This window comes from Chelonia mydas, chromosome 1 (assembly GCF_015237465.2).
Source record: "Chelonia mydas isolate rCheMyd1 chromosome 1, rCheMyd1.pri.v2, whole genome shotgun sequence".
Lineage (NCBI taxonomy): Eukaryota > Metazoa > Chordata > Testudines > Cheloniidae > Chelonia > Chelonia mydas.
In genome coordinates, this window is record NC_057849.1 from 134,250,193 (window position 1) to 134,372,088 (window position 121,896).

The 121,896-nt window shown below is 42.5% G+C and overlaps 3 protein-coding genes across 17 annotated transcripts; all 3 read right to left on the reverse strand.

Moving 5' to 3' along the window:
• Nucleotides 1-8,132: 8,132 nt before the first annotated feature.
• Nucleotides 8,133-35,739, reverse strand: ASB9 (ankyrin repeat and SOCS box containing 9). Of its 3 annotated transcripts, none has more exons than XM_007070504.4 (7): nucleotides 35,230-35,739; nucleotides 26,920-26,999; nucleotides 26,077-26,184; nucleotides 23,297-23,447; nucleotides 20,379-20,513; nucleotides 19,327-19,518; nucleotides 8,133-11,522 (listed from the first exon to the last, which is right to left on the reverse strand). In XM_007070504.4, the coding sequence occupies exons 1-7, from the start codon at nucleotides 35,321-35,323 to the stop codon at nucleotides 11,398-11,400; spliced, it is 885 nt and encodes a 294-aa protein (XP_007070566.2). In that variant the 5' UTR covers nucleotides 35,324-35,739; the 3' UTR covers nucleotides 8,133-11,397. The 3 variants fall into 3 exon arrangements, with proteins under 3 accessions (XP_007070566.2, XP_027688470.2, XP_027688469.2); XM_027832669.3 differs by having other exon boundaries at nucleotides 19,386-19,518; nucleotides 35,230-35,629; XM_027832668.3 differs by having other exon boundaries at nucleotides 8,133-9,780; nucleotides 35,230-35,628.
• An 18,249-nt stretch (nucleotides 35,740-53,988) lies between these two features.
• On the reverse strand, nucleotides 53,989-90,650 carry ASB11 (ankyrin repeat and SOCS box containing 11). Its single transcript, XM_007070502.4, has 7 exons — nucleotides 90,473-90,650; nucleotides 86,822-86,901; nucleotides 76,799-76,906; nucleotides 73,648-73,798; nucleotides 73,260-73,394; nucleotides 72,187-72,378; nucleotides 53,989-54,166 (listed from the first exon to the last, which is right to left on the reverse strand). The coding sequence occupies exons 1-7, from the start codon at nucleotides 90,648-90,650 to the stop codon at nucleotides 54,042-54,044; spliced, it is 969 nt and encodes a 322-aa protein (XP_007070564.1). The 3' UTR covers nucleotides 53,989-54,041.
• Nucleotides 90,651-98,357: 7,707 nt separating this feature from the next.
• On the reverse strand, nucleotides 98,358-118,462 carry PIGA (phosphatidylinositol glycan anchor biosynthesis class A). Of its 13 annotated transcripts, XM_037900807.2 has the most exons (8): nucleotides 117,961-118,269; nucleotides 116,592-116,806; nucleotides 114,114-114,521; nucleotides 113,737-113,891; nucleotides 110,282-110,414; nucleotides 106,623-106,755; nucleotides 104,866-105,072; nucleotides 98,358-102,386 (listed from the first exon to the last, which is right to left on the reverse strand). In XM_037900807.2, exons 3-8 carry the CDS (start codon nucleotides 114,449-114,451, stop codon nucleotides 102,123-102,125), a joined length of 1,230 nt encoding a protein of 409 aa, XP_037756735.1. In that variant the 5' UTR covers nucleotides 114,452-114,521; nucleotides 116,592-116,806; nucleotides 117,961-118,269; the 3' UTR covers nucleotides 98,358-102,122. The 13 variants fall into 13 exon arrangements, with proteins under 13 accessions (XP_037756735.1, XP_043393800.1, XP_027688474.1 ...); XM_043537865.1 differs by having other exon boundaries at nucleotides 113,737-114,521; nucleotides 117,961-118,344; XM_027832673.3 differs by lacking the exon at nucleotides 116,592-116,806 and adding an exon at nucleotides 112,666-112,732 and having other exon boundaries at nucleotides 113,720-114,521; nucleotides 117,961-118,340.
• Nucleotides 118,463-121,896: the final 3,434 nt, after the last annotated feature.

A 121,896-nucleotide genomic window follows, 5' to 3' on the forward strand; every position in this document is an offset into this window, starting at 1 on the left:
CCATTTATGGCTCCCTGATTTTCTAGCTTCTATGGACTCAGCCCCAGCCGTCACATAAGATAGAGACGCCTGGGGACCATATGCCAGCTGAGAAGTGCTATAGGGTATAAGGGAACTAGGGCATAGGCGTCTGGCCTAGCAGTCACAGTTGGGCTGGTGTCTATAAGTCAAGGACAGGCACAAGGCAGTAGTCAGCAAGCAGAAATTAGAGTAATCACTAGAGCCAGGGTCAATCGGTAAGAGCCTGGGTCAGCACTAGGCTAGAGTCAGTAGGCAAGAGTCAGGGTCAGAGACTAGGGATCAGAAAGCAAGATGAGGCCTGGAGTCACAGCAAGCCAGAAATCTGGGTTGTTACCCAGACAACTTCTGAGGGCACCCTGTAAGGTTAAACAGTGAGCACAAGCCAATCAGAAGGCTGCCGGGTGCTATTGTTAAGGCTCCTTTGGGTAGGACATCCCATAGTGCCGAATTGCCACAATGCTCTACATAGCCTCCTGTGAGTGATGTGGGGAAATCAGCTGTCCTAGGCTCTGCAGAACTGGGTTCTAGTCCCCAGAGGTCCATACACAGAGAATTCTGCTCTGCCCTTTATGTCCCTTTCTACTTTATAGCACGTCCACTCTGGCAGGGGCACGGGCAGGGAAGGCTGGCTGAGGAGCCCAGAGCCAATTTTCACGTGACCAGCTGCAGTTATTTGCACTCAAGTAATACAAAGAGGTTAGAACTGGGGTCAAGAATCTGACCCCTATCATTTTTCTTCAGTATTTGCAGAATTGTACAAACTTCCTATATTACGTTTGCAGGAATGAAGGAAAAACTGTAGACACCTTCTCTGTTTATCTAAGGCACATTTGACAATTTTTTTAAAGGGGACCACAGTATGATGCCATTTGTAATCCTTCTTCATACATTCATAGATTTGAAGGCCATAAAGAACAAAGAATTTAGGTCACACTTACAGTACGGGGGACTCTAAAAAAGCAGTGACTCTAAAAAAGATTTGGGGGTCATTGTGAATAATCAGCTGAACAGGAGCTCCTAGTGTGATCCTGGGATGCATAATCAGGGGGATCTCAAGCAGGAATACAGCAGTTATTTTACCTCTGTATTTGGCACTCCATTGATACCAGTGGTGGGGTGGGGGAGGGGTTTGCTAGCTCAAGCACCTCAGGTGAGCTCAGCTGCTGCAGCAGGAGACAAGAAAAGAGGCAACCTCTCAGATAGAAAAAGCTAATGTGCTCAATGCTTTTTTTGCCCCTGTCTTCACGAACAAGGTCAGCTCCCAGACTACTGCACTGGGCAGCACAGCATGGGGAGGAGGTGACCAGCCCTCTGTGAAGAAAGAAGTGGTTCAGGACTATTTAGAAAAGCTGGACGAGCACAAGTCCATGGGGCTGGATGCACTGCATCCCAGAGTGCTAAAGGAGTTGGCGGATGTGATCGCGGAGCCACTGGCCGTTATCTTTAAAAACTCATAGCAATCGGTGGAAGTCCCGGCCAACTGGAAAAAGGCTAATGTAGTGCCCATCTTTAAAAAAGGGAAGGAGGAGAATCCTGGGAACTACAGGCCAGTCAGCCTCACCTCAGTCCCTGGAAAAATCATGGAGCAGGTCCTCAAGGAATCAATTCTGAAGCACTTAGAGGAGAGGAAAGTGATCAGGAACAGTCAGCATGGATTCACCAAGGGCAAGTCATGCCTGACTAATCTAATTGCCTTCTATGACAAGATAACTGCCTCTGTGGATGAGGGGAAAGCAGTGGACGTGTTATTCCTTGACTTTAGCAAAGCTTTTGACACAGTCTCCCACAGTATTCTTGCCAGCAAATTAAAGAAGTATGGGCCGGATGAATGGACGATAAGGTGGATAGAAAGTTGGCTAGATTGTTGGGCTCAACGGGTAGTGATCGATGGCTCCATGTCTAGCTGGCAGCCGGTATCAAGTGGAGTGCCCAAGGGTCGGTCCTGGGGCCGGTTTTGTTCAATATCTTCATAAATGATCTGGAGGATGGTGTGGATTGCACCCTCAGCAAGTTTGCAGAAGACACTAAACTGGGAGGAGAGGTAGATACGCTGGACTGTAGGGATAGGATCCAGAGGGCCCTAGACAAATTAGAGGATTGGGCCAAAAGAAATCTGATGAGGTTCAAGAAGGACAAGTGCGGAGTCCTGCACTTAGGAGGGAAGAACCCCATGCACCGCTACAGACTAGGGACAGAATGGCTCGGCAGTAGTTCTGCAGAAAAGGACCTACGGGTTACAGTGGACAAGAAGCTGGATATGAGTCAACAGTGTACCCTTGTTGCCAAGAAAGCCAATGGCATTTTGGGATGTATATGTAGGGGCATTGCCAGCAGATCGAGGGACGTGATCATTCCCCTCTATTTGACATTGGTGAGGCCTCATCTGGAGTACTGTGTCCAGTTTTGGGCCCCACGCTACAAGAAGGATGTGGAAAAATTGGAAAGAGTCCAGTGGAGGGCAACAAAAATGATTAGGGGACCGGAACACATGATTTATGAGGAGAGGCTGAGGGAACTGTGATTGTTTAGTCTGCGGAACAGAAGAATGAGGGGGGATTTGATAGCTGCTTTCAGCTACCTGAAAGGGGGTTCCGAAGAGGATGGATCTAGACTGTTCTCAGTGGTAGCTGATGACAGAACAAGGAGTAATGGTCTCAAGTTGCAGTGGGGGGAGGTTTAGGTTGGATATTAGGAAAAACTTTTTCACTAGGAGGATGGTGAAACACTGGAATGCGTTACCTAGGGAGGTGGTGGAATCTCCTTCCTTAGAAGTTTTTAAGGTCCCGCTTGACAAAGCCCTGGCTGGGATGATTTAGTTGGGGATTGGTCCTGCGTTAAGCAGGCGGTTGGACTAGATGACCTCCTGAGGTCCCTTCCAACCCTGATATTCTCTGATTCTATGACCCAAGCCATTTAGAGCTGTGAAAGTCAAGATAGGCTTTAAACGCTTAAGCTTCACCCTGAAATCAGGCAATAGCCAGTGCAGATTGTGGAGCACAGAAGTAATGTGCTCTCTCTCTCTCTCTGCCACTGAAACCCTGTTTAATGAGCGCTCTGCTGCATTGGCTGCAATTTCTGGATGATTTGGTAGAATAGCACCAGGCGGAGCTTGTCATAATAGACTTTCCTTAAAGGGTGTGTGTACACTGCAGCAGGAAGTGTGCTGCCCAACCTGGGTAGACAGCCATTCTCTGATCAAGGTAACATGCTAAAAATAGTAGTGTGGATGTTGCGGCACAGTGAGTATCATGGGCTAGCCATCTGAGTATGGACCCTGGGGGTTAGGCAGGCTTGTATCGGGGTAGCTAGCCCAAGCCACTGTCCACGCTGCAACATCCACACTGCTATTTTCAGTGCGCTAGCTTGAGCATGTGCCCAGCTGCAGTGTAGACATACCCAAAGTGACAATGGTGTGCATAACTATGGCACATCTGGATCCAGATGGAAAGGAAGGAGCTTTCTTTTTGAATGCAGACGAAAGCTCTTAACTACTGCTGCTGCCCAGAAATTCAACACCAGCCAAGAATCCCCAAACTATGAAACCTTGGGGGAAATGGGAGGATGCTGACATGATTCATTAGAGATGCTGACATGATTTCCACCATTTCCTCCAGTTGTTTTTCTCATCGTACAAACATCATCTCATTCTTGCCTGAGTTGAGACGCAGCCATCGTCGATTAAATACTAGATAAATCATCACTCCCGTGCAGCTTAAGATTTAGAAGAGAACATAAGAACGGCCATACTGGGTCAGAGATGGACAAAGGTCCGTCTAGCCCAGTATCCTGTCTTCCAAGAATGGCCAATGCCAGGTGCCCCAGAGGGAATGAACAGAACAGGTAATCATCAAGTGATCCACCCCCTGTCGCCTATTCCCAGCTTCTGGCAAAAAGTCTGCATAGACAGAAGACTAGAAACAGAAGAGACTATGAAAGTCTGCATACTTAGAAATGTAGTGTCAGCATAGTCAAGACACCACAACCCTTGCTTGCTTGAGTTGAATATCACAGCCACAATCCATCAACATCCCATACTCCAAAATAGGACTTCAGGCATGGCTAGTGGGACTGATAATAAATTATATAATATGCTCACTTCTTACTCCCTGTTTGCCTACTTCCATGACTATCATGATAGGGATTGAGGCGACAAACCCTTAACACCCCATCCCTGTCTAGGGGGATTGCCAAGTCCTCAATTCATGGCAGACATCCAAAAGCAGCCACTGAGAGAATGCAGCAGCAGCAACTGACTACCTGAATAGGGACTTCCAAATAGGCCACAAATGATGCCAGAGACACACCGTCCAATTCCCCAACTCCACCCTCCAAGCCTTTCTACAAAAGTCTTCCATCCACATCCTATGGAACCGTTCCATCCTAAAAAGGCTAGTTAAATTACACATCCCGCAACCATCCATTCATCACCGCAGAGATCCCACCTGACAGAGTGAACTAAGTGGTAGCCACATGTCCATCTTCCCTCCCCCCATCCCTCCCTGTAGAACACTCACTTGCCAGGGGTCATAGACCCATTCAGTCCTCCATCCCTGCTCCCCATGACCTCCCAAGGTGAGATCTCAAACATTCATCATCATAAAAAATACCTTAAGAAAAGTTAATCCCAGTAGTAACAATTATTTCATTAGAGTAGTGAAAGTTTCTGGAGAACATTAGCTTTAGGATGTATTCGTGCTGCATACTCTTGCAGACATGATTCTATCATTGGTGAATTATCTATAATTTTGGTAAGAATGGGTGATCCATTTTAGTCTGTTCTAGCTCCTATAGTCTGTTGTAAATGGCTGATTAATACTTGAAATACAAGATACCTTAGGCAAAATGGTTGGCGTAATGCAATTTAATGAGAGAAACCGCATAATAAATGAATGAACATTTCCAAACTAGTGAGTGCTGTGGAATATCTGTAATTACTAGGTCCTTGGCAGCTGATGACCAAGTGACAGTGTTTGTGTTCATTAGCTTCAGAGCTCCCTGATGCTTTCTTCACACCAGCTGTGAATGGAAAACACATTAGTCTCGGCCATGAAAAGAAGTTAAAACCCAGTAAACAAGTCAGTCACGATAAATAAATGCTAATGGCTGCATTTACCCTGGTTAATTCCATTCCTGGACAAATGAATATAAAAAGAGAGGACAACAGCAGGCCATTGAAATAAAATAAAAAGCTACAAAGTTCAGGAATGGAAATTTCTGGAGGCTGGATGTTTTATTCTTGGCAGAATTTATATTCTCTGTTTGTACCTTACTATTTTCTTTTCCATTTGCCTTTGTTATTTCTGAAAAATTCTTGATCAGAAGACATGCAGCAGCACCATCTGCTGGTTAAATCTAGTGCTGTGTCAACAGAGGAAAATCCAGGTTGTCCTTTAAACTTGACTTTTATAACCATCTAGTTAATTGCATTCTGTAAAGACTTTGAGCTTGATTCTTGGATCCATTTATGGCCCTGTCACGGGGCATGGCTCCCCTTTTGCCCTCTCCCTGGAGAAACTGCACAGACTCCCATGCTAGCACCTTCATAGGTCCTTTTATTTTGAGTTCCCTCCACCCTTTCCACAACAATCCCCATGCAACAGTCTATTTACAATGTTAACCTAGCGTTTGGCCCTCTCACCAGGACCTCAGGGGAACAGAGGTCTCCCTATTCTGTGCCTCTGTGTGACCAGGCTCAGCTAGACCTGTCCCTCCCTCTCCCCCCCCGGCACCTCCATCCTGCCTCTTTATCAGCCTTGGGCTGATGGGGTAATTGGCTCCTCAGACCATCCAGCTGCCTAGCCTGATTGACTAATTACCCCCATCAGCTTTCTCAAGGGAAACTAATTAATAGCTGAGTGGTCAGAGTGCAGGCTCCCATGTTTTGAACCTCCACTCTGTCACAGGCCCCTTTGTGTGTCTCTGATTCTACAGAGGGACCCATACAAGCTGACCTAACCAGACAGCTGAGGAGTCTCATGTGTGTAGAATCATTTGCTGCCTCAGAACCACTCCCTTCCTATCTCTAGCCCAGGAGTGGAAGCTGGGGGAAAGTGGAGTCCAGAGTGCTGTCTGCTGGAAGTGCATGGTTATCCTTGGTTGCTGGAACGGCTTCTTAGAGACATTGGTATGTAGGCACAAATTAGAGCAGTTATGAAGTGCCTCTAAGTTATATCAGAGGCTAATGTAGCAAGGGCATAAAGGTTGCATCCAGCTGCCAATGCTTCCCTTTATAGATCCTGCTCTGAGCACAGAGTCAGCCCCGATCTGTCTCTTTTTTCAATAATGCAGAAGAATGAATACATCTTTCCACTAGTGCAAAGTGCATAGTGATTCCAGGAACAAAACTGTTGTGTACAATGTGGAATAGAGTTATTGCTACTGGAATAAATGTCTTACAAAATGGATATCTGTGGAAAAAATTCACCAGAAATGTCAGATTTATTTTTTCCATGGGGCAGAGGTCCTTGCTCTGATCTTTGCTATTTCACCTCTTTATCATCTTCTGAGTCGTAGGTTTTTGAGGGACAGTGGTACAATTTGGGGCTATCAGACTCACACCACTGCAAAATGAATGATCTCAAGCATCCCAAGGCCTGAGAAAAAGTCTAGTTGTCAACATGCTGACTAATCTAGCTTTTCTAGTGGATGAGTTAAAAGTAGAGCTAATTGGAAAACTTTCCAGTGGAATGTGGTTCCATTGGGAAATGCTGTATAGTCAAAATGAAAATTTCAACAGGAATGTGTTGATTTGGATGAAATTTCATTTTGAAAATAAAAGGAACAGTGTTTCAGAATGGAATGTGTTGATTTTTCACCTTTTTGTTTTGAAGTTTAAATTTATTTTTTTGAATCAAAACTGGAACACATTTCAGTTTTTATCAAAACAAAGAGTGTTCCCATTAACCTAAACTGATATGTGTGTGCGCGTGCATGTGTGTGTGTGCAAATTTTCTGTTGCATGGGGAAAAAAATTCATTCTGATTTGGAAGAAAATCAAATTTCAAAATCTCAAATTTTTTCATGGAAATTTTTCATGAAATTCCAGTTCCCACACAGCTCTGGTTAAAATGTTCAACTATTTCAAATATTGGTAGAGCCGTTTAGGTCCCAGGATATCAGAGAGACCCGGTGGGTGAGGTAATATCTTTTGTCTAACCAACTTCTGTTGGTGAGAGAGACAAGCTTTCGACCTACACAGTGCTCAGACCTGAAGGAGAGCTCTGTGTTGTTCGAGAGCTTGTCTCTCACACCAACAGAAGTTGGTCCAATAAAAGATATGACCTCACCCACCTTGTCTCTCTAACTATTTAAAGAAATTTGGGTATTTATGTGCCTCTAACATTGCTTAGGGATACAATTAGCCGGGGAGCAAAAATACGTTTTTTACATGCACTGGAACCTCAAAGTTGAGGATTACTGTTAATGAGTGGGAGGCTATGACCTTTGTTGAGGGAGTCTTAAAAGACACAGATATGATCCCTCGAATCCTGTAGAAAGAACTGGAGAAAGGGGTTGGGAAGGAATTAAAAAGTTAATTGGCCTGATTCATTACTGTGAGTAGGATGGCATAACACTACTAATAATGTACAGTAGTAAATCAGGCTCAGGAAGTATCTGGAGAGAGTAAAGTGAATCTGCATAAGGAGAAGGTTTGCAAGTAATTTATACTTGTTTTACAATTATCAGTTTAAATGAAGGTAAAGCCAATGTGAGTCAGAAAATATGGACTGTTCTTGTAAGGGAAAAGCTTTCACACCAATTATGTACACAAGAGAAGGGCCAAAAAGAGGATAGGTATTTAGAAATCTGGTCACCCTTTCTACCATACTCAGAAGAGGAGGTTCCCCAGCAGGCAAGCCAAAATGTTTAGCCAATTCTTTGAATATTAATCTGATCCTGAACAAGTCCTGTGCAATGCAGTATGTTAACATTTCACAGTAAGTTTGTTGTAATAAACTGTTAAAATAAATGATAAAATACAATAAAACAATAAAAAGTTTGTTTGTTTTTAAAAGGAGGGGGAGGAGGTTTCAGAGACAGCACATTGTCTATTTGTTTCCAGCAAGAACTGTTAAGTAAGGAAGAGTTTATCTATTTTAAAAGACGGAGACAATAATTTGTGTATTTATTTAATGTAAATGGTGTAGGAACAACTGAAATCTTCAAGAGAGACCCAGCTCCCACGTGGGTTCAGGGGACAAACAGCTGCTTCAGCTCTTATCACAGCATTCTTCAGACATTTTAAAGGGAAAGTACCGTGGTTACAAGAGTCCCAGACTCAGACAGGATTCCACCTTATGATGAGAGTCTGTATACGATTAATAAAGTTGTTACCTCCCTGTTACAAGCCAGAGTATTAGACCTCAACCTAGGACTCCATAATATTAAAACATAATGCAAAATCGGTACGCTAATTAAAAAATGAAAACCAAACTTAGAATGTACACAATATATTTTGAGCAAACATCATGTACAATAGTGGTTGAATAGTCTTGTTAAAAATTGCTGAAATAGAATCCTTTAACAAAATGACAGCCTAGAATCTACAAAAATATATTCATGACAGTCTTTCAAACACTGAGTGGCACTTGGCATGATTTCAAGTTTGGAAATAGCTCCAGATTTCATTAAGTTTACCTTATAGCTTCAAAGATATCTGTGCATAAAACTGTAATCCATCAGTTTCAATCACGAATGATTTAAAAATAAATAAATACGTAAATATATTGAGATGATGGAAAATGAGCATAGGGAATTCATTCTAGTTATACAAGATAAAAAGATTCAGGTAAACAGAGCCAAGCTATTAAATCTTCAGAAGGTAAACAGATCTCAAAAACCAGTCCTCACCACCTGATATGATTAAGCATCTCAGGATATTAGCTTAGCCCTACAAACACACTGATTGAGGTCACAAAATCAGAAGTTTAAAAGTAATTGGCAAAACTGTTGAGAAAAAATTACTTACTGTTTCTGATCCTAAAATGTGGAGAGCTGAATATTTAGTTTTCAAATGTGGGTATTTACAGCATGATCCAATGCTCACTGAAATCAATGGAAGTAGTCTTGTTATCTTAATAATCATGGGATCAAGCCTTTAAGCAGGGTATCTATAGCCCACATCTGTATGCCAAGTAGGGATGTAAATGCTCATTTTACATACCAAAGGACCAAATATGAGCATACAGTTGTGAAATTTGGACATCCTATTAAAGTTCCCATGTTTGGCAACTGTGTAAACCATACAGGTATACTGGAAAAGTTTTAAACAAGATGCTCTATTTGAAAAGCTGTGTGTCCTTCTTTTACATGCTAAGGACTCTGTATTTCCTCCTGCAGAAGTTAATGATCTCACCAGCACTGAATGCAAACCATTTTCGTACACTCTGCATGTTAGTAATGCAGTCAGCTTCCGCTTGGGAAACACAATCCTAGTGAGGTCTTGGCAGTTGGAAAAGGAGAAAATTATTTTTGAAAGTGTTTACTGAATTGTAGCATTCGGGTCTACACATGTATTCTTTTGAGACGGACAGTATGGAGATATCCCAGAAGTATATGCACCTGGTATATTAATGCTTAAGTACTGTATAAAAGCACCATGATTCAGAATTAGAGATGAGACTGAGCTATAATGTTTGTACTCAGATCCTGATCCAGACTTTCCCAAATTCAGAGTGTGCAGTTCTGGGGTTTTGCTTCAAATCCATCTCTATTCAGACTCAAACATTCTTTGAACAGAGAGTCAATGCAGAGAGCTACCTGCAGAGAGAGAGAGAATAGCTAAAATACACTATAATCATTCTTTCTACCCAAAAGAGCATACTCAGAGCTCAAAGAACTTGTAGAGTATTTGTGAATAAATCTAAAATTGAGTCTTGTTGGATGAAACCCAGCTCCACTAATGTCAACAGGAGTTTTGCCATTGACTTCAGTGGAGACAGAGTTTAAACCTTTGTGTTTGGTTGACCAACATCCAAATTAAACTAGGGAGAAAAAAATGGAGGGGGGGGGAGATTACTATTGTTCTAATTTTATTTTTAGTTTTGAAAGACTGGAAAGAACTAGAGTTTTCAAAGTATTTATATGGGATGGACTTTTCTAACTATTTATATGTTTTCATTATTTACTATATTATTCTACACTAAAGATAGTTGTTTCTATTCTCTCTCATGTGGGAAATGTTAAGAAAGAGGTATAATGTTTTCCAAGAAAGATTTTTATTTCACCCTTCGAATGAACTCTTTGGTAACTTTCTCTGGACGAAAAAAAAATGAAGCTGTCCTTTTTGATGACCTGCTGATAAATCCTTAGGAAATTTCACTTTTCATTCAAACCATAAAGCGAAGAACATTTCCTCCCTGCCAACATGTGGTAACGTGTGTCCTTGAAAAATGTATCCTTAAGGGAGAAATTATACTGAGATAGGAGGCCATTAAGTCTCAAAACACATCAGTGAATAAGTGTTTTTAATGGCTGATCAAAAATAATTTTCCTACTATTTCCCCACTGCAGGAAGCTACCCTCAACAATGATCTCTATGCTGTAATGACAATAATGTAAACCCCTAACAGTTTCAGATGCCCATGTGAATAGATTGCTATTGGCTGGTGCTCATCTATATGCACTGTTGGGTATTCTGAAAACACAGAATATTCTTTAAGAACTAGTTAATATTTTCATGTTTAAAACATGAAGGGCAGAAATAACCTAACTCAATAAAATAATTGACATTCACTGTCTTTCCTTTACTTTTCTTTGAATTCTAAGGAAGAAACTTTCAGCAAATTCTTTGATCATCTTTAAAAGAGTTGAATTTTCTGCTCCAAATGATTAACCAGTTTTCCCACGCCAGATCTCCCTACTTGCTTTTCAGGGTTGGAATTGGCTCCGTTTCCTTACACATAAAGGGCAACGAGACTGTGGAACATCTTTTATGGCAAACATGGGCATCCTAGGTGGTTGCTGCTTAAAGCAAGACTTCAGTCATCCTTCTTATTTATTAAATCTGAGATGATGTTTGTACTGCACTAGTACATGTACTTGGTGCAGTATGGCCAACCCCAAGCATTCAAAAATCAGGCCTCAAAGAATCATGAGCTTTTCTTTACAAAAATGATAAATTTCGTCCTCATGTTACTTGCTTTCTGGTTTCTGAGCTGGGTCACATTATCAAGCTTTTCTCCACAGCCATGAGAGCTAGAAAATTACTTCTTTTTTAACGAAGATTGAGATTCTCATCTAAGCACATGACTCCAGCAGCTGGAGCTTTCAAAGAAACATCAAATACCACAAGACTCACAGCAAAATTGCAAGAGTTGGCAACACTATGGCAAACCTCGCCTTATTTTTACTGGTATGGTTTTGAATACAAAATGTTTAAATGTGGAGAAGAAAATGTTTCAGCTCATCCGGGAGCAGAAGTCCAGTTATTTTATGATGTTGTTTGTGTCCGAAGCACTTCCTAATGCACAGGCGGCACAACTGCATCAAGGACAGGGGCCCTGGAGAAAGATGCCACAAGACAAGTTATAACATGTGATTTTATTGCCCCAAGATCAGTTGTCACAGAACTGAAACTGTAGATATGTAACAAGGCCAGCTTTTGTGTAGTACAGGCTAGACCAGCTTTACTTAAGGGCAACATTCCCAAGCTCTCAGCTCCCGCAGGCTCCTAAAAGCTCAACTCACTAGAAATTCTTTACCAAATCATTTTAGTCATAAGGTGTTTGGAGCAGGTAGTTAGCTTTTTAAGGGGGATCAGAGGTGGTGTTAGCCCACTGGGGGCCCTACGCTGGAATATTTTTTGGGGGGGCCCCCACACACAACACATACTAAAAAAGCAAATAGGGGGCCCCGTGAGCGGCTCAGGACCTCAAGCAATTGCTGAGTCTGCTTATGCCTAGTGCCGGCTCTGAGAAAGATTGTAATTTATAAATAGATTTTGTAGCTGAATACTGAAAACAGCACACAGGGACCGATTCCCCATTGCTATGCTCCTGGTGCAGTCATTTACTCTAGTGCAAAAATAGGCGCTAAACACTATCAAATGAGAAATCTCCTCTGACTTACCCCAGTAGAAGCAATTTATCCCCATGTTGCCCAGGTGTAAATGACCATACAAGAGGCAAGGCAATGGTAAGTCAAGCCCACAAGGTAAATGCGATGAAATGAGCTGTAGCTCACGAAAGCTTATGCTCAGATAAATGTGTTAGTCTCTAAGGTGCCACAAGGACTCCTGTTCTTTTTGCGGATACAGACTAACACGGCTGCTACTCTGAAAGGTAAATGTGTTGTCTTAGAACCAAACACAGTCATTCTTAATCCTTATACAGGTATGATTAGTAGCTGTATTATTTTCCTACAAGCTATAATACAAATGTCTTTATGTTGCTTGAAAATAAGAGATGATTAATGTTTCCTTCAAAATCCTTTCCCTTGAGTGAGATTCAAGTCTGCGGCCCACTGGTTTCTGCAGAAGTATTCATAACAGTATAACTGTGATAAACACATAGCAAGAGTCGCAATATATAATCCCTTATTTAAACCTTCAAGATTAAATAGTCTCATGCTGATAATGCAAGCCCTAGTAAAGAATCTATCTCTTTTATTTAAATGTAACAGAATAACGTGCTTAATGGAGGGCTTACCCTTCTTGTTACGAGGTAGTTATTATGACGTATTCAAATACAGAGCAGTTGGATCATATAACATGTCATTTGTACAGCTATCTCATCATACACAGCAGTTACAGCAACAGAAAAGTTACTGTCAGAGTAGATAAGGAGAGCAGACAAGCAGGATGCACTAATGAGGGAAGGCAGGATTGGGATGGGTTTAAGCAGTGTAAGAAGAAAGAGATGAGCTTTATGAGGCATTTTAGAAAGCAAGAGGGAATCAGTGAAATGGGATCAGGGAGGCAGAGACGATGATATCAGCTAAAAGTCAGTCCCAGTTAAGATTTTCTAAAAGAAGCTAGAAGATAAGGGCATTTGTGGTCACCAGAGAAGCTGTGTTGGCAGTAGCTGTGAGTAAGGGAGTGGAAGGTACTATGGAAGCAGCTGGTCCTGCTTTTGGGTAACAGCTTGAAAAAGCAGCTGTTTTTTCAATGTCCCTCCACACTCCAGCTACCACTTTTTCAGCAGTTCTTCACAGCTGGCTCGGTTCTCTTAAAGACCATTTTACTGATCAAAGGGCTGTATAAAGAGCACTGTCAACATGCAGTATTAATGAGACATGAATTAATGAACCTGGTAAATATACAGGGCTTCATTCGCCACTGCTTTGCATCTTATGCTGCCATTTGCAACTGTGCACAGAGAATGCAAGACTGTTCCAAGTCAGAACAGCAGCATTTTACGTTACACAAGTTTAAAAGACAATGTATGGTGCAAGGGAAACGCAGTGGATCTAATTTACCTAGATTTTAGTAAGGCATTTGATATCGTGCCACATGGGGAATTATTAGTTAAATTGGATAAGATGGGGATCAACAGGAAAATTGAAAGGTAGATAAGGAATTGGTTAAAGGGGAGACTACAACGGGTCCTACTGAAAGGTGAACTGGCAGGCTGGAGGGAGGTTACCAGTGGAGTTCCTCAAGGATTGGTTTTGGGACCAATCTTATTTAATCTTTTTATTACTGACCTGGGCACAAAAAGTGGGAGTGAGCTAATAAAGTCTGCGGATGATACAAAGCTGGGAGGTATTGCTAATTTAGAGAAGGACAGGGATACCCTACAGGAGGATCTGGATGACCTTGTAAATTGGAGTAATAGTAATAGGATGAAATTTAATAGTGAGAAGTGTAGGGTCATGCATTTAGGGATTAATAACAAGAATTTTAGTTATAAGCTAGGGACACATCAATTAGAAGTAACGGAGGAGGAAAAGGACCTTGGAGTATTGGTTGATCATAGGATGACTATGAGCCGCCAATGTGATATGGCTGTGAAAAAAGCTAATGCGGTCTTGGGATGCATCAGGATTGGTATTTCCAGAAGGGATAAGGAGGTTTTAGTACCGTTATACAACCTGGAATACTGTGTGCAGTTCTGGTCTCCCATGTTTAAGAAGGATGAATTCAAACTGGAACAGGTACAGAGAAGGGCTACTAGGATGATCCGAGGAATGGAAAACTTGTCTTATGAAAGGAGACTCAGGGAGCTTGGCTTGTTTAGCCTAACTAAAAGAAGGTTGAGGGGAGATATGATTGCTCTCTATAAATATATCAGAGGGATAAATACCGGAGAGGGAGAGGAATTATTTAAGCTCAGTACCAATGTGGACACAAGAACAAATGGATATAAACTGGCCACTAGGAAATTTAGACTAGAAATTAGACGAAAGTTTTTAACCATCAGAGGAGTGAAGTTTTGGAATAGCCTTCCAAAGGAAGCAGTGGGAGCAAAAGATCTATCTGGCTTTAAGATTAAACTCGATAAGTTTATGGAGGAGATGGTATGATGGGATAACATGGTTTTGGTAATTAAATATTCATGGTAAATAGGCCCAATGGCCTGTGATGGGCTATTAGATGGGTAACATCCGAGTTATCCGGGAAAGAATTTTCTGTAGTATCTGGCTGATGAATCTTGCCCATATGCTCAGGGTTTAGCTGATCGCCATATCTGGGGTCGGGAAGGAATTTGCCTCCAGGGCAGATTGGAAGAGGCCCTGGAGGTTTTTCGCCTTCCTCTGTAGCATGGGGCACGGGTCACTTGCTAGAGGATTTTCTGCACCTCAAAGTCTTTAAACCATGATTTGAGGACTTCAATAAGCTCAGACATAGCTTAGAGGTTTATTATAGGAGTGGGTGGGTGAAATTCTGTGGCCTGCGTTGTGCAGGAGGTCAGACTAGATGATCATAATGGTCCCTTCTGACCTAAATATCTATGAATCTATGAAGTGGCGAATCCAGGTCTGCTCTGACTGAAACTGGCAGAACTGCAATTAGACAAACAAGGTGGGTGAGGTAATATCTTTTACTGGACCAACTTCTGTTGGTGACAGAAACAAGAATTTTTCAGGTCTGGGAAATGTTCTCAGAGCATCACAGCTAAATGCAAGGTGGAACAGATAAAAGTCGTTAGCACATATTTTAAGGGACCAATCAAGATAGAGTGGCCCATCAAAACCCCTTCAGTCATAGGATGAAAAGAGGGAGTTAGTGAGTTACAGGTTGCTGTAATAAGCCATAAATCCAGTGTCTCTGTTCAGTCCATGATTTTTAGTGTTAGAAAGTTATGAATTTAAACTCCAAGGCTCATCTTTTGAAATTGCTATTGACATCAATGGGAACAGGAGTGACTATTGCAATATTACATCGTGCGTTCTGTTTTGTCCATTTTATTTTGCTCCAGCGTAAGTAAATGCCTCTTTGAGAACTTCTTAAAAGTTTAAAAACACTCCAATAAAAGCAGAAATGTTTCACTGAAAAAGAGAAAAGTTTAAAAAAAAAATCAATTTCACTCTCCTGAAAAATAACCAGAAAATGTAAGGTAATTCTTGTATTCAAGGTAATTCAATGCAGTGCTGTTTTATTTGTTAATTTAGTGAGTTATCCAGAACACACGCACAACTGTCTGTATCATTCAGACAGAAAACATATGCAGTGAAACATTACATTGGGGCAGCAACAGTCTGTAACTGTTCATATGGGTGACTGTAGGCGGGTACTTTGGCCAATAGTCTACTGAAGCAGAAACCCCTAGATGCTACCATTTCCTGCACATTTGTAGGTAGAGCCTTCCAAGCATTTACCAGATGGAGGAAAAGAAAACAGAATGGAGACCAATTCTGATTAGCAAGTGAGTCTACTGGAATAATGGAGGCTGCCCAGGAGTGTGAGAAATACTACAGCTCATCTGCTGCCTGTACCAGAGATCACCATGCTCACAGAATGAATCTGACTGAAAGCAAAAGGAAGTAACACTACAGGAAGGGAACCTGAACGTTAAACAAGAGGCTGTATATTTTCACATCTGTTTTCAATTGCTTTAGACCAGACAATTTAGAAACCAGCTGCTAGCAAACCTGGAACTTACTCAGAAAAAGGAATTTTGAACAACATTTGGGAAGCACTACTCAGTAGCAAAATGTTCTCCATAATTTTATAAGTGCAGGCTTCAATTACTGTAAAAGCAGAAATTCCCTTAGAAACTTTAATTATTGTCCAGCCCTCTCAACTCAGTCCTTCCAATGTTACATGTGGTTCTGTGGCTTCTCCCTAGGCATGCATGACATATTCTTTTATCTCAGATAAACACATGTGATATGAGTCAGAAGTCTAATAGAAAGAGGATTTGAGTTCTGTAACATACAGTGTTGAAAGACCAAATATCTCTGCCATGCATCACCATGTGATTGTTTTCATAATATTACTGACTACACACAAAGGGCCTGATTTATCACTGTATTATTCCAGTTTTACACTGGTGTAACTCCACTGATCTCAACAGAGTCACATTGGCATAAAACTGGAGTAATATAGTGGTGGATTATACCAGCAGTATCTTGTTTAACATAATGATACTAACTGCTGTTTACTGCCTCCATAGGAAATTAGAATCATAGAATATCAGGGTTGGAAGGGACCTCAGGAGGTCATCTAGTCCAACCCCCTGCTCAAAGCAGGACCAATGCCCAGGCCTTTGTCAAGCCTGACCTTAAAAACTTCTAAGGAAGGAGATTCCACCACCTCCCTAGGTAATGCATTCCAGTGCTTCACCACCCTCCTAGTGAAAAAGTTTTTCCTAATATCCAACCTAAACTTCCCCCACTGCAACTTGAGACCATTACTCCTCATTCTGTCATCTGCTACCACTGAGAACAGTCTAGATCCATCCTCTTTGGAACCCCCTTTCAGGTAGTTGAAAGCAGCTATCAAATCCCCCCTCATTAATCTCTTCCGCAGACTAAACAACCCCAGTTCCCTCAGTCTCTCCTCATAAGTCATGTGTTCCGGTCCCCTAATCATTTTTGTTGCCCTCCGCTGGACTCTTTCCAATTTTTCCACATCCTTCTTGTAGTGTGGGGCCCAAAACTGGACACAGTACTCCAGATGAGCCCTCATCAATGTCGAATAGAGGGGAACGATCACGTCCCTCGATCTGCTGGCAATGCCCCTACCTATACATCCCAAAATGCCATTGGCCTTCTTGGCAACAAGGGCACACTGTTGACTCATATCCAGCTTCTCGTCCACTGTAATCCCCTGGTCCCTTTCTGCAGAACTGCTGCCTAACCATTCGGTCCCTAGTCTGTAGCGGTGCATGGGATTCTTCCATCTTAAGTGCAGGACTTTGCACTTGTCCTTCTTGAACCTCATCAGATTTCTTTTGGCCCAATCCTCTAATTTGTCTAGGGCCCTCTGGATCCTATCCCTACCCTCCAGCATATCTACCTCTCCTCCCAGTTTAGTGTCCTCTGCAAACTTGCTGAGGATGCAATCCACGCCATCCTCCAGATCATTAATGAAGATATTGAACAAAACCAGCCCCAGGACCGACCCTTGGGGCACTCCACTTGATACCGGCTGCCAACTAGACATGGAGCCATTGATCACTACCCGTTGAGCCCGACAATCTAGCCAGCGTTCTATCCACCTTATAGTCCATTCATCCAGCCCATACCTCTTTAACTTGCTGGCAACAATATGCTGGGAGACCGTGTCAAAAGCTTTCCTAAAGTCAAGGAATAACACGTCCACTGCTTTCCCCTCATCCACAGAGCCAGTTATCTCGTCATAGAAGGCAATTAGATTAGTCAGGCATGACTTGCCCTTGGTGAATCCATGCTGACTGTTCCTGATCACTTTCCTCTCCTCTAAGTGCTTCAGAATTGATTCCTTGAGGACCTGCTCCATGATTTTTCCAGGGACTGAGGTGAGGCTGACTGGCCTGTAGTTCCCCGGATCCTCCTCCTTCCCTTTTTTAAAGATGGGCACTACATTAGCCTTTTTCCAGTGGTCCGGGACCTCCCCCGATCTCCATGAGTTTTCAAAGATAACGGCCAATGGCTCTGCAATCACATCCGCCAACTCTTTTAGCACTCTCAGATGGAGCGCATCGCACCCCATGGACTTGTGCTCGTCCAGCTTTTCTAAATAGTCCTGAACCACTTCTTTCTCCACAGAGGGCTAATGTATTCGAAATGAATATATACATTATAGGAATGTAACTCTATTGACCAGAGGCATTGTTCACATTTCCCTGGCAAACAAGTAGGATTCTTGAATATAATATACCCAATAAAATAAAATGGACTTGGAACCATTTTGATTTACAGGTAAATAATAGCTGCTTTTTAAAAAGTTTAAATAAGAATCAAACCTAAAGATTGGAAGAAGGGCTGGACTCTGCAGGACATAATATAGGACCTTAATAAACACATACCATATATACTTATTGTACCACCTCTTGGGATGTATTTTACAACGTTTTTCAAAAAAGCTACAAAGAGAAATTAATTTTCAGACACATTTTGCTACTTCTTAAGGTTTTGACCCACAAATATAAAGCAAAAGGCAAGGAATTAGATCATGGTTACAGTCCATTTACCATTTTTATACTGCATGAATTAAAGCTTCCCAACTGTACTTTAACACAGAATTTCCTGGCATTTGCTGGACTTGTACCACAAAAATTACATTATTTAAACTCAGTGGGTACATTTCTGCTCTCTGGTAATCGGGCTCAGCTCTCACTGGGTGATTTGAGGTTACTTTCTATCCTTTGCAAATTTGTTAACATGCTCCAAGGAGAATCACTAGCTTAATGCAACCCAGGAATGACCCAGAACCCACTAAAGTAAATGAAAAGTTTCCAATTGACTTCAGTGGATTTAGGGCCAGTCCCAAGAACACTGATAGTCAAAAAGAGGAAAGTTCCCAGTTGATTAAGTTCTTCTGCTTAATATGTCTCCTGAGCTCATTTCTGTGACACACTACAATCTTCAAGTCTGTTCACTGATGCCCTGGACTCTCAGGAAAAGCTCTGGGGGCCACAGGTGCATGGGATCCAAATAATACTCTACAGCATTTGTAGTGACTGGAAATTCCTTTTTGCCGAGGCTGGACTCTCCATAAAGTCTTTTAAAACAATAATAATAATAATGAATAATATTTTATAAATTAATACTCTGATGCTAATGGAAATTGTGTCCAAATATCTGAGGGCAGAACTGAGCCCAGCTATTTTCAGTTTTGCTCCATGATATAGAACGTGAAGTGCAGCATAGTAAATAATGTGCCCTTTTTTCAGTCACCTATGGGTTATGATTTTGAATAAAACAAATATTAAAGGACACCTTCTTTCTGCACAAATATTTGTGTTAAAGTGCTGCTTGGTGGAACCAACTCCACTGGCCTTTTGCCTTCTGCATTCTTAGCACGCACGTCAGCTCCAAAGTCAATGAGCAAGTGCACCAGGTCAGCGTTGGAATTCCGGGCAGCCGCATGGAGAGGAGAATCCAGATCTTTGCCACCATTTGCACTTGCTCCTGAAAATAAAGTAGGACCAAGAATATGATCACATTAATAAAATAAAAGTCATAGCTGGAACATCCCATTTCCTTTGCTACTTCCTAGGTCTCTGACCAACCTGCAGCAATGGAGGTTCCCACTACACTCCTAGAGATGGATTTTAATAGTTAGGGGCTCGATTATGGCTTTAAACCACTGCCTGTTTTGGGATGGGATGATGGGGTTCCGTGAATCAATGAAAGCTCCCTGAGACACTCTGCCTCAGGCTGTGCCTCTGCTCTGGGGGGCCACAAACAGCTGTGGTACCTGCTGTACCCTCTTACGGGCCACAGACCAGACCCCTGGATGCTGTGGAGTAGGGAAGGGACATAGCTCCTCTCTCAGTCCCCACATCCCCTTTCCCACCACCTGTGGAGTTGCTAGCACGGTGGGTGGTGCTCCAGTCTTCCGGTGTTTGCATGATGCGATTGCACAGTTCAGCAGGGTACTCAGGCATGTGCCTAACTTTACACATATGAGGAGTCCCATTGACCTGAGCGGGACCACTCGTGCTACGAGTGAGGCACATACTTCAGCATCTTGCTGAATGGATGACCATGTCTGTGTCCAGCCCTTGCACTGGTGTATAAAGGATCCAAGAATGCAGGGCTCAGTGCAGTCTGGCCCCCTGCACGAGGTGCATGTAGTTTCAGTGGGAGTTGTGTGGCTATATCCCTTCTAGTCAACCTAACATTCCGAATGTGATACCCAGAGCTACCTACCCGATTCACATGTTTCAGAACTCCAGTGTGTGAGCACCCCTAAGCCTGGGATGAGGACAGAGTATAAAGAGATGTTACAGAAAATAAAAAAACATCATTTTACTTTTTTTTTTTACCTGATTCAAGTAACTTCTTGGCACAGGCTACCTGCTCATTCTCACAAGCCACATACAGTGGAGTACCCAGGTGTTTGATGTTGAGGTCGATATTTACTCCATTGGATGTGAGGGATTCGACACATTCAATATGTCCTTTGAAAGGATAAAGGAAGGTCAAATAATAAAAATAAGGGGTTTCTGAACAATCCTCATTTTGTGGCCCAGATAACTCCCCTCCCCAGTGTAGATCAGTAAAGCTCCATTGATTTGGCAAGAGATTTTAGATTTCCATTTTTGTCTCTCCCCGGACCCCAGGATTTTGCTACATTCAAAATGCTTTTCTCTACCCATTCCATAATGAATCATTTTGGTGGGATGGAGGAGAGAAGCAGCAGGTGACACAACTCACAGACAATAATGGTCTCAATGGTGCTCATCCCAGTCATTTCTGCCATTTTTGATTTCCTGTCTGTAATGGCCCCTTCTTCCCCAGTCTCTTTTCAAGAGATTGGAATCCTCGTTTTCTTTTTCTCTCTCTAGTCTGGTCAAGGGAACAATAGCCATTAGGAATATTACCATGTAAGGGGGGGGGAGTTTACATTACACACATGACCAAATTATGCCATGTTTCAGAGTAACAGCCGTGTTAGTCTGTATTCGTAAAAAGAAAAGGAGTACTTGTGGCACCTTAGAGACTAACCAGTTTATTTGAGCATGAGCTTTCGTGAGCTACAGCTCACTTCATCGGATGCATAGCATATCGTGGAAACTGCAGAAGACATTATATACACACAGAGACCATGAAACAAAACTTCCTCCCACCTCACTCCCCCGCTGGCAACAGCTTATCTAAAGTGATCCTCAAGTAGAGCCATTTCCAGCACAAATCCAGGTTTTCTCACCCTTTCCCCCCCCCCCCACACACACATACAAATTCACTCTCCTGCTGGCAACAGCCCATCCCCCTTTGAAACCCCTCTTTATAATGCGCATGATAATCAAGGTGGGTCACCTCCAGCACTAATCAAGGTTTTCTCACCCCCCCCCCACCCCCACACCCCCCCCTTTTCCAAAAACCACACACACAAACTCATTCTCCTGCTGGCAACAGCTCATCTTACAATGTGCACAGCAATAATCCAAGTTTAACCAGAGCGTCTTGGGGGGGGGGGGGGGGGTTGCAGGAAAAAAAACAAGGGGAGACAGGCTACCTTGCATAATGACTTAGCCACTCCCAGTCAGAGGGGGTGAGAAAACCTTGATTAGTGCTGGAGGTGACCCACCTTGATTATCATGCGCATTATAAAGAGGGGTTTCAAAGGGGGATGGGCTGTTGCCAGCAGGAGAGTGAATTTGTATGTGGGGGGGGGGGAAAGGGTGAGAAAACCTGGATTTGTGCTGGAAATGGCTCTACTTGAGGATCACTTTAGATAAGCTGTTGCCAGCGGGGGAGTGAGGTGGGAGGAAGTTTTGTTTCATGGTCTCTGTGTGTATATAATGTCTTCTGCAGTTTCCACGATATGCTATGCATCCGATGAAGTGAGCTGTAGCTCACGAAAGCTCATGCTCAAATAAACTGGTTAGTCTCTAAGGTGCCACAAATTATGCCATGACATCTTCAAAGGAATGCATTTTATTTGTTGGGTAATGTCTGCACTGAAAAACAGGAACAGCTAAGCCAAATCAGGGAAGGTCCTTGCAAGGCAGCCCAGTTGCTTCCTAGGTTCTTGTATCTCATTTATTAGCTGAAATATTTTGCTTTTGATGGGGGTCTCATTTCAGTATGCCTTTTGCTAGCTAATGTGAGATCATTATCCATTCTCAATACTTAATGGAAAGTAGTAGCTGGCATTTGCTCACCATCAAAGCACTAAAGCAGTCTTCTTGTCCATAAGACTAGAACAGTAGTAGAAATACAAGTCCTTGCTTCATGAAGTGCTTACTAGGGAATGCAAGTGTCTGTGAAAATTTGTATTGATTTCCAGTGCTTTCAGAAAAATCACAGTAATTCTTTCTTCACAGAATTCTCCTTATGGTGGACAAGTTTATTAATTTAGGAGGTGAGGAGTTCAAGTTCAACCTGTTAAAATTGTTTTGTTAAGCTATGGTAGATGGAGGCCAGAGCAACACTCTTGGGATACTTTCCCCTCCAATGAACAGCACTATTTGGGGGACCAAGGAGAGATAAGTACCAGATAAGGAAACACCTGCACCCTTTCCTCCACCCAAATGACAGTAGTTAAGCTGTGGGAGACCCAAGGGCAATGTTTGGGTTAGATCAGTGGTTCTCAACTCTGGTCCACTGTTTGTTCAGGGAAAGTCCCTGGTGCGCCGGGCCGGTTTGTTTACCTGCCGCGTCCGCAGGTTCAGCCAATCGCAGCTCCCACTGGCTGCAGTTCGCCGCTCCAGGCCAATGGGGGCTGCAGGAAGGGACGCCAGCACGTCCCTCGGCCCACGTCGCTTTCTGCAGCCCCCACTGGCCTGGAGCAGCGAAAAGTGGCCAGTGGAAGCCGCAATCAGCTGAACCTGCGGATGTGGCAGTTAAACAAACTGGCCAGCCCGCCAGGGGCTTTCCCTGAACAAGCGGTGGACCAGAGTTGAGAACCACTGGGTTAAAGGATCCCTCGCAGCAGTGCAAGTTGGTGTGAGGGCTTGCGAGCCAGATTGTGTTGTGGACGAAGTTAAGAGAGGTCACCTCATATACCCAGGACCTCAGGAGCTGATTAGGGACTCCAGGAGCAGGTGTCACGGATGAAGACAGGAAGGTAGAAACTGTGATATCAGCACTGAGGACAAGTATCAGGGTTCTATCAATGATATATTTGTATTTTACATGAATTCAATATACCGACCGATCTTTCCTTTCTCTCACTAGCTTCAGCTGCAAGGTGCTGGTAAAAGGAAAAGTAATTCCGACTCTTGACTGAGTAACCTACCTCTCTTAGCAGCTTCATGGATAGGGGAAGCCAGGTCACATGGTGCATGTGGGCTGGCTCCATGCTGTAATAATAGATTCAAACAGGCCACGTTGCCACTGACACAGGCATTGAACAAAGGAGTGTGCCAATCAATAGTAACTCCATTCACCTGAAGGAAAAACAACAGGCCAGTAGTTTCTTTAAAAACAGTAATGATCCGGGAATATTTTAACTAGGGCTGGATGAATATTTTCATCAAAACTGTTTTTTCTATGCAATATTGAGAGTATTCAATTAAAAAAAATTTTTTTTTGCAAAAAGTGTCTACTTTCCGTTGAAAATAATCAACTTTTCATTGGAAAAACACACTTTTTTTCCCCAAACCCAAAAGCTATTTGAATCAGAAATACTACCATGGTGCTCATGGGAGTTTTCTGGGATCATCATGCCCCCATTGCCCTGTATGGGCCAGATTCTCCAGCTGGACCACATCTCCCATGATGCACCATGGTAGGGGCTTCCATGATGTACCATGGTGGCTTAGCAAGAGAGGAGACCTTGGTGCATCATGGGAAATGTAGTCCGACCAAGGAGCCCAGCCCATCGAGGAGAAGGTGGGCATGAGGCACCTGACCTAGAACTCCCAGGAGGTAGATACTGTGGTGACGTTTGTGAATTAACATTTTTGGTTTTCCAACAAAAATATTCAGTTTTAAATTTTTCACTGAAAAGTCAATACTTTCTGTTGGCGGAAAAAAAAAACCAGAAATGCCATGAGACTTGCACACATCACCACTCTGGACACTTTGCTTGTATATTGTCTCCATTCCTCTCCATTTTTTATGTGCTTCTTGCTTTTTTTTAGGCACTGATCCTGCATATTTACACCTGTGGTGCATATATGCATGTGATTTGTCCTGCTAACATCAGTGGGACTAATCACGTGTATAAAGTTAAGCGTGCACATACGTTTTTGCAGGATTATAAACTCTTTGGGATAGGACTGTCTCTTTCTATATGTTTGGTAAGTGCCTCGAACCAAGACTAAACTCAAGAAGCTCAATCTATTTAGCTTAACCAAGAGAAGGCTAAGGGGTAACTTGATTACCATCTGTAAGTACCTACATGAGGAACAAATATTTGATAATGGGTTTGTCAGCCTACCAGAGAAAGGTATAACACAATCCAATGGCTGGAAGTTGAAGCTAGACAAATTCAGACTGGATATAAAATGTATATTTTTAACCCTGAGGGTGATTAATACGGCCCTACCAATTCATAGTCCATTTTGGTCAATTTCATGGTCATAGGATTTTAAAAATCATAAATTTCATTATTTCAGCTATTTAAATCTGAAAGTTCATGATGCTGTAATTGTAGAGGTCCTGACCCTAAAAGGAGTTGTGTGGGGTCGTAAGGTTATTGGAAGGGGGGTTGTGGTACTGCTACCCTTACTTCTCTGCTGTTGCTGGTGGCGGTGCTGCCTTCAGAGCTGGACAGCTGGAGAGCATCGCCTGCAGACCAGACACCTGGATGCTGTGGAGTAGGGAAGGGACTGAAGGCAGAACCAGCACCAGCAACAGCACAGAAGTAAGGTGGCATGGTACGGTATTGCCACCCTTACTTCAGCGCTGCTGCTGGTGGGGTACTGCCTTCAGGGCTGGGCACCCAGCAACCAGCCACCGCTCTCCAGCCACCAGCCCCTGCTCTCCAGCCACCCAGCTCTGAAGGAAGCGCAGAAGTAAGGGTGGCAATACCATGGGCCCCCTAAAATAACCTTGAGACCGCCCTGCAACTCCCTTTTGGATCAGAACCCCAAATTTGAGAAACACTGGTCTCCCCCATGAAATCTGTATTGTGTAGGGTAAAAGCACACAAAAGACCAGATTTCACAGTCCATAACATGTTTTTCATGACCGTGAATTCGGTAGGGCCCTTGTAATTAACTATTGGGACAATTTATCCAGGGTTATGGTGGATTCTCCATCACTGTCAATTTTTAAATCAACATTGGATGTTTTTTCTTAAAAGATACACTCCAGGAATTTGTTTAGGGAAGTTCTGTGACCTGTGTTACACGAGACTAGATGATCACAATGCTCCCTTCTGACCTCAGAATCTATGAAACCAAAATATAAATAATAATAATGGCAGGGGCTGCTTAAATCTGTACTTTTTTGTTGCTTTATTAAAAAAGTGTCTTTTATGTAAAAAGTGGCAGTATGCTTAGAGTTAAGCTAGGCACCGTGTACATGCACAGTATCAAATTTTATATTTAATATTTTATCAAAGCATATTTTATTATAAATTAAATCTCATTGGGCTTTTTGGAATGGCTATTCACTATATTGGTTCAGCCAAAATAATTACATAAAAAAATCGAAAAGACCCAGGATCTTAGTTATACTTACACTCCTCCAAAAGTGTAAAGGGGCCTTAAAATGTAAATGGTATTTACACCCACATTACGCTCCTTTACACCACCAGAGCAGTGTAAATGGGCTTTAACTGATATTAGAATTTGGTTCAGAAAACTCTAGCAGGGTTCATTCTTTTCACACAGCTTACAATATCAGGAGCTTGAAATAGACATTTTTAAAAATACAACTGGTCTTTTTATTGTTTAACTCATTGTGGTACATTCCTTCACATCACACAATTCCTCCTGCATAACACACTGTAGACATCTCAACATGCAATCCTATGGTTTTCTTCTCATCGTTCATTAAACCAATTATTACCCTGCAGGGAAAACTGAGTTTCATAGATATGCTTCTAAACATCTGTGTTATACTTACTTGAGCCCCATGTTTTAATAGGACACTAGCACAAGCAGGATGGCCCCCTAAGCAGGCTTCATGGAGAGGAGACACATGATCTGCTGTAATGAGGTTAACACTGCTCCCCTTGTAAAATAACAGAAATTATTATTGGAGGCAATAACAGTAATGCTTACCACTTATATAGTGCTTTACGTATTTTAAATGTCTTTGAACGATCTTGGCTTCCAGCCTTTTACATCACCCACTGTGCCATGTGACCTTTTCCATCAAGATTTAGAATTGTGACTTCTCAAATAAAAGTGACCTTTTGATTTTTGCGAATATCTTATTTGCAATTTTGTCAAGAAATTCTGGAATTTTATCAAGTTGTTTTCCGGAAACCTCCGTGATTTCAGGAGCGAGTTTTGATGGAAAAGCAAACCTTGCATTACAAATATTTTATTTAGCTCTACCACAAATCCTTCAACTATGACAGAGTCTCATGAGATTCAGGGCATTTCCCCAATAACTGCTCTCCTCCAACCGGTGTCTCAACAGGAGAGAAGGATATAGCTCAGTTAGGCCCTAATCCTGCAAACACTAACACATGTGCTTAACTTGAAGTATATGCGTAGTCCTGGGGACTTCAATGGGAATACTTGTGCAAGAGTTAAGCACATTCATAATTGCTTGCAGAATCCAGGCTTTCATTTATATGGCTTTGCATAGATAATAAGTTAGCTATCATAAAACCATCCATCACAAGTGGAGTTCACTGTACTAATCTCAGATACCTTACAATATAAAATCCAGCCTGCATTCAACAATGGGACCAATGAGCAAAGCAGCAGAATGTTCATCTCCGCAGTAAAACGATACCTGAGTGATGAGTTTCTTCAGAGCAAGCAAACGCCCGTGGATAGAGGCATCATGTAAGGGAGACCAGTCTGAAACAAAATCTGCAGAAAGAGAAAAGAAGGGTCAAGAATTTCATGGACTATTTCATCGCCTGACTTTATCTAAACTGGGTGACTGCCGGAAATGTAGTAAATCTGCTTCCTTCTCATGCGATTCCTAAGTATTATCTGATTTCCAGATACATTGCTTGAGTTGCTGCTGCAGGCAGCAGTAGCAATGGTTCTGGTCAAGGTGTTTTATTCCCTGAGCTGCCAGCCTTCACTCATTTGGAGGGAAGAAAAAGCAAGGTACATTTTATGAGAATGCAAATAGTGTTTTAAACAAGCACTAAGCAACTAAGTTCCCATTGGAGGACAAAAGAGTAATTTACACAGCACAGTCTTGTTCTTATTTAGCCTGCCACTAGCTCTGAATTGTTTATAATGCCTTGGGGTTTTTTCAAGCTCAGAATATTTTACCAATTTTAAAAGGAAGATATTCTGAAAAGGTTGCAGCTGCTAAATTATTTACTAATAGCCAGAGATGGGCTAGAACTGACAACAGTTGATCGTGGTTGGTGCCAAAATACCCAGGGGCAATTGTGTTACCCATTGACTTTGTACCTCAAGTTTTGGTGGTCAGTATTATTGTAATCACAGAAGGAATTAAGCATCTGCTGTGTGCTCTGCGTGGTTAGATGTTTGGCTGCGTGTGTGTGTTCTTCCTGTGTGCCATCCCAGCTCTGCGCGGACAGCTGGCACAGCTGACCTCAAGTGAACTGCCCAATGACCACAAGATCCGTTAAGATACAAAGGCACGAGGACAGGTTTATTGTTGTCAGTGCACGGTAATAGCACCTGGCAGACTCTATGGCAGTGGTGGGCAACCTGCAGGCCGTGGGCCGCATGCGGCCCGTCAGGGTAATCCGCTGGCGGGCTGCTAGACAGTTTGTTTACATTTTCACGGCCGCCCGCAGTCCCAGTGGCCGCAGTTCGCTGTTCCTGGCCAATGGGAGCTGCGGGAAGCAGCAGCCATTGGCTGGGAACGGCGAACCCCGGCCAGTGGGAGTTGCGGGTGGCCACGCAAATGTAAACAAACTGTCTGGTGGCTCGCCAGCGGATTACCCTGACGGGCCGCATGCGGCCCACGGCCTGCAGGTTGCCCACCACTGCTCTATGGGGATACTAAGGGCTAGTCTACACTGGCAACGCTAAAGCACTGCAGCAGCAGCACTGCCATGGCAGCACTTTAAAGTGTCTTGGGTGCTTGCGGCGCAGCACTGGGGCTTTATAGCGCTGCAACTTGCTGCACTCAGGGGGGTGTTTTTTTACACCCCCAAGCAAGAAAGTTGCAGCGCTGTTAATTGCCGGTGCAGACAAGCCCGAAGACAGGTATGCTCGTGACAATGGACACAACTCAGTGAATGGTGGGACTTTCCATTCCCCACGCCGCTGAACAAATAAACTCCCTCTAAAATACATCTTTATACCCTAATACAAACAAGTTAGTACTACCTTTGACATAGTTACTGCCCCCTGATGTGGCTAGTGATTACTAGAGCTGTTGATTAATCGCAGTTAACTCACACGATGAACTCAAAAAAATTAACTGCGATTAAAAAAATTTGTCGTGATTAATCGCACTGTTAAACAATGGAATACCAACTAAAATTTATTAAATATTTTTGGATGTTTTTCTTCATTTTCAAATATATTGATTTCTATTACAACACAGAATGCAAACTGTACAGTGCTCACTTTATATTATTATTTTTATTACAAATATTTGCACTGTAAAATGATAAAACAAATAGTCTTTTTCAATTCACCTCATCCAATACTGTAGTGCAATCTCTTTATTGTGCAAGTATAACTTACAAATGTAGATTTTTTTTTTGTTACATAACTGCACTCAAAAACAAAACAATGTAAAACTTTAAAGCCTGCACATCTACTCAGTCCTACTTCTTGCTCAGCCAATTGCTAAGACAAACAAGTTTGTTTACATTTACAGGAGATAATGCTGACTGCTTCTTATTTACAATGTCACGTGCCAGATATGCTAAACATTCATATGCCCCTTCATGTTTCAGCCACCATTCCAGAGGACATGCTTCCATGCTGATGATGATTGTTAAAAAAATAAATGCGTTAATTAAATTTGGGACTGAACTCCTTGGGGGAGAATTGTATGTCTCCTGTTCTGTTTTACCTGCATTCTGCCATATATTTCATGTTATACCAGGCTCAGATGATGACCCAGCACATGTTCGTTTTAAGAACACTTTCATAGCAGATTTGACAAAATGAAAAGAAGGTACCAATGTGAGATTTCTAAGGATAGATACAGCACTCGACCCAAGGTTTAAGAATCTGAAGTGCCTTCCAAAATCTGAGAGTGACGAGGTGTGGAGAATGATTGCAGATGTCTTAAAAGAGCAACATTCCGATGTGGAAACTACAGAACCCGAATGACCAAAAAAGAAAATCAACCTTCGGCTGGTGGCATCTGACTCAGATGATGAAAATGAACATGCGTCGGTCCGCTCTGCTTTGGATTGTTATCGAGCAGAACCCGTCATCAGCATGGACACATGTCCCCTGGAATGGTGGTTGAAGCATGAAGGGACATATGAATCTTTAGCGCATCTGGCACGTAAATATCTTGCAAGGCCAGCTACAACAGTGACATGCGAATGCCTGTTCTCACTTTCAGGTGAATTGTAAACAAGATGTGGGCAGCATTATCTCCTGCATATTGTAACCAAACTAGTTTGTCTGAGCGATTGGCTGAAGTAGGAATGAGTGGACTTAAAGGTTCTAAAGTTTTACATCGTTTTATTTTTGAATGCAGGTTTTTTTTGTACATAATTCTACATTTGTAAGTTCAACTTTCATTTTAAAGAAATTGCACTACAGGATTTGTATTAAGTGAATTGAAATATACTATTTCTTTTGTTTTTTGAAATGCAAATATTTGTAATCAAAAATAAATATAAAGTGAGCACTGTACACTTTGTATTCTGTGTTGTAATTGAAATCAATATATTTGAAAATGTAGAAAACATCCAAAATATTTAAATAAATGGTACTCTATTATTGTTTAACAGTGCGATTAATCGCGATTACTTTTTTTAATCGCTTGACAGCCCTAGTTATTACCCATCACTTTGTACATGTTGGTTCAATCAAAACATCTCTATTACATACTGTCATCCTAACCTTATCTTTTAAAAGGAATCAGTGTGTTCCTGTTACCCTTGGGAAATGTTTTTGTACCATCCTAATATCAGAATGTTTTGGTGCCACTTAATATCAAAATGTGTTTGCGTAAGTACTCTGTGCTTACTACTTCTTAGAAATGTGTATTTCTGCAATATCAGCCCAGTTCTTGCCAAATTCTGTAAGCAGGTTCTGTCTCATACCAGGCCTCTAATACAAGGGCTTATGTCTCAGGCTCTCTTCCGACTACACTCTGAACCATTAAAGCCACAAAATTAGATACAAACTGTACAGGGGAGACCAGGAGGAAGGATCTGTCTTAGCATGTTGTTTGCTTATTTTTAACACTTAATGGGAAGGTCAAAGCTTTAGATTAGCACTGGTGGGCTTCCTGGGGAAAGCTGAGTTTTAAGGAGGGATTTGAAGAGAGTGGGCTCTCCCAAAAGGCAAGAACCACCCAATTTCTTACTGATTTGCTCCTCTGGAGCAACACTAAACCACCATAACATCGGCTCACTAAATTCTATCCTGTCTCAGCCACTTTAACAACAAACAAAAACATAGCCCCAGACTTTCAAAGGGCTCTGCAAATGATAACTGAAGTAAACAGGATCCGAAGCAGGTGCAAGTGTTGCACTCCCCCAGATTCCCTTGCATGATTTCAGGCCTAAAGCAAAGCACTGAAATGGAAACAACTTTTAGCAACAATCCAGGAACCAGCATACTGCATAGCTGTAGTGGGTGTGAGGAGTGAAATTTCATCCAAGGACATGAGGAGATATCCCTAGTACTGTGAGAACTCGGAGATCATTCATGTCCACATAAGCAAACACATCCTTGGGTTTTAAGATCTTGTCTGAAAGGCCTAAATACAGTAAAATAGGTGGAAGTCAGTTTATCTACCTCTAAAAGATGAAGTCCTATGTCAAGCTAGGATTTGAACTACTGGTTCCAGAGAGTCTAGGTATTTAAAATTTGATATTAGACATGTCACAGTCTGCAAATGCACTGACATTTGGAAGGTTTTGATGGAAAAAATTTACTTAGAAATTTGTCAGCATGAATGGCTGTGATAGGATCTGTGAGAGTCTTTTATACTGGGGAAACTGTTATGGTTACAATTTGATACAGGAATTGGCAAGTTATTTTTTTTAAAGAGAGAGAAAGATTTATTTGGGATTTGTCAGGCAAAAGAGCAATTGGATATATTTCATAAGACTTGCCATCCATCCCTGGACTTGGTAGATCCACACAAATATGTGAAAGAATACTCACATTTACGTTTATGGACTGTTATGTTTAATTTCTCTGGTTGCTGAATCTATTAATCTATTTAACATTAATTCTCTTAGCATTAGGCACCTCTACAAATACTGAAATAACAGCAAAAGTATTGATATCCTTAATACAGAAGGCTTTGGGGCATGAACCATCTGACCACACTATTCAATCAGTATCACATACGTGAAATAAAACATTTAACCATGAAGAGTCTCCCATAAGTAATCAAATAAGCTACCAAAAATCCTTTACCCTTTCGAGAGAATAACAGAGATCTTCAGCAAGCACATAAGGTCAACAAACCTCAGCTCTGGTGGACCAAGAGAGGAAACAAATATGTTTGAGAGTCCTGGACCTGACACAGAAAACGCCTTGCTTGCAGCCACTGCCTTTTAAGCCATGAACTGCTAGTTAGATACCTCCACTGACTTAGGTAGCTAGGACCAAAGCTGCTGGATTACTCCTCTTTTATTTTCAATTATAACAACTGAAACATATTAGGTCGACACAAGACAAAGACACGTGATGGCAATTTTGGACATATACTAGTGTAATGTCTGTGATTTATAAAGTTCTGTAGCAGGTAAATCATGAATGGTAATATTTTAGGGATGGTGGTATCGGGATATCCTAGATGAATTTGACTTTTGTTCTGTCTGAAACAATGAGTTTATTAAAGGAACAAAAATGAGGCACATTTTAAGGCATTTCACATTTTCCCAGACTTGAAGCCTCTGGGCAGTTTACCAAGTGGCAATTCAAAAAGGTAATAGTGGCACACATCTGATAACAATAGTCCAATCTGCGAGGCTTACTATATTATTCAAACAAAGTATATTGAAAGGAATTTGGCGTGCATAGTCCAGGCTCTGCAACTCTCTTGGGATAACAATTCAACAATACTTGTTCTAAAGGGGTTGTCATCCTGGGGCTAAGAGAAAGGATGGAGCAATTCCATTGGAACTCTGATTGTTATCCCAAAGTGAACAGCTCAAAACAGGTTTGAGGCCAGAGTGAAATATCTTTACTGGTACAGCCTGTTGGCAGACAAGTCTGAACTAACTGCTGAAGATGGAATAAAGCCCTTACAATAGGGGTTCTTATCGCAGACGGACAAACAGGTGGGCCAGTGTATTTTTCCCAGAGGTGAACACTTCTTTATCTCCTGTTATGTCGCTGAAAAAGGGCATGCTGAAATCAGCTCAGTAGAGGAGAGAAAGACTGGAATGCAGACAAAGATCATGAATTCAAAGGGGCAAAAAGATTCACTCCTCTGTTAAAAAAAAAAAAGAAAGATTACTTAGATCTGTGGAATCTAGAGGCGTCAATGGGCCAAATGGGAGGAATGACATGCCCTCAGTGCACCCTTCCTGGTGGCAGTCAGTGCATGGAGTGCCGACATTTGTGCAGTAAGTCTTTCTGAATAACCCATTTTGTGGTACTTCTAGAGAAAATTATATTCTTTTTTTAATCTGGTAGAGTCTCACTTCTTTTCACAAGCAAGTGGGCATTGGCTTCACTGAAACTACAGCACCGTACACCAGCTAAAGATCTGTCCCCATACGGAGAGTGCCACAGTGGGCCCAAGCCATGCTACACTGATGGATGAAGGGCAATATGCCATTCGTAATTCTATGGATTTTGCTTTAAAAGCAATGTCTGTAGAATACTGTTTATTAAATCACATTTATCCATGAACAATATATGGTGGTTTTCCAGGCTGGAATGAGGGATCATCTAAAGAATAAGGAAAGAGTCAAGTTGTCAGAGTAATGGGGATAGCTGTCTCTGCTCATTTGCAATAGACGTCATGGAAGTGGTTTTTATTTGTTGGGTGTACGGATAATATAGTCCCACATTTTTCAGTGTGGGGTCAATGATTGTCAGGCATGCTGTTCTGAGCACCCACATGAGAAAACCTGAATCAGCAGTAAGGAACAACTGAAAACTGAAGAGCAGAAATACTACTAGTATCAGCTCAGGTACTGGTGTTTTTCTAGTGAAACATTTTGGGATGAGGATGTCACTAATCTAAGGGCTTAAACCCCACACTTCTTCTACTCTTCTGGGTCAGTCTTAACCCTACAGCATAGCCTCTTCAAGCTCTCTTGGCAACATCGCATATTCATTCCTCGTAGGGTTACCGCTTGTATTGTATTCAGTCTCTTCAAAAACCTTTCAATTTTCCCATTTTGAAACCAATGCCATCACAAAGTCTGCATGAGCTTCAGCAGAGATATGTTTACAGATCACTTCCAAATTTTGGATTGAGAAACAATTTTTCTGAGTTAGACTCTGATCTTTTATTTTATTTTACCTACACCTTGTGTCCCAAGCTTATCCTGACAGAAGTATAATGCAAATACACATATTACAGACAGATGTGTGAACTACATGGCTATTGTATACATTCACAAGGATTCAGGTGACAACAGAGTAACCACAAGAGTGAAAGTGCATAGTTATGCCATCACAGTCTGGAGCTGTGTGCTTAGTCTTAAGTGTTCGCAGTTTCCCTGTGTTGCACACTAGTGTATTTAGGCTGTGGCAGTGGTTCCCAATGTGGAGTTCCCCGGACCGCGGGGGGTCTGCCATGGGTTATGCGGGTATTCATCCCTTGAGCCTGGGCCGCACTGACTTTCAATGGGAGCTGGGTGTCTAATTTCTCAGGCCTCATTGAAAATTCCTGACTAAATATGATTTTGAATCCTTAAATTAGTGCCACTACCCTTTGCTTCATCGTATGATTATTTATTATTTATATTACCATAGTGCTTGTGAGCCCTCGTCTTGAACCAGGCTCCCATTGTGCTAGGCTCTGTACAAACACAGACTTTCCTCCTTCATTCTAGATGCTGGAAACCTGTCATCCATTTAGGAAGAATCCATCTCAAATCCAGACTCATTTGGGATTTTATTGTTATCACTATTCCGCCACTCCCACAAAAAACAAAATCAACCTAGACAGCAGTACAGACACCTTGGTCACTTCTGCGCTGCAGCTGGCCTTGTAGTTCTCCTCATATTCTAACTGCATCATTCTTTTTTAGTTTAGTAACAAATGGAAGATTTCCAGAGCTCTCATGAAAGAAAGAGGAATACTACAATGTTACTGCATGTTACCTTCATTTTTCCTCCCCCAGCACACTAGCCATGAACTGAAAGCCTCCCCGAAAGCCAAGTGAAACACCGCTAACCAAGCTGTATGTGAAAAGAGATTGTTTGTATTTCAAACACTTTGGGCCGGACTGCAAGCCTCTTACGCAGAGTGGTGAACAGAATGGGGCAACTTGTGTGAGTAACTACTCATCAGTGACAGAAAGGGGTTCACAGCCTGGCCTTTTGAGAATAATCCACAAATATCTGTAATGCCACTAGCAAAGATTCTTTAGTCTATCTTTAAAAACAAAAGAGGAACTTTTTTTGCTGAGCTAACACTGAGTGTTCAGCTGGCAATAATGCAAACCAAACATGCCCACGTTGCAACTTCTTTTTCAGTTATGTCCAGCTCGGATTGTAATGCTTATTTTACTTTGCTCAGATTCCTAATATTTGTGAAGTGCTTAAAAATAAAGCTTGGTTTTTACTGTCAGAAAGCACTAATAGTGCATAATAAATACCATTTAAAATGCAATAACATACACGGATGTCTGCCTACAAACTGCACGTAAACAAGCCTTCTGGGAGAATACAATTCTGAAGCTCTGCATATATACCATTCATGGCCCTTCCATCACCACCAGAAGACTATCTGGAAGATTGTTTGGATAGATACAGTTATATTACTTACCACTCATCAGTGGATTTGACAGAGAAGTTGCATGTGACTCTCCTTCCACTCCCTGGTATTTACTGGCATTTCCCTTTGCTCCTGCACCATCCATTGCACACTGGGCAGTCAAATTTCTGTTATTTCACTTCACAGTTGGTCTTGAGAGTTCAAATTCCATCCTCCCTGATGAAAATCCTAGTTATGCAAGTAATCTATTAAGCAGACTCCGTGTGTGCAAGTCAAGCAGACTTCGCAGCAGACTGGAACTTGGTACCGGCAGCAGTTTCAGAGTAACTCGAGTACCTGTGTGCAGATTTAACAAAACACCTCCTCATTCACTTGGTGTGCAGCCAGAGATCAGACAGACCATACTGTACAAAGCGAGGGATGTGGCTGATGTCATATCCTTTCAAAAGCCACACCCAATCAGCAAGGCTGCCTTCTGTTTTTATCAGGAAGGAACTTCATAGTTTGACAAAAAAACAAGACAGAGCCAGCTCAACTAGTTGTGCAAACTCTGCCTTTAGGGATCTGAAAAGGCAACTCAGAGAGATAACTGTGCTCAAAGCTTTGCCTTCAAGAGGAGGATCAAATTAAGTTGTTTTGAGACAACACCCTTTTCCTGTATCTACTGTGCCTCCAGTATTCAAAAACTGACATCTAAAAAGCTCATGACTGCATGCAAAAAATGGTGTCCTGAATTCCTTTTACACAGCAGCAGTCACCACATACCATAATATTATTGAAACCACATGTTCACAGAGCTGTGCTTTCCACTGGAACTACTTCATTGTCTCCATGGCATGAAAAGCCCAGCATTATGCAGGCTTATTTCCCTCCATCCATTTCAATCAATTTCACTGAGTCCTCAGAGTTGCACCAATACTATATATAAAATCTGCTTTTTCCCCTGAAGCAAAACTACTTAACCTACAGGCAAGTAAACAGGGTCAGATTTTCAGACAGGCTTCATCCTCATCTCTATTTGTGTGGGTGCAACTTTGCAATTTGCAGGTCATTTCAACACGCATATTTTTGTGCACATAAATTAAATAATTTACAAGTACAAACCCCATTTGCTCTTAGTGCATATATACATTAGCACGTGTGCACAAGTAAGGATGCAAGAACTGCATTTGCAAGTGATTGCCTGTACCAAGTTGCATGCATGTACACACAAGTTACATTCTTTAAATGTGGCCACAAATCTGCCCAACAACTGAGTAATTTGACTTCATTTTATTTCTATTTATAGTACATAAAAAGGCACCTGTGCCAGCTTCTAGGTACCTTTGACTGCAAACACAGTCATATTAAGTATATAACTGCACAGTTAACCTGGGGACTGACCTGGGCTTTAGCTCAAGACCCCCTACCTCTGATCTGGGTTTGGAGGTGCTTGAAGCCCAGGGTAGCTTCCACGGCTCAGCGGTGGGTTAGAACCCAAGCTCCCCTTTCATTCGGCCTGGAACCTGACCACTTTACAGTGAGAATGGAGGCAAAAATCAGTCTAGTGCTCACAGTCCTCCAATGCCTTCCCACAATTCCCCCCAGAGGACAGACAAGTTCTCCTGCAATTTTCCTTCAGGGGAGATTGGAAGAGGCCCTGGGTTTTTTTTTTTTGTCTTCCTCCGCAGCATGGGGCACGGGTCACTTGCTGGAGGATTCTCTGCACCTTGAAGTCTTTAAACCATGATTTGAGGACTTCAGTAGCTCAGACATAGCTTAGAGGTTTATTGCAGGAGTGGGTGGGTGAGATTCTGTGACCTGCATTGTGCAGGAGGTCAGACTAGATGATCATAATGGTCCCTTATGACCTTAATGTCTATGAATCTATGAGACACAATTGACTAGGAACCGAATCCTATAGTATCTCACCACAAAGAACCTCCAGATACTCATGGGCGAGTGCAGAAACAGTGAGAACGCAGTAACACGGGAGGGATTTGCTGCGGGGCTGGTCACACCTGGGCTAGGTTAACTCGAGTGCTGATTTCTCAGGATGACCGTGCAGTGCAGACATAGCCTAAGGGCTTGTCTACACTACTGCTTAAGTCGATGTAACTTACATTGCTCCAGGGTATGAAACACTCCCCCACTCTGAGTAACATAAGTTACATCAACTTAAAGCGCTGTCTACACCGCGCTACGTTGGTGGGAGACGCTCTCCCACCGACATAGCTTCCGCCTCTCATTTAGGTGGAGTAATTACGTTGACGGGAGAGCGCTCTCCCATCAACATCGTGTGCTTTCACCAGATGCGCTGCAGCTGCGCCAATGTAGCATGATAGTGAAGACAAGCCCTAAAAGATCCACCTGGCAGCTGCTCCTCACCACCCAACCAGAACATAAGCAAAGATGAAATCCAAATCCTGACAATACCCACAAACGCAAGCCCTTAGCGTATCCTTCCAGCCTCAAAAGCCTGGGTACAAAATTTGGTCTTGCAGCGTGCCCTAAGGTTTTGGCTATTTGGGACTGGAGGTGGGAGGTTAAGAAGCAAGATGGTTCCAAAGCTGAGGCAGGTGAAGTCACAAGGCCCCACTCTAGCCCATGCACTGGAAAAACAATTGCCCCTGCATGAAGTACTAAAACCACTAGAATCACATAGCTGCATTTCCCATGGGCCATCCCTCCCTCATTCTGCTGCCTTATACACCAGTCACAACAGGGCCAGCACTGATAGCTCTGCAGTGCACAGGGAAAGAAGCTATCCCCCAGCACAACCACTGAGTCAGCCAGTGCTTAGGGGCCGCAGAAGGCCTTGCGTGCACCATGGATGAGTATATTACCCCAAACCATCATTCTACCAAAACACAGATCAAGGCATTTTCAAACAAGAAAAGAATCCTCACTCCTCCTCATTGCCAAAGGGCAATATTCAACAGTTAACTATTTATCATTAACCATGTTTATTACCAGTGCCTAAGGGCCACCAAAGGATGGGGCCCCATATTGCTAGACACTGTACAAACGCAGATACAGGCACAAATTGCTGTCTTGTTTTCATACACAGTTTGAACTGGATGTCTAAACAGATAATCGAGAGCAAGGAATGCAGTTTTGCAGCTATTACTCACTGCAGCAGTAAAAAACAAACAAACAAATTCACAGGGCCCTAAATATTTTCTCGTTTCTTGCTGCTTCTGGATCCCCTTACACAGATTCTAATCATGTTCCTGTGAGTCGTCTCCACCCCACATCCTCAGCCTCCATGGTGTCTCAGCATTACCTCTTCCCAGTACATGATGTTTGTTAACTGCATGCATTCCCCTCTGAAAGATAGCTTTGTTTGCATAGGTCTCACCTCACAGCAATTTTCTCTATCAAGTACATTAGTGAGGCTGATACAGTAAATTACGTACAAACATAAGAGGTCTAGTTTTACAGCATTAAATATTATACCCTGAATTTGGGAGTTGAAGGGCAGTGGATAGAAAAGCTGAATAAACAACTTAGAGTAATTTAGATTATATGACAAAAGGCAAACAAAAATGTTTCTTTGCCGTGGCTCAGAGCCTGTGTTCCTTTCCTTCACTATCAACACCCTCCCACCCCAATAGCTATGAGTGACCAGCAAATTGGGGTGTGGATTACCTGAGGTCACCATAGTAAGGTGTGTGTCTGTGATCCTGACAGTATTAAAGCAGTACTGAGGGACAGCTGGCTTTGTACATGGAGGGCCAGATACCTGTGTAATTGCCCACAGTAATTACCTACTGGGGCAATCCAGGGTGGTTGTGTTTGATGAGCACATACATAGCTGAGTCCAGCTGAAGGAAAACAAACACAAGCGACAGAACTAAAGTTCTTTATTCCCCAAGCAGTAGCATAAGGCTAATTCAAGCCAAGGTTTAGGCAATTCGACAGAGTCCACCCCAAGGGTATGTCTACAGTGCAATTGGTGGCTGCAGCTTGGGTAGACATACCCACACTAGCGTTACCTGCCTGTGCTAGCTTGGCTAAAATAGTCGTATAGCTGTCTTGGCACAGATTTCAGCAATGCAAGTAGGTACCCAGTAGGTACCTCCGATGACATCCCCGCCATCACTGCTGCATTGCTATGTTTAGCCATGCTAGCACAATTACGTTGTCCCGAGCTGCAATCACACCTTGGATTGCAGAGTAGACATGCTCAGAGTCCCTTGTCAGATGCAGAGTATAGGAGAGACGCTCCTGTTTGTTTAAGGTGCTTCTTGCAAAGTCTTTATGATAGAAAAATCTGGAGTGCTACCACCAGGGCAACATGCGTAAATATAAACCCAGAAGTCAGGCTAAACTCTAAACAACTACATAGCCCCACCAGAAACAGAGCTTATACATATACACACCAGGCTTTTTAGCTATTACACTGCTATTTCTCATTTATATAGCACCCTTCATCCTGAAGGGTCCTAAAGTTTTATATCAACTTGGCTATCTGCAGAAATCACCACCCATATAAGCACAACAGGCATCCCTATATAAACACAACAGCTGTTCAACAGTGTACAGTAAAGTTGGAGCAAATAGGTAGCAAATAATAATTTATTCAATGAATTTTCCCTCTTTTTCTGTTCACAGAATACCCACAAGCCAACCACATTTTCTTCCCAAATTTATTAATTATTCCAAACTAATCAGTGATTTTTTTCACAAATTCCATTTACTCTCTCCCTTGCTATTCAATAATTGAAATCTGAGCTCTGTGTGCTAGTTGCTATTGGTCATAGAAGACACATTACACTCAAACCTCAGAGTTACAAACACCGAGGGAATGGACGTTGGTCATAACTCTGAAATGTTCGTAACTCTGAACAAAGCGTTATGGTTGTTCTTGCAAAAGTTCACAACTGAACATTGACTTAATACAGCTTTGAAACTTTACTATGCAGAAGAATAGTGCTGCTTTCCCTTTATTTTTATTTTTACTTTTAACACAGTACTGGGGTTGGGGGGGGTTGTTTTTGTTTTTTTGTTTGCCTCTGCTGGTGCCTGATTGCGTACTTCCAGTTCCAAATGAGGTGTGTGGTTGACTGGTCAGCTTGTAACTCTGGTGTTCATAACGCTGAGGGTCTATTGTAGTTTTATTTCTGTGTCCTGATTGGATGTGCATAACACTGATTATCAGGTTTCTGGTGTAAGTGTTTGCAGCAAGGGAATTCAAAATTCACTTTTGATGAATATTTCAAGCATACAAGACCAAAATTTGACTTGTACTAGTACATAAGTGGTCACAAAGAATGGTGTGAAGATGGCTGAAATTCATAGTTCAGGCTGAATGAATATTCATGCCAATATTTTTGTATCGTTCACCCATTCTAGGATATCTAATGCACAGCAACACTATGAAACAGTCTCCAACGGAAAGGGAGGAAGACCTTCATATGGAGGGATCATTTAAACAAGCAGAATGCGGTTGCCCAACTCAGAATTTGACCAGCACACAAGGGCCATCACTCCGTAAAAACTATGTCGTGGAATCTTTAGTAACTATATGTACTCAGCATGGTGGTTTTGAACCAATAGCACAGCCCCTCTAAATACTAGGCTGGGGCACTGGTCCAACACTGACGCAGAGGGAAAAAAATGTCATGTACTGAAATCATCAATGCCACCTTCCTGCAGTATGTGTGTTTTCCTTGGAGGACTCCCAACAAAACACTGAGCAGGCTCAGCCCTTCTTAAGAGGTTCAGAATCTTGTCAGATCTCATCGGGACAAAAAGGCCTTATCCCCTAGCTGTCCTTAGCCACCAGTAAAATCTCTTTCCCAGAGTTGGTGGTTGTTTTTTTTTAAAATACCACCCTATGCTGTCTGTTCCCCTGAAGCACCAGCAGCCGTTCCCCCTCACTCTCATGCTCACAGAAACTTCCCTCTGTAAACATCCTCTCTTCCTAGGAGAGATTACGCCCACGGTGCTCTAACTGGAGCAGAAGTCTGTACCCAGTTACTGTTTGCCCTACACAGGTTTGTTGCTTTCAGGGAAGGAGAATCTCAGTTTAAACCAAAAAACAGCTAACTTCACTTAATTAGAACAAAATTCGGACTTAAGTGAAGTCAGTAGAAAACACCCTTTGAGTTCAAAGGGACCTAGATCTGTGCCTTACAGTTCATTGCATAGAAGCTACAGTTTCTCCAGTCAGCAAGATGCAGGTAGCATGAAATCTTCACACTAAACTTTGAAACAATTTTGGTGGCAATTGTGTAATCACTGTTCATCCCAACTGCATAGGGGATTATAAGACTTCGCTTTTCACCATTTGGTGCCAAATCCTTCTCAATTTATTAACCTGGCTGGCCTCACTGCCGTCCTTAATTTTCAGTCTACACAGGAGCCCTATCACTAAGGTGTGGGAAAGAATTGTTTTCCCTCTCAGGATTGGGAAAGCATCCAGTAAAAAAGAAAGAAAAAAAATCACATAAAGAAACTGCTACACCAGAACCTCTAATAGCAAGCAGTTCTGTAATTACTTTAATTAGTGTCCAGCTACCGAGAATACTCCCACATCACAACCTCTCCTGAAACACACTCAGATCTGATCACTTGTATTCATCAGCTGATAAAAGCCATAACAATGGCTTTTTTTTGTTTGATATGAAGAGTGTGTTTGTAATGTGATGATTTTTAGGCTTTGAAGCTTCTTCAGGTTCGTGAACCAAACCTGACAGTCTCCCCCCAATCAAAACTCCCCTTTTTCCATCCTGTGAACTCAACTGGCTTTTAGGATATGTCTACACCGCAGTGGACATCCTGGTTTAGTGGAACTTGAGGTAGCAGACCCTGGATTTGTTAGGGCTTGAGAGTCTGCACACATTTTGCAAAAAGAAAAGGAGGACTTGTGGCACCTTAGAGACTAACAAATTTATTTGAGCATAAGCTTTCATGAGCTACAGCTCACTTCACCCTGGGGGCCGGCAGGAGGGTTCGGGGGGGCCCTTTAAAGCGCCAGCCTGTGGAAGCCGGTGCAGTCCAGCACGGTGTACTGGCTCCTGCCGGTACGCCGGACCGGATCGGCTTACTTTCACCTCTGCTCACGTGTAACCTAAAGACTCAGAAACCAGAATGCAAAATATAAAGAACCCCAAATATGTTTTTATTATGATTTTCAAGCCTCATGATTGCTGGGGCCTGGGTCATGATTTTTAAAAGCTCAAGATTGGCAATATTACAAAATACATATAAATTACTGACAGTGAAATAATCTAATGTGACAAGTACACAGCAGTGCCGAGAGGATACTAGCTGTTCTGCAGCCTCAGTCTAACACTTGGGAGCCACGGTGAGAGTCTGTGCCTTGTGATGTGGGAGAGGTGAAGCAGAATTGCTTGGATTCCATCCCCCTAAGAAAATGGTGACTTTTTGTCAAAAACTTGGGGGGGGAGAAACAAATTATTTTCAGCCAAAACATTTTGTTTATTCAGTTTTCCAACAAATAAAGATATTCTGAGGAAAGCAAACACTTTTCACAAACTTTTGTCAAAAAAAAAATTGTTCCATCAAAATTAGGGCTGTCAAGCAATTAAAAAATTTAATTGTGATTAATCGCACTGTTAAACAATAATAGAATACCATTTAAATATTTTTTGCATGTTTTCTACATTTTTAAGTATATTGATTTCAATTACAACACAGAATACAAAGTGTACAGTGCTCACTTTATATTTTTTTATTACAAATATTTACACTGAAAAAAAAACAAAAGAAATTGTATTTTTCAATTCACCTAATACAAGTACTGTAGTGCAGTCTCTTTATCATGAAAGTTGAACTTACAAATGTAGAATTAAGTACAAAAATCCTGCATTCAAAAATAAAAATGTAAAAAAAAAGATTTTAGAGCAGGGGTGGGCAAACTACGGCTTGTGGGCCGGATCCAGCCCATCAGGGCTTTGGATCTGGCCCGCAGGATTGCCAGCCCTCTGACCCCCCTCTACCCCAGCGGCCACAGGGATGTGGTGCCAGTGGCTTCCGGGAGCAGCACAGGGCCAGGGCAGGCAGGGAGCCTGCCTGAGCCCCGCTGTGCACCACTGCCACCCTGGAGCCGCTCAAGGTAAGCACCCCAAATCCCTCCTGCACCCCGCACTCCACACCCCAACCCCCTTCCCTGAGCCCCTGCTGCATCCTGCACCCCTCCTGCACTCCAACCCCTTGCCCTGAGCCCCTTCCTGCACACCACACCCCACACTTCCTCCCACACCCCAACCCCCTGCCCCAGCCCTACATTCATGGCCGTACATGCAATTTCCGCACACAGATGTGGCCCTCAGGCCAAAAAGTTTGCCCGCCCCTGCTTTAGAGCCTACAAGTGCAATAAGTCCTACTTCTTGTTCAGCCAATCGCTCAGACAAACAAGTTTGTTTACATTTGCAGAAGATAATGCTGCCTGCTTCTTGTTTACAATGTCACCTGAAAGTGAGAACAGGTGTTTGCATGGCACTGTTGTAGCTGGCATCGCAAGATATTTATATGACAGATGCACTAAAGATTCTTATGTCTCTTGATGCCTCAGTCACCATTCCAGAGGACATACGTCCATGCTGATGACGGGTTCTGCTTGATAACGATCCAAAGCAGCGTGGACTGACATGTTCATTTTCTGCATCTGACTCAGATGCCACCAGCAGAAGGTTGATTTTTATTTTTGGTGGTTTGGGTTCTGTAATTTCCACAGAGTGTTGCTCTTTTAAGACTTCTGAAAGCATGCTGCACACCTCATCCCTCTCAGATTTTGGAAGTCACTTCAGATGCTTAAACTTTGGGTTGAGTGCTATAGCTATCTTAAGAAATTTCACATTGGTATCTTCTTTGTGTTTTGTCAAAATTGCAATGAAAGTGTTCTTAAAATGAACAACATATGCTGAGTCATCATCTGAGACTGCTATAAAGTGAAATATATGGAAGAATGTGGGTAAAATAAAGCAGGAGACATACAATTCTCCCCCAAGGAGTTCAGTCATAAATGTTATTAACACATTTTTTTTTTAACAAGCGTAATCAGCATGGAAGCATGTCCTCTGGAATGATGGCCGAAGCATGAAGAGGCATATATATCTTTAGCGCATCTGGTATGTAAATATCTTGTGACGCCAGCTACAACAGTGCCATGCGAACACCTCTTCTCACTTTCAGGTGACTTTGTAATTAAGAAGCAGTCAGCAGTATCTTCTGTAAATGTAAACAAACTTGTTTCCCTTAGCAATTAGCAGAACGAGAAGTAGGACAAGTGGACTTGTAGGCTCTAAAGTTTTACATTGTTTTGTTTTTGAGTGCAGTTATGTAACAAAAAAAACTACATTTGTAAGTTGCACTTTCATTATAAAGAGATTGCACTACTGTACTTGTATGAGGTGAATTGAAAAATATTATTTCTTTTGTTTATAATTTTTACAGTGCAAATATTTGTAATAAAATAATATAAAGTGAGCACTGTATACTTTGAATTCTGTGTTGTAATTGAAATTGATGTATTTGAAAATGTAGAAAAACACCCAAAAATATTTAATACATTTCAATTGGTATTCTATTGTTTAACAGTGCAATTAATCACGATTAATTTTTTTAATCACAGTTAATTTTTTTAGTTAATCGCATGAGTTAACTGCAATTAATCAACAGCCCTAATCAAAATATTTTGATGGAAAAATTTTGGCCAGCCCATACTTATGAGACATGCACACAAACACAATGGAACAAACCTCAACATACTGCAAGCAAATACACATCCACTGAGGTCAATGGAGCCAGCTTTGCCAAGTGTCACTCACCTCCCCGTGGGTCTTGACCCACGTGTATTCCCACAGCTCAACCTGTGAGTCACACCACGCAGCAGAGCTTCCCAAACAGGAACCTTTGGGCTGTGGTGGATCCTCTACATCACCAGAGGCTGCTGTGGTACCTCCTGAGCCAGGCAGCCTCTCTGTCACCTCTCTGGTTGCTGCTTTCTAGTCCCCCTGTCAGTTATCAGTCTGCCTGCATGGAGGCCAGTGTGGAGGGAAGGAGGTGGTGGTGATGGTGGTAGCAGCTGTGGAGGGGCTGATGGGCAGAAGGGAGGCCACGGAAGCTAATGAGGTGACAGTGTCTAATAAAGGGGCAGGGTGGGAGAAAAGGACCAAGTTTGACTGGCTGAGTAGGGGAGACTAATGGGAAGCAAACTGGGGGAAGTTCCTGCAACAGAGAGAAGCAATTCAGGCGAGGAACTATCTATATTCTATGTAAGGAAACAAGAAAAGTACACTGTTGGAAATCAAATAATAATGAGGTATTTGTGGCCCCAGTGCTTGATAAATGGTCTCTTTACCAGTCTACAGTGCAGCCTGGGTTTCAACTTACATTAGACTCCATAATCCATTCTGAAAACAGTTTGTGAATCCTGCCTCCAAAACATCCATACTGCTGAAGTACATGTCTTAGGGTATATCGAATAGTAACAAAAATAATTCCCATCACATCATACATTTACTTGGCATTTTCTAGACAGTGAGAGACATTTCCTACCCCCAAACGATTATACTCCGAGTGTAATGATGAGTATACAGGCCTTTAATGAGGAGAATCCTCCTGGGGAAGTACCACCCATTCCCAGGTTTGCCTAGAAGAACATCTGTATGTCAAGGCAGGAAGGTGGCGTGACTAAGGGGAAGGAAGTGGTCTTGGGAAATTGACATAAGGTGTTGCAAGACTGCCTGATCTGCTGACCTACAGCTGAGGGCCCAAGGCCAAAGCTCCATGAACACGGTCAGCTGGAACTAGAGTGACCAGATGTCCCGATTCTAGAGGGACAATCCTGATACTTGGGGCTTTCTTTTAATATGGGCTCCTATTACCCCACCCCCTGTCCTGATTTTTCACAGTGGCTCTCTGGTCACCCTAGCTGGAACTCACCTCTCACGCAGTGGTGGGAGACAATACTGATACTTGGTAGCCTTTGGGCTTTGTCTCACTGATACCCAGGAGAGCAGGGCAGAATGGAAACTGTAATCTATGTGACACACAGTTGTAGTCCTAGCTTCTGGCAAGGCATGGTGGGAAATATTTTTACACACACACACACACACACACACACACACACACACACTTCTTTCCTGAAAAAAAAAAATACCAGGAAAGACCTAAGTTCGACGGACTGTAGTGTATTGTGATACTCTCTCTTTAAAGTTAGTCATGTGCAATCACCAGAGCACTCCCATTGTGAGGGGTCTCTGACACATGAGGTAGACTGTAAACGGTGCACCACCACCCACAGTGCTGCCTACTGGTCAGGAAGGGGGTGGCAGGTCACCTTCCCATTTGAATTCAGGCCAGGCCAACAGTGCCCCCACCCCAGGGGCTTCCTGTCCTCCACAGGGATAGTAGGGACTGGGACTTCAAATAATCAAGGCCCATTCTAGCAGGCCTCTCTCAAGGCCCCTGGTGTTGTGTTATCTTCTGGGAGGGGATAGAAGAGCCTGGGCTCACCCTCTCCACTAAGCTCCAATCCAGAGCCCAACAGTGGGGAGCTTACTCAGCCCCTTGGGGTGCTAAACCACCACCCTTCCTGGACCACTTCCTACCCCTGTCCCTGTTAGTTGCACCAGAGTAAGTCACTTCTCTCCAGTCTCGGACATGCAGGCTCAGTCACTCATCTCTCCTTCATAGGGTCTTCACTGGTCAATGAAGTGAGGCCTCAGGCAAGGAGTTCCTGTGCAGTACTTTTCCCCTCAGAGTTCAGGGCAGCTGTCTGTTCCCTTCCACTGCCTGCACCTTCTGAGCTGCTCTGCTCCTCTTTTTAAAGCCCTGTTTAGGTACTCTCCAGGTGTGGCTGGATGGGGCCGGCTGGGCCCAGAGCTGTCCCTCAACCCCTTGCTCACCAGTGTGGGATTTATAAACCTCATCACACAGACACACACACACACACTGAGTCAAGTTCTGCATGCTCAAAGCCTGTAGGAGTCATCTTGGTATGTATTGAATAAAGAGAGTTGTGGTTCGAACTGTACATCCCTGGTCTCATGCTAGGTTTCTGAAGTATTGAGGCTCAGCCCACTCACAGGTAGGGTGACCAGATAGCAAGTGTGAAAAATCAGGATAGGGGGTATAGAGTAATAGGCACCTATATAAGAAAAGCCCTGGACATCAGGATTGTCCCTATAAAATCAGGGCATCTGGTCACCCTACTCACAGGGAAGTCAGTCTTGGCCGCCTGACCATGCTACAAAATGCAACATTGTCAGAGAAGTTTCTGGAATCGGTACTGGAAGGAATAGGCACTGGAAGGAGTAGACAGGTAAATCAAGGGGCCTAAATTTTCAGTGTCCAATTACAGACTTCTTAAAGGGGTTTGTTCTTCAGAAGTGCTAAGCACTAACTCCCTGAAAAGCAGGTCCCTGTAAAGCATCTCTAGCTAGGGATATAAAAACATCATTACTTGCCTTTGAAAGTGCAGCTACTTTCTGCATTAAACTCTTCATTAATGGCAACTGAGCAGCCAGTTCCTTAAACACTATGGAGGAAATTTGACATTCCTACCAATGTCTGCCAGCTCTGAGCAGATGGGAACAAAGTAGAATCCATTTATATGAAGCAAGAAAGAGAACCTGCATCAGTATCAGAGCGGAATTTCTTGCCCTGTCTAAATGGACTCCAGTTATTCACCTGCTAGGTATTATTCCGTTGGGAACAAACTGATATATTACTTACTGGGATTTTTTATAGAAAACTTTCCATTGAATGACGTGCCAAACCCTTGATGCAAAAATATGATTGACAAATATCAGGCATTAACCAGCTGCAATTATTTGAGACCTCATGTTAAGTGTATTGTCAGTTCTGAATCTGTAATGATGTTAAGAATGGCAGTAACAAATCAGAATGATCTCACTCACTAATTAGGAGCCAGTCTGGGTATTTGGGGTTGATTATTCTGTGACAGGTATTCACTGATGAAAGGCACAAAGCTTCGGAGACAAACTTAAGACAGTGTATCTTTATACACATCTCAGGCTGCAGACAACAGGAGACCAACCTTTAGAAACTGCGAAAAACAGACATTCTGCAGAATAATGAGATACAAATAGAAAGCAAAGAAATATGCCTGCTGGGCCAGTGACCTGAAAAATATTCCATCTTACATTGAGTAAGACTGAGAGATCATGAAAACGTACCGTAGCTCCTCTGATTTTATAGTGTTTTAGGGTGATCTTCATGCAGTAGCAACTGATTCATGAAGATCAGTCTGAATATTAGGTACATTCTATTACAACTAAATTGGAACACTCGTGCCCCAAACGTAGCAACTGATCATTCTTTTTTCATTAAAGTTTTGGATGTTTTCATCACTGCATCTTCTCCGTCTTCTGTTCTAAGGCCTGATCTCAACCAATATGATAATATTAACAATAATTTATATAGTACTCCAGTCCCGGTTGCTGTAACCTGATAGTACCTTCATATATTAATCCTTCGAACATGAGGAAAAATTAACTGCTATCCTGATACTCTGGTGCTAATAACTGCTCTAACAGAAAGCTTCTGATTTACACTGAGAGGAGAACAAGGTGCAAGGTTACTGTTTGACTCAGCTTGCTTAACTGCTCAGTCAGACTAAATTGAAGTGAGCCTTTACTGTATAATTAATACAGAAACTGTAACTAAGTGCAATTTTCAATACTCCAGCCCATTAGTAAACTAATTTGCAGCAGGTTAAGTGACAGTTAATAAAGAGAGGCCCATGGCTGACACAGCAGCAGTGTTGCAGGTCACAACTGAGCAATGCGACTTGGCAGAGCAGCGTACAGAAGCTTGGACACTGACAACCTTTGTTATACTCAGGCCAGAGTTATTAAGTCCTTTGAACACTGAATTCACTCATTTTTTTTTTTAAATGGCTGTCTCACAGATTTCTCTGGCCTCTGTTTTGTTCATAAGAACACTTCTCTCAGAGGATTGCTTCTCTCTTAGACCTTCTGGTGACCCAAACCTGTAGAACATAATTCATCAGACTGGGGTGATAGATGAGAGAAGCTACTTTTCTGAGCACCTTTGCATCGTGGATGGCACTCCCCCCAGCTGCAGTGAAGGAAAAATGCAGAGGCTGACTAAAAATGTGATTCTATAGGAATTTCACTGATAAATATTTCATCAATGAAAATCTCCATGTACACCAAACCTTACCGAGTGTTAGCATATGGACATGTTATTCATACTAGTTTAAAATGGTAGCAAAAATCCTCTCTGCCTCCCTGAATTTTATTATAATTACTGAATTTCTAAGTAACATTTCCTTCCCCTCCCCAAATCATTCTGGATGTCATTCATTCAAGAAATTTTCAATTGCTAAATTATAATATTAATATAATTTCCTTCCCTCCCACCACCAAGTTTGATTCATGAATTTCTACAAGGGTTGAGAAGCTTAAGGATAAAGGTGTTTTCCAGAAATAAAAATAAAAACCAGACAAACAGTTCTTTGTGGAATAAACTCTATTAGATATTACACATCTATTGCAGAACATTTTAAAAAATTCACAATGAGGAGCAACGGGTTTGTGCAAAGAAAAAAAACCCTATTTTCAGAAGCAAAAACCACAAAGACATCATAAACTGTTAGCCAGATAGATGGTTCAGTTGCCTTTTCAGACGGTCACCTAAAAGTTTGCTTATAAATTAATTTTATTATGAGGCTTTGCAATCTTGGCATGCTGCCGCATGGTGATGCAGCATCGCACCATAGATATTGGGAGTCTTTCAACGGCCCTGTCAGATGCAGGACTGCCCATTGAAAACTGGGATAACACAGCTTCTGTGGTGGATGGACCAGATTCATCCACCGTGGTGCACATAGGTGAAAATTATTCCTCTCCATGGCAGCTGATCCCTCTGTGCCCCAACAAGATTTTCCCCAATGGAGGCCAGTAGTGGCACTGCCACCTGCCCTCCCTTAGGATTTGTACTGGTGGGGAACAGCAATAATTGTGGCAGTGGCTCCATAAAAGCATTTCCAGTGGCCGCTCTGAAGGTGATGCACTGAGTCAGCATATGCCCTAGATGTCTAGGCCATGCTTTCTTCTGGGCAATCACCATCCATTTTCTGGAGTATGCTAGCAATTCACACAGAGGAAGGATATGGAGAAGGAGGAGAAGACAGAGTGACTTTCCCCTTCCCATACCCTTCCACGGTAGACTTTTTTGCAGCCAGGCCCTGTACTTTGTTTTTTCACAGTGGAAGCCAGTGTAAATCCCAGTTGAATCCAATCCTATATGAACATTCAGAAAGAAAGAACCATATAATGGTGAACAGTTGAATAAACAGATATCAACTTAATTTTACATGAACAGGAAGACTAGTCAACCTGAGAAGGGAATGCTGATCACTGCATATGAATCCAACATGCAATATATACTGCCATATTTACGCATGGAATGTCTTCCAAGGAAATACCTGACAGCCTCTCAATTATACCCACACATTTCAGGAGTATACCAGTTTTTCTCTTTTAAACAAACATTCATATAGCGAGTTTTACTTCCTGATACAGAAAAAGATCATGTTTGCCACTGACAAGCCAATCAGAAAGCAGGAATTTGTATATTTGAATTAAATAGCTCAGAGGTAAGCAAGTTTTCCTTGTACTCACTCATAGCCAACTGGGGCACACTTATTTGCATATGAAATCTGATTTGTTAACATAGTACCAGATGTCAATATTGTTCATCTCCGAGAAAACAAATAAACAATAGAAACTGGCTAATTTACCACATAACTATTTTTAATAGGTGGGCGCAAGATGTGGGAAGTAATATCTTTTATTGGACCAACTTCAACTGAAGACAAGCTCTGTGTATAAACTTAACAGCCTGTCTCTCCCACCAATAGATGTTGGTCTAATAAAAGATATGACCTCACCCACTTTGTTCCCCCTCAAAAAAATTATCAGATCGTTATATAGAAAATGAAGAACTTTCACAATCCCACTTCACGCTACAAACCATAAGGCAAATACTAACTGCCTGTGATTAGAAGGAAACTTTCCCTAGGGGCAAGAGATTACATAATTGTCCATTATGGGATTTGTTGCACCTTTCCCTGAAGCAGCTGGTGTTGGCCGCTGTCGGAAAAAAGGATATCAGACTAGATGGACCACTGGATGTTATGGCACAGCAATTCCTGTGTTCCTGTGAAAAAGACGATTCACCCAAAAAGCTGATTTGGGTAGATGATATAAAGGTTATTGGAGAGAGAAAAAATGAAAGACCACCTCCTGCCATGTCATAAGCAATACTTCTGTAAATTGTCACAAAGCAAAATACAGTCAACAAAAAACACTTGTGGCATTTTTAGGCGAGGCAATGGGCTTAGAGCAAAAAAAATTGGACAACATATCAAGTGAACTTCTAATACAATTTCAAGACACCGTAACTTTAAATCTTGTTTTCTGATTTTTTTAAATCAAACTTCTCAAAAACCTCTACCCAGAAATAAGATGTGCCATGTGAAATTTCTGGAAGAACAGTGTTTTGGAGGAAAGTTGAGATGAGGGTGGAAAACTGAGCTGATGATGGGAAGCTAGGTTCAACTATAATTATGGAGCAGCTACTACCACTCCAGAATACATACCTTCTAGAGTTGCTGCATGGGATTTGCATTCCTTTAAGGCAGGGATCGGCAACCTCTGGCACGCGGCCTGTCATGGAAATCTGCTGGCGGGCCGGGACATGGTTTGTTTAGCGTCTGCAAGTTCAGCCAATCACAGCTCCTGCTGGCCACAGTTCACTGTTCCAGGCTAACGGGGGCTGCAGGAAGCGGCAGCCAGCACATCCCTCGGCCCGTGCCGCTTCCATTGGCCTGGAACGGCAAACCGCAGCCAGTGGGAGCTGCAAATCGGCCAAACCTGAGGACACTGCAGGTAAACAAACCGTCCCGGCCCGCCAGCAGATTTCCCTGATGGTCCGCATGCCAAAGGTTGCCGATCCCTGCTTTAAAGAATATAAATTCTTCTAAATTTAAAATCCCATGTAAATTACATATTGTATTAATTGTTGCGAGTATAAGGAAAACAATTGTATAATATACACTCTGGAGCAGATCCTCAGCTCAGGTAGATTGTCTTAGTTCACCTGATTTCAATGGACATTTTATATCAGCTGATTGTCTGCCTCTCTGTTTAGATACCAGATGTCACCTAGACACTATAACTGATGCTCTAAAATATGGCAGATTAGATAAAGATAAGGATAATGACACTGAATGCCAGAAAATGAACACAATCTTTTCAGGTTTTGGTAGGTTCCTGAGATTTTGAGGATACAAAGTTCCAAATGTTAATCCAACTCTCAGAATGCTCTGGCATACGTCCTGTACCATATGAGGAAATGCTTATATTCAGTGAAAACTTTGCTTCCCCTTTAGAATGGTTCTTGCTGCTAATGGCAATGGAAAGAACATCCAACCTGTGCAAACACAGGCTATTTTCAGAGGCAGGAAAATGCATTTAACTTCAGTTGTGACATCACTGGTCTGTTCTGCTTGATCCCTGAGGGAAATAGTGATACCTAGCACTTTTCATCTTCCAGATGCTGAACTATCATAACAATGTGAGGGAGAACAATTTCTTCCATTTTACTGATAGCAAAACTGTAGCTGAAAGGTTAAGTGACTAGCCCAAAGCCAGGGACGTTGTTGCTGTCATAGCAAGGGTTAGAGCTCAGAAGTTCCTGGCTTTCAATCCTACATTCACACTAGACCATGCCTATTTCTCAAGTTATTTCTTTTTATCTTCCTTCGGGGCTTATATTGAAAACCGTTCGTTCACAGGTTGAAAATGTATTTGTTCCTCAAACCCTTAAGAGGTCAGGATAACAAAATGAAGCTGGAATCCCTTTTCAGCTTTGTTGAATCTAAATGAGCCATCACTACCCCCCTGCTTATGGCAAAACTGTACCAAAAGCCTGGGACTGAAGAAACCACTCCTTCCATTAACCAACCAACCTCTGGAAAAAACAAAACAAACCTTGAAATATACCATCATACTATTAATCCCAGGATCTCCACTTGCTATGTTCTAATAGCTCTGGCTCTTTATGACCTTCTGTTCACTCTACTAGTTCATAGGTTTTTCAACTAATAATGGAAAGGCTAAAGCCATAATAAAGTTTCAGAGTCCTTTCACAAAGCCAAATAGTGTGGGAATGAGAGAAGGAAGGAACCTACCACCCCACCACCCCCCGCCCAATGTTTCCACAGACACTGTCAACAAGGGGCTCCATTCCCCTTTGATATTTTCATTTGAGGATTTATTTAATGAAATCTCAAAAGTTCAGGACTCGTGCAGACTTTTTGCTGCACTTGAAAGGAAAGAGAGGAGAAAATGAGTTATTTCTTTTGGCTTAATTTAAACTTCTCTAGCATCAGACTTCTATACAGTAGTTGACTTCATTAACTCATACTTAAGGTGGCTTGTATACCACACGTACATATACCTGCACAATCAGCTGTTTGTGCATAACTCCCCCCACCCCCGCACCCACCCACCACACATGCCCCTGTACAATCGGCTGTTTGGGTGTATACCCACACACAGAGGTACAATCTGCTGTTTGCATATTTCAGCCTCTTATCTAACATCAGTGGATTCAACACTAAACTGTGAGGATATCATTTCCATGGTAACATGCACTGTGCTACAAAGCAGTTTCCAGTGGCTTCAACATATAGAGTATTGTGTCAGGGAGTATTGTTATGTCAGCAGCTAAGTAGTCTGGTACCTATAATAAGCAGTAAATGGTGTCTTTGTCTTTCACCTTGGTTTAATATCTTTGTAGTAAACAGCCATTTTGTTCCTCTCTTGGCAATCATCTTATAGACAGTCATAGAGCTATCGATATAAGAGGAACTTCTCAAGTGGCTCAGGAAGATTCAGCTTGTGGACTACATAAAGACATGAGCGACCCAGACACTTCCTGATGCACAGCCGACACAGCTGGGAGAGGCTGGCAGGACCTGGAAAAGAGGGAAAAACAAACAAACAAAACCCGTAAACATGAATTTAAAAACTAAGAATACAATACAAGCGAAGCTTTAAAATCAGTTCAAACCCATTGGCCTGCTCAACCCAGGGTTGTGAGTTCAATCCTTGAAGGAGCCATTTAGGAATCTGGGCCAAAAATTGGGGATTGGTCCTGCTTTGAGCAGGGGGTTGGACTAGATGATCTCCTGAGGTCCCTTCCAACCCTGATATTCTATGATTTAAGAATTTTGGGGAAATCCTTCACTATGATGTCTCTGCAAATTTACATTTTCCCTTCTGTTTTTTTTTTGTTTGTTTGTTTGCTATACATTTCAAGGGTCCTTCTCAAAGTTGAAATACTAATAGTATGGTGCCTGCTAGGTAGGTACATAAGAACATAAGAATGGCCATACTCGGTCAGAACAAGGGTCCATCCAGCCCAGTATCCTGTCTGCCGACAGTGGCCAACGCCAGGTGCCCCAGAGGGAGTGAACCTAACAGGTGATGATCAAGTGATCTCTCTCCTGCCATCCATCTCCACCCTCTGACAAACAGAGGCTAGGGACACCATTCCTTACCCATCCTGGCTAATAGCCATTAATGGACTTAACCTCCCTGAATTTATCCAGTTCTCCAGTAGGTTAGCAGTTTGAGTACATGACTAAAAATTAGAGCACATAATACATTTTAGCACTGTGGGGAGTTGGGGAACATATGGGTCCCATTCACATAGGATGAAGAAAAAGTGAGCCAAGTACACTTCTGACTTTGGAAATAAAAAGCAAAAGAGCAGCATTTACAGTGACACAGTCAGCCTGTTAAGGATCCAGAATGTGCCTGACATGAAGAAATGTTAATCCCATGCAGCATTCATCTAAGGTGACCTTCAAAAGACATACTTAAAAATATAATAGTAGGAATGATAGCAACCTGTATAGTTAAGGAGCCAGATGCTCAGTTGTTGTAAATCAGCATAGGTTTATTGATTGCAATGGTATTATGTCAATATATACCAGCTGAGGATCTGATCCAAGGCTGGAATGCAACGCTCCTTATAAACTCTTTTGAAGTTGCTCATAACTTTCTTAAATAAATTCCCTGTAGGAGGAAGTTTTCTAAGCTGTGTGATCATCCAGGGACTTCAATTTGAGTGACATATGCTGGAGGTCTCACGCTGCCAGTACTAAAACATCCTTGGGATTTATAAATAGTATAGATGACGATTTCCTAACTCAGAAAGTGTTGCATCCAACATAGGGGAATTCTATTTTAGATCTCATTTTGACAGATACAGAAGAACTGATCACAGAACTAAAAATTAATGGTAACTTAGTTATAGGTGACCATGACTTGATCGCATTTATAATTTGCAAACAATAAAGTCCACACCAGTGATATTTATAACTGGTGCTTTGAAAAGGCCAATTTCACAAAGCTGAAAACAATTAGAAGCCAAATCAACTGGGAGGAAGAATTTAATCAAAAAGATGTGAATCATAACTGGGAATTGTTTAAGAATACTTTACGAGCTGCTCAGGAAGCCACACTTGAGGAAGAAGGCCATATCAGTTAAAAAAATGACCTAGCTCAGTGGTGAAGTAAAGGCAGCTAAAAAATAAAATAAATAATAATAATATATAACAAATGGAAGAAAAGGGAAGCTGATAGTAATTACTATAAATCAAAAGTTGGGAATTGTAGAAAATACATAAGGGAAGCAAAGGGTCACAGAAGAAATCTATGACCACCAGAGTTAAGGACAATACAAAGGAGTTTTTAAAGTAGATTAGGAACAAAAAGAATCCTAACAATGGTAATGGTCCATTACTAGATGGTAGAATTATCACAGTAAGATTGCAGAAAAGGCATAAATGCTTGATAAATATTTCTGTTCTGTATTTGGGAAAAAACAGATAATATAGTCATAGCATGTGATATCATTCTTTCCATTCCACTAGTATCTCAGGAGGATGTTAAACAGTAGCTAATAAACTTAGACATTTTTAAATCAGCAGGTCCAGATAACTTGCATCCAAGATTTTTAAAAGAGCTGGCTAAGGAGCTTGCTGGACAATTAATACTGATTTTCAGTAAATCTTGGAACATCATAGAGTTCCAGAAGACTGGAAGAAAGCTATTGTTGTGCCAATATTTAAAAACAGTAAACTGGATGACCCAGATAGTTATAGGACTGTCAGTCTGACATTACTCCTGGGCAAGAGAATGGAATTAAAGAATTAAAGGAGGGTAGTATAGTTAATGCCAATCACTATGGGATTATGGAAAATATATCCTGTCAAACTAACTTTTGATATCTTTTTATGAGATTACAAGTAATAGTCTTAATATACTAGATTTCTGTAAGGCATTTGACTTAGTATCATATGACATTTTGATTAAAAAACTAGAAAGATACAAAATTAACATGGCACACATTAAATGGATTAAAAAGCTGACTAATGGAGAGGTCTCAATATGTAATTGTAAATGGAGAATCATCATCCAATGGGTGTATTTCTAGTGGAGTCCCACAGGGATCGGTTCTTTGCCCTATGCAATTTACATTTTTATTAATGACTTGGAAAAAAAACATAAAATCATCTCTGATAACGTTTTCAGATGACACAAAAACCAGGGGAGTGGTTAACAGTGCAGAGGATAAGTCACTGAGACAGAGCAATCTGGATTTCTTGGTAGGCTGGGCACAAGCAAACAATGTGTATTTTAATAGATATACATCTATGAACAAATAATGTAGCCATACTTTACATGCTGGGAGACTCTATCCTGGGAAGCAGTGACTGAAAAAGATTTGAGAACTGTGGTAGATAATCAGCTGAACAAGAGCTCCCAGTGTGATGCTGTGGCCAAAATGGCCAATGTGATCCTTGAATGCAGAGGAATCTATTTGGCACTGGTGTGACCGCTGCTGGAACACTGTGTTCAGTTCTGGGGTCCATAATTCAAGAAAGATGCTGATAAATTGGAGAGGGTTCAGAGAAAAGCCACAAGAATGATTAAAGGATTAGAAAACATGCTTTATAATGATAGTATCAAGGAGTTCAATATAGTAAGCCTAATGAAGGGAAGGTTAAGGGGTGATTTCATCACAGTCTATAAGTACCTACATGGGGAACAAATATTTAATAATGGGCTCTTCAATTTAGCAGAGAAAGGTAAAACACACTTCAGTGGATGGAAGTTGAAGCTAGACAAATTCAGACTGGAAATAAGGCATACATTTTTAACCGTGAGTGTATTTAACCCTTGGAACAACTTACCAAGGGTCATGGTGGTTTCTCCATCAATGGCAATATTTAAATCAAGATTAGATGTTTTTCCAAAAGATCTGCTCTAGGAGTTATTTTGGGGAAGTTCAATGGCCCACAGGAGATCAGACTAAATGATCACAATGGTCCCTGCTGGTCTAGGAATCTACTAAATGTTTGTGCAAACTCCATTCAGATATTTTTGAGCTGTGGTCATAACAAAACAAAAAACTTGCATTATCACATTAGAAATGTTGCCCGTGGCTAATTCACAGAATCATAGAATATCAGGGTTGGAAGGGACCTCAGGAGGTCATCTAGTCCAACCCCCTGCTCAAAGCAGGACCAATCCCCAACTAAATCATCCCAGCCAGGGCTTTGTCAAGCCGGACCTTAAAAACTTCTAAGGAGGAGATTCCACCACCCCCGTAGGTAACGCATTCCAGTGCTTCACCACTCTCCGAGGAAAAAAGTTTTTCCTAATATCCAACCTAAACCTCCCCACCGCAACTTGAGACCATTACTCCTTGTTCTGTCATCAGCTACCACTGAGAACAGTCTAGATCCATCGTCTTTGGAACCCCCTTTTAGGTAGTTGAAAGCAGCTGTCAAATCCCCCCTCATTCTTCTCTTCCGCAGACTAAACAATCCCAATTCCCTCAGCCTCCCCTCATAAGTCATGTGTTCCAATCCCCTAATCATTTTTGTTGCCGTCCACTGGACTCTTTCCAATTTTTCCACATCCTTCTTGTAGTGTGGGGCCCAAAACCGGACACAGTACCCCAGATGAGGCCTCACCAATGTCGAATAGAGGGGAACGATCACGTCCCACGATCTGCTGGCAATGCCCCTACCTATACATCCCAAAATGCCATTGGCCTTCTTGGCAACAGGGGCACACTGTTGACTCATATCCAGCTTCTCGTCCACTGTCACCCCCTAGGTCCTTTTCTGCAGAACCGCTGCCGAGCCATTGGGTCCCTAGTCTGTAGCGGTGCATGGGATTCTTCCATCCTAAGTGCAGAACTCTGCATTTGTCCTTCTTGAACCTCATCAGATTTCTTTTGGCCCAATCCTCTAATTTGTCTAGGGCCCTCTGGATCCTATCCCTTCCCTCCAGCGTATCTAACACTCCTCCCAGTTTAGTGTCATCTGCAAACTTGCTGAGGATGCAATCCACACCATCCTCCAGATAATTTATGAAGATATTGAACAAAACCGGCCCCAGGACCGACCCTTGGGGCACTCCACTTGATACTGGCTGCCAACTAGACATGGAGCCGTTGATCACTACCCGTTGAGCCCGACAATCTAGCCAGCGTTCTATCCACCTTATAGTCCATTCATCTAACCCATACTTCTTTAATTTGCTGGCAAGAATACTGTGGGAGACTGTGTCAAAAGCTTTGCTAAAGTCAAGGAATAACACATCCACTGCTTTCCCCTCATCCACAGAGCCAGTTATCTCGTCATAGAAGACAATTAGCTTAGTCAGGCATGACTTGCCCTTGGTGAGTCCATGCTGACTGTTCCTGATCACTTTCCTCTCCTCTAAGTGCTTCAGAATTGATTCCTTGAGGACCTGCTCCATGATTTTTCCAGGGACTGAGGTGAGGCTGACTGGCCTGTAGTTCCCCGGATCCTCCTCTTTCCCTTTTTTAAAGATGGGCACTACATTAGCCTTTTTCCAGTTGGCCGGGACTTCCCCCGATCGCCATGAGTTTTCAAAGATAATGGCCAATGGCTCTGCAATCACATCCGCCAACTCTTTTAGCACTCTCAGATGAAGCGCATCCGGCCCCATGGACTTGTGCTCATCCAGCTTTTCTAAATAGTCCCGAACCACTTCTTTCTCCACAGAAGGCTGGTCACCTCCTCCCCATGCTGTGCTGTCCATTGCAGTAGTCTGGGAGCTGACCTTGTTAGTGAAGACAGAGGCAAAAAAAGCATTGAGTACATTAGCTTTTTCCACATCCTCTGTCACTAGGTTGCCTCCCTCATTCAGTAAGGGGCCCACACTTTCCTTGACTTTCTTCTTGTTGCTAACATACCTGAAGAAACCCTTCTTGTTACTCTTAACATCTCTTGCTAGCTGCAACTCCAGGTGTGATTTGGCCTTCCTGATTTCACTCCTGCATACCTGAGCAATATTTTTATACTCTTCCCTGGTCATTTGTCCAATCTTCCACTTCTTGTAAGCTTCTTTTTTGTGTTTAAGATCAGCAAGGATTTCACAGTTAAGCCAAGCTGGTCACCTGCCATATTTACTATTCTTTCTACACATCGGGATGGTTTGTCCCTGTAACCTCAATAAGGATTCTTTAAAATACAGCCAGCTCTTCTGGACTCCTTTCCCCCTCATGTTATTCTCCCAGGGGATCCTGCCCATCAGTTCCCTGAGGGAGTCAAAGTCTGCTTTTCTGAAGTCCAGTGTCCGTTTTCTGCTGCTCTCTTTTCTTCCCTGTGTCAGGATCCTGAACTCGACCATCTCATGGTCACTGCCTGCCAGGTTCCCATCCACTTTAGCTTCCCCTACTAATTCTTCCCGGTTTGTGAGCAGCAGGTCAAGAAGAGCTCTGCCCCTAGTTGGTTCCTCCAGCACTTGCACGAGGAAATTGTCCCCTACACTTTCCAAAAACTTCCTGGATTGTCTGTGCACCGCTGTATTGCTCTCCCAGCAGATATCAGGGTGATTGAAGTCTCCCATGAGAACCAGGGCCTGTGATCTAGTAACTTCTATTAGTTGCCGGAAGAAAGCCTCATCCACCTCATCCCCCTGGTCCACCTCATCCCCATTCAATAATGCTTGAATGGATTTTGTTCAAACGTGATTTGTTTTATGGAAACTGGTTCAGAAATTCTGAAGCTATGAGTGCTAAAAGCATTTTCATGTGTGCACAATAAGGCTTTTTCTGATTCTTTGTTTGACCTAAATCTTAGAACCATGAAGGTGTGCACGAGTATTAGATTTTTAGCTAATATGGTCATAGAATCATAGAATCATAGAATATCAGAGTTGGAAGGGACCTCTGGAGGTCATCTAGTCCAACCCCCTGCCCACAGCAGGACCAATCCCCAACTAAATCATCCCAGCCAGAGCTTTGTCAAGCCGGACCTTAAAAACTTCTAAGGAAGGAGATTCCACCACCTCCCTAGGTAACGCATTCCAGTGTTTCACTACCCTCCTAGTGAAAAAGTTTTTCCTAATATCCAACCTAAATCTCCCCCACTGCAACTTGAGACCATTACTCCTTGTCCTGTCATCTGCTATCACTGAGAATAGTCTAGATCCATCCTCTTTGTATCCACCTTTCAGGTAGTTAAAAGCAGCTATCAAATCCCCCCTCATTCTTCTCTGCTGCAGACTAACGATCCCAGTTCCCTCAGCCTCTCCTCATAAGTCATGTGTTCCAGACCCCTAATCATTTTTGTTGCCCTTCGCTGGACTCTCTCCAATTTTTCCACATCCTTCTTGTAGTGTAGGGCCCAAAACTGGACACAGTACTCCAGATGAGGCCTCACCAATGTCGAATAGAGGGGAACGATCACGTCCCTCGATCTGCTGGCAATGCCCCTACTTATACATCCCAAAATGCCATTGGCCTTCTTGGCAACAAGGGCACACTGTTGACTCATATCCAGCTTCTCGTCCACTGTCACCCCTAGGTCCTTCTCTGCAGAACTGCTGCCTAGCCATTGGGTCCCTAGTCTGTAGCGGTGCATGGGATTCTTCCGTCATAAGTGCAGGACTCTGCACTTGTCCTTGTTGAACCTCATCAGATGTCTTTTGGCCCAATCCTCCAATTTGTCTAGGTCCCCCTGTATCCTATCCCTACCCTGGTCACGTGCTTTGCTTAGCTAATAGCAGAACGCACAGCAGTATGGTGAGAATAAATATAATAAGGAATGCTTGGAGCTCAGATGTCATAGTAATGTGGGCTGTACTTAGTCAGGTGTTTGCATGTACAACACATGTACACAATTGCATGTTCAAATATATATGTGTGTGCCCAAACACCCATATGCACACAATACCTGTTTTTGTGGGTATGCAAATGTAACCTTCTATTGAGTGTGTGTTATAGGTCCCGCTCTCTGCCTGATCCCAGAGTATATGAGTGTTACAGCCCCAGCTAGATAGCGTTGGCTCTTTAGGTCAAAGTGTAGTAGCTTACGCTTTTAGCTCTGGAGATCCCTGGAGCATTAACCAAGGTGGTGGCTGTCACATAAATGTTTTGCAAGCACAACTTAGACACCTCTGTTTAATAATATGGCTCCAAATCTCCAAAGATGCTTCATGGAATGAAATAATTATAAAGGTAAATTTGTGGTCCTAAACAAGCTGACAGTGTCCCATTAAAAAAATTAACAGGGAGAAAAGCAGGGAACAAACATGTAGGAAAAAACAGCTCATATAAATGGCACTTGAGATGAAGAGGGAAACAGCTCTGTAGGCAAACAAGAAAGCAAGAAAGAAAATCTCTCACATTAAAAATAGTCATTACATAATGGGCAAGGAAGGAAAAAAGGGTAAAGGAAAATATCTACATATACACAGCAGAAAACTTAGGAAGTAGAAAGAAGATTGCTCAAAAGAAGTATTTTTGGTGCCTGCATTTGAAAAGAGGATTATAGGGAAAATGTTTGGGTGGAGAAGTAAAGATGCAATGAAGTGTTTGAAAGCAAAAGAGATAGGACATTTGGATTTTTTCCAGGTCTGGAATTTATTCATCTTTCAAAAGTGGAGAGCCAAGACTAAATTAATTAAAATGTTCTATAGACCACACAATTGTAAGGAAGAACAGAATGAATAGCTGATAGTGGAAATCAAAAGGATTTGTGGGAAAACTAATAGCAATGAGAGACCTTTCTACCCAGACATAAACTGTGATAGATTTAATGGAAAAGACAAATTGAGCAGTAGATTTATGAACATTGTACTTGTTCATGCAGCCTATAAATCAAGCCACATAGATAACTCTTGAGTTAGCTCAGAGAAACTCAGATATTATGACAAAAGATATAAATGTGGCAAACCATATATGTAAAAGTGCTGTGACCAGGTTTATAGTCAGATTTAAACCGCAATGGTTTTGAATGACTAATAGAAGCTCTGGGTGGAAACCAATCCAATAATGGAATGGGAGGGAAGGATATTAAGAGGGAAATTACATTTCATGAGTGGGTTAAAGTCACTTCTGTGCAGAGAGCCAGCACAAAGCGGAAGCACTTAAGTGGTCAAAATTGGACTTCAGTGGGACTTAAGCAATGGATAAGCCTTTTGCTGGCCCTCTGAGTACAGTGAATTTCATCCAGTCTGAGTAAGGTGGATGTATTTGTTTATTGATAATAAATGCATTAAGGGCCGGAATCACTTGTGGAGTTACACTGGCATGAGCCAGAATAGACCCTGACATGGGTGCCATCGTTGGAAAGCCTGCCAAGGAAGAGACCGAAGCAGTGCAAAAGAGCCACAGCCTGAGTTTCACTGTGTTGGAAGAGGTTGGAAGGGGCCAGCAGGGTCCCAAAAGTAGACAGTGCTAGCTAAGCAAAATGCATAAAAAGCTCTTGTAAACACCACTTCCCTTCCCTTGAGGTGAATCTCCCATGTGATACTGTAGGCCTAGCTAGTGAAGGGAGGTGTATTTTACACTTCCCTGCATGAGCACTAGTGAGAGTAGAGAGAGAAAACAATGTGGATACAGAGAGGAGTGCAAAAATCAATCTAAGAGAATAAAAGGGGCTTTGAGTGGCTTGTAACATGAGCTACTAGGGAGAATGGGAAAATGTGCTGGATGGACCTACAGAGGCATAAAAAATAAATGGCAGGAAAGGTGAGTGAGGTAAAGACATGGCTTACAACAACACTGTATACCAATGACAAGAAAGGCAGAGCAGAGCATGAAGAGTGCACAAGAATGAAAGAAAACTGCTTTTCAATTGCATAAGGAGCCCAAGGTTGTTAAATCCTCTAAGATACTTAATATAGTGACAGGAGTGATACTATTGGGATAAGCACATCTCTGAACTTTCACATTAGTTTCTAAATGATGTGATCTTTACTCATTGAAAATCAATAGAAATTAGGTTCCTCATTCACAAAAAAGTCACTTTGTTACAGGATGAAATGCTGTAGAGATACAGAAGCACGACAATGCTCTACTCTTATTGATTCTTATAGGACCCAATTCTCATTGACACTAAGCCTTTTATACCAGTGGTTCTCAACCAGGCATATGTGTTCCCCTGGGGGCATGCAGAGGTCTTCGTGGGGGTACATCAGCTCATCTAGATATTTGCCTAGTTTTACAACAGGCTACACAAAAAGCACTAGTGAAGTCAGTACAAACTAAAATTTCATACAGACAATGACTTGTTTATACTGCTCTATATACACAGTAACGTAACTTGTGTATATGAACTGTATTAGACATGCATTTTATGTCATTTACTGATACGTGCAGGCATGTTAATGAGGTTGAAGTTGTCATGGCGTGTATGCGGTTGCCATGTAAAAATGAGGAGCTGGAAGTAGCAGTAGTGGCAAAATGGTAAGAAATTGAAAATAACTGAATAAAAATCATCAGTTCTGCGAGGAATATATTGCTTTTGGATTCACATCTACAAATAGCGATCCACCTCAAGCTTTCTGTTTCCTTTGAGGAGAAACTCTATCAAAGAACAGTATGAAGCTGGCACATTTGCAACGACATGTGAAGACAAAACACGGGGAAGCCAGTAGGATGCTTTCAAAGAAAGCTCTGCGTTCCAGACTTGCCAGCTTAAAACGAGAAAAGCTTCAACTATTTCTACAAGAGCACTCAGAGCTTCATATGCTGTCTCCCTTCTCGTAGCAAAATCAAGGGCGCTGTACAGAATTGCAGGAGACCTGATTCTGCCTGCAGCTGTGGCACTTGCAGAAAACATACTTCATAAAAAGAGGCAGCTGATACGCTCAAGAAAGTACCCTTATCAAATGGCCCAGCGTTGCAGAATTGAAGAAATGGCTGAGGATATTGTGTCTCAACTTGTAGAGAAGCTTAAAAGGGCAAAAACATTCGCCCTTCAGCTTGATGAGTCTATGGATATTCGCGGAGAAGCTCAGCTGATTGCGTATGTTTGATACCCTGAAAACCACTGATATCAATGAGCACATACCGTTTTTCAGAAGTATAAAGGCAAACTCAACCGCAGAGGACATTTTACACTAACTGATTTTTTTTCTGAACACATTTAAGTTGGAATTTATGCAAATTTGTCTGCACTGACGGGGCCGGTGCAACGACTGGGAGAGTGAACGGACCTGTAGCTAGGATCAGCAAAGAAAGTCTTTCCTTGCAGTGGGTGCACTGTATCATACACAGAGAGGTACTTGCTCAAAAAAGATGAGTTCTGAACTTCAAGAAGTTTTAAATGAGTCTGTCACAATTGTCAAGTTAATCAAGTCCAGGCCACTCAGTGCTCACCTGTTTTGCATTCTTTGTGAAGAGATAGGGTCAGAACATCAGCAACTGTTGCTTCACACAGGTTCACTAGCTTTCAAGAGGGGAAAGTACTTGACAGATTGTTTGACTTACACAGAGAAGTTCACACATTTCTTTCTGATTATTCATCTCTTCTTAACCCCTGTGTTTGACAATACTGTGTAGTTAGCTCAACTTGCCTACCTTGCAGATATATTTAGCAAGCTGAATGATCTAACTTTGTCCATGTAAGGCCATGACACTAATATTCTGAATCTCTATGATAAAGTGAATGCTTTTATCAAGAAAACTGAATTTTGGAAGTCCAAATGTGGAGACAAAGACTTCACCTGTTTTCCACTGCTTCACGTGTATGTCACTGATATCTGCACTAGGGAAGTTGTGCAGAGCAAACTTAAAGAAATAATAGATCATTTAGCCCATGTGATGGGGCACCTGCCTCACACTGGGCTCTAAGGAGTTAATAAATCCCTAGGGAGGCTACGCAGGAGGCAGCCAATCAGAGAAGGGCTGAAGGGAGCAGCCAAGCAGGGCCAAGCAGGCCCATATAAAAAGGGAGCTGAAGGGCAAAGGAAGGCAGTTCTCTGCTGGGAGCCCAGGGAGGAAGGACTGTGTCTCTGGAGGGCTGAAAGAACTGCCAGCACCCTGGACAGAGCAGTGCTGCTAGCAGGGACCGTGGGAGTGAGAGAAAGCTCCTGGCTGGCTGCTAGGGTTTGCAGGCTGAGGCCATGAGGCAAGGGCAAAGCGGATGCTGGGGCCATGTGGAATTGGCCAGACAATTTGCTGCAGTAGTCGCTAAGGGAAGTGGCTGAACAGCAGATTGCAGGTCCCCCAGAAGAGGGGGGCACAGTGTGTGGTACGGCCGGAGGACTGTGTTGCTGAAGAGGATGCTGCAGTCCTTGGAGAGACGTGGGTGCTATAGCAGGAGTGATGGCGGCGAGGCACCACCCAAAGAAGGCACACTACCATGTAGAGCTAATTCCCAAGACAACCAGCAGGAGGCACCACAGTGGTGAGTGACCCCATTACAGCCCACTTGACATCTGAATTCAAGTCATATTTCCCCAACATTCAACAGAACTCAGCTCAACTTGATTGGGTAAGAAACCCATTCATTTTGTCAGATGTTAGCAGCAGTAACCTCTCTGCCAGTCAGCAAGAAAATCTTCTTGAGCTGTCATCAAAGTGTGGCCTGCAAATGAAATGTAATGTCTCCACAATAACCCAGTTTTGGTGTTTAGTACAGAAATTACACTGACCTTGGGAACCAGGCTTTGGATGATCTGAGACCTTTTGGGTCAAAATATCTTTGTGAAGTCTCATTTTCTGCTATGACTGCCATCAAGACAAAGGGTAGGAATAGACTCAATGTGGAGAAAAACTTAATTGTTGCTGTCTCTTCCCTGCCTCCCAGAATGACAAGGCTCACAAGTGAAAAATACGCTTAAGTCAAATATTTATATTCCAATCAATTTATTTGATAATTATATGGTAAAAATGAGAAAGTTGGCAGTTCTCAGTAATAGCATGCTTTGACACTTGTATTTTTATGTCTGATTTTATAAGCAAGTAGTTTTTAAGGGAGGTAAAACTTGGATGTATGCAAGACAAATCAGACTCCTGAAAGGGGTACAGTAGTCTGGAAAGTTTAAAAAGTATGGATTGGATGAATGGATCATAAGGTGGATAGAAAGCTGGCTAGATTGTCAGAATCAACGGGTAGTGATCAACAGCTTGATGTCTAGTTGGCAGCTAGTATCAAGCGGAGTGCCCCAAGGGTCGGTCCTAGGGCTGATTTTGTTCAACATCTTTATTAATGATCTGGATGATGGGATTAATTGCACTCTTAGCAAGTTCGCAGATGACACTAAGCTGTGGGGAGTGGTAGATATGCTGGAGGATAGGGATAGGGTCCAGAGTGACCTAGACAAATTGGAGGATTGGGCCAAAAGAAATCTGGTGAGCTTCAACAAGGAGAAGTGCAGAGCCTTGCACTTAGGAAGGAAGAATCCCATGCACCGCTACAGGCTGGGGACCGACTGTCTAAGCAGCAGTTCTGCAGAAAGGGACCAGGGGATTACAGTGGACGAGAAGCAGGATATGAGTCAACAGTGTGCCCTTGTTGCCAAGAAGGCCAACAGCATATTGGGCTGCATTAGTAGAAGCATTGCCAGCAGATCGAGGGAAGTGATTATTCCCCTCTGTTCGGCACTGGTGAGGCCACACCTGGAGTATTGTGTCCAGTTTTGGTCCCCCCACTATGGAAGGGATGTGGACAAATTGGAGAGAGTCCAGTGGAGGGCAATGAAAATGATTAGGGGGCTGGGGCACATGACTTACGAGGAGAGGCTTAGGGAACTGGGACCATTTAGTCTGCAGCAGAGAAGAGTGAGGGGGGATTTGATAGCAGCCTTCAACTACCTGAAGAGGGGTTCCAAAGAGGATGGAGCTAGGATGTTCTCAGTGGTAGCAGATGACAGGACAAGGAGCAATGGTCTCAAGTTGCAGTGGGGGAGGTCTAGGTTGGATATTAGGCAGAGGTGAAAGTAAGCTGGTACGCCCTGGTGCACCGTACCAGGGCGGCCCGGCTTCCCCAGGCGGCAATTTAAAGGGTCTGGGGCTCCCAGCCACTGCTGGGAGCCCCAGGCCCTTTAAATTGCCACCAGAGCCCCGCTGCTGGAGCCCTGGGTTAGTGGTAGCAGGGCTCCGGGGGCTATTTAAAGGGCCGGGGCTCCCTCTGCTTCTACTGCCCCGGGTCCTTTAAATAGCACCTGGAGCCCAGCTGCCAGAGCCCTGGGGTAGCAGCGGCAGCCAGGGGCTCTGGCAACAGTTTAAAGGGCCTGGGGTGGTAGCTGCACCCGAGCCCTGGGCCCTTTCATAGAATCACAGGGTTGGAAGGGACCTCAGGAGATCATCTAGTCCAACCCCCTGCTCAAAGCAGGACCAATCCCCAATTTTTGCCCCAGATCCCTAAATAGTCCCGTCAAGGATTGAACTCACAACCCTGGGTTTAGCAGGCCAATGCTCAAACCACTGAGCTATCCCTGATCTGCCACTGCTACCCTGGCCAGGAAGGGGGAGGGGGAGGGCACTTACCGGTAACAGGGTGGGCCAGGGCTGGTTCTGATCCCCCTCCATCCCAGCCCCTTCCGCCCGAGGCCCTGCCCCTTCCGGGGGCCAGAGCCGGCCCCAACCCAGCCCCGTACCAGTAAGTCCCTATTTCTACTTTCATCCCTGATATGAGGAAACACTATTTCACTAGTTTCAGAGTAACAGCCGTGTTAGTCTGTGTTCGCAAAAAGGCGTACTAGTGGCACCTTGGAGACTAACCAATTTATTTGACCATAAGCTTTCGTGAGCTACAGCTCACTTCATCGGATGCATTCAGTGGAAAATACAGTGAGGAGATTTATATACACACAGAACATGAAAAAATGGGTGTTATCATACACACTGTAAGGAGAGTGATCACTTAAGATGAGCTGTTACCAGCAGGAGAGCAGAGGGGAGGGGGGGAAGAAAAGCTTTTGTAGTGATAATCAGGGTGGGCCATTTCCAGCAGTTGACAAGAACGTCTGAGGAACAGTGGAGGGTGGGGGAGGGGGGGAATAAACATGGGGAAATAGTTTTTAAGGCCCGGCTTGACAAAGCCCTGGCTGGGATGATTTAGTTGGTGTTGGTCCTGTTTTGAGCAGGGGGTTGGACTAGATGACCTCCTGAGGTCCCTTCTAACCCTAATATTCTATGATTCTATGAAAGGTTGAGAACCTTTATACGCTTCACGAATGGTGTGTAATGGAATGGAATGCTAACTGTATTATACTGTCCAGCCACTAGGTGGTGGAATACTGTTAGATAAATGAAGAACTAAAGCAAAACCTTGTTTGACAAAAGCCGTGTGGGGCAGAAATGTTGGGGGTTTGGCTGTATGTGTCCCAGTCAACAGTCTTAAGTAAAGGACTTGTTCCTTTAGCTGTTGATGTAGCTATTCGTGAATGCAATCTGTCCTCCTGTAAGCTTCAGGCATTTTGTATTCCAATTATATTGATTCCTGTACCTCTTTCATTGGTCCTTTTGTCGGGCAAGCTGGAGGTGCAAAAATTGTAGTTGGACTTTTGTTGCATTAAACACCCCTCTGCTCATAACCTATACGCGACTGCAATGATCTGTGTACAAAATATGCCGAGGTACCGTTTGAAAACGAACCATTAACTGATCATTAATATTCATGCATGATGTATGTATGCAGCGGCTATTAAAAGTTATGGCTATATGCTGGAATTATGACTAACGTGTGCTTAAACTAGGGAAATCAGGGGGTGTTGGTAAACAGGTTGCTTTAGACAAAGGAATGTGTATTTGATTCGCTGACCAGCGGAATCTTCCCACAAAGACAATGAAGGTCCATTTTTACATATTAGATAATCACAGCTATTAAGCTAACAAGTGGGGGAAGAAAAAGCATGGAGCTTCCTTCATCACAAGACTCCCCGTTGCCTTCCTCACTGCTGGAATGAACTTTACGTTGACAGGGAACCCTCAGAAGAATCAATTTCAAATGTTTACTGGTCTATAAAGACAGGGGAGCTGAACCTCAAGTGATAAGCAATTGAATCAACTGTATATGATGTTACTGTATTATGAGAGTGAGATTTTTTTCTGAAAGCTAATACACAATGGTGATTAATATCACTGTGAAATGTACTTATTAACACTACATGAGGAAATCTGGATACTTAATGATATTATCTTTTAAAGTCTCCGGCAAAACAGGTTCCACCCTGGACAGGAGAAAAAGCAGCTATTACCTGTCTGCTATGTAAATTAAGCCTGGTGGAATCAAAACAATGGAAGCTATGTATCCTTTACACACAGGGGGATAGCAGGACCACAGGAAGGGAAAAACAGCATGAGATCATCCTGTCTCTTGAAAGAAGTTCACTGAACTTTGGAAGCTATAAGCAAGTACAGAAGCCATCTTTGGCATCCATCACTAGGCAGACATAAGGGAACAGAGCTCTTGAAAGCTGAGAAAGATGGGTCCTTCACCAAAGGAGGGGCTGAAGTCTCTGGAAAATGAATATAGGTGAGAAACCTGCTTAGGCAAAGATTGTACCTTGCTAGAGTTCGCTTTAGACTTTTAAATGGGTGTTCTCACTTTTGTTTTACTTGTAACCCTCTCTAACTGTATTCCTTTTACTTGGCATTACTTAACCTGTGTCCTATTGTTAATAAATTTGTTTTATTTTCTTAGTTAGTTTATAGTGCGTGCTGTGTTTAAATGGGAGAGGGTATTCACCCCAGTTAAGTTAATAAGTTGTGATGTGCTTTTATCTCTTTAGAGGAACAAACAACCCCTGTTAGTTCTCTGAACTGTCCAGGAGAGGGCTGGACATTGCAGATTACACAGTTTTGGAAAAATTTGGGACTGGGAGTGTGTTGGGGTCACATTTCTGGTTGTAACCAAGGCTGGTGGAAGCCAGTATGGGTCTACAGGGCTATGTACAGGCTGCTGGGGCCACAGCTGCTGAACCACAGATGTCTAGCACGCAGACAGTCAGGGTGTAACCTGCACGCTTGTTGCCAACTGTTAGTATCCCAGGCAGGGAGTTACAGTAGCAAGGCATTGTGAGGCACTCAGGGTTACAGGGGAAGAGATCACACAACCCCTCACTGGTCTGGATTGCCCCCTGAAAAACCCTGTCACAACTTTATCTCATAGTCACTAGGTAGACAATGCAAACATGTATAGAGATCCTTTGCCAGACTGTTCCACAAGGGAAGAATGGGACTGATGCCAGATACAGAAATAAATATACCCTGGAGAAAAAGAAAAATTCTGAACTCAGAACATATAATAAAGAAATCAAAGCAATTGAATTTTGGTAAAATAAGGAACTTCCAGACAGATATTTTACAATCTCACTGGAAGCGGGGAAAATACATGACGATTAGTCAAAAGCTATTAGTGGACCAACATTTAGGAAGGGATCTAATAAAGATTTTGAATTCTACAGATTGCTAGGTCTATCCTATTAAATTGGAAGGGTCCAAACAGCTTTCCTCAGATGAAAATGTGCTGTAAAACTGTAAGGCTAAAGGAAAGAATAATTCAGCTCAGCATGTATTTCAGAGCTATTCGTTATACAGAGCCTTAGCTGGGCATTTCGCTTTACAAAACAAATCGAGGTGGAGTTTCTACCCTCCAGAGTTAGATGTACATATGAAGGTTAAAAAACAGCATGGCAAAAATTCTACATGAGAGGAAGGTGCAAGATGAGATGGCTAAAATATTGGCACGTCTCTAGTACAAAGTTTCTTCCAAATAGATTTTTAAATGGTACTAGAAATACTCTCAGAAAGGCTAAGGGTAAATTACGAAGGCTCGTTGATCTAGCAGAATGCTTCCTGAAGCTTCATGTAACGGCAGTAATATGAGACGCTGAGTAGCCAACTGGGCTTAAGTTCCACTTTCTCACTGTAACCAAGTTAAACACATTCATGGAGCTGTTTATGCAGGGAGCTGCACAATGAGACTCCATAACATCCCAGTTGATGTATACCAGGGGTTCTCAAACTGGGGGTCGGGACCCCTCAAGGGGTCACGAGGTTATTACATGGCGGGGTCACGAGCTGTCAGCTCCATCCCAAACCCCGCTTTGCCTCCAGCTTTTATAATGGTGTTAAATATATATATATATATATATATATATATATATATGTATATATATATATATATATATATATGGTGTTTTTAATTTATTAGGGGGGATCGCACTCAGAGGCTTGCTGTGTGAAAGGGGTCACCAGTACAAAAGTTTGAGAACCACTGATTTATACATTTCATTGGGGATTACTGGTTTGTATGCAAAATAGTTGTTAGCGTGCTGTCTCAAATATGGTTGATACTAACAGTAATAAATACAAATACTTAGCACTTATATATAGCACTTCTCATTCATAGCTTTCCAAGCACTTTACAAAGGCAGATAAGAGCTATCCTTATTCAACAGATGGGAAACTGAGGCACATAAAAATGGCACGACTTGCCTGCCATCACATGGGCAGTCAGGGGCAAAGCTAGGAACAGAACTGAGATCTCTTGACTCTCATTCTTGTGCCCTGTCTTGAAACATCCTGGAGAATCTCAGAGAACTAACAGAGGGAGCAGCAGTATGTGGAAAAGCAAGATGAACATGAAAAAATACTTATGAAAAGGAAATAAAAATGGTCCAATTTAAAAAAAGAAAGAGCCATTACCTTCCCGAAGCAAGAGGGCCTGTCCCACTTTGCTGTTGGGGGCTGCCAGATCAAGGGCACATTTGAATTCAGCATTTCTGCATGTCAAGCTAGCGCCATAGTCCGTTAACAAGTTGACTGCTTCAGTGCTGGATTTCCTAACTGCAGCATGGAGTGGGGTGTCTAATCGTTTACCCAAGTCAACACTGGCTCCTTAAAAGAACACACACAGAGATAAGAATAGACCAGGGTTAGCGTAAGGAGGAAGCAGGGAAATACCTGACTGGCTGAGTCTAAGATTTATATCACACACTTTGGCTTCCATCATTAGCATCAATAAATTAAGTGCACCTGATGGCACACAGGACTTGCCATCTTCTCTTGATTATAGCAATGCTTTATATCCAGAAGTCACATGGCTACTATATTAGCATCAAGAGTAGCAGTAAGATGAGGAGGATGGAGAATCAACAGGAGTTGAGCCAATGCTGAACTTTTTGACGACCAAATGAGTGGGTGTTTAAAATCTATAGTTGCTTCCAATCTGATTAATTCAAATGACCAGAAAAGTATGTTTTTAACATTTAATTAAAATAACTTTGGAAGGTCCAGGAGTAAAATGCTTATCCTGGGCTGAGAGTAGCACCCAAATTGGGCCAGAGCCTTAGCTGGTGTCAATCTGCATTGGCTAAAACAAGCCACACCACCTGAGGTGCTGCCCTGCTGTGCGTGGGATCTTCATGATCACTAAAGGGATTATTCTTTTGAGTGGTTGGTTAGCTGATCTGCTCCCTCTGCATGTGGGGAGCAGTGGACGAGCGAATGCTTAGCATGCTTGGCTATTTATTTTATAATAATCAAAAGGAGTTGATGCGGGTCACAGAGCAAACAATATACCAAGACAGTTTTTTGTTGCTCCTCTCATCATCTTCGAATGACAGAATCCCTTTTTTTATCCCAATCTCAAAATTCTTGGTCCTCCAAGGAGTCATGAGGAATTAAATGCTAATATCAGGAGTGGGGAGGGATTAAGGAGAAACAATAGGTGGTGGCTTCAGATATGTTCAGCTTCCCCTCCTCTGCCCCCAGAGCACCTAGTTCGAGAAGCTTCTTGACACAGTCTGTCCTCTGATACATGCAGGCCACATAAAGGGGTGTTCCGTGCTGCGAATCTTCTTGGTCAATGTCAACGTCATTGGCCACAAGAATTTCCATACATTCCCTGTGACCTGGATAACACAGAAGAGAGGTCATCTCGCTTCAGTGCCTCTCTGCAGGATGCCCAACAAACACACCCTATTCACATAGCATTCGAACCGAATACACAGAACTCTATATAGAAGAGTATGGAATAAACCAAACACACATTTATCCCTATGGCCCAGATACTTCAGGTGCAGATTAATTTCCCACAATTATTTAGGGAGGAAAAACAAAGCCAGATCTTTTTAGCGTTAGCCGTACTCAGAGCCTTAAAATTACCTCTCTTTACTGTTTCATGAATAGGTGAAGCCAGGTGATGCTCTAGCTGTGGTGTGGCTCCAAATTCAAGCAGCATGTTCACACAAGCCGCACTGCCACTACAGCAGGCATTAAAGAGAGGAGTGATGCCATCAACGCTGACTGCATTGACCTGAAACAGCAGGACAAACGGACAATACTCTGTTTTAAAAGGGCTGCGCTTCCGTGGGAAACCACGCGCATCTCAGCACTAACTACTGCATAAGAAGAAGACGACACTGATCTTATGGAATGTCAGAGCCCACAGTAGCCCCCCAATTCAGAGTGACACGCCGCAGAAGAGCCCAATACCCAGCAAGTGCCACGCGCCCTGTTTCTCAGGGCGGCCTCAGCAACAGGACTCTGACACGGGAAATTGTACAAGCTCCTATGTAGAGCTGGCTGGAAAATAGGGATTTTTCCCATGGAAAATTTAGACTTTTCATGTAATCCCCCCAAATCGTTTTCAGACACCCAACCGCAACACAGTTGCAGTTTTCTGACCAAATCAAAATCTTGGAAGGAAAGCAAATACTTTGTGAACAGTTTTATTTAGTCAAACAGACCACCTAGCCCCGTCTGTCTCCTGCTCTCTCCAGTCTGGAAGCCACGCAGATGATCAGATTTCACTATCAGCGCTGTTGCATGATTCCCAGTTTCTCACCGAGATAAGGGCAGCTCTGCTGAAGAAACTGCCTGGGAGGGACTTGTTGCATAATGTGGATCTAGTCACTAGTGTGCTGTACATGGGGGCCTTCGCTACAGCTTGCTACAAAATGGGAACTGGAGACCCCAGCTGGCCTTATGGAATAGGATGAACAGTTTTATTGCCCTTCCCTTATAATAGAGCAGCCAGATTCACAATGACCCCTGTTTCCAACTCGGTCTCCTTTCAAGCTGTAGTTCTACAGTGGAATTAGGGCTGCCTAAAATTTTTCTGTGGAAGGTTTTCTTTTACTAACGGAAAATTGCATTTTTTGACCAAAAAAAAAAAACTTAATAGGAGTCCTCTAGGAGAAGCTGTGTCCTACTCTATTGCCTTTTTGCAGTGCTGTGATCTTTTTAATTTCCTTCCCTACTGAGCCATGAATTCTGGAACAACCTTCCCAACATTCTTTCTTCTGTTACCAGACAAGTGAGTACCCATTGGAGAGGAGAAGCAGAGGGGCTGCTTCTTTGCTAGTGTTTTTGCTGGCATTTTGATGCCTGATTGGCTGAGTTGGCAGTCCCGTATGAAACACTACCAATCAATTCCCAGTTGCTGGAGCAGCTTCAACAACGTCTGCATGAGGAGATTATGCAGCTGTACGACTGGGTGCACAGTTTAGCTTTTTTCCAAGATGCTGAATATATTTGTTTGAACTGCATATATTTTAATAATAAAAAGGCCATTTTCCAGCTCTCTTCGAGACTGCCCACCTCCTATTTTGGAAACAGTACAGAATGGGGCTTTGTTTGGCTTCTGGGGAAAGAAAGGGCCTGGCGAAAGATGAGGGCCAAAAGGAACACAAGCACAGTCTTGAAGGGAACAGTATATCTGAAGGAAGAGACGACCATCATCTTGAATTCCTAAGCCCCACCAGACTGGTTCCCTATATGTGGTGCAGGGATATTTGCCCAGAGTGGTAAAATGAAGTCTAATGTGTTTTGAATGGCACTTCACCCAGCTGCAGAGCTCTACACCCAGGGAATAGGCTCAATGGCAGGGCCACGTCTACAATGGGGAAAAATCATCGTGTTAGAAAACTTGTTAACTATCATGATGTTAAATATGACTTAGCACTTAATGTAAATGAGGACAAGTCATGTTTAAACTCCTGTTAAAATCACAGACCAGCTAATATATGTTCAGCATAACTGTCCATGTCCACACTAAGGGCAAAGTCGTACTGCAAGTTAAAAAGAGTTAGTGACTGCATTTCTAACATGATGCTTTCCCCCAGCCTAGACAAAGCCTTGCTGTGCAGCTCCTAAATGTTGATGGGCAGCCAATTCGTCTTGCAAAAACACTAGCAAAGCCTCTCCACTGGGTACTGACTTATCTGGTAATAGAGGAGGGAATTCTGGGAAGGTTGTTCCAGAGTAAATGGCTTTCTAGTGAAGAAAATGAAAAAGATCACAGTGCTGAAGAAAGGAAAGAGAAAGGGACACAGCTTCTTGTGTCCGTGACTATTAATTTATATAAAGGAAAAGCCACTGACTAACTGAGACTGTATATAGCAATGAAGAATGGGAAAAGTTGAACAATAAGGATGACTTACTGACAGTGACAATTGATAGTTCACATTTATGACTTTCTAGGAGCTAAAAAGATGTGTGATCAATACACTTCAATTTTTTTTAAACTGGGTAATTTCAAAAACAACCTGAAACTGAGTAATATGAAGATCAAGGTTTGTTTTTCCTGTCTAGGGGCTTAAAAGTTAATGTACAGTATAGTTATTCTATAATCATATTCTTCTCTGCTAATGAATACATCAGCTGTTGGACTGCTCTTGTTTGATTTCTTGCCACTCCACATGTAAATTGTTCAGCATAGTAATCAGGGGAACCTGTAAGCAGACCCAATGTAATAAATTCCCATAGATTTCATTATATTCCCATATTTCATTTTTAAATATATTTTTATATTAGGTCCAATGTGGAGAAAAGTTGCTCTTTTATTAGACAAAATGTTTCATTTCTTAAGCCCCGGTATGTGTAAATCCCAAACTATCTCAGAAAACTTGGAGCAATTCCAGCGACCATTCTGGAACGCAAAGCATAACTCAGCATCATAACAGTTAGCTTGGTCTAATTTTCCCGCACTGATCACAGTGAAGTTTCAGAGAAGAAAAACAAAGGAATATGTCTGCAATCAAAACAGCCACCAAGCTGTAAAAAGGTGGGGCCCTTCAGGAGAAAAGCTACCACTGCAGAAATGTAAGTAATTTATTATTAGTGAAAGCAAAATATTGTCCCCTTTTGTGGCCAGAATTTCTCTCTCTCTCTCACACACACACACACACACACACACAGAGTGAGAAGCATCCAATACATGTATATCTCTTGGGAATCCCTGCTAATGCCAGTTGTGTCACCACGGTACCGATCACGTCACAAGTGTTGGCCTCGTTTATATGCCCGTACTCACTTGAGCACCGTTCTCCAGTAAGACTTTTGCACAAGCGACATGGCCACCCAGGCAGGCCTCGTGGAGAGCAGAAACCCGATCTATGGTTACAATGTTCACATTGAAACCCTAGAATTCAAAGCAAAGATGTGAAAAACAAACAAAAACCAAGCAATGCAAACATCATTCCTGGAGTTCATTCCAGGCAGGAGTTACATAGCTGTCAAATCTACAGTCCCTGCTCTGGCTAAATTCCTACTGAAGTCCATGAGAGTTGCCCTGGAACACACCTGGCTCAGACAATAACTCTGATACTGCAGCTCTTGCATCCATCACCACTGGAAGGGATTTAAAGCAAAAGGTAAAGAAACTGAGTGATGCTTATCTGTGTTGCTTCATAATTCATGGTAAATTGCAGGAGAGACACTGTACGTCTTTGGCCTCCGGTTACTGAGATTAATTTCCCTATTCCCAGATATGAAAAGGTGCCTGTGATCATAAGCTACATTTTTTATCCGCAAAATGAGCACTCTGACCAGGAGTGTGATTTGTTTCCTGAGTCACGTGGTGCTGTTTCTTCTCCCTGGTTGTTTATCAACCTGATTAAAGAGGAGTAAAGAATACTGAATAGCAAACACGCTTTATAAGTGTTCCATTAACAGCTGTATGAACTGAAACCAGCCATGCAAACACTCACAGGGGGAAAAGCAGCGCAAATATGGCTGGCTCCAAACATGACTGGGACTTTGTTGTACGTTTTCCAGACTATAGCTCCATCAAATGACAAGTAAGAATTCATGCACATGTACATTGGAAATCAGTTCTCTGGAACATAATCCAAACTCTGACATTCCAAATGCAGTATCTGTAAGTATATCATGCTCGGGTCTAGATGCTTCCCCCCCTCCTCCCCCAGGCAGTTCACAAGATGGTGGCGGTGTTTTTTTCCTTTCTAGCAGCAAATATTATACATGGGAATAAATATTTCCGGGCAATTCAGTGCTGTGAAAGTAGCCTGTCACAACCCACTGACACAACGAGCATTAAAAACAGTCACAATACCCTCTAGCTCAACAATTTAAACTAGAAGAAATGAATATTTTTAAATAAACAATTCTCTTAAAATTAAACGCTTTGCTGGCTCATGTCCATATGAGGGAAACATGTAAGAGAATTAACATGAAGCCCAATATTCCTTTTGCACCTGATGTGACCTTCCTAAGATTACTCTATTTTATAGCTTTACAGTAGGAGTGCATTCACTGCACAATATACCCCCCCCCTCTGCCCCCCACATAGGAAGGAAAGGTGCTGTACAAATCCTTTGTGTGAAGAAAAGAAATGGAGGTAGCGATACAGCATTAAAGCAATACACCGGAGTTAGATATATACACCTAACACATGAAAACAGTAATCCAGTGAAAGGAAAAATACCCCATCTATTGAAAACTCAAGTAATCAATTTCATCAGTAAAAAAATGCTTAAACTAAGAACTAGTAGCCCTGACTTTAGATAATGGTGTCCAGCCCTTCCCATCAGAAGAAACAGTTCATCATAACTTTGCCAAACTTCTTTGAAAATCCAGCCACTTATTTAGGTGCCTCAACAAGAACTGGGTGGGTTCTGAACTCTTGAAAATCTGCCCCTTAGCTTCCCGGCCTTGGCAGGTAGGAGTTTTTAAAGCACCTAAGTGATTTAAGTGAACAAGTTCCACTGACTTTCCATGGCACTTGCGGTCTTAGGTCAGTAAGTGACTTCATCTTTGAAACCACATCTTAAAAAAAAAGTGTTTGGATTTCTTTTAAAGTAAAGATACCTGTTTAATTTGAACATCAAGGCAAACCACATAGGCAGCTTGACAACAGTGAGCAATGCCTATGCTATAGCATGCACAGCTTTACCCCATAATTCATCTTGCTGCTGTGGATCAACCCCATTCCGCTCCCTTCAGTGGTTACTCCCTTGACTAGCTTTATCAACTGGAAGTCCAGTCCTGCACTGCTGAAATCAATGGCTTCCAGCAGTGATGAGCTGCCAAAATCTTAACAACCGGTTCCCTCCTCACCCCACGAGGGGGTCGTGGCCCACCCCCGCCCCCCGGGACTTCTGCCCCATCCAACTCCCTGTGTTCCTTGATGCCCCCCCACAGGACCCCTGCCCCATTCACCCCCTCCCCTGTCCCCTGACTGCCCCCAGAACTGGGCAGGAGGGTCTCGTGGGCCACCATAGTGGGTGCCCACCCCACCCCTAAGAGCCAGAGGGACCTGCCGGGGGGCATGATGGGGAGTCCTGGCAGTGCTTACCTGGGGCAGCTCCCAGGAAGCATCCAGCAGGTCCCTCTGGCTCCTAGAGGTGGGGTAGCATAGCTGGGGGGGAGCAGGGGGAGCGGCCGCTCCCCCCACTGATCACATCAAAAGTGGCACCTTAGGCGCCCACTCCGTGGGTGCTTCGGGGCTGGAGCACCCACAGGGAAAATTTGGTGGGTGCAGAGCACCCACCAGCAGCTCCCTGCCCTGCGCCCGGCCCCAGCTCGCCTCCGCCTCTGCCCCTGAACACACCGCCCCGCTCTGCTTCTCCATCCCCCTTCCCCCCCCCCCACTTCCCGTGAATCAGCTGTTCGCGCGGGAAGCCTGGGAGGGCTGAGAAGCAGGCGGCGGCTTCGTGCTCAGGCCCAGGGAGGCGGAGGCGAGCTGGGGCCGGGAGCAGTTCCCCTGCGCACACCCCTTGGGTTACCTGCTGCAGTGCGGGCGGCCCTCCTCGAGCCCCCCGCTCCAGCTCACCTCCGCTCTGCCTCCGCCTCCCTGGGCCTGAGCGGGAAGCCGCTGCCTGCTTCTCAGCCCTCCCAGGCTTCCCACGCGAACAGCTGATTTGTGGGAAGCTGGGGGAGGGGGCAGAGAAGCAGAGCAGGGCGGCACATTCAGGGGAGGAGGTGGAGGCAGAGCTGAGGTAAGCTGGGGCCGGGCGGGGAGCTGCCGGTGGGTTCTCTGCACCCACCAAATTTTCCCCATGGGTGCTCCAGGGCTGGAGCACCCACAGAGTCAGCACCTAAGGCACCACTTTTGGCCAGTTGTTAAATTTAGAAGCCCTTTTAGAACCGGTTGTCCCAACCAGCTCTAAAAAGGCTTCTAAATTTAACAACCGGTTCCAGCGAACCGGCTCCAGCTCACCACTGGCTTCAAGGCATGCAGAATTCAGACTGGAGATGCCACCATAGATTAAAAAAAAAGTAATCCCGTGATTTTAGTTATAACTCTTGTTCTCCTTTTTTTCCATCATCCCTATTCCTATAAACTTAGGTTGTAAAGTTCTGCAAATCAGGTACTGTGATTTTTCTATATTCTGCAAAGTACCAAGAACACTTCAAGTACTACAAGTATAATGATGCACCAGGGACTAGGCATGCGGATTCTGTTCTATTCACGTTCTGGCACTTCACCTATCTCTGTAGTATTTGAGTAGCTTCCAATGACGCATCAAGCCATGTGCTTAGCATCAGTCATGGGTTGTTCTTTCTTCATTCCTCCCGGCAGGGAGAAAATTGTGTTTGTTTTAAACTATGTGCTATGTGCTTTTATTTGTGAAATTGCTGCATGTTTTAAAGAAATGCCATTAAGTAAATCCATATTTTGGCATTTCTAAGGGAACAAAAATCATGTTCACTGCTGCAGTCCAACAGCACTTCTTCAATATAGTACCATATGATCATCATGGCAACCTGAAAAACTAGAGCCAGAAAGAGAGAGCTGAACAAGTGAGCCATATTCCTTATCACTTGCACCCTTCATTTCCCCCTCCAGAATGTACTTTTCCCTCCTACCTTAAAAATTACTTGAAGTTGGAGGGTTGGTTAAGAATGATCAAGAACTAAGAGCAATGTAGAGGTTCCCATTTGGGCTGGAGCCTGGACTCTGGGACCTTCTCCCCTTGCAGCGGTTCAGAGCTTGAGCTCCTGCCCAAGCCCAGACAGCCACACTATTTGCAGCCCTTCAGCCTGTGCCCTGCAAGTCTGAGGCCACTGACCCAAGCTCGGAGATTTAGCACCACAGGGTTTTCTCTGCAGTGTAGACGTACCCTTAAATCCCGGTTATAGCAAATACTGAGAGACACAAAAGAGGCTAACAGCAAGCACAGGCCAGTTGATCAATCCCTGTTAACTGCCCAATTTGTCGCTTACAGGGTCTTATCTCAGTAGCATAGGCCAGTGACCCTAACCTGTGGCTCACATTGCCTGAGTTTATGTCCCATCTTCTTTGGGAATCACCAAGGCTTGTTAGCCTAAGTGACTTCAGCAAATGTTTACAATGACTGTTTTAGATTGACTCAGGATCTCATGGCCACCACAATAGAAAATCGCAATGGGACTATGAATTTCAGGCTCAGTGTATGGATGGAAAAACTCTGGATCTCATTTTTGGGTCAGCATTGGTTACTAAGGGATGTGAGAAGGACACATTTATTGTGGCCAGACCATTTCCTCTTTCAGACTGATAATGGAGCTAACTTTTGATCCAACCTGAGAGAGTGGACCCATTTCTGCTTTTCAAGATTAATGGAACTTGGGTTTCAGAGTTCTCTCTCTCTCTCTCTCTCTCTCTCTCTCTCTCTCAAAAAAAAAAAGGGGAAGAAAGAAAGAAAAAAAAGACGATTGTAATAATGGTGGGCTGACTGGGCAACAAAATGGCAGATGAAATTTGATGTTGATAAATGCAAAGTAATGCACATTGGAAAACTTAATCTGAACTATACATATAAAATGATGGGATCTAAATTAACTGTTACCACTCAAGAAAAAGATCTTGGAGTCATTGTGGATAGTTCTCTGAAAACATCGGCTCAGTGTGCAGTGGCAGTCAAAAAAGCTAACAGAATGATGGGAATCATTAGGAAAGGGATCGATAATAAGACAGAAAATACCATACTTCCTCTATATAAATCCTTGGTATGCCCACATCTTGACTACTGCGTGCAGATGTGGTCACCCCATCTCAAAAAAGATATATTGGAATTGGAAAAGGTTCAGAAAAGGGCAACAAAAATTATTAGGGGTATGGAACAGCTTCCATCTGAGGAGAGATTAATAAGACTGGGACTTTTCACCTTAGAAAAGAGACGACTAAGGGGGGATGTGATAGAGGTCTATCAAATCATGCCCGGTGTGGAGAAAGTCAATAAGAGTGTTATTTACTCCTTCTTATAACACAAGAACTAGGGGCCACCAAATGAAATTGATAGGCAGCAGGTTTAAACCAAACAAAAGGAAGTATAGGGAGGTAGTGGACTCTCCTTCCTTAGAGGTTTTTAAGGTCAGGCTTGACAAAGCCCTGGTTGGGATGCTTTAGTTGCGGATTGGTCCTGCTTTGAACAGGGGGTTAGACTAGATGACCTCCTGAGGTCCCTTCCAACCCTGATATTCTATGATTCTATTTCTTCACACAACGCACAGTCAACCTGTGGAACTCTTTGACGGAGGATGTTGTTAAGGCCAAGACTATAACAGGGTTCAAAAAAGAACTCGATAAGTTCCTGGAGGATAGATCCATCAGTGGCTATTAGCAAAGATGGGCAGGGATGGCGTCCCGAGCCTCTGTTTGCCAAAAGCTGGGAGTGGGCGACAGGGGACGGATCACTTGATGATTACGTGTTCTGTTCATTTCCTTTGGGGTACCTGGTATTAGCCACTGTTGGAACACAGGTTACTGGGCTAGATGGACCTTTGGTCTGACCCAGTATGGCCGCTCTTATGGGCTGTTCTATGGAGTACTCTGTAATAAATTAAGGCCATCTTTTGTCCTTGACAGTTGGTACAGTGGCTCCGGAGCATCTCCTATTTTCTACTTTCTGTAGAGATCACAGAGAGAGATGTCTTGTAACATATCAGAGGCATAAAATACATTAGCTCACAGGCAGGATCTGGCTTTCTAAAAGTATTTATATGACTCATATGACAAATTCCAATTCCTCAGAATTCAACCATTCATTGAGAGAAAAGTTTTGAGACTTTATGGCAGTGAAAAAATCCTTCCAAATGTGAATTGAATGTAACTGATGCAGAGTAGCAGCCGTGTTAGTCTGTATTCGCAAAAAGAAAAGGAGTACTTGTGGCACCTTAGAGACTAACAAATTTATTAGAGCATAAGCTTTCGTGGGCTACAGGTCACTTCATCAGATGGAAGTGGAAAATACAGTGAGGAGATGTATATACACACAGAACATGAAACAATGGGTGTTACCATACACACTGTAATGAGAGTGATCACTTAAGGTGAGCTATTACCAGCAGGAGAGCGGGGGGCAGGGGCGGGGAAACCTTTTGTAGTGATAATCAAGGTGGGCCATTTCCAGCAGTTGACAAGAATGTCTGAGGAACAGTGTGTGTGTGTGTGGGGGGGGAATAAACAAGGGGAAATAGTTTTACTTTGTTTAATGACCCATCCACTCCCAGTCTCTATTCAAGCCTAAGTTAATTGTATCCAGTTTGCAAATTAATTCCAATTCAGCAGTCTCTCGTTGGAGTCTGGTTTTGAAGTCTTTTTGTTGAAGAATTGCAACTTTTAGGTCTGTAATCAAGTGACCAAAGAGATTGAAGTGTTCTCCAACTGGTTTTTGAATGTTATAATTCTTGATGTCTGATTTGTGTCCATTTATTCTTTTACGTAGGACTGTCCAGTTTGACCAATGTACGTGGCAGAGGGGCATTGCTGGCACATATCACATTGGTAGATGTGCAGGTGAACGAGCCTCTGATAGTGTGGCTGATGTGAGTAGGCCCTATGATGGTGTCCCCTGAATAGATATGTGGACACAGTTGGCAGTGGGCTTTGTTGCAAGGATAGGTTCCTGGGTTAGTGGTTCTGTTGTGTGGTGTGTGGTTGCTGGTGAGTATTTTTTTCAGGTTGGGGGGCTGTCTATAAGCAAGGACTGGCCTGTTTCCCAAGATCTGTGAGAGTGATGGGTCGTCCTTCAGGATAGGTTGTAGATCCTTGATGATGCATTGGAGAGGTTTTAGTTGGGGGCTGAAGGTGATGGCTAGTGGTGTTGTGTTATTTTCTTTGTTGGGCCTGTCCTGTAGTAGGTGACTTCTGGGTACTCTTCTGGCTCTGTCAATCTGTTTCTTCACTTCAGCAGGTGGGTACTGTAGTTATGAGAATGCTTGATAGAGATCTTGTAGGTGTCTGTCTCTGTCTGAGGGGTTGGAGCAAATGCGGTTGTATCGTAGAGCTTGGCTGTAGACAATGGATCATGTGGTGTGGTGTGGTGTGGTCTGGATGAAAGCTGGAGGCATGTAGATAGGAATAGCGGTCAGTAGGTTTCCGGCATAGGGTGGTGTTTATGTGACCATCGCTTATTAGCACCGTAGTGTCCAGGAAGTGGATCTCTTGTGTGGACTGGTCCAGGCTGAGGTTGATGGTGGGATGGAAATTATTGAAATCATGGTGGAATTCCTCAAGGGCTTCTTTTCCATGGGTCCAAATGATGAAGATGTCATCAATGTAGCGCAAGTAGAGTAGGGGCGATAGGGGACGAGAGCTGAGGAAGCGTTGTTCTAAGTCAGCCATAAAAATGTTGGCATACTGTGGGGCCATGCGGGTACCCATAGCAGTGCCGCTGACTTGAAGGTATACATTGTCCCCAAATGTGAAATAGTTATGGGTGAGGACAAAGTCACAAAGTTCAGCCACCAGGTTTGCCGTGACATTATCGGGGATACTGTTCCTGACGGCTTGTAGTCCATCTTTGTGTGGAATGTTGGTGTAGAGGGCTTCTACATCCATAGTGGCCAGGATGGTGTTTTCAGGAAGATCACCGATGGATTATAGTTTCCTCAGGAAGTCAGTGGTGTCTCGAAGATAGCTGGGAGTGCTGGTAGCGTAGGGCCTGAAGAGGGAGTCTACATAGCCAGACAATCCTGCTGTCAGGATGCCAATGCCTGAGATGATGAGGCGTCCAGGATTTCCAGGTTTATGGATCTTGGGTAGTAGATAGAATATCCCAGGTCGGGGTTCCAGGGGTGTGTCTGTGCAGATTTGTTCTTGTGCTTTTTCAGGGAGTTTCTTAAGCAAATGGTGTAGTTTATTTTGGTGACCCCCAGTGGGATCAGAGGGTAATGGCTTGTAGAAAGTGATGTTGGAGAGCTGCCTAGCAGCCTCTTGTTCATATTTCGACCTATTCATGATGACGACAGCACCTCCTTTGTCAGCCTTTTTGATTATGATGTCAGAGCTGTTTCTGAAGCTGTGGATGGCATTGTGTTCTGCACGGCTGAGATTATGGGGCAAGTGATGCTGCTTTTCCACAATTTCAGCCCGTGTACATCGGCGGAAGCACTTTATGTAGAAGTCCAGTCTGTTGTCTTCCTAAATCTATGGACATCCTGAAAGAACAGCTCTAAGCAGAGTGAACTCCCCCCATTCACCAAAACCGAGAGCTAACTCTTAAGCCTTATGGTGAGAATTTAAAAAATAGTTTTTCAAATAACTTAAGCTTGCAATTTGCACAGTCACCACAAGACAGTGTCTGTGCACGTATGCATACAAATTGAATAAATGCACGTAAATGACCAAACAAAAGACAGACAAAGCAATGAGGCATCGTGCATCATTTTTCCCAGTGCGTGATCTGAATGAAATTACTCCAGTTAAGGTACTAAGAGTTTAGTTACTGCATCATGGTCATGTTTTACCCTTCATCATTGTAAATACCTCTATTGTTTTGTTGTGGATCAATGGTGGGATATGGCCCTAAGTTTGTTGGTCTGGCCCATAAACCATAATTCAAAACGTCTTATGGCCCTCGTCACAGAAAGAGTTGGACAGCCCCGTGAGAAATAAAGAATGAAGAGATGAATCTTGAGCACCAGTGACTGACGTCACACTTTGGCAATGTCTACACTTTGAGCAAGGGGTGATTCCCAGCTTGTGTAGACTTTCTCACACTAGCTTGAGGGAGATAGTGCAAGCATCAACAGTATAGTCGCAGCAGCACAGACAGAGTACATAGCCGTGGGTTCAAGCTGGTTTGTACGTGGCTCAGCTAAGCCAGGCCACAGCTCCCACTTCCCATGCTACACTGCTATTCATACGAAGACCAGTTCTCTTCAAGCTGCCATGAGTAGGTGGTAGTGGGCAGGGAATCACAACGCCTGGAGTGTAGACATTGCCTTTGACTCTGATAGATCAGAATATAAATAATTTTTGAAACCTACTGCTGTGCAGAAAAAGGAAAATTTTCTTTTCTTCCACTACAGCATCCACTAAGTCCCAAAGACCAGCACAATTAATCCAAGTCGTGACCAAACAGTGAACACTGGCTGCCTTTGCTAAAAGATTTTAAATGTTTCCCACTGCTTGGAATTCTACATCTGTATTATGACAAAATAGACTGCACTTGGACTCAATGGACCATCTCCTTGGTAGCAGATCATTTTCAGGAAGGGAGAACCAATGTGTTATCCTTCCAGGTTGCATTTTGGTTAATTGCTCTCCTAGAGTTTCTAACTATAATCTGCTCCTCGGACCTATGCACTATCCCCTTTCTCCTCTTGTTCTCCTCGATCCTTTTTTCCTCCCCACTTTTGCCCATCTGGATCTGTGGCTTCAGTGAGTGTGGAGGCCGTACAGCACCTCACAGGACTGGGAGCTTGTAAGCTGCTCTGTGGCAGGGAACATGTCTGGCTCTGTTTTATAAGGCAACATGCACATTTGCAGCCTTACAGAAGTGTAATACCTGATCATTAATACAGGATAAATAATTTTGGTATCTTTATATTCAAGTCCTTTGAAGCCTGTTTGTATTGTTTGCCTTTGAAAAGAAACCCAAAGATCATGTTTGCTTATTATAACTCAGTGTGATCTGTGGCCTTTGTTTTGAGCTTACCCCCAACATTTAATATGACAAAATGTGTCTAGTATATCTTTTTATTTAGAACCCTAACTCTATGTCTTAGAGTGCCCACTATAATCTATCACATCATTCATGGCTAAGATCTAACCAAAAAAATCCTGAGGCCTACCTAACCTTTTATTTATTTATTTTTGGTTTCTTACCTGTGCAATCAACGTTTTCAAAGATAGCAGGCGCCCTTGGAAAGCAGCTTCATGAAGAGGAGATCGATCTGCCCATGAACCTAAAACAGCCCAAGAGTTCATTCAAAGGCATTGCAAAGGCACAGAGACATCAAGATACAAACAGTTCCAAAAAAATCACAAGACAAATTATTACACACATCCCCCCTTATCTATTTGGGAGGATTGTTCAAGCTGTGTCAGTGTTGGCCTGAAACCAACAAAGTGCGATTGCCTACGAAAATTGATTTCAGTGGGAACTGCTGCACACCCAGCGTTTCTGAAAATCAGGTCACTTATTTAGAAACCTAAGTAAAGCCTTATGGCAGGGATTTTTAAAAGTACCGATGTGAGTTAGGAGTACAATGTCATTGAGACTCTCTGGGACAATCTTCAAAACCCTGCACCTTTTTTTTTTTTAAAGATATCTTGGCCACAGGCTTTACTGGGTAACTTAAATTTTGTCACAAATTGCTCTATGGGTTTGTTTTCACTTTGTTATGAGATGTATTGCATGCAAACACTAGCTTAGCTTTGGGGGTGACATGTCCATCAAGCCAATTCTAATTTGTCTCCCGCAATTTTTTCTCTGAAACTAATACATACTATAAATGTGTCTACCTTTCCCACTTATACACATTAGCAGATAATAGTATTTTTTTCTCTTCCTCACTTGATGATTTCAGAGGAACATGAAAAAATACACTCTGCCAGGTGCTTGATTCCTGCTTTTCTACATCATTTTGAACAACAAACTTCTCAATGCTGGCTACTTTGTCTTAGTTTGTCTTCCCCCCGCCCATTTTTGGTCCCACTTCAATAGAGCTGCTACCAACAGATTTATACATGTTCAGCCAAGCAGATCATTACAGAAGTTATTTTAGCTAGAGTGATTCAGGCAGAGAGAATTTACTGGCCACAGTTTAGCATCTAAAACCAAACTGCCTCACAATTACAGCTGGCAGAAATCTCAGATTTGTGGGAAATTTTGACATTTTGAAATTTGGTTTCAGTCCAGTTCTCATCAGAACCACATTTTTTCCGTATTTCCCAATCTATTCTCTGCCTCCCCACCCAGAGCTGTCTCTCATCTTATCCGCTCTGCATTTCAATCAGGCAGCTTCCCCCTCCATGTTGCCTGAGCCCAGCAGAAGGCCACTAAGGGTATGTCTACACTGCAGTTAGACACCTGTTGCTGGCCTGTGCCAGCTGACTCAGGCTTGCAGAGCTCAAGCTAAGGGGCTGTTATATTGCAGTGTAGACATTGGGCTTGGGCTGCAGCCTGAGCTCTAGGACCCTCCCACCTCACAGGTCAAGCTCCAGCCTGAGCCCAAATGTCTACACTGCCATTAAACAGCCCCTAAGCCTGAGCCCTGTGAGCTCAAGTCAGCTGGCGCAAGCCAGCCATAGATTTTTAATTGCAGAGTAGACATACCCATTGAGCACAGAAGAGACAAGCTCCCGGCCCTCAGTTTCAGTCACTAGTCCCAACCGAGTCTGCAGTGGCAAGGTTACAACGCCAAATTTGGGCAGATTTTCACAGGAATGGCAAAAGGATACAGAGGACCATCCTGCCAGATTGCAAGTCCTTGCTCCAAAGTGTGGGAGCACTAGTTCTTCTCAAATAAAAGGCCACCCGAATTTTTGAACACAGGCAGAACAATGGATTTTTCCCTAGCCTTGCTCTCAGAAAATGCTGAAACATTTTGCCTGCAAGTTAAGTATGTATATATACACATATTCTATTCACCCTGAGGCAGACACCTCACATGAAAAATTTCAGTCTGAACAGTTAAAACTTTGGCAAAGTTATATAATGGGAAGCAGCCAGCAACCTTAATAATAGACGGTGCTTCCACCCCCACCTCTAATTAACCTAACACACACACACACACTGTGCTGCATATACAAACATTTCACACACGTCTATACTGTATGTATATATTTACACACTTCATGTTACATAAAGCAGGCACTCTTCTCACCATGAGAATGCACACACATATTTCCATGTCAGCTACAGCAACATACCTCCCTGAAACGTGTGGCAAATGTAGTTCCCATAAGGGGCGTCTCTTAACTCCCCGGTTACCAAAGGCATGTCTGAAATTTTATGTCCTTTCTAAGTTTCTACAGATAATTTAAGCAGCTCTGCTGCTGCTTCTCTCAACATTGCTTTACTTTAGGCTGTGACACTGTATCTGTAATCCAATCTAGTGCGCAGGCAACAACATCACATGACCTTGTGTTTTGAAAGATTATCCTTGATAGCTATTTGCAAATGGCAACCTGCAGATAAACATATGATGGAGTCCTGGTAACTTTGTATGCACTTAGATAAAGAATCTGTATACAGGTGGGAAAAGCCAATTATCAAATATTTCACGAAATTTAAATTAAGGCATATGTAATAAGTACTTAGTCAATAAATTAACAGCACTCTTTTCTAATAAACCATAAGATAGATTCTAACACATTGCAGAGATGGGGATAAATAACTATTTAGTCTGCTTTATATGAGCTTGGTAATAAGTTGCTGTATCTTCACTTTGGCCCAGATTCTGATACTCTTACAATGAGTTGTCATCTTACACTGCAAATAGTTCCACTCGCTTCCATAGGACCACTCACAGAGTAAGACTGAAGTTTTCCATTTCAGGTGTCTGCCTCAGGCTGTATAGAATATGTGTATATATACACATCCTGAATAAGAGTCTCAGAGTCTAGCCCCTAATAAGAATGATGTCACTAAATACTGTGTCTTTATGATTTAATTAGGAAATCAATTACTGGTTAGCAGTTATTTTTAAAGCCATAACACGTTTTAATTAAAAGTGACAGGTTTCAGAGTGCTAGCCATGTTAGTCTGTGTCAACAAAAACAATGAGGAGTCCTTGTAGCACCTTAGAGACTAACAAATTTATTTGGTCCACAAGGACTCCTTGTTGTTTTTTAATTAGAAGTGTTACTTTTGTGTTAATTCCTATCAATGCACTATTGTGACAAATGTGTTTAAGTCTGTAGAAACACTACTTGGAAAGAAACAAATGGGAAAATGATTCTTTGGAGGCCCATTACGTATAGTCATTTCCATACTTTTGGTTTCACAGGAATTTTAGCTATGCTCTTTTTTATGGTCTGGTTCAAAAGAACATGGACACTAGACTTAGATCCAGTCAGGCATTAATTACACCCTTCCTGGTATCTTTCTTCAGAAAACCCACAGTCTAAACCTCTTCCCTAAATGCTCTCTGGTTGTAAACTAGGATACATAGTAAAACCCTTGTCACTCACACAGTTGACTCTGACAAGTTCTTTGCTTCCCAAAGCAAACTTCTTTATTTACTTTACTATTATTCTATATTTACTATACTTAAACAAGTGTTGTTCACAGTCAAGCTGGCTAACTGATAGAGAGTCTCATATTTTGCATGCCTAAAACATGCCAACCCATATTGCTTCTGCAAAGACTTCGGAAGTGGAATGCACTTGTGGCCAGAACAAAACATACATTTTACACATTTATCAATCGCCTCCTCAACCTACAGCAACACAGTGGTTAAAATCTAATTTCTCAAGGGATAAAACTTAGAACACGGCTCAATTCTTTAGTGCCCATAATTAACATTTTACCTGGCGCTATTCCATAGATCTCTTCTGCTATCCTGGCAGCCTCTTTTCTGTTGCCTTGAACAATATAGAAGTGGGTCAGCAGAGCCAAAGAAATCTTAATTAAAAGCTTGAAGCAAAATAAAGCAAAGATTGCAAAATAGATGTTGTTAAAAGCATGGAGTATAGAATTGCCCTCCATTTTGGCTTGCTCTTTGAAGTTTCCCAGGTCTGCTAAGTTTCACCAGGCTATAACTGGTATCATATGACATCTATTTTTAACCCTCCAGCACTTGCTGTTCCTCAGTTACCAAAAATACATTCCATTTTTATTCTGGGACAGCCACTGATGTTGAATAACAATGCTGGGTATTAAATCATTTCATGGTTTTATTGGGCTGTAATTATGTCAAGTACTGACATTTTCCCATCTCTGGATGACAGAAAACACTATGTGGATATTCACTACAAATACCATGACGCACACTGAAGAAACTGAAACAATGGTTTTCATAATGTATAGGTGTAATTTTTGAAAATTAGAGATGTTACCTCTCTGGGATTAGGTTGACTTTTCTTTTCCTGAGAGGCACATGGCTCCTATACAGACCAAAGCACTTTGGCAGTATGTATTTAGGTGAATGCACAATCCTCCCATTATTTAACTTCCTCTTAAAAACCACTTCTCCCATAAGTCCCAGAAGTGAGTTTATGATGTAAAAACCCCAAGTCATTAAGCCAACCAACCCTCCCACTCATGATGTCCCAGTGCTTCCCAATTTGTGTGTCTGTGGTAGGGTCCAATCCTGCAAAGGGATCTGCATGGGCAGGCAGGACTTTATGCTAGCTCAGCATCCCAGTCAATCTCCTTGAGGGTAGGGGAATATGTGTGTGTGTACTCAATATCCCCACACACTTTGTCAACACTAAACAAATAAATAATATCTGGGGGAGGGGAATAGTCTAGAAACGAGGAAGGAACCATCTCACTCCTTCCTGCAAGTTCACCTGCAGCCCAAGCGCAGAGAAAGACTGTAGCCTTCAGTGAACTTCGACCTCAAAGGTCATACCAGCTGTGGAGAAAGACCTCCCTTCTTAAAGATACCTCATAGTTGGACATGTGGAACAAAATATTACAGTGAATTATTTCCCTGACAACTTCAAGTGCAGTTATTTGGTTTCCTCCTTCTCCTCCCAGCTTTCCAGCATTCCAACTATCCCCATGTCACGCTTCAACACTTCAGTCTCTCAGCTACCACTAGAATAAAAAATACAGGTACTTGCCCGCTGGTGTTCGGATCCCAGTGACTAGCACCCCTTACAGTGACTGCTTAGACAGACTGATAAAAGGGGAGGAGAAAAGAAAAACTGTCTGGTGAAAAAAAAAGCACAATTCAAGTGAAGCAGTCTGTCACCTTTGAAGCTAACTGTGATACTGTAAAGAAGTTTAATATGCGCCACATGTTAATAAGAAAGGAAATGTTTATGCACACCAGCTGCTTTCCCTCTCACAAGTGCATAACTACTGCAATGGTTCACCTGGATAAGTAAAATAATGTATTATCAGCTAACTTAATGCAGTTTAGCAAATGAAAATAAGGGGAAGAGCCAGTATCATGTGACCAGCCAGCTCTCCACAGACCAGTGTCTGAGAACTGCTGCAACAGAGAATATAAATAGTTACTTACTGTAACTGTGGTTCTTCGAGATGTGATGCAGATGTTTATTCCACTTAGGTATATGCACACCCAGCGCACTGGAGCCAGAGAATTTTGCCTAGCAGTACCTGTAGAGGGGCGGCACCCATGCCTCATGGCCCTAGCCCCTCCCCGGGCTATATGAGATGGCACTGCCTCAATGCTGCTGAGTTCCTTCACACCAAACACCCCGACAGAGATCAAATTCTGATGCAGAAGGGACAAAGAGTGGGTTAGTGTGCCACTGCACCCCATATTCTTCATAATAGTATGATTGTGATATGATTATAACATAATTATGATGCATCTGCTATAAGATATGTCATGTAAAGTGCCATGGAAAAGTTATGATTTGCTGAATATGATTATCCTACTTGTATGCATGTATCATTTTTGAATCTGAAGTTATGAATATTAACTATGTATCTGTATTTCAAATGTGTTTATTCTGGGTGACATCCACAACTAGCCTTTCAGGTACAACAATGAAGAAGCCAGACAGTGCTGACGGCCCATCAGCAAAGACAATGGACTATGGGAGAGCTTAGCCTTCTTGTGAACGTTTCAGTCAGCTTGTAAGTAATGGCTACTATGATTCTGCAAGGGCATGTGACCAGACCACATGATCCTGAGCTCCATTTGGGTACCTGTATTTTTCCACAAGCTGGACTGGGAACTGTGTTTTGAAACAAAGGGTTCCTGCCCTATGGTAAAGCTATATAAGGTGGGGTGTGACATCATCTAGTGGCAGAGGTGAAAGTAAGCCGGTGTGCCGTACGAGGACCAGCTTTCCCAGACAGCAATTTAAAGCCCTGGGGTAGTGGCGGCAGGGCTGCGGTGGGGATTTAAAGGGCCCCGGAGCTCCAGCTGCCACTACTGCCCTGGCCCTTTAAATCCACGCCTGAGCCCTGCTGCCCGAGCCCCAGGGTAGCGGTTGTAGTCGGGAGCCCCCAGGACTGTTCAGTGATTTAAAGGGCCAGGGCTCCGCTGCAGTAGCAGCAGCTGGAGCCCTGGACCCTTTAAATCGCCCCCGAGCCCTGGGGCTCCCAGCTGCCTCTACAGCTGGTAGCTCAGGCGTGATTTAAAGGGCCCCGGGCTCCCAGCCACCACTACTGCAGCTGGAGTCCCGGGCCCTTTAAATCAAGATTTAAAGGGCCCAGGAATTTAAGGCCCTGCCTCTTCTGGTTAAGGCCACGCCTCTTCCAGTTGAGGCCACGCCCCCTGCTCAGGACTCCGGTGTACCGGTAAGTCCTCTAACTTACTTTCACCCCTGTCTAGGGGCCTCATTCTCAACACAAGAGAACTCCTGAAAACACCTTAGGAACAAAGGCTGAACTAGGGGAAGTACTGGTCCCAGACTAAAAGGATTTCTAGGCTGTGTATGGAAACCTGGTGGACTGCTTGTATCATCAGCCAGGGTGAGAAATTGATAATTCATATCCAATCTACCTAATATTTTAGGCTTAGTTTGTGTTTTGTTTACTTTCCTGGTAATCTACTTTGGTCTGTTTGCTATCACTTATAATCAATTAAAATCTACCTTTTTTTATTTAATAAACTTGTTTTTTGCTTTATCTAAATCAGTATGCCTTTGAAGTATATGGGGAAAATCTCAGCTTGGTTAACACATGCTTGTTGCATATTCTTCTCCACATCGAAGGAGGGGCGAACTATTTATGAGTTTACATTGTACAAATCCCTGTGCAGTGGAAGATGGTATAATTTTGGGTTTATACTCCAGAGGGGGGGTGCGTGTCTGGGGAGCGGGGGTTATCTTGGCTGTAGCCTCTCTATTGTTGTTTCATGCAGTGGCTGGCTAGAGCTTTCATGCAACTGCAGCTGGGTGTGTCCCTGCCTGTGTGAATGCTAGGGGGAGTGTAAGACCTGGAGCGGTATACAGCTTGTCACAGCAGCACAGTGTGAGAGGGAGTCCAGGCTGGTAAGATACAGGGCTCAGTAGTACCCCAGTTCCAGGTGGCACTCCGGGGGAAACCCGTCACAGTCAGGAATACATGTCTGCATCACATCTCAAAGAACCAGTTATAGTAAGTAACTGTTTCTTCTTCAAGTAGATGCAGCTGTGTATTCCACGGGGGTGACTCACAAGCAGTACCCATAGGAGGTGGGGCTCAGAATCTATTTAAACAAGGATTGCAGGTCTGCCTTCCCAAAGTTTGCATCTACTCTGGATGCTGCAGTAATGGCATAAAGGTTGATAAAAAAATGCAATCAACAAACACGTGCATCCCTGCAAATGTCCAATGCTGAGACATCACTTAAGAATGTCATTGACGTAGCTTGCACTCTCATTGAATGAGCTTGCATCTGTTGAGGGGGCATAGTCAAAGGTATTTCATGTGCAGCCTTGATACAGGAAATTATCCATTTAGAGACCATCTGTGAAGAGACCACCCAGCCCTTCATATGATCTGCATATGACACAAACAGATGAGGTGAAGCATGAAAGGGTTTAGTCCTGTCCAGATAGAAGGCTAGCCATCATCTGACATCTAATGTATGAAGGTGGTGCTCCTCCAGAAATGAATGTGATTTAGGAAAGAACACAAGCAAATATAGCTCCTGGTTCAAATGAAACTGAGAGACTGCTTTAGCCACAAATTTCAGGTGTGACCGCAACTTCACTGTGTCTTTGGAGAGTTGCATGGAAGGAGGCTCTGCCATCAAAGCCTGCAATTCACAGACTCTCCTTGCTGATGTCATCATCACCAGGAATGCAGTTTTTTGACAGAATAGGGGAAAGAGACAAGATGCCCAAGGCTTGAACGGAAGTCCCATCAGAGCCACTAAGACTGTATTAAGGTCCTGCACCAGTGGATGGAGACGAAGAAGCTCTTTTAAGAATCTTGTACCATAGCATTGGAAAATACCGGTCTTCCATAAATGGAAGGATGAAACACTGAAACTGCTGCCCAATGCACCTTCAATGAGCTAAGCATAAGGTGCAGCAAATATTCTGCAAATACTCCAAGATATCCTGGACACAAGCCAGCATTGGCTGAACTTCATGGGCCAACAACCACATTGAAAACTACTTCCATTTTGCTGAATAAGCCATTCTGGTAGAGGGCTTTCTGCTGTTGAGGAGCACTTGTCAAACAACTGCCAAACACCCTTCTCATTCACCCACAGAGCAGCCACACATCAAAATGCAGGGAGCTGAGCACAGGATGCAAAATGTGACCATGATCCTGTGTGATCAGGTCGGGCTAGAGAAAAAGAGGTACAGGAGGCTGAACTGACAACATGAGAAGTCAGAAAACCAGCGCTATCTCGACCATGCCAGAGCAATGAGGATGAGCTTGGCCTGATTTGCTTTCATCTCAGAAATGACCCGTGGAATAATTGGGCTTGGAGGAAAAGTGCATAGGAGAGCCAATTGTCAGCTGAGGTGGAAGGCATTGGACAATGAGCCTGAACTGAGGCTTTCTCAGTTGCAGAACAGATGGCATTTCCTGTTGTCCTTTGTAGCAAATAGGTGAATCATCAGGATGACCCAAGCTGCGAATATGACTCGCAAAGCACTGGGCTTCAGAGACCACTCATGACTCAGGTCAAAATTGCTGTTGAGATGTTCTGTGAGATTATTTTGGACCCCAGGCAAGTGATTGGCTATCAGAGTGATACTCTCCTCAATGAAGAACTGCCACAGCTTGATTGCCTCTTGGAAGAGCATCCTGGAGTGTTCACATAATACATCATGGTGGTATTGTCAATAAATATGTGAACCACTCAGCCCCTGATGCAGTCTCAAATAGTGAAATGAAGCTTCCTGGTCCAACCAAAGACCCTGAACTTTCAGCAACCCCAGGTGTGCTCCCCAACCCATCAGGAAGGCATCATAGACAACCGTCCTGGTTGGTAAAGGCCAGATGAAGGGAACGCCCTGACATACGTTCCTCTGAACCATCCACCGCTGCAAGGAGTCCAGCAGGGAGGCAGAGCAAACTGTCCCAGGGGTGAAGAGTTGGAAGGTAAACTGTCCTGAGCCACATTTGAATAGTGCAAAGACACACCCTTGTGAGCCAAACCACTTATGTGTATGTGGATATGTGGCCTAAGAGCCTTAGGCACATTTGAACTGTCATGGAAGGTTGAGACTACAGACCAAGACAAAGTCAGTGAATCATCTGAAAACAGACCACTGGTAAAAACACTCCCGAACTTGTAGAGTCTGTTAAGGCCCCAAAGAACTCAATTTTCTGAGTGGGGACAAGTGTTGACCTCCCAGTGTTTAGGATGAGTTCCAGATGTCAAGTAAGTGCAGTGTAACATGTACGTGAAAGAGAACTTCTTTTCTGGACCTGTCCCTTAGGAACCAGTTGTCTAGATACAGGAAGTTGTGGATTCCCTTCTTCCCGAGGTACGCCTTCACCATGACGGTACATTTGGTAAAAACTCAGGGGGCAGAAGAGAGAGCAAAAGGAAGGACACAGTGTACTGCAAATGGTGATTCTGCATGACAAACCCACAGTGCCAAAACAGGCCTTGGGGCCGGCTTGAGCAGGTGCTGCTTTAGGCGATGGTCTCTAGCCACCCATTTCATGAACATTCACAGATTGAATGCCACTCTTTGACGTGAGCCTCACCTAAGCAGAGCACCTTGGGAAAGGGTCATTGTTGGGGGTCACCCACACACACACGACAATGTTTTAACCCTGGCAAGGGCAATACCAGGGAAAACAATTAAGCTAACTACTAATACTGTTACTAAGGGTACTAACTATATACAACTAAGTCAAAGGGGAATTGTGAGGTGAAGAACCACACAGAGCTCCGACTCCAGCCATGAGTGGTAAGAAGGAACTGAAGGGGGCTTGAGGCAGTGCCACCTCAAAAAGCCAGGGAAGAAGCTATGGCCATGAGACACAAGTGTTGACTCCTACGGGCATTGGTGGAAAAAATTCTCCAGCACCAGTGAGCTGGGCATGCACACACCTAAATGGAATACACAGCTGCATCTACTCAAAGGAGGATTTGAAATGATTTCTTCTCCCCTCCTCTGCCCTGGCCAAATAGGAAGTCCATTCCTGTGCAATGCTGGACAATGTGAACGTAAGAGGATGCAAACATTGCTAACTTCCAACAAAGGAAGGTTATTAGACAATATCATTGCTCATTGGTGGAAAAAAATAGCATTTACAGCTTAAAAAAAAAGAAGTCTATTCTCTAAGGGGGAAAATTATCCCTAGGCACAGATCCTAGACACCTGGCTTGAGGATTTAACCCCAAACTGAACCAGAAATGTTCTTAAAACTTGGTAGAAAACCCACCTCTTGTCTAGAATTTCAGCTAAAGGACTCATCAACTACTGCCTGCATAGTCACAGATAAGGCAGACAGCTAAATAGTTGTGTCATAAACTATCATTGCATATGTTGAAAGGCGTTAACTGAAGAGCAGGGTTTTTTTAAATCAAACCTCAAACACTAGTTTCTTAACTTCTCAAAGATGTGGGGAGTGGAGGCAGGTGAAAATGACTAAGCCTCAACAGCAACTCATTTTCAATAAAAATAAAGAGGAGTCCTTGTGGCACCTTAGAGACTAACAAATTTATTTGGGCATAAGCTTTCTTGGGCTAGAACCCACTTCATCAGATGCATGGAGTGGAAAAATAGGAGCAGGTCTAAATACATGAAAGGATGGGGGTTACCTTACCACCTGTGAGGTCAGTCTAACGAGATAAATCAAACAACAGGATACCAAGGGAGGAAAAGTAACTTTTGAAGTGGTAATGAGAGTGGCCCATTACAGACAGTTGACAAGAAGGTGTGAGTAACAGTAGGGAGAAATTAGTATTGGGAAAATTAGGTTTAGGTTTTGTAATTGTATAAGTCAGTCTTTATTCAGGCCTAATCTGATAGTAGCCAGTTTGCAAATTAATTCCAGTTCTGCAGCTTCACGTTGGAGTCTGGTTTTGAAGTTTTTCTGTTGAAGAATTGCCACTTTTAGGTCTGTTATTGAGTGACCAGAGAGACTGAAGAGTTCTCCTATTGGTTTTTGAATGTTATGATTTCTGATGTGTACTATGCTTAGTATATAGCATTTTTCCCCCTTTGAAATTCTGCTGTTCTATTTAAGGGAGGGGGGATATTTAGTAAAGCTGATAAGTCCGTATTTTTGGGGGACAAACTTAAATCCTTAGAAGTCCAGGCATGGATGAAAGGTGAAACAGTAACCAAACAGATCAATAAATACCAAAAGGAAAATAAATTTATATTAAAATTATACAGAAAGCCTTGACCACAAAAATGATTAAACATTACAATTTGATATACCTTTATAGATCTATCCAGACCCTTAAAAAAGCATTTGAATATCATACAATAAGGAGGCATTCATACTCCACTTGATACTTGTTCTGATTTTAACAGGAGGTTATTTTACATTATCAACATGCTGTTATGTATGTTCACAGTGTCTGTACAGAGTGTCTAGGCACAAGAGGCAAGGTCTCACATGCTATAGAATGCAAATCAGTTTAAGATTTCCATCATCTTTGAAATAAGAAAGTAGGTCAAACCACTCAAGTTTTCAAGATGACCCGCTCCATCAAGAAGAGGGAAATGTCTTCTGTAATCCTTAATTCAAAAGGTCTGTTTCAGACTTTGCTCCATTTAAGACACATTATTTCTTCAGTTGGTTTGATTCACTGTTTGGTAACACTTAATGGATATTATTTGTAAAAGTGGAAAACACATTTCACAATTGTATCTTCAGATTTTTTTTTTAAAAAGTATTATTTGTTTACTATTATACTAGCATTTACCCATGAACTCTGCATGGCTTTCTGTACTTTGTTCCTCAAGTATTCCATGCCTCTGTCAGTCCCACAAATATGCTATTCAATAGCTCTCTTCCTCCTCTCCTTTTCCCACTGCTGTCTTCTGAATCACTCGCTGACTGTGAAAGGAGTGACACTAACCTGAGCACTTTACTCATCGAACTTGTATACTTGTCCAGTGCAGGTACTCCATAGGGAAGGTACCGTGACCAGATAAATGACTTGGTAAAGGACTTAAAAAGGAGACTTTGGTTAAAGGAGTGGAACCGGTGTGTGTGTGTATGTGTCTGAATGGGGCTCCTATGACTGGTATGGCAGGGAGCCAACCCCCATTTCTTATAGCTCACCTTAACCCTCATTTGAGCAGGGGGAAGAGATGGTAAAGTCCCATCAATGGGTTGACTGGGGGTCCTGGATGGAAGAAAAAAAAAGAGTGGAGCTAGAAGAAGTCCCCAAGTAGATACTGAATGAATATGGGGTTATCTTCACTGTACACTTATCTGCTGGGTAGTCACAGACATCTAATAATAAAGTTGCAGCCTAATTAAAACCATATCAACTGTCTCTTGTCCTTCTTTTGATATAGCTCGACAATGACTCCATCCTGCCCACTTTTACTCATCTTATTTGCACACTGCAATTTTAGGCCCCAGATCTGCAAACATTTACGTATATGAGTAACTTTACGTAGGAGAGTAATCCTACTGAGTTCAGTGGGACTATTCATGGATACGTTGACGGGTCAAGGTGTCAAGTGTTTGAAAAGAGGAAATGAGGAGAGGGATCTATGGATATATAACTATAGAGCAAACTAAGGATATTATAAACTACACTGTTTGAGATACAGTACATTTGTAGTTAAGCCAGTCAGATTAAACTTCATTTGCAACACACCAAAACCCTTTTCTTTTTTACGTCATTTACCATAGAAAGTTCTATTTACAATGATAGAATAGTAAGCAGCATCATCAGTGCAGTAAGTTTCCATATATGTTGCTAGTGTCTGGGTATGCATGTTATACTAAAGATGCTTTATTGCAAGGTACAGAAGACTTAGTTAACCTGTAAAATTATACAAGACTATAAGAAGGCCTTCCAGTATTAGTCAGAAGAGTGTAATACTCTGGCACAAGAAAGAATATTGTATATAGTTCTCCTTCTACTCCACATTTGAGTTTTGTATGATTTATGAGTTCGGTACGCTTTACATGAGTTCCATTATGCTTTCGGCAATCAAAACAGAAAAGTTCCAAAAGAAAACTGAAATCAACATAACATTTCAAAAATACTTATTGTAAAATTAAGCTGAAATCGTATCAGTGATTTTTTAGAAATTTTTACAAAAAATAAATAATGCACCAGATTTTAAAAATTATGAAATTCTCAGTGAAGTGTTACCTACAACTCTACCCACTTTATCAATCTCTATAGTACTGCTATATTTAATCTCTTCTTTTTTCTTAACATTTAAAAAAATGTTCAAATGTATACTATGTTTACTATATGTTAAATATCTAGAGCTGAGCATTTTTTCTAGAAACTAAATCTTAGACTTTGTAAACAGTGTGTCTCATAATCCCATCAGTGCTTCATTAAAATACTGTTAAACAGATTTAGTAAAACAATAAAATAAAATAATAATAATAATAATAATAATGTTATCACCTTTGCACTCCAATACATCAAAATAAACTTAAATTTTACAAGATGTTTGTACAAAACATTGACTGGTTGCATGTTTTAAGTTATCCTGCAAAGTTCTGAAAACATAACCTTGCATATTGCACATCCAGAATACAATTACGTCATTGGGCGTTTCATTATGCACAGGTTCGTTAAACCCTTTCAGTTTAAAACAATGGAAGAGCAAGACATTAATCCAGTGCATACAACAGATAACACCTTGTGAGAGTTGCTTTACAGGAATGTGAAATATCTCTTCTCTTCTTATAGTGCTCAAAGTTGTTTTCTGATTGATATAGGTGTAGACTACTTAGATTAGGGCTAGAGAACCAATAACTGCAAGGGACCACATTTCTCACCTCACAGGGAGTATGCAAATCTATTGGCCAGATCCATTAACTTTTTCCAGAAAAAAAGATTTAACTTGCTGGATTCATTTAAGAATATCTTTGGTGCAGGCTAGGTGGCATGACAACTGTTTAACATTTTCTCTTCTGAAGATAAAGTCAAATACAACTGATGTCATAAATGAAAAACATTGGTAGTCTTTGTCTAGCCCTTAGTGGACGTTTATCTACATCTCTCACAAAAACAGAAGTTACCATACATCTTGGCACGGTCTACTGGAGAAGTTGGCAGGCCTGAGCTATTCTTGGAAGCTTGTGCCTTTTCATTATGCTGGTTTCTAAAAATAATATAATTCCCTCAATTCCACAAGTACTTTAAAACAAACAAAACAAAATGTTACGTTTACATGTAAGAGTGAATAGGCAGTATTTAGCATTTCCTAAAATATCAAAAAAAATTCTATAATGGAGTTTTGATAGATCAGAGAGATACTGATCACATTTAGGCAGAACATTGAAGAACCCTTTCAAAATTAGTTTTGTGCAGCCAGAAGTGTCTGTCTAGGGGACCCAGTTGGTAGGACAAGAGCTGGCTAGCAGTACATCAAATGTTGAAAGTCTACATGGGGTAATGTGCTTGTTTTTATAGAAGTGATTTCACATATCACTTTTCGATGGATTGGGTAGGTATTTTTATTTTGCCAATTCTTCACACGTCTCCAATAAATCAATACAAATATCTGGAGTTGGCAAAAACCATCTAAAGCTAGTTAATTTTGTGTTTTGGCACCCTGGGTGCCATGAAAAATCCATGCTTATTCTCTGTGTAATACACTAGTGGCAGATGAAATCTAGTATTCTTGTCTCTCTGAAGGTAGTTTTACACCTGAGCTGTGCATATTACCACTTTCCTCCCTACTTTAAGTAAGTGCAAAAGAACTATGTCCATAAACTGCATATGTTTAAGTCTTTCCCCAAAACTAATTGGCACAATCCTAACTTGAGGTAGCACATTTTACCAAGTTTCTTTCCGACAATTTAGGAAAGCTTTTAAAAGTTTAAAAACAATGTCTCTTTGTGGAATTAATTCTATCAGCAACTAAACCTTTTAGAGAGCAATGCCCTTCCTCCCCACTTAAAACATTTTTAACAGTCTGGAATCTCTTCTTTCTCGCTTCCTTTTTTACTAGGAAAATACTGTTGAGTCCATGCTCCACTAGGACCTGTGGCATCTACTGCAACATCAATAGTAGAATCTGGAGTCATCCATCTCAGAAATACCAGGAAAAGGAAGCTTAATACAGCAAAAAGAGCAAAAATACACCCAGTCACTGAGCCACAGTGAGATATTAGTCTGTCAAGCCGCTTGTCCATTGGTAATACCACTTCATCTGCAACTCTGTCATACACCTGAAAGGAGGGGAATGAGGAAAGAGTTAAATTTTGCAGAGTCACCTTTCTGATGTATTATTTCTGAAGATTAGGCAAAACTGTGTTTTATTACATACTGCACATAATAATGACCCTCTTCCGAACTTAGATGGGAATGTCCAACAAAAAAATAGTTTCTTACCTATAAAAAAGACTGTCTAGTTTTTTTGTTTTTTTTTTAAAAAGGTCAATGAGAATAACCAAAGAGGTAGAAAAACTTCCACGGGAAGACAGATTTTAAAGACTGGTTTCAGAGTAACAGCCGTGTTAGTCTGTACTCGCAAAAAGAAAAGGAGTATTTGTGGCACCTTAGAGACTAACCAATTTATTTGAGCATGAGCTTTCGTGAGCTACAGCTTTTGTGTGTAACTTGATAATAAATGGCACAGAGGAGAGAAAGGCTAAATAGTAATGCATGATCTCTCATAATACAAAAACAAGGGGCTACTCAAACAGAAAGGCAGCAATTTTAAAACTGATGAAAAGGAAATACTTTTTCCAACTTAATTAAACTAGCTTGCAGAACTCATCACCACAAGAGATCACTAAGGGCAAGAGCTTAGTGGAATTCAAAAAGGATCAGACACTTCGCTATTTAACAAGGATTTCCAGTTAGAAAAAACTAACTTTCCATGAAAGTCTACCAATCCAGACTCAAACTCTATTCACTCACCCTTCAAAAATGATGATAAATAATGAAAAGATTATTACTTTCCCTGCCCACAAAAATATGTGGGAATGCTGAACACTGCGAGTCTGTTTTATCAGAAATTCTATTTGTCTTTATGAGAGGAAGTCTGAAGCTCTTTTGCTATACTTACATTAAAGGTAAAGGGGGTGCGTGTGTGTGTGTAGATGTAAAATTAGAAGCCTATACACACACACTCTCACCACAGGAACAAACCACAGTGATTTAACTACCTGATTTGCAGCAGAAAGACTCTTTGTTCATCCATGCAAATCAGGTAGGGCTGTCTAAATTCTAATCTTTGTACCTGCAGCTAGTGAGTAAGTAGGAATGGGGGGCACTCTACAGCTTTCTTGATAAAAAATAACTTTGTAAGAGTTCCTAATACAATAATAGAATAGGCTTGAAAATATATAAGTGACTTAACTTTCTTTGTAATGAGTACTATTATTCAAAATGCTGTTTAAAGAATGGTGCTATACTAAAAGGGCAGCACTATAAATACCTACACCATACAGATAATGGAAGTTTTCAAATAGCCCAAAAGCCATATCTTTGAAAACCTGATGCAACTATCATGTGAGAGTTATTTCAGAGATAAAGTGAAGTTAGTTCTGCAAATAACGAGTATTGTTTCATGGTTGAAAAATGGGACTCTTCTACTCATCCCAACATTTTCCTAGTTTGTTTAGAATCGAGTTTCTTTTAGCTCGTCCCTAAAAACTAAACCAAACTAACCTCTGTAATTTTTTTTTCTAAGGTTACATACAACCCATTTACTCTCCTATTCCATTATTGATTATTGATTAAATGACTACATTCTTACAGGAGCTGCAACCTGAGTGTTCCTTATGCAACAACAGTGAACCAACATAACACATGTGAAGAGTAATGCTGACATCAACAGCAACACTGGAGCAACGTGCAATAAGAATGTTTCAGCACGACAAGGTATTCTTAAAGCGCAAGTTAAAACAGTCAAAATAATAAAGTTTAAAAAGAAATGGATAGAGAAATACAATTCACAATCTTATCGTTGTGTTTGTTTTTTTAAATATCCTTATTCTATAGGACACTGATAAAACCAAGCTGACAAAAAGTTGCATGTTATTTTATTTCTTGCTAAACCCTTAGAGGCCAAAATCAATTTTTCTAGAAGTGTCAGCTGGAGGTGTTCGCTGCAACAAGTTATAACTGTCATCTATAACAGGTAAAGTTTGTCACTAATGTAAAAAAAGTACTAACATGTAAAGTACAGTTCTAAGTGGCTGTGAAAACATGGCAACTTCTTACGCAACATATCCTTAACTTGTGTGTGTTCAATTGTATCTGAAGATGTTAAGATCTTATTTTAGTCACGAAGTTTTACTTCTGTTAGTCTAGCAGAGCCAACAGAGACAGACAGATTCTATTCCTTCTTGTGCATCAGACTTGTTCAGTACCGTTTCAAATTCTAAGGTCAAGCAGTTACATGTGCACAAACCAACTGAAAACAATGGGGTTGCACAGATGTAACTGAGGACATTATCGGCACTTCTGGATCTTTATTGATGGTAACGGTGCATGACAAGGAAAGAATCCAGTTTGGTTTTCTAGTGGTACTTTGAATTTACAGGGCTAGTAATTGGAGAAAATATTCACATTTTACTTGTTAAACCATGCACATTTGATATGGATATCACTGAAATAACACACAGACTCTCACAACGCTACCTGTGGAGAGTCACTTTTCAGAGTAAAAATCACACTTTAAGACAGAGGTCTACCTACTTTTGCAGTTCTCTCTGCAACGTTTCTCCATGTATAGAATGTCTTTACTTTGTTATGGATAGTTTCTGGGGTTGCTAGTGTTCCTGACCTGATCTGGGCAACAGCTTTTTCCAGACCATCACACAGAGATTTCACTGAGGGCTCACATAAGATGATAAGATTTTCTGGTAGCACCTCAGGGATTCCACCAACTCTTGTACTCACAACCTTTGGAGGCAACAAAAAAACAATTCAGCAGTATGCATGCTGTATAACATAACTCACTAAAATACAGTTATACTGGTAATAAGGCAAAATTGCTCAACAGGAGTACTTTAGATCAAAACAAAGGATCCAACCTTGCAGGTGACTTCCAGGCACATCAAATGACTTCAAAAAGAGTTTCATCTGCATGACAACTGTAGGTCTGGGCCCTAGAAGTGGTGTTAGTGCAGTAGCTTAGCTGTGGGATGTTCAGAATCAATATTTGGATATCAAAGGGACCTCACATACAGAAGCAGAAAGGACTATGTACAACAGAATTTTTCAAAGAAGGGAATTATGTTTCCTAAAGGTGCTTGTCACAATACTCAAATGATTATGTATAATCAGGCTTGGATTCCCTCCCCACTGCCTCTTTCGTGGCCCCCTCACCCCGACCATCCCCAAGGGAAAAAGGCCAGTAGGCTAATTTGGGGTGGGGGTGGGGGGTGTTTTATCTCCCACACAGTTTCGAGCTTCTGCGTTACTAACATTTACAAGAACATAACATATTTGAAAGTTTTGGAATACTAATTTTAATCTAAAAATCAAAAACAAAACTTTTTTTTTTTTTTAAAGGAAGCAAGCAGAACACAGACTCTTGTCAGGTCTATTATTATTAAGCAATAATAAAAAAGTTTAGAACTCATGCGAAGCAGCAAGTGGAAAATGGAATGGGTACTGGGACTAGTGACTGGAGAGAGGGGTGAGGCTAGCAGGCAGAATCTACTATCATGGATCTCTGGAAAGGGTTCCAGTACCCATCATTTAAATTTCTCTATGCCCAAGACAGCCTCTATATTTAAAAAGTTACTTGGGAATGGAATCTCTGACAGTATTGACTCTGCTCAGTTGCTATTTTAACCCTTACAGCAGTAACATGGATTCATAACACTCACAAAAGTATAGAAGCCAGCAAGGGATTCCACCAAGAACGTCCCAGTCTTTGATCTCTTTTCCTCTTTCCTCCTTATGTGAAATCTCTACATAGAGTAAATACTTCCTCAGCTGACTTAAGAAATGGATATCAGATCTTGAGTCAGCCAAAGAACAGTGATAAAAACAATGGCTCACTCAAAGCTATGTGAATTAACCAAAGGTCAGTCATATTCACCAAACATTTTTCTTCAAATACCTATTGCTGATGGAAGGTAGAGGCAAAAGGTCTAGCAGATATAGTTGTCCATGGACAAAGAGTTAACTGGCCAAAACACTTTCAAAAATACATACAGAACAGCATTTTGAAGAGGCAGCTTGGTTAGTTCAGAGAACAGGGAATTAGGAGACCTGTATGCTATTCCCAACTCTGTATGAACTTCCTCTGGGAGCGAAGCAAATCAGTTAACCTCTCTTTGTCTCAGTTTCCAGAGGATGTGTAAATGTGGATTAATATTTGCCCACCTTGGTAGACTGCTTATAGATCCTCCAGTGAAATGCACTGTAATAAGCATATATTATGAAAATAAGCATTGTAAAAATATGTATGCATGCATTCTATACAGCAAAGATTCTTTTACCTGTAAACCACAACTGGCTGCTTCCACAATTGCCATACAGAAGGCTTCAGTGAGAGAAGTATTGAGAAAAATGTGTCCCTGGACCAAGACATTTCTAACATCCTGGTGTTCCAAAGCCCCTAAAAGACGCACTCTGCACATTGTTAAAGAAAAAGATAAACAATGGTTTCACATACTGTAATAATGCTACAAAACATTACACAAATATTTTGGAACATACAGTTTACAGCGTATACATAGTACTGTATTAAAGCAGTGTGGACACTATCTTATTCCAATTTCTTTAAACTTTGATTAAAAAATTAAGCCTCCGTATTTAGCTTGAAAAGAAAAACCAAACTGTTTGAAAAACTGAGTTTTTATGGCAATTCCTTTTAAAATATTTCTACCATGTTTTCTAGGTTAAGAAGCGAAGATTGTGTTATTTGGTTAATATTCCAAATTTACCAGTCTCCCATGTTCAAACAAGTGCAGCAAACAGGGAAGTTCTGCAGGGAGAGTGTGAGGCTCTCTTTCTAGGTATGTTTCTACATTCAATACCATGCAGTGGTAAAGTGAAATGGTAAAAATGGTAAATGGACCAGCAATGGAAAAGTGGCTGTGACCTACAACAGATGTGCCACGTTTTCTTTCCTGCCTGAAGCAAGAAAGACTTTGTCTGAGGTGGAAGTTAGTGGTTGTGCTGGAAGATAAGATACATAGTTTGAAAGAATAGGTATTGACACTGCATATCTGAGAGGCTGCGTGCCTGGACAACCAGACTCTGAAAGCATCACCATCCCAGGTTCAAGAAGGATTTGGTGACCAAGGAACCAGAAAGAGCAGAAACCAGACAGTATTGGCAGCTCATAACCACAAGAGGGCAAGAGAACAAAGTGCATTCTACACAGCTGGAGGAAAAAGAAAATGGACAGACTGTGATCAGTCAAGCAAGGACCACAAGGAATTCCATACAGCTAGAAATAGCCAATCATAACCAGATTCTTCGCATGGACATGGTAAAAAGTGTGTCTGAAGATCCAGCAAGTAAAATGGAATGGAGAGCATACAGGACATACCTGAGAATGGCTGCTCACCCCAACCCATAAGAAAATCCCCCATGCTCACAAAGATCTCCATATGTGCAAAGAAGACAGATGATCTTTGTCAGGGATTCTGTGCTACAGAATGGAAAGAACATTCCGCAAGAGACAGGCAGACAACAGGATGGTGTGCAGTCTTCCCAGAGCCAAGACACAAGATGTGACAGCAAGATTAGATAGGTTTCTGCAGTTGATAGGCAAGACTCCACTAGCGATGGTGCATATCTACGCTAATTACACTGCTTCATGTGACAACTCAGATTGTAAATGACTTTAGAGAACTTAGAAAGGTGCCGAAGGTGAGGAAGGAAGTCCTCTGAGTGAAGGAAGACAGTAAACAAAAGATTCTGGAAGCAAACCACTGGCTAGGTAAGCAGCATAAAGTACAGGTTTTTGGTTTTGTGGAAGCTGGATCACCTTCTATGGGGAGAGGGGGCCATGCAATTTGGATGGTCGCCATCTTCTAGGGGACTGGCTGGCTAGACTAGTCAGGAAGGTGTTAAACTAATAACAAAAAGGTAGGGTGAAAAGGGAGAACAAATGACAACTCATTTAGCACAAAATCAAGATGTCAAGATTAAAATTGATCAAAGTAAATGCGGAGAAGAAATACAATCATTACCTATACATGAATGCTAGGAACTTAGGTAATAAGCAACAGGAATTGGAAGTTATCATTTATGAGCATAAAGTTGACCTAATTGGTATTATTGAAACATGGTAGGAAGAGCTACATAATTGAAATGTTAAAATCCCTAGTTATAATGTATTCAGGAAAGATCACGTGGGCAAGAGAGGAGGGAGGATTTTTCTTCCTAAAAGATATGCTCTACACAGCTACCGGACCTGACGCAGGAATTAATTCAGGGAAAGTTCAATGGCCTGTGTTACGCAGAAGGCCAGAATACATGAGTCACAATAGACCTTTCTAGGCATTATAAAAGAAAAATCTATGAGACTATAAAAATTGTGTCCCACATTAAATGCAAAACAGGAAACACTTTGAAAATATTTCTCTGAAAGTTATAAAATCACACTAAAGAAATCAAAATGGCTTCTTCTGGGTACTTATCAGACAGATATTTGAAGTCTGTCATACATAACAGGGATATACACATCTCTAGTAAGAGTATTTAGGAAAGCATGTCCTGCACATGTACAGTAGATTTAAAAAGAGAAACAAAATACTTATTGCTTTTTCATATCCATTGGCCAAACAGTAACTTTTGAACACAACATCTAATTAATTCCAAAATTTCAGGGAATGTTCTAGGCATCAATGGGAGGAACCCTTTAGATTTTTTTTTTTTTTGGGGGGGGGGGGGGGAATAGAGATAGGAAAACCAGAAGGGAGACATGTTGACACCCTGAATTATTTCTCCCTCAGAGAGAAAAGGACTAATAAAGGGGGGAGGGAGGGCACTCACAGAACTCCTGGCATGGGAATGGTGGACCCAGGTAGGACAGAGGGTGCACAGAGCCCCAGCCATGACGGAAGCTCTGCCAGGTTGTAAGGAGTCCCCTGCCCCGAGGGAGGGCATGGTGGGGAGGGGAGAGAAAAAGTTGAAGGGAGGCCCTGAAAGAGGTGGATGGATGGTGGCACACAGGGAACTGTGGGGAGAGGGTTGGAGGAATGAAAGGAGCCTTTGTGGGTTTAGCTCACTGCACACCCAGAAACAATGAACTGTGCAACCCTCTAGTGTAGTTTTCATAGAGAGAGAGAGGCTTTTTTTTTAAAACACACTAAATTTTTGGCTGGAAAACGAAAAGATACTTTTAGTTTTTCGAGTGTGTAAATTTGAATATACCAAAACATCAGTTGTGAGTGCAGTGTAAATAATTAAGTAGAAAACAATATCTTAATTCAGTGAGGATTTCATTTCTGTTTGTTTTATAAAAGGACACAGATAGAAAAACAATTTCAGGGATTTTTGCACTATTGCTTGGTATTATATGCAGAAACAATGAACCAGCAACCCATACTGTTGTCTAATAGAAAAACAAGCTCCGCTCGCCCCCCGCAAAAAGGAGTCAACTCACACCAATATTTGCTATGGAAACAGATCCTACTTCTATTAATTTATCATTTTATTACAAGAGCGCCAATCAGGTACCCACTGTGTTTGTGTGTACAATGCCAAGCAGATAGTCACTGCTCCATAGAGCCTATAATCAAAGTATAAAATGAGAGGACAGGTGGATACACAGATGGGGGAAGCACAATAAAACAGTACTGGTCAGCTTGATAAGCAGCAGTCACAGCAAACCAGCTGCCTAATCACTGACAACTTACTGCACTGTATGATACTGCGTGTCATGGCTAGGACTCTAACATGCTGATCATGCAACTGGATTTGTGTGGACAGATCTTTATGCCTGTGCAGAGTCCCACTGAACTCACTGGGGCTTGGCACAGATCTGCCTGCACAAACCAACTTGCAGAATCAGGGTGTAAGTTTGCAAAAGCCTGCTTATTGCCTTGTTTTATCTGTCTCAACCCACTTCCCTCCACCCCCTCATTGTTTCACCATATTCCTTTTTATATTTACATTGTAACCACAAACACACAGAACAAACCTGTCATGTAGTTGGTATCTTTCCCGTACCTCTTCCAAAACGATTCGCTTTGGTCCTTCTCCTCCAACTAAGAAATGTAAATCTGGATATTTCTGACAAAGTTCAGGAATTATACCACTAAGCAAATCTATACCTAAAAATACAACATGTAGAGCAGTTATGATTGTGTTTGAGTGTTTAGAGCTTATCTTTCTGATTCCATCCATTCCTATAACACTATTCACATGTGTCAAAATCAGAGGTCTCTGAAAGATGGTTGCATCACTGGCTATTAAAATATCAAAACTGATGAACTAGCAGAATGAACTAGCAGAATGCAAGAGTGTAAGAAGTGTTTAAATTACACAGCCTCTTTGCTTCGCACTAAAAAAAAAAAGACATTCCTTGTCAAAGAAGATTTAAAAAAAAAAAAAAGATCTAAAGCAAATGTAGGGCCTCAAACTAAACTGGCATTATTTTAAGCATATAACCATTTTCAACTTTACACAAAATTACTGCACAAGGAATCAAAACTCCAAGTGCCACAACTGAGATATTCACACAGCTAAAAAGCAAATGACAAAGATTCAATCCTGCAACTCTAGTCAAACGAGGAGACCCAATGAAGGCAATTGGTGAGACTGTCACTCCAGTTCCAACCTCTTTTACCAGTAAAGGGACCCTAAAAGCCCCAGTTCTGGTCAGGTGAGAACTCCCTTGGTGCAGAAACTGAGGAGGACAGCCGCAGGCTTTCCTATGAGGACCCCCTGGCAAGTCCTGGTAAAAGGTGGATGGCTGGAGACGAGAAGGGCATATCACGGGCAGGACCTAAGCATGCAATGTTGTGGAGATTCTGGACAGCCCAGGATATGACCGAACTGAACTAGTTTATAAAGTAAGTACTGGACCCCAAATCAACTAGCAAAAGAAACCCAAAAGAAGAAATAAAGAATGAAACTAAAACTACAGTTTTATTATTCTAAAGTTTTAATTAATATTAAGTTAAAATTGGTCATAGGGATATGATATTTTAAAAAAGACTCAGTACTTAAATTTAGAGACAGGTGATTTACATTAAAACAGTATCTCAGTCCAAATTGTATGCCCTACACCTGTGATCTGACTGAGTCATGCCTCTATGAAGCCATGGTGAGGGTGAGACCAAACTAGTACAGAGGCACAGGAAATCCACATGAACGTCCCTGGCTTCCCAAGGACCCCCAGTTTTAGCTAACGGCCCTGTGCCATTTTCTGCAAGGGAGGGGAACAAATCCTGATAAGGTGGCAATTGGAGGAACTTCAGGAGGGAATCCTTATGGAGCAAATCTCCACAAGTCCCTCCCACAACAGGTTTGCTTTTGTTGTTATTTTTTAAAAAGAAAGAAAGGAACTAGGCCATTAATATCACACTGAATGCTTGTGATGGCCATATTGTTTTAACGGCTAGAATAGTGCCTCATATTGTTCCTTCCCCCACCTTCCAACAGAAAAAATTCATGGTAGCAGTAAAAATATTTATGAATTCCATGCATTTGATGAAGTGAGCTGTAGCTCACGAAAGCTTATGCTCAGATAAATTTGTTAGTCTCTAAGGTGCCACAAGTCCTCCTTTTCTTTTTGCAGATACAGACTAACAGGGCTGCTACACTGAAACCTGTCATTAAGACAATATTTTTCATTTATTTTCATTTAACTGTTTTTAGTTATATGTATGAATATTAGCCTAACTTAGTATGTTGTATGTATATTAGTCTAAATGATAAAAAGTGAGTGATCCAATATTAAGAGTTACTCAGCAACACTACTGATATTCCAATATCCTGTATTTTATTTAGCATTTGTAAAACCTGAACTAAAAATTTAGAACCTTTAGATTTAATATCAAGACATTTCTTCCTTTTTTTCTACAATTATAATAAACAAAAGCAATTGAAAACAAAGACCTATGATAAACATTAAAATAGTGTTGAAGAGCAGAAATTAAGGGCATACTGTCAAATAAAAATTATGTAGTAAACAGATTTCTTTACCTCTGTTACCAGCCCCACCTACGTTTACGGAAAGTGAAAAAAATGAAAATTTTCACAGTTTAGGTCAGTGATGCTCAGACCTCAGTGGTTCAGGAACCAAATTAGCAATCAACATTACTCAAAAGAGCTAATGTGAATTCACTGTTTCTTTTACTATAATAATATATATTTATATTTAAACAGTATGACAGGCAAATTATTTAGTTTTATATATATTATTCTCACAGCAAAATGACTGACCATTATTATTTTTATCAACTACAATTGGTTAATAACATAGCAGAAGCATCCTGATCGGTTAATAATTAAGTCACACAGTGTTTTAATATCATGTGCTGCAAAGAACTGCAAGAGACACATCAAAAAGCCACTTACAGCTCGTGAGCCTCAGTCTGAGTATCACTGGTTTATATTCTTTGTTTACTTCTTCCATTTCTACCTACTGGGGCAATGAAAATCAAATGAGTCAATTTTCACTTATTAAACAGCTTCACTTTCAGGTTTTTAAGATTACAATGCTTATTTGCTTAAATATCAGCTCATTGCTACAATTAAAGAGGAAAAAGTGGAAACTTTTTTTTTTTTTAAAACTGGTCAGGATTTGTTACAGGAGTGGGACCTAAGTAGTTTCATACAATTATTTATTTTTCTATTTAAAAAGGGACATTGTCAGGATAAACACACATTTACTATGTGCAGGGACAGCACTGTGCCTGCCAGGAGCTCCACTGACTTCAGTGGGGTTCTGTGTGAGTGCAGCAAGGTGCTCATTTCCACTGACTGTAGAAATGGGACCTTACTGTAGAGTCTTTACAAGACCAAAATTTAAATAAATCTGACCAAAGTGTACACATATTCAAAATCTAAGACCAAAGAATTTAAAAAAAAAAAACAGTGGACGTAGGTTTAATTTTTCTTTTAACAAGAACATTCCCCTGTACCCCAGTACCAGCCTCCCACAGAAGTCTGGCTTGGCTGGATTTGCTGCAGGAAGGCATGGAGACAGGTGTTGAAAGCCCAGTCTCGGGGTCTTAAAGGCCACGGACCTCCCCTGTGGAACTGTGTGGGTCTTTGGGGCACACTACATAGGTCACTCCCAGGGGACTGGAGACAGGCTGGGGGCATAGCACAGACCCTGTGACTCCATGACAGCTGCTGAGTACCCTGTCACTTGGTGACTCACAGGATTGGCTGTTCAGGGCCGGCTTCTGTTCCAATGAAGTCAATAAGAGTTAAGTCCCTTAGGATCAGGCCCTTAGACTTAATACATGGAAGTGGAAAGAGGGAAATGAGTGAAACAACTGTTTCAGATTAAATACATTATCAATTGGTCACAGATATGGTGTCTGTATTCAGTTGCTTAAACACTGAACATTTCTTACCACCCATTTAAAAAAATGAGAAAAAAATTATTTGAAAAGCAACTTACAGTTTGGACCTCATTACCTTTTCTGTAAACAAGCCTGCTGACAACAACAACTGTTATCGTACTATCATCCCTCCTACTTGGGTCTGGAGTGAAGTCGGTGGGATCAACAGCATTAGGGATGACAGATACGATCTCAGGATTCAGTGCTGCTCTTAGTACAGTGTTTTCCTTGCTAGTGTAAGAGACACAAATGATGTGGTTTGTATCACACAGTGAAACAGTTAGAAGTTTGTTTGTAAGCACCGAACTGACATCAGCAAATCCAAAGAGAGAATGGTCTGTAAAAACTGTCTGTAGTCCCATTGTCTTGGCATGGAAAAGTGCATCATGAGCCATGGAAGAAAATGAACTATGGGAATGGACTATGGTGACTCTCTCCCGCACAAATATGTACCTGAGCAGAGGCAGACTGTGGAAGAGCGTTGTTGCTGTAGACTGATTGTACATGACCTTCAAAGGTAAATAATAAACTTTCAGACCATTGGCGAGGTAACGAATGCCTTTTCGGTTTCCATAAGCATGGGTGACAATTATAACTTTGTGCCCTCTTTCAATCAGGCAATGTGACAGCTGGTAGATGTGACTTTCCACTCCTCCCATATTTGGATAAAAAAAATCAGACACCATGCATATACTATGTGTTCGAATTCCAGTTGCTAGGGCTTTTACACAGTTAATGGAGGAAGCTGGAGAGAGAGTGTGTCCATGGCCTCCTATTCTTCTGCAAGCCATACTTAGAAAAAGTTCAGAAATCAGTCCTTCTGGTAGCCAGCCAGTTTGTAGATTTGAGCCTGCTCATTACCTAAGATGGTGAAAAAAAAATATTTATTGACAAATACGCAAAGAAGCAAGGCTTAAGACTATCACTTCTACAAGGAGCTTCATGCTACAGCAATATAAGCATTTTAGTTTCCGCAGGGCTGGTGCTAGCTTTTGGGGAGCTCTACGCCACCCACTTACGATAGAACCCACCCTCCTTCCCAGCCACATCCTACCTTTGGTAACTACCTCCCTCATGAATTTGTGAGGCTCCATGGCCTCTTGTGATTCTATCTCCTCATCCCATGGACCATCAAGCAAGAAGCTAGAGGTGTTCTGTCTTCCTGCCGCTCAGAGCCAAAGAACCCCTGATCTCTTCTGCAGTTTTCTGTGACCAAACAGGACATTGGATAGGGAATTGGGGATGATACCAGGCTGATGGGCCACTTACATAGTTGCCACAAAACTCTGCTTAGGAATAAAAGCTCAAGAACTATATGCAATATTGTAGTACTGAATTACCATGTCATACCAACAGAGCACTTACCAATGTGCCTTAGACACGGTTAATAAAAGACCAATAAAAGTGCTTAATTTTATAAAAGCCACTATTACAGTAACAACATGTTCCACATTCTTTTAAGCAATAATACATCTTAAAAAATGTATATTGGCCTTTCATTAATATAATGCTAGTGAGTATAGTACAATATACTATATACCAGTATATATTTTACACACATAGTTACAGTCCTATTAAGAGAAGAGGATCATTATCACACCATCTTAAAGTAAAAACTCCAAAGACTCAGACTTGTCTTTTCATCTCATGTCTTGGCATTCACTCTTTACACTTTGTATTAAGAAGAGTTCCCCCCGCCCTTGTAAGCATATGTTATCTTTTCTGTATATCAACAGTTTTTAAGCTCTTTAAGCCAGGACTTAATTATTGTAAAATACCAAATGCTTTTTTTTCAAAATGCAGGGATAATTACTATGATGACCATAAAAATTCTGGTCAGTTTTCTGAGTTTCTGACCCACATATTCATATCATTGGCTCCAGTCACGTAAAGGAGTCCTTGCTCATGTTACTCATTAACTTCACAGGGACTCCATACAGCGGTCCACACCCGCAGATTCCTTTGCAGGACTAAGGCTATATTTTGTACAGCCATAGGTTCTGTTTTTGCATAACAATTTTTAAAGAAATCTAACCAACATCATATGCTTTTACTTCATCTGTAAAACAAAGTGAGGCAATTCCTATCTAAAACAGTTTTGAAGGCCACACAGGACCACTTGATCATCTAATCCAGTGGTTCTAAAACTGTGGTCCATGGACTAAGTCTAAGATTTCCAAAGGGGTCTGCACCTCCATTTAAAAATTTTTAGGGGTCCACAAATGAAAAAAGGTTGAAAACCACTGATCTAGTCTGGACTACTGTATCTCACAGACCACAAAACTTAATACAGCTATACCTGCATCATGCCCAATAAATTGTTTTCTTTTACTAAAGTATATCTTCCAGACATAAGGTCCAGGTCTTGGTTTACAAATGCTGCACTTTCAATACATGCATGCAGTGTTGTTGCAGACATGTCAGTCCCAGGATATTAGAGGGACAAGATAGATGAGATAATATATTTTATTGGACCAACTGCTGTTGGTGAGGACACAAGCTTTTGAGCTATACCACAAAACCAATGATATACTGACTACATCGATGATATTTTCATCCTCTGGACAGATGACAAACTCCCTCATAGATTGTTGAAGTTGTGGTGGCAACCACCACCTGTCCATTAAACTCTCTCTGGAACACTCCCACACTAGCATCAACTTCTTGGACACCACAATCAGCTTCAAAAGTGGAACCCCACAGACAACTAGGTACAAGAAACCTACGGATCCCCACATCTACTTTCACAGATCCAGTAACCACCCCAAACACAACAAGAAATCTGTTATCTACAGCCAGGCACTTAGGCCTGGGCTACACTGCAGCGGGGGGGGGGGGGGGGGGGGGGAATCAATCTAAGATACGCAACTTCAGCTACAAGAATAGTGTAGCTGAAGTCAACATATCTTAGCTTGATTTAGAATCACTTACTTCGCACCCTCGCAGCACGGGATCGATGGCCGCCACTCCTCCATTGACTCCACTTCCGCCTCTCACCGTGGTGGAGTTCTGGAGTCGACAGCAGAGCAATCGGGGATTGATTTATCGTGTCTACACTAGGCACGATAAATCGATCCCCGATAGATCGATCACTACCCGCCGATCCAGTGGGTAGTGTAGACGTGGCTGATACCACAGACTATGCTCTGAGGAGAAAGTCCGAGATACACACCTTAACGTACTCAAAAATGCCTTCACCAAACACAGACATTCCACCAGAGAAGTAGATCGCAACATTAAATGGGCTTCCCAAATCCCCTGAAAGAACCTGCTTTAATACAGAAATAAACCCTTTTCCAACTGCACACCCCTAGTTGTTACCTACCACCCCACAATGGAACCCATATGAGGTATCAGCAAACAATTACAACCCATACTCAATGGGCATCGCATCCTGAAAGAAATATTTCCCAACCCCCCTCTTCTGGCCTTCAAAACAACCCCAAACCTATCCAAGCTCATCATCAGAAGAAAGCTCCCCACAGACTAGATACACCAACTCAAAGCGGCACCAAACCCTCCTACTATAACAGGTGCAAAACCTGAAGACTTATCTCTACTGCTACAATGATCAATGCCCCCACAACACACCTTTCAAAATCCATGGGTCCTACACATGCCTATCACATGCAGTGTACCTCATCCAGTGCACTAAATGCCCCAATAGCACCTATATGGGTGAAACCAATCACTATGCTCTGAATTGAACTCACACAGGAAAACGATGAAAGACCAAAACACTGTATTACCTGTTGTTGAACACCTTTCACAAAGTAATCACTCTACATCTGACTCATCAGCCCTCACCCTCAAAGGAAGCTGGCACAACACCCTCAAAAGATGAGCCTAGGAACTTAAATTCATAACTTCGCTAGACACTAAAAAATCAGGGGCTGAACGGGGGACACTGGATTTATGGTTTATTACAACAATCGGTAACCCATTACCCCCTCCTTTTTGTCCTATAACTACAGGGCCCTTAACAGGCCACTTCATGGGAATGGTCCCTTAAAATATGCGCTACCTATGCTAAACTATCCGTTGGGCCTTGTATTTAGCTGCCACGCCCCGAGTGCCTTTCCCAGGCCTGAAGAAGCGCTCGGCTCCCTGCAGCTGAAAAGCTGGTCTCTCCCACCAGCACAACCTGGTCCAACAAGAGACATTACCTCACCCACCTTGTACTTTCCTCACAGCAAAACAGCCCAGGCTTGTGCCTTCAGTGCTCACAAAAAACATGTGGCATCGAGCCCCCCGCCCTTATCTGCAACTTTGGAGCCCAGGAATCGCTAACGTTAATGACCTTGAGCCTCTACCGCCCTGTACGAAAATTCACCCCGCTCAGGGGGCTCTGCAGGAGGGGAACACGCCGCTGCACAAGCAGCAGCCGGCCGCTGCGCTGAACGGGCGGGGGGGGGGGGGGGGGGGGGCTGGAACCGGGCTGCGCTTGGCTCGACGCGTAAGACGCTGCCCCGGGGAGAGACAAGCCCGCCTGCGGGGTCGGGGCTGCCACACAAGGGCAGGGATCGTGGCCCGGAGCGGGCGGGGGGTTCTCAGCAGCCGCCGCCGAGCAGGGCCGAGGCCGCCTGACAGGCCAGGCCAGCCCTGGGGTGGGGGGAGGGGGAACAGACGGGGCGGGGGGGGGAGCCGCGGACAGCTCCAGCCCAAAGGAGGGAGGGGGACAGAGACACTCACGTACCTGCCGCCGGCCGGGCCCACCCCTTTCCGGGCAGGAGGGAGCGGCAGCCACTCGCCGTCCCTCCCGTCGCCTAAGCAACAGCCCCGCCCCCGCTGCTTCCTGGGGCGCCCCGCCTCAGCGCCCAAGCAGTCAACCAACGGAGCGGGCAGCTTCAAGTCACGCGGGGCAAGAGCAGCCAATCGGAAGCCTCGGTTCCGTTCAGCCTTGGAACGCTGGGAGGGGAAGGGGGCGGAACGTGACGTCCCTGGCGTTCTGAGGCGCTCAGTGCCCGGACTTCCCTTTTAACCCCTTCCTCGCACTAGCGCTGGGGTTCCTCGTGCGAACGCGGGAGCACTCACCCCCGTGGCCTGCGCTCGCAGGGGTGGGTGCGTGTGTGTTTGCGGGGGCCGGGCCCTGTGATCTCCCCCGGGTTTCTGAGCCGGCCGCTGGGTGCCTCTTCAAGCTTTTCTCTGCAGCCGGGAGGGCTAGAAGCTTACTCGTCTAGACAGCTGGGATTCTCACGCACTCACCTGACTCCGGGAGCTGGGGCTCTAAGAATTGCACCATGAATGGCAAGACTCATGATCAAATCCCAAGGGATACCAAACTAATGTGTCTTTCTGATGTCCCACAGCACTCGCCCTGGAGTCAGCTGCTACCGACCAGTCCACACCGCTACTGCCACCACCACCACCTATGGCAAGGATCACTACTGCTCCTTGCCAAGAGTGCTGACCTGTAGAGTCCCTCAAGGCTCAGTCCTGTTCTTATTCAAATATTTATGTGCAAATCTTTGAGCGAGATGACCTCCTGAGGTCCCTTCCAGCCCAGATATTCTAAGATTGTATGACACAGGCTGCAATGCCAATATGCCTCTGACCTGCAGATATCTGTATCCTACCAGCAGAAGACACCATTGGGTCACAGATAGCATAGTGCTTGGCTGAATGAAAACTAGCTGTCTCAAATTCAGGATCAGGGAGTAGTCGTGTTAGTCTGTATCCACAAAAAAAACAAGGAGTCCGGTGACACCTTAAAGACTCTTTTCAGAGTAGCAGCCGTGTTAGTTTGTATTCGCAAAAAGAAAAGGAAGACTTGTGGCACCTTAGAGACTAACCAATTTATTTGAGCAGAAGCTTTCGTGAGCTACAGCTCACTTCATCGGATGCATTCAGTGGAAAATATAGTGGGGAGATTTATATACATAGAGAACATGAAACAATGGGTGTTACCATACACACTGTAAGGAGAGTGATCAGGTAAGGTGAGCTATTACCAGCAAGGGGGAGGAGGGGAACCTTTTGTAGTAATAATCAAGGTGGGCCATTTCCAGTAGTTGACAAGAACATCTGAGGAACAGGCGCGGGGGGGGGGGGGGGAAATAAACATGGGGAAATAGTTTTACTTTGTGTAATGACCCATCCACTCCCAGTCTCTATTCAAGCCTAAGTTAATTGTATCCAATTTGCAAATTAATTCCAATTCAGCAGTCTCTTGTTGGAGTCTGTTTCTGAAGTCTTTTTGTTGAAGAATAGCCACTTTTAGGTCAGAAATCGAGTGACCAGAGAGATTTCTCTGACTGGTTTATGAATGTTATAATTCTTGACATCTGATTTGTGTCCATTTATTCTTTTACGTAGAGACTGTCCAGTTTGACCAATGTACATGGCAGAGGGGCATTGCTGGCACATGATGGCATATATCACATTGGTGGATGTGCAGGTGAACGAGCCTCTGATAGTGTGGCTGATGTTGTTAGGCCCTGTGATGGTGTCCCCTGAATAGATATGTGGACACAGTTGGCAACGGGCTTTGTTGCAAGGATAGGTTCCTGGGTTAGTGGTTCTGTGGTGTGATGTGTGGTTGCTGGTGAGTATTTGCTTCAGGTTGGGGGGCTGTCTGTAAGCAAGGACTGTCCTGTCTCCCAAGATTTGTGAGAGCAATGGGTCGTCCTTCAGGATAGGTTGTAGATCCTTGATGATGCATTGGAGAGGTTTTAGTTGGGGGCTGAAGGTGATGGCTAGTGGCGTTCTGTTATTTTCTTTGTTGGGCCTGTCCTGTAGTAGGTGACTTATGGGTACTCTTCTGGCTCTGTCAGTCTCTCTCCTACTGGTAATAGCTCATCTTAAGTGATCACTCTCCTTACAGAGTGCATGATAAACACCCATTTTTTCATGTTCTGTGTGTATATAAATCTCCTCACTGTATTTTCCACTGAATGCATCCGATAAAGTGAGCTGTAGCTCACGAAAGCTTATGTTCAAATAAATTGGTTAGTCTCTAAGGTGCCACAAGTACTCCTTTTCTTAAAGACTCTGTTCGTCTTTAAGGTGCCACCAGACTCCTTGTTGTTTAAATTCAGGAAAGAGCAAAGTAATGCCAGTAAAAGGAGGTAATCACTTAAAGGTTCTGTTCAGCATCAACCTCTCTGGCATTGTTGGTATGCAGCCTTGGGATCATACTGATCCTGGAGAATCACTAGTTATCAAGAAAACTCATAATCCTTTTAAGATGTTGATTGGTCACAGCAGTTTATATGTTTGTCACTTGTTGTCTGGAGTACTACAGTTCTTTCCATCTCAGCCTGAGAAAATTCACAATGACTCCTGGGCAACACCAGATCCAAAAGATGCCGCTCAGGGGTCTGACACTGAACTACAAAACCTTCAGTGGGATAGGCCCACATTCTCTCAGAGACATCTTTTTATTCAGGAACCTGCCTTAGCAGCTATGATCTTTGGGCCTACTATATTTATCTGACAGGTTTCAGAGTAGCAGCCATGTTAGTCTGTATTCGCAAAAAGAACAGGAGTACTTGTGGCACCTTAGAGACTAACAGATTTATTAGAACATAAGCTTTCGTGGGCAACAGCCCACTTCATCGGATGCATAGAATGGAACATATAGTAAGAAGATTTTATATATATACACACAGAGAGAAGGTGGAAGTTGTCCTACAAAATGTAAGAGGCTAATTAATTAAGATGAGCTGTTAGGAGGAGAAAAACACTTTTGTAGTGATAATCAAGATGGCCCATTTAGACAGTTGAGAAGAAGGTGTGAGGATACTTAACATGGGGAAATAGATTCAATATGTGTAATGACCCAACCACTCCCAGTCTCTATTTAAACCCAAGTTAATGGCATCTAGTTTGCATATTAATTCAAGCTCAGCAGTTTCTTGTTGGAGTCTGTCTTTGAAGCTTTTCTGTTGCAGAATTGCCACCCTTATGTCTCGTTCACCTGCATATCTACCAATGTGATATATGCCATCATGTGCCAGCAATGCCCCTCTGCCATGTACATTGGCCAAATCGGACAGTCTGTACGCCAGTGGTTCCCAAACTTTTCTGCCACTTGCGCAGGGAAAGCCCCTGCCGGTCCGGGCCAGTTTGTTTACCTGCTGCAAAGGAAATAAAGTCACTATCGTTTAAAAAACATGTATTCTTTATTAATTGATTATAAAAATAGGGAGATAACTCACAAGGTAGACCGGGTGGGGTGTAGGAGGGAAGGAAAAGGCCACTTCAAAACTTGTTGAATGACAGCCTTCTGTTGCTT

Bases quoted from the DNA above. Each gene is read 5' to 3' on its own strand.
- ASB9 (XM_007070504.4), bottom strand. From the start codon at position 35,323: ATGGATGGTGCAGGAGCAAAGGGAAATGCCAGTAAATACCAGGGAGTG. The intron at 19,519-20,378 runs GTAAAAAAAAAA...CTTTATTTTCAG, and splicing joins CAAGAAGTTACTTGAATCAG to GAGCAAGTGCAAATGGTGGC. The intron at 11,523-19,326 runs GTGTCCTTTAAT...ATCTTTCTCCAG, and splicing joins AATATTTGTGCAGAAAGAAG to GGCCCCTGTCCTTGATGCAG.
- ASB11 (XM_007070502.4), bottom strand. From the start codon at position 90,650: ATGGAGGGCAATTCTATACTCCATGCTTTTAACAACATCTATTTTGCA. The intron at 73,799-76,798 runs GTGAGTACGGGC...CTGCTGTTTCAG, and splicing joins TACTGGAGAACGGTGCTCAA to GTCAATGCAGTCAGCGTTGA. The intron at 72,379-73,259 runs GTGCTCTGGGGG...TGTTCTTTTAAG, and splicing joins CAAGAAGCTTCTCGAACTAG to GAGCCAGTGTTGACTTGGGT.
- PIGA (XM_043537866.1), bottom strand. From the start codon at position 114,451: ATGGCTTGCAGAAGAATAGGAGGCCATGGACACACTCTCTCTCCAGCT. The intron at 110,415-113,736 runs GTAATGAGGTCC...TTGTATTTTTAG, and splicing joins CAGGCTTGTTTACAGAAAAG to GTATAGATTTGCTTAGTGGT. The intron at 105,073-106,622 runs GTAAAAGAATCT...TTGCCTCCAAAG, and splicing joins CAGCCAGTTGTGGTTTACAG to GTTGTGAGTACAAGAGTTGG.